The 114,004-nt window shown below is 39.9% G+C and overlaps 2 protein-coding genes across 2 annotated transcripts; one reads left to right on the top strand and one right to left on the bottom strand.

The window, feature by feature from the left end:
• The first annotated feature begins 11,123 nt into the window (after positions 1-11,123).
• On the top strand, positions 11,124-17,074 carry myl1 (myosin, light chain 1, alkali; skeletal, fast). The gene is made up of 6 exons (XM_083921998.1): positions 11,124-11,358; positions 12,184-12,211; positions 13,803-13,946; positions 15,312-15,485; positions 15,576-15,653; positions 16,543-17,074. The coding sequence occupies exons 1-6, from the start codon at positions 11,230-11,232 to the stop codon at positions 16,569-16,571; spliced, it is 582 nt and encodes a 193-aa protein (XP_083778124.1). The 5' UTR covers positions 11,124-11,229; the 3' UTR covers positions 16,572-17,074.
• A 2,428-nt stretch (positions 17,075-19,502) lies between these two features.
• Positions 19,503-113,054, bottom strand: map2 (microtubule-associated protein 2). Its single transcript, XM_083921022.1, has 21 exons — positions 113,033-113,054; positions 85,072-85,124; positions 72,157-72,293; positions 62,674-62,941; positions 51,126-51,215; positions 49,733-49,807; positions 46,638-46,853; positions 44,617-44,931; positions 40,002-42,217; positions 39,119-39,944; positions 38,737-38,979; positions 38,216-38,353; positions 36,808-36,869; positions 35,184-35,325; positions 34,675-34,731; positions 34,110-34,411; positions 29,557-29,691; positions 28,654-28,746; positions 22,953-23,034; positions 20,619-20,731; positions 19,503-19,820 (listed from the first exon to the last, which is right to left on the bottom strand). The coding sequence occupies exons 4-21, from the start codon at positions 62,882-62,884 to the stop codon at positions 19,599-19,601; spliced, it is 5,538 nt and encodes a 1,845-aa protein (XP_083777148.1). The 5' UTR covers positions 62,885-62,941; positions 72,157-72,293; positions 85,072-85,124; positions 113,033-113,054; the 3' UTR covers positions 19,503-19,598.
• Positions 113,055-114,004: the final 950 nt, after the last annotated feature.

Here is a 114,004-nt window from a genome sequence, read left to right as displayed (position 1 = left end):
AAAGGAACTAAAAAGAAAGTGCACGCTTACAGAAAACTTGTGTGTAGTGCTGTCAGTGCAACAAACTCTACAGCTTTTTCTTTGAGGCCAGTTGCCTGCAAAAGAAAAGGCAAACTGACCGTGGACCGGCTGCATGTTGGTGGGATTAGAGTAGTGTGTGTATTTGCTGATCACTGCAAGACTGGTCCTCTGTGGAGAAGGCTGCCTGACTGCCGCTCTGCTGGGTTCAGCACTCTGAACAAAGTGGGTGTGAGTAATGGGACTTGTGTGGATCAGGAAATACGTCCACACTCCAGAAACTGGACTTAGATAAAAGTAACCTGTTCTCTCTGTGTAGAAGCTATGATGCCATTTGCAAATCTTCACCGTTAAAACGTTAAGATGTACAGATCTGTATGTCATTGTATAGCACTTACATTTAAGATCTTTGTCTATTCCTAAATTAATTCATTAACAATAATTAATTTGTGATTGTTCAATATATTTTTTTGTTTTTTTGAAGGTCCTCTGTGCTTGTCTAAACCCCTGGGCCTGGGGCTACAGATCACATTCTGCACTCCTCCTGCTCAGTAGAGCTGTGGAGCACTGGTGACATCCAGTGGTAACATTTGCTAACAAGGTTCAGAAGCATTTTGAGTCAGCTAATGGTGCTGTAGTGGCACGCTTGTTGCACAGGTGACAGTTATATGAGTTATAGTAACGACTGAGGGGCCTAGTATCATTTAGCTGCCAGCCTGTAGGACAAGCTATAACAGCTTTACAGTTGACATGGCACCTACATGACTTTAATGTTTGTATTTATGTTACAAAGGAAGTGATGCTTTATTGTTAAGGATATATCTGTATGTACAAGGTATTCATTCTCCACTAAGTGTCTTATCGCTAGAGCTGGTGATCCTGCTGCTTATCAGTGTTCAACAGACTACAACATATGTAGTAGTAGGCTATTTTTGTTGAACAAAAAACTCAACAGAAGGTCAGTAGTAGTAGTAGTAGTAGTAGTAGCCTCCTGACTACCAAGGGGAAAAAAAATTGTCCAATTACATTTTTTTTAAATCCCCCAATCTCTGTAAGGTAATTAGAATACTGCAAACATTTTTTATTTTGTTTTATTTTTTATTTTTAAGATATCATGTGTCCACTACAGTGGACTTCTGAACACCATACATGTGAAACGGAACCTTGATGGCAACCAGTTAGTCCCTATGAAAATACCAATAAGTCAACATGAGATGGAGTTTAACATCCACATAACTGTCCATCATCACTTTTGTTGTGTTTGGCTTTGTTGTGCTCATTTGGTATGATACTTCAAAAAGCAATTCCCCTTCTTGGAAACACAAAGGAATACCTTGCACTTTGTGCGCATCACATAGGTTTTGCTCGTGCAGCCAGATCTGCGACACCTTGATACATGTGTTTCATCCATCATTTCTGGAAGATGGATGGCGCCATAGTGTCTCACAGCTGCATTTGGCTGCACTTTCCACTTTTGACGTGGGGGAGTGTAATCATCTTCACTGTCACTTTCGACTCCTGCTTGGGCCTGAGTAATCAGGTCTTCAACAAGGAGCAGTTTAAAGTCAAGGAACTTCAGTGGTTTCTTCCCCAGAGACTGCTAGTCACTGAAGCCATGAGTTGGTGATTGCCAGGTCAAAGAAGTGGAAAACTGCATGCACTGTCCATATCCGAGTGTGAAAGGCCATCCTGTTGAAACTCAACATTCGGTCAATCAAGTCCACACCACCCATGTTGGTGTTGTACTCAGCATTTGCCTGTGGCCTTGACACCTAGACAAACCTTTTGTCTTTCTTGGACCATCTACTGCGTGTGTCCTGAGGTCCAATGCCATAGGCAGAGGATGTCATGGCAACTGGCTTGTTGTCCAACCACTTTATGACAGCAAGTTCATGAGGGCTCCATCTGACTACCATCTCTGATGCCCCTCTTCCTTTCTTTTTTAAGGGTTTATCCCCTATAATCTTGCAGTCCTTTGGAACTCTGCTTTTCATGAGGGTTCAAGTCCCTGTCATCCCTAGGAGGTTGATCGTTGTAAAGAACCTGTCAAATAACAGGTAGGTTCCTTGGGGAACAGACTCTGTCAAATGAAGAACAGCTTGCTCTCCAATGTCCTTTCCTTCTGTAACTTTAAAGGTAGTCTTTCCTTGGTAGACCACAAAGTCTAATACCGGACCAGTGGGTGCGGCCAAGACAAACACCTTCAATCCAGTCGGGTGTGGTTTGCCCGGTATATACTGGCACACTTGGCATCGACCAGTAAATGGAACCATTTGCTCATCAATGCACAATTTTCCTGTTCCAGGCAGACTTAGACATCCTTTCCGTACTTTGGTCAAGAGGGGCCTGAGTCTGAAACAGTACTTTGAATTCTTGCACCACAGTGGACGCCGATTGGACATAGATGTAGACTGTTCTGCCTCACCTGATGCCTCAGCCTCTGCTTGCCCTGCCTGTGTTTCATCCCCAGAGTTCTCTGAATCACCCTCCCCTGCTTCTGGCTCAAACACTGCATCTTGATCTTCTTCACACAACTTAATATCTGAGTTTCTGTCAACAATTTGCAGTAAAATTCTCTCTGCTTCTGAGAATGACTCCCTTTCTTTCATTTGAAATAAAACAGAACAAAATGGAGGAAATAACTACAAATGTCCACTACGGAGGACATTTTTTAAATACTTAAATACTATGCTAAAATAGACCTAAAATAAATCAGAAAATGTTTTGATGTGTTCTTAAGAGACTCATATAAAATATGCCAACAACATTTTAAGCCAAAATTTGCTCAATAAAAAGTATTATGCACTTACCTCCCTGTAAAATGTGCTTGGACTGACGGACGCCATTTTCCTTAATGTGGAAGTTAAAGGTACCAAAGTCCCACCCCTTCACATTTGGTATCATTGAAAAGCCCTAAATGTCCTCTCTAGATAGTTAGTCTAGGGAGTTAATGCAGTAGTATGCAGTGGGTGAGAGACCGTCAGGTTCACAAATGTCCTCCACAGAGGACAAATTTGAACTACTGGTAGTCAGGAGGGTAGTAGTAGTAGTAGTAGTAGTAGTAGTAGTAGTAGTAGTAGTAGTAAGTAAAACTGTTACTAAACCAGTCAAATAAAGGTAAATAACTAAAGGCTCTGATGATTGGGGTTTGTCCAAAAACATTGGATACAGTGAATTCCTGGCTGTTTACTAATCATGCTGAATATGACTCACGGATGTGCTGACAGCAATCTAAGATTTTATTACATTTACAATATTGTCAATGATGTGCATCAACTTTTCTGGTTCTTCTGTGACCACACACACTAGATAATATTCAACATTTAATGCCAATTTATGTGCAAGAAAACAAATCTAAGAAATACAAATCCAATCGTTTGGCCCAGGATCTCCACTCCAAAATATTGTTTAGGTTATGCCCACAAGGGACCCACAAGTGTTGGTATCTAACAGTAGATATATTAAAACAAGATTTATTTCCTGAAGTAGAATAAAGTATAAACACAGATGAAACTATTGTTTTCTCTCCATCTGCCAAATACAGTTAATCTTCACACATGTTTGAGCAAAAAAATTGTGTTATATGATCATTAATACCAAAAGCTCATCATATAAAGCTTTTTTTAATAAGAATGTAAATCAGCGCTGACAAACCACTATTTCACACAATACTCTTACACTACCTTCCCATGCCTCCTACACTACACTTTTATACACATTGCATGCAAGTTTATTTTAGCTTATTCATACTAATTATTTTAATTTCAACAATACTCTATTGCTTAATGAATCACATATAGTGGAACATTGCTAAGTGATGATTGAGAGAACATGAGAAGCCTGTGCAATGTACTGTATGGGCCATTATTACAGGGAGGGCTGTGATTAGCTGCCCTCTAAATTCCTCCACTGATTGGCTGGGGTGTGGACTAATGAGCTCCAGTGTCTGTCCTCGGTGGAAAGACCCCACATTGTCCGCGGTTTCAAGAGTGAGCTTCAGATGGTGACCAAGCTTAAGAGAGGACGTGAATAGACAGGCAGGCTCCCTAGCCTTTTTCACTCCGTGCCAGGTTTCAAAGCACAGTCTCGGCCCTGAGATGACAGAAATAATGGATGGTTGTTTCAAAGGATCTGTGATGATGTTTGTTCAGCACAGGATTAGACTGACATACCAGTTTGAAGATATTGGCACTTTATATATCATTCTAAGGCAAGACAAGGCAAGTTGATTTGTATGTCATCTTTCAACATCAAGGCAGTTCAACAGGCTTTACATTTGACATAAACAGGTGAATACAATTTACAGTGCAGTAAAAAAAAAATATGAATGAATATTTAGTCTAATAAAAGAGACTGGTGAACAGAAAGACTTTGATGACATGAGATGCATTTGGGCCCCTAACCAATTTCATATAAACCAGTAGTAGTAAACTAAAATCTAGACTAGATTTTACACATGCATTAGTTGTACTAGTCACGGTAGTAGTGACATAGTACTAGCAGTAGTAGTGGTAGTTATTAGGGTGTGGGTACCCTACCCTAGGGCCCATTGGGCCAGGTCCGAACAAATATTTGCAAATGATGTTCGGGTCAAGTTCAGCCTACTTGACATAGCATTTCAAGTTCTTTTTTGTTGAAAAATGAGTGTAAACATTAAAAAAAAAAGAAAAAAAGATGGACCTACTGTCTGTGTTGAGCTTCTTGTTTAGTGTGGGGGTTTGTTATTGACTATGTGACACACACGAAAACAACTATTTCAGGTGGTAAATATTCCTGTAATACAAACTCTGTGCTTCAGCTTACATTAACTGCGTCAAGCTCGGGTCAAGTTCAGACATAAAAAAACAGAATGCCTGTCAAGTTCATGTCGGGCTCGGTTACTTGTCTGTCAGACTCGGGTCTTCAGACGAAATATGAGGCCCGAGCCACACTCTGGAAGAAGTTCTAGTATTTTCCGAGTTGGATATTGTATGGACATTTTTCCTGGACCACAAGACGAATAATACGTTTTTATATTCATATGTAAAATGAGTCTTAAATACTGTTAAATGTAACATTTCTTTATTCCATTCAATTACCCTTTGCATTAACCACCAAAAGGGTCTCTACTTATTACAAAGTTGTTTACTCAACCCTGCATAGCTGTAATGGGGTTAAAGGCTACCCCATCTTACGTTGTTCCAATCCTGGTACCGCCTTAGAGTATGTGCTGTCAAGTTAGAAGAAGACCCACACCATTCTTCTTTTGGGTGAGTGCAAATTCGGCCTCCAGAGTTGTAAAAGGAAGGCTAAGTCATCAGCTGGAGAAAGAGAAAGAGGAGATTGTCCCTCGAGACTGGTATCGCATTCCCTTCCTCTGTAGTCAGGTAGTGTCCCCAGTAAAAAGGGGGAGCCTGTAGCTTTGTTTAGCCTGCCCCCATCTAATTCCTGTGTGACCAGTGGAAGGCTTTTGAGAGAGCTAGAGAGGGAAAGAGTGCATGGGCCACACACCACAGTCCCTTTAAGGAGGCATGGCCCCCGCTCTTAGAAATCCCAAGAAACTTCACACCTCTCTGTACGGACTATAAATAGGCTCCATCTGTGCCCCCAGTCTCAGTTACAGCCCCATTCCTTTTGGCATGAAACATTGAAGGGTGGGTAAGGAAGCACTCAGGGTTGGAAGGGGGGCGGGAGGGCGGGGGGGGGGGGGGGGGGGGGGTGTTGGGAGTGGACAGAACCAGAGTCCAAAGCCCACTTTCTAGTCATTACAGATGGTTGGCAATTATGCATTCTTTCGTGACAAAGGAAGTCCATCTGTGTCATTTCCTTCCTTACTGTACAGCTGCCTCTGTGCTCCAACTTCAACTCCTTACGGGGGCAAAATGCCAGGGACCTGGGACCATCTTTGGAATCTTACACCGCACTGCACTCATTGCATGATTATTTTTTTCCCAAGCTCAGGTTCTTCACATTTCATTAATCACGCTTAAGGCAGGAGGACGCCAAGTTTAGGACAGGCCCTGTGTCTCACAATCAGTTCCTCTTTCAAAGAACCTTAATTTTTACAACTGCAGTTTCATGGTTGATGTTTTAGTCCTGGTACTGGTAACACAATGGCATTAATTTATGATATTTCTTCGAACTGAGGGTGAATTTGAGAGATCACTACGTATGCGTTGCGGCAAGCGGGCAGAAGTGCTTCAGATCACACTGTCATTCCTGAGAGGAGACAGTTATAGCGCCTGTCCTGAAGCAAACCCCTGCTGCCAAAGGACAAAACTAGAGGATGTGCATGAGGTGAGAATAGATAGATCCAAGCATACTAAGATATTTTCTCATGGGGATTCTGAAAACATTGTCCAATGAATCAGGTCTGGACATTTGTATCCCTTTCACACATGTAGAACACTACAGGATATTGTGCGTCAGGCATGTCGTCACTTACTGGAAATATTAGGTTCAGTTTAGGCAGTTCGATTTTGCCTGACGATTACGGCATTGACCCTTATAGAAAGTAGATCAGGAATCTCTTTGTATCTCCAATTACACACACTGTCTTCATGTAAATCACTCTTCTTCTTCACCCTTGGATGTTTGTTGTCTTCCGGTTTTGCATGAGCCACATGACAGGACAACCATCAACATGCCCTCAATTCTACAGACAATTACCTGTTGTTTTCACATGTTGGGCTCAATCAGACATAACGCAGACTTTGTACTAGGGAGCACCATATTTTCCATCTCTGCGTGTGACCTTTTGTAGCCCGTAGCATCCCCTTTCTAGCAATATCTCTCCAGAATGCACATGCAAAACTGGTGAAAGGCTTTAAATAAAACAAAGCAGCTTTGTTTTAATGCACCCAATTTGTTCTGTTCCTTTTTCTACTCGGTCGGTTGTTGCTTCCCAATACTGTTTGCTGATGGTTTAACATCCTGATTTCCCCATTGTGATCACTGATGTTCCATGTGATCTTATTCCCATCAGGCTCAAAATAATATTCATGATAATGTTTGAAACCCAGTTGTGTGGAGAGATAGAAGCTGACTAATTTTAAACCATTGCGTATTGATGGCAATGTGGCCTTCATTACATAGTAAGTGCATGACAAATTACTTTAATTTCTCCCATAATCTTTAAAGGCAGTGTGGACTTTTTGCTCATACTTCTGTCTATACTTTTAGAACATGTTGGCACGCTGTTTAAACAAACTGCCAAAATAAGGATCGAAGTCAAGTAAATATCACTAGATCTGACAGGTGTCATTCACAGTCTTTGCCCTATCTAGGATATTGTTAGATATCAGTATTGTTTGAGCTTGGAAGAAGATAACTAACTAGCCACCTGCATAACTTAGGCATTAGAGCTTTAGTTTAATATAATAAATCCATAAAGGGTCTTTGGCTCTACCCAGTTCTTTGCTGAATACATGCAGAATACAATCATGTTCTAGTTTTGAAGGTATACCAGATGGTCTTTGGACCCGGTAGACAAAAAGTTCAGTTCCGAATCATGGTTCACAGAAGAAGTATCCTAATGACTCTGGTGACTCTTTTCTTTTGTGTCGCCATGAGGTTCACATTTCTGGTTTTGATTGAAAAGTGTCAGCAACTATTGGATTGGATTACCATGAAGTTGTTAGGTTTTTTTTCAGAGGAATAAATTGTTACCACTTTGTGACTGTTCATCTAGCGCCATCATCAGGTCAGAGTTTGTACCCACAAAATAAATGACAATCTCATCTGACTCAGCTGTACTTTTTGTTAAGTGCTAATTAGCAAATTGGGAGTGTTTCCATGTTTCTAGGGTGCTATGTTCTCCAGCTCAATGTCCTCTTAAAATGACATACTAAGGGGACCTTTCAAAGAGTTTAAGATCTCAGCAATACTTTCCCTAGGTCCAATGTTCAGTGTATATATCCCTGGGATACCATGTTGAAAACCAGGAACTAGAGCTTATAGCCTACTGATTAAATACTCACCAAAACATGCACCCTAAAATCTGGGCAAGACAGTTTTCTTGAATTAGATGTTGTTATTTCCACAGTGGGCAAATGGATTTTTACCATTTAACTGCAATTTAAACATCCATAACCCTTCATTCTTTTGCAGTTTGCAATGTAAGTTTAGCCCCTACCAATCTCATACAAAGTTAGTTTATATAAGGAGAGAGGGCCCTGGGAACATAGGGATGACCCCAGAAAGGGTTAGCATGACACTCTAAACTAAGATGGTGAATATGGTAAACATTACACCTACTAAACATCAGAATGTTAGCATGCTGACCTTAGCATTTGGGTCAAACTACTGCTGTACCTACAGTAAATACAGCCAAATAGAGCTGTTAGCATGACTGTAGACACTTAGTCTAGTTTTTTTGCCTCCTTTGGGTGATTGACTTGCCCATAGATGCCATTCACTAAACTTTAATGGCAGGCAAAAAGTGTATTCTGGAGCTTGTGTTGCTGAATTCCCATGTAGACGCCGGACCACTGCCACCAACCAAAGTGGCTCCACACTGATCTGCACAACGCATTGCACACAACTGAAAAAAGTAGCTCTGTTGAAGTGTTTGCATAAATGAAAGTCCAATCGGCTTGTTAAGTGTCTTTTTGAAGAAGGCATTTCCGACAAGAGCTTCAGCGGTGTTAGGCATGGTACATATTTTCGACTGTACAGATGCTACACATAACCCTTACCCTTATGTTTTCCTGTCTAGTGTCACGACGAATGCTAGAAAACACAGCCTCTGACTCATGGACCTTTAAATTGAATTTCCTCTTCCCCTTTCCTCAGTCATGGTCTGTAGGGGTGGTAACCAAGGGTTCTTGTTGAAATTGATCTCCACGTGGCATGTGTCACTGTTGTGGCCTTTACTGCAGCCTACATACAGTTGAAGCCCCTTTAACAGATCTGACCTCACATCTCCAGCATCCAGTATGGCTTCCTCAAAGGAGCTAGACCCTGATGATGAATACTTAAAGGATTATATGTTTATTCAAAAGGAGAAGATATCTATCTTCACTAATGTGGGGGACTTAGTAATAGTACACTAAAACATATTTAGAAACCTGCCTATTCAACTGCCAGTGGTTGCAGCTAGTGTGGACTACACTGTGCAGACTTATTTACTCTTTGAAGGCAACTCATACATATGATAATAAAACCTTTAACACTTGGTTGTCAAATAAACTTGATCTATTTTTTTTTTTTTGTTGTTTCCAAAAGCTGACCTGCTATCACATCTTAATAAAGAACAGCTTTCCCATGCTGCTGAATCCATTAAGATTCTATAGTGGAGCTCAGTTTGGACAGCAGCACAGGTGCAAGGACTGGGGCAGAGATTCTATAGGGGGAGGGAGTGAAGGGAAGCCAGACTTCGTAGAAGGTGGAGTAGGGTGCCGGGGGTGAGCCCCGATGACAGCTGAGGGACTGAGGCTTTCTCTGGCTTGCCCTCATGGAGATGGGGTCAGTGAAAGCAGGGGGGTGGGGGATGCTGTACGGTGGGGGAATTAATGCAGTTCCTTCGTCACAGGCCGCTGTCATGGTGGTGGGGACATGGCTTCACCGCTGGCACTGGGAGACGGATATAGACAAGAATTAAGGAGACAGAATTTGCACTCTTAGCCTTGTCTGGGTTACTGGCATCAGCAGCTGAAAGCTCCCACTAGATCTCCATCGCTCCGGGCTTTTACGTCACATCCGTCCTGGGAGTGGCGAACAGACTGCTAAATTAAACACAGGTGCTATTCTACCCAACCCCTTGTCAGTGACTGAAATAAACAATGTCTTATTATTAGATCTCACAAACACTACTTCCACCACCTGTCAACCTAAAACCTGTTCCTTTGAAAATTTCTCTCATACAAATTTAACTTGTTTGAGCAGTTGCTTCTTCACATTTTGTTTAGTTCCACAGACTTCCACTCACCTTTATTTTCTCCTGAGCTTTCCACACTGTTTGTCACTAAATGTGTTTCATCACCTCCCTGAAGGAAGATATAAGAAGCTCATACTGAGTAAAATATTCAACCAAATATGTCATGTTCTCATGGTTACACCATTACATCAAATGCAGATTGTATATACAGTATATGTTGTGCATCACTATATACACACTATGTTTCAAATTGAACCCAAATTCACCCTGATGTTGGTTAATATACATTATATTTTTGTAAACTCTATGATTTGTTGCTATATTTCAAATAAAGTTCACAGCAATGCTTCGCTACACAGCCGATGGGGCCATTGATTGATTCCAGCAGATGCAATCAGAGATGAGTTAGACTCACATCAGTAATATAAGTTAGAAAGTGTTTTATAAGGACAAATTGCACAAAGCTCACTGCGACTGTGAGACATGACTCCTGAAGATCTGGTTTAAAGGACAGAAGTAGATAAAGTCATTTATAAATTATGTAAATTAGAAGATGAGTAAACAAAGTTTAGGTTAAAGTTTCATTGAAACATTAATGTAGAGGTTGATGTTTATTGAAGTGAGTATTCCACATTGGGTCTGCTCTTCAGTTTATAGCAAAAATCTATCTTTCTCTCTCTCTCTCTCTCTCTCTCTCTCTCTCTCTCTCTCTCTCTTTCTCTCTCTCTTTCTCGTTCTCTCTCTCTCTCTCTCTCTCTCTCTCTCTCTCTCTCTCCCTCTCTCTTTCCCTCTTAGAGGGCTCAATTTGGCTTGAATGAATGGTTTTCCTTGTGTTTATTTACCACATGAGATTATATAGTGCCCAACGTTAGTCGTCTTTTGACATCTACAAATGTTGAAGCGCTAAATCATCTTCCAAACGCACTAGAATGTTCCACAGGTGGGTTTAAACTGCGCGTAACGGTGCGTAACGCTGTGCGTAAAAGTGAAATTGTTAACTTGTGGTCCATAGAAAATCGCTAGTCCCCAGGTAACCCGTCACGCCGTTCCGTGTTTTCGTTTTTTTTTAATTATAGATATCATATGTGGTGTAAATAAACACCCTCTGGCCCGCAGCCCTATATTCCATGTTTAGAGAAGACCCATCCGTACACACCCCTTCCATCCCTTATCCAATCCTTACACGGGGGACAGCGCTGACGGGGGTCAAGAGGAAAAATAGCCTCATATATATACGCCCCGCCGGTGTTTTCTTGCTTCGAGTCACCTCCAGTCTGTGCTACACTCCTTGTGTTGTCATCCGTACCGGGAATTGTCTGTGCTTCAGGAACAAAGTACATCTACTATCAGCTGAAATGGCACCCAAGAAGGACGCTAAGGCTCCCGCCAAGAAGGCCGAACCTGCACCTGCACCAGCACCTGCACCGGCACCAGAGCCAGCACCTGCTCCTGCCCCTGCCGCTGTTGACCTGTCCGCCGTCAAGGTACAATGACCGTTCAAGCATGAGTACTGATATGGGAAGGGATGGAGATACTGTCGCATGATAGCAGGAAGAGCTGGGATTCTAATTATCCAGTTGACACTCAGAGTTGCAGGACAAAAGTCGACCGACTTTAGTGGTTCCACAGAAGAGTTTTTGAAAATGTAACACAAGCAATGTTTTTTCTTTTTATTTATGTTTCAAACATTTGAAGTTGGGGCAATGTCAGAATAACGTAGGACTACTTTGATCACAGGTGTCAATGTTTGTACAGTGCAAATGCATCCTAATTGATTGGGGTCAAAACATTAAATTAAATTCATCACTTTGACATAAACTGGTATAAAAAATCCTAACCAGAGTTGACACATTTATTCGTCTATGAGCAGATAGAAAAAGTTAAGAGTGAGTTAATGTCAGTGGCAGTACATTTGAAGGACTGCACCACAGAGTTAAATGACTAGAACCATGGATAGCTCACCATGATTTAGACCACGCCCCCCTGGCTCGCTGGATAGGACCAACAGAATGGTGACTAATGTGTGATGCCATGCAGGGCCACACCAAATGTGGACATGTTAATGTAGCTAAGATGGACACCCACAGATCGGGTGCCTCTATGTGAAGCTCATTCTGGCAAAGAGACAAGTTTAATCCCAGTGTAGACCTGATTAATTAGTCTGGGTTAAGTGTACATGCCCGGTTACGCTGCCTTTGTCTTATGCCATGTCTTTTGAATACAAGTGGTTGTGATGTTGATTTAATGGTATGTCAAAAACCTGCATTTCCATTTGTGATACTAATATGGTGCTTTGTTTTGGCGTCTAGATTGAATTCAGCCCTGACCAGATTGAAGGTAAATTAGTACACCTCATTTCACCTTTGCTACCATGTGACACTCCATACAGCCAATAAAACTCAAGTCCTCCTTAAATATCTCTTGGCCCCGCTGTCTGGAAAATCCGACATCAATCTAATAAATCACTCTGATGAAAATGAACATTAGATCAGTTCCAACCTGCAATAGACTTGAGGCTGGGTATTATAGTGTTCATTTTTGTGCCTTGGTTGAAACAAATCTAAAGCATCACAAAGAACGCATCCACAACAGGGGGTGAAATCATAGTTACTTGACTGAATTCCTTGCTAGTTATGCGTAAAAAAGAAAAATATGCGGATCAAGTGATTGTCAGCTATCGTTAAATCAATATTTTGCAAGTAATGCCACATAAAAAAGCAGTGTATTGTGCATCTAGTGCTAAACAACTGGCGGCTTTTACTCCAAACAAACACAAACTGATGATGCTAACCTTTAACCAGAGCAGTTAAAACAAATAGAGTAAATTTGCTGTTTTTAGCTAAAATGCATTCAGACTATATCACATATTAACAATATGACGTAGAGGGCCTTATTTAATGACTGTCACAAATCAATTCAGCCAATACCTGTGTCTCGATATAAAGTGCAATTTGTTCATTGGCCCCTTGTTGGTGACACATCAAGCCACCGTTTAGAGGAATAGTTCAATTATAGAGTGGTTAGTAGAAAAGAAAAACCTTGTGCTATTGGTCCCATCTGACCCTGGAGGACACCACCTGACCAGACCTGTCGCCTGGCTGGCTGCTTGTTACACCGCAGTCAGCATTCCCTACTTTTACTCAGCTCCCCCACAGAGGGGCCTTGCCTTTAAAGGAGGGGGCTCATATTCTCAGCTATGTTTGTCAATTCCAAGGTGGTCTTTTAAAAGAGCCAATAGCGCCGCTGAGAGAGAGAGGGAGAGAAAGAGAGAGACAGAGAGAGAGACAGCTGCGATAGAAATAGTATGAGTGGTGACAGAGCTCACCAGGAGTCAGTCTATAATAACCCAATCTATAGAGACGTCTTCCCTTGTTATATCCTGCCCTTGTTGCGTGTTTCCCTTGTCACTTTGTGGAGGAGCTGCTTCCACCTGCTGGCAGGCGTGCAACAGCCACAGCTATACTGTGTATAACAATTCAAACCACTGTCTGAAGATGGAAAACACAGATATATGTATATTTTTTAATATGAAACAAAACACATAAACATAATTCAATTCATACAGTTTGAAGCTGGAGCTGAATAGATTATTGTACATTGAAGGGTGAAAATTATTAAACCATTCTATGACTTATATATCCATCCATCCATCATCTGTAACCCCTTAGCCCAGTCAGGTTCCCAGGGATGACTTACTAATTTATATTCACATTTACAACAGAAAATTGCAAATACATGTATGCCATGTGTATGCTATTAAATGCAAAATGTGATGAATCATTTAAAAACCCTCAAGCAATGTTATAAAAACATAATATAGTACGGAATTCACGGCTTAACACTTCACAAACAGACACTAGTAAATGAACGTAAAAATATTGGATTCATGATTAAGGTGATGATGTCCTCTTTCCCCACCACTCCGCAGACTACAGGGAGGCCTTTGGCCTGTTCGACAGGGTGGGTGACAACAAGGTCGCTTACAACCAGATCGCTGACATCATGCGTGCTCTGGGACAGAACCCCACCAACAAGGAGGTTAACAAACTGCTGGGAAACCCCACTGCTGATGGTGAGAAATACATTCAGTATTTTATTTTTATATTTTTGATTATGGTAGGAATTTAAAGATTTCTAGATTTGAAGAATGTCTTATTTCTTTTGTTTACATTTGATGATTTCATGATAACAATTCCTAAAAGGCGCGAGTATTCTGAAATGATTGAATTCTTCTTGGGACTGAAAGGCAGATGCAATATACTACTTCTAGTCCTTGTTATGATAATAATGAAAATAACGGGTTTTTTTTATCATCATGATGCGCAGCATATTAGTCATCACTAACAGCACCTTCAAAAAAATTACATCTTAAAAACATCTGAGGTGATGTTCAGAGTAAGTGCGGTAACCAGTAAAGCATAGCTTGGTTTGGATTCAACCTGGTGTTCATGTTGGGTTCAGTGGGTGTGTATTAAGAGGAACAAATAATTATCAGTAGCTGCTTTTATTGCTCGAATCAGTCATGATCATCTCAATGTTCTCTGTCATTTGAAATCAGTCTTTATACTTATAGAGAAAACATGTGGAACAGATGTGTCACCAAAAAATTCTCAGAAAGAATGGAGTCGTTGGTGAAATCCTAAATCCTTTGAATAAACAGTACATTTAGTGTATATACTCGCAGGTTGAAAATCCTGCTTGTGCTGCTAACAAATGGTCAAAATGTCACCTTGCTGCGTGCACTGGATTACCCCATGACGTACACTACCATACTCTATGCCCTATACAATGCAACGTAACAGTTAGGTGCGATCACATGTACAAAAGTACACACCTGTCCACATGCAACTGGGATGGCTAGTGAGGTCAGATTTGAGTCTTTCAACCCTTAGAGGTCAGTGCAACAATGTTTTTCTTCTATTCAAAAATGAGTCTGGTATTGCTTCTCATACTGTATATGTATGTATATACTATGTATATATATATTTAAACATAATGTATATGTTTAGTTTTGAAGCAAAGATTGCTTGGTGATATAAAAAAGCTGAGAATTGTCCTTTTGACGTGTGCCTCTGATCTGGTCTGTGTAGACAGGCGATGATGCAGGCGTAAATCTCTGTAACCTTTAAACCAAAATAGCACCATGATGTTCAATCATTGCAGACAGAACCAGCACTGTACATTTCTCTGTACTGTCACACAGTCAAAGAACACCAAAAAGGATAAACGTGAAATAGACGAGAAATAAACGTGTACCCATCCAAACTGTCACCTGCAGAGAAGTAGCACCTGCAGTAAAAAAAAAAAAAAGGTGGAATTTCTCTTTTTACTGATGCTGGAAATGTGTTGACGGATTTTGTCCTTTGTTATCTCAGACTTGCTTGGCTTGTTAACCTCTGGATGGAACTGACTGTCATTTCTGTGTCCTTTTATGCAGACATGACCAGCAAGAGAGTAGATTTTGAGGGTTTCCTGCCCATGCTCCAGACCATCATCAATAGCCCAAACAAGGCAGGATTTGAGGACTACGTTGAGGGTCTGCGCGTCTTTGACAAGGAGGGCAACGGCACAGTGATGGGTGCTGAGCTGCGTATTGTCCTGTCAACACTGGGTGAGTCAGGCCAACAGCACTAGTGTTCTCTATGTGTCTGTGTCACTGTGTGTCTTATAAATACTGGTTGTCCTTTGCCTCCCCCTACAGGAGAGAAGATGAACGAGAGTGAGATTGACGCTCTCATGGCAGGACAGGAGGACGAGAACGGCTGTATCAACTATGAGGGTAAGCCACAAATTACAACATTATGGCTAATAATATAAGTGTATGACAATATTTTATATTTTACACAGTTTGTGTATTAATCAATAAGATTTAAAGGTGACACTGCACCATTTTACCCTTGAAGTTCAGAGAATACCACTCAGTCAGTCTTCTTCATATTGGCAGGGAGCTTTACAAATGAAAAATAAATAAATTAATAACCCTGATAATGTCACCATACGGAGAGATGCTGTTGTATTATGGGAAATGTAAGATCCATTTTTTTTACTGCCCCACAAAGCCAAAGTGCAGTAATTACGAAATAATTAAAGCAAAAAAAAAAAAAATGTTTTAAAGTTTGATTACTGTCCAAACAAATGAGTAGTTGGCACATGGATGATGGATTTTGGTTTACTAGTTTGCCATTGGATACTTTTTATCCAAGTCAATCCTAACCTCCATACTTTCAGGCCCCAAATTGTGCAGAATTCATGTTATTAGGGATTTTGTAGCTACTGCACTTCGGCTCTGAGGGCAACATAGTAGGTACTAAAATTCATGATATCTCCACCTTTGCTGCTTCGATTTTGTCTTTTTTAAAAAATCTTTAGTACTCATCTTTAGAGAACTGTATTACGAAGTCACTGGAGTGCAACTTTAAAAGTATACTTGAGGTCTCCACTTCCACAGACATTCCAATAAAGTGAATATACAGTATTTTGTGTGGCGCATAAACCAGACCAAACACATTTTATTGTGCCTAGTCAATATCTAAACTGTTTTGTTGTGTATAGCTATACATTTTGCAGTCCCACAAACTCTGATTTTATTGAATCACTGACTTATTCCTCTCCTCACTCATTTCCCCTTTGTCCCTCTCTCTCTGTGCTGCCCTGGTGTTCATCTGCAGCCTTTGTCAAGCACATCATGTCTGTGTAAGGACCCTGCCACTGCGGTGGTGAGCATCGTATATGTGCAGACCCCATGGTGTCAAGACATCCACTCGCTGTTTCCTGTACCACCTGAGGAAGCAGGGGGAACAAAGGACTATGAGATGTCATTTCGTGAACCCTTCTTTTGTTTTGTTCTACACTTTTTTTTTCTCTTTTGTCCAACTGGTGCTTTTTTTCTCTCCTCATCCTCCTCCTGCTGTTTGGGAAGCCATCCTGATTTCCCATGAGATGTTTCTTTTCTCATCTTCACCTAAGTTCCCTTATTCGGGATTTCTATGATCACTGGTTTTCAAAGTGGAGCAGTGAAGGAGAGGAAGGTGGGATAATGATGACCACCCCCTTCTGTCAATTTACGGTCTGGCTGGCTCTCTATCTGCCAGTGAAGTGACTGATTTGGCCCAGGACTGGCCATCAAAATCAATCCTCTCAACCCATCCTTAGGTCTTAACTTGTTGTATCCTCTGCCACAATAAACTTTTCACAAAGTCACATTTTATTTCCAAATTTCTGACTCTATTTATCTGATGCAAAAATCCTTTGCGTAATTAATTCAGGCAGATGCATGTTAAAGGAATATTTTGACATTTCGGTAAATGCTTATTCACTTTATTGCAGAGAGTTAGATGAAAACATTGATACCCATTCAATGTCCGTCTGACTGTCAAATATGAAGCTACTGCTAATAGTTGATTAGCTTATCACACTTCCTTTTTGCTACACTCGTTTCTTGTAGGTTGAACAAATGAGATCAATTGTGTTCCCTAGTGAGCTTTAGAGGTGCTGGTTGTTACCTTTAGAAAGAGCTAGGCTAGCGGTTTCCTACTGTTTCCAGTCTTTATGCTAAGCTAATTGCAGACTGTAGCTTCATTTTTTTCCATACAGGAGAGTGGTATCGATCTCCTCATCCAACTAAAATCAAACTTCTGACTATTAAAGGTCCCATGTTGTAAAAAGGGAGATTTCCACGTGTTTTTTTTATTATAAAGCAGGCCGAGGTGCTATATTACTACGGTAAAAGTATCAAAACCCTCAATTCACAGAGAAATACACACAGCCCATCTTAAGAAACTGTCGTTGAAACAAGCCCCCAGGACTTCTGTACAGTTGTGAAATCACAACTATCTTATTTATAGGGAGAAAGCGACAACGCTACAGTGTCATTACAGTCATTCCACGGCTGCAATGAGGGTGCAGAAGACCTAAAAAACGTTGACCAATCAGAGTAGACTGCCTTGAGGGGGTCTAAAAAAGACAGGTGCTATAATGGCGCGTATCAGACAGAGTGAATATAGGTATTTCCAGACAGACAGTATGAGAAAAAAAAGCCTTTTTTGAACATTAAAACATGTTCTAGTAGAAACCCAAAATACAAGTATGAACCCAAAAAATAGCATAATATGGGACCTTAGTATGTCTTGTAATGAAAATAGAAAACAGTCCTCCAGTATCACTTTTTTTCCTTTTTATTGTCATTGATTACTGTAGTTTGTGTCATATCAACAAGAGAAAAACTGCATACATCTACTTGACCTTTTAAATACATTTACAGTTGCTGTAGGGTGGAGCAGGGGGTGGGACGAGGGGCACACGGAGATGGGGTATGCAGAAAAAACACAGAAGCAAACAAACAGTCGCAGGTGAGGGCAGTAATTAGGCAGGAGGCAGGATATACCACAAATGGTGTCTGAAAAAGAAACTAGATCACTCAAACACTTTTTTTCTAACAGATCTAACAGGCTCCGAGTTCCCTCAGCTGTTTAATTTTTCTTCATGAATTGTCTTTTTAATGGATTTTTGAAAATATTTTTTTTTCTCCACTTTCTTCTCCCACATATTGCAACAAAACACCCAGGTACGGTAGCATACGTCGTAAAACGGCATGGGATCTGCACCAAACGCACACACAGACAGATTTCAGAGTAGCTGCATCTTCTGCTTAAAATCTGATCACAATCGTAGCGTCATCACCTATGGTTCAGACAACAGACAGTCCTGATGAGTGCAACATCAGCCTGAGTGGGCGGAGAAACATCTGTGAGCTCAACATCAGAGGCTGATACTTTCTGCTCTAGGTTTGTAGAATGAGCTCTGGTGTTTAACATTGTTCTGATGTATAAACAGGTGTCTATATTGAACTACTGAGCAGGTACGAGTGTATGATGCTCTTCAACAGGACTGAGATGCATTCCTTAGCAACACCAAATCAGCTGTCTGACATTGTCACCAAGCATTACACTGTAAACAACTAATAACTACAAAACATGAACTCGTTTAATCTTTATCCAATAATCGAGGAAATAACTTACTAAAATCATTTTTTTAGATTACAAAATAGCCTCTTTTGATATTAGAATCAACACATGCTTGTCATAACATGACCTAGTTCTTGCTGTGATGCAATTTTATAGGTATATTTTATAGCCATATTGTCACTTCCTTTGAAAATGTTTTTAGGACATGTAGATGGCAAAGAACTTTGATTTTTATACATGTTTCTATATATATATATATGTTAAATATACTATATATTGAATGACAAGAATGGCTTGCAGTAAGGATGCTTGGTCTGTTAGGGGGTTTGGCGTCCATGCACGTTTACTGAACAAGAACAACACGTGCTGCATGGTTTGCTGGCCACATTACTTCTTATTTAATGTAGAAAAAAAGGCTGTAGCTTCTTTAAAACACTGATCCAGGACCAGTTAAGCCAGCACCTGGTCCCCCACTTTGTATGTATCACATAATCTAGGACCAGTGCTTAGACTGAACTATTCTATGCAACATCATTCAAAAAGAGAGAGGCCAACAAAATGTATCAGAAATAGCACATATGAGAAATAAAGAAGACCAAAGTACAGTAGCTCCTAATTTGAGTCTCTACTTAGAGTTGAGTGATAGATCCTGAAGTGGAGATGTTTTAGAGGCTGTGGTTTAGCTGAGGTCAGCCTCGGGGTGGCAGGAGTGGGCAGAAAAGTTTGAAGGGATCAGGGTCAGGAATCCAAAGATCCAGTGTTCACAAACCCTGCTTGGCCAGCGCCGCAGTGACATCCTCAGCCAGAGTTGCTAACTGCGGTGACTCCTGCACGTTGAGACTGCCGGAGGATGACAGGTGGCTATCTTGGTGGCGCTGGGGGGACACTAAGCTGGAAAGGTCTGGCGACTGGATGATGATCTCAGCACCGTGGTCCACTCGTGCCTTGGCCTGGTCGCGAAACATCAGCCTGTGGCTCTCAATCTAACATAAGTAGACGGTGTGAAGTGAGATGAAGATGAGGAAGAAGAAATTTTCACAATTTTCAAAGAACTGCAGCGGTCTGTTTTCTAGACTTTACTCAGAGGCTCTGAATTCTGTGTTGACTTCAGAGCCTAACAGAAAACTTGATGAACTTGTGCGTTGTCTTCATTATTTATTGATGGTGACGTATACTATACCTTTACTGTTACCGTCACAGGCAGATAAAGGAATACAAGTTTTTGGAAGATTGGCTTCTTCTTAACACATTCTTTAAGTATATTAAATGTATACCTATTCCACTGCCCTACAGTATATCAGACTATGTGCATATCATAATCCGCCCACTTCACCACCATTGGCCTTTGGAACTCCCTCCCACCAGACATTGACTCTCTCTCTCCACTTTCAAGTCCCATCTCAAAACAAATTTTTAAACTGGCATGCTAAGTCTGATTAATACCTATCCCCCACATTTATAAAATGTTAATGATAGATGATCTCAATGATTTTAAACACCGTCAATGTTCTTGTTGAATGTATTATTGTTGTAGTTGTTCTTTTTAACACTGCCTTGTACTGAAGGTGACTTTGAGTATTCTGAGAAATTCCTATGAATAAAATGGCATTTTTAATATTATCTTTATTATTATTATAAATATTATTAAGGCAAGTCTATGCACCAAAATAAAAGGGAGTGTTTCTTATAAGAGAATCTTTTCTTAATTGGCAAGTAAGACGAACTCTCAAAAACTTGTTTTCCTTTGAATCATGGATTGGGAGCATGAGGCTGACACTCACCATGACACGGCTTCCGCCAGGAGTGTGCTGAGCATTATCCAGGGAACCCACCTTGGCTTGGGCTTTGTCTTTGAAGTCCAACTTCACAGTCTCTATACGCACGTTACCGCCCCCTGGGGACAGGTAAAGGAAGTGTAAAAAACTGTACAGATAGTTGATGGGAGATGTAGGCTCAGGTTCACATAGTGGTAGCAACTGACAAAGGTGAAAGAAAAGTCTTGGTGGTTGAGAAGTTTGCTTGTACCAAAACCACTTTGTTGAAACAGATTTCATTAGCAAAGTGAATGCATAAATAGAATGCATGCTCAGCAAGCCGTCAGTGAATAAAGGTTATAAAATCGACCAGCAGGTGGAGCTGCAGGTTCATGAAGCAGTCGCCACATCACCCTCTTGGAGGGGAAGGGGGCTTTCACACAACCCCACAACCTGTCATTCAGAATCACTGCTGGTTGTGTTCCTAAATATTTTTAGTGCCGTTTTGAAAAAAGTCTGCAGCGGTTTTGGTCATCTGTAATTTTATTCCCTCCAACAGTAATGAGTAATTACAGCTTTGCCGTTGTATGCCAAGGCCAACCAGTCATGTTGCAGTTTACATCCAAACTGTTCAGACTAACATCATTTATGAAGTAAAGACTTTTTAAAAAATCCAATAAATGCGTCTTTTACCCATCAGCACAAGATCTATGCAATCACCACACTTTCAAGATTAGTGTCACCAATTCTATGTCTGACCAAATGTAACGCCTCCTGTTCCTGAGTTATGGTGTCGAATAATGTACAGAAAACTATTTTTGCAAAACATTATGATGTCACTGTGAAGTTTAGTTTTGACCCTTTGGATCTAAAATATCATCACTTCATCATGGTTTCTGATATTAGACATTTTTGTTTAATGTAGTCAAAAGTAGCGTAGGGATTCTTTTGTCATGTCCAAAAGTGCGGTTTAGTGAAGTTGCAGTGACTCTGACCTTTGATCTCCACTTGGACATTTGTGCTGAATCTGAAGAAAATACCTCCAGGGGCTCCTGAGATATCCTGTTTTAGAATGGGATGGATAACCCGAAAACATAATGTCTCCGGCCAAAGCTGTCGCTGGCACAGAGCCATAAAACAACCTTGGCAAATACCACTGGTTTTTATCTGTTTACGCAGAATTATTTGCAGTGGAGGCATGAAAAGCTGAAATCTCAACGTGATTCCAGTGACATTTTCCCAAGTACTTAGGTCAAGTATTTGAAGTATTTGTACTTTACTTTACCATTTCCATTTTCTGCTAACGTGGTCTTTTACATAGATATAATATTGCACTTTTAACTCCTTTTACTATTATTTAATTACATTAGTTACAATTAATTTGCAGCTCCAGATTCAGTAATTCAATAAAGTGAGCACAAGTCATTGACAGTGAGTTTCTGGCTCTTTCACAGCCGTTTGAAGAAAAAAATTTTTTTTGGATGTTTAATCCTTCCATCCAGTTAATCACCAATTCATCAGCATCCTGTTCCACACTCACACAGTCAGATTAGAAACACACACGAAACACTGAGAAGGAATCACAACACCTCCCACGTTCGGCCGCCTGTGGATGCATCCATCAAGCTGTCAATCAAAATGTAGTTCAATGATTGCTTCAACAGATCAGAGCTGGAGCTTCACCTGACTGGAATGTTATTTCAGGATGTTAAAGAGATAATTTATTCATTTGAATCCAGGTCTGTGTCATGGCAATGTGGGCCTTGTATTCAGATGAACGGCTTGTGGCTTGTCTCTGTGGCGGAAGTCCCTGCATTGCAAAAAAGTTAATTAAGCAGATTTTCTGGCAGATCTCAAATGCACCGTAGAGAGACCGGCCAAACACCGTTCTGAACTCTGAACACAATGCCCACAATGCCATGACACATACCCGGATCAAAATGGGTAAAGTATCTCTTTAAATAACTGCAGATTACATGTATTTATTAAGAAATACCAATTAAGAAACAGCTACAATGCATTCAAATTCAATAGCTTGCTTTCACACTGTGCAGTACAGTATGCAGGTAAACAAGTCTTACCTGTGGGACTCCTTGGCCCCGTTAACATCTGTATCTGGATACATTATCTGGATAATGACACCAGGCTGCGATTTTCCACACCATACAGGTCATAGTCCACAATAGCTATCCTATTGTGCTCACACTAAGGATTCACTGGTCCTCACAAAAGCACCTCACTCTACTGGCCTCCCCCATATACATTCATGTTGCAAGGTAAGAGATTGCACTGGAAACCTTCTAGACATTCCCAGTGTTAAACCCTCACTTCCCCACCAAACGAGTACAGGCTGACTGTTACCTGGCCGATGATGGATGTTGTCTAAAGAGCCACACTTGGAGGTCACGTGGCTCAGGTCAATCTTCTTGTTCTGTATCATCACCTAAAATAAGCAAAGTCAGGAGAAGACAAGGTCAGAGCTTACAATTCACAATTAGGTTATAAACTCCCATTGACCTCAAATCAACATAGAAGATTTAGATAATATCGTCCTTTTTTAAATTAAAGAGAAGGATGTTGTTTGTCTGATCTGCACTAAACTGCAGATGTTTGAAGAAAATGATTGGGTATCAACTGAGAATCAAAGGCTGCATTTTTCCACATTCCAACACAGTGATATCTAATTGCATGTAATTATTAGAAAACACAAGAATGAAAGCAGAAGAGCAGAATACAAGTGTCTGTTAAATAACAGTGCTTGCGTTCTGCTGTGCAGTGAACTGCCGGTGTCTGATAAACCAACCAAACCGAGATTGAATAAAAGCTTTATGCTGTAACTGTGTCTTAAGCTAAAAAATGTTTTGGCACATTCAGAAAACCTGTCACATAAACATCATCACACTGAGGAAGACAGTCAAGGAGAAATGCACAGTTGAAAGTGGCCACAGAGGAGACAAGGGTATGTAGTTATTTGACACGCCCTGAGGATCTGAAGAATAAACCACAGAGAAATATGTAAGGAGTGAACCGGTGAGACAGCAAACGGAGCGAAGCTATAAAGCTTTGGAAACAGCACAATGAACGGGAAGAGATACACCCTGGGACACGCCTGCGGTCAGCAATCGCTTTGCCAAGTCACAGATTTAGTTGATATGTCTTTTGTAACCAATGATTTTTTTTTTCTTACAGAGACTAAGAGGAAACAAGTGAGACAGGAAAAAGGAGATGATGATGAACAGTGCAGGTCGTGAGTCACGTTACAAATCACAACACCATGAGCGCAAAGTGCACTATGCACCATAAGCTGATTAACTACGGGGGGTCCCTAACACATGCATAACACGTAGTGTGGTTTGTGTCGCCGTGGGTGAACGTCAGGCTGCAGGTTGGCTCGTCTCTCCAACAAACTTATCTTTATGAAGTATATCAAATGAACTGTTTAGGATAATTTATATACTATATTAATGTTGACATTACTTGTAATGTTTGTTTGTTTTTGCATGATTTATAAAAATCATCCTGGTATTAGTTTTGGTAATACAGGTTTCAGGTTCAACAGAATGGGAAAGATCCACTCAGGCGTATGAAGTGCATATTTAACAACAAATATAGGCCTACATTATGAAACATTTAAATCTGCTTCAGCTACACTTGGTTATTTTGCACCATGTCAGTTCTAATGAGAGGTAACTAGAGATTGTAGTATGATACCCAAGTTATTTTGAGTTATTTAAAAGAGAACTGATGAAGCGTTTTTATGAGAAACCTCTGGTTTACAATGGAATAAATCGATACAAACAACAAGTTTTCTTCATTAAATTATTAACTTCATTTAGATTTATCTGGCTTACGTCATGTGTTATTAAAGCCTTCCAATTGCTAATTTGAGACCTTTATTTTGTGAACCAAGGCATAGAGTGCATGCAGGGTTCACTGTGCACTCACAAATATGAGACTGGTGGTGAAATATATTGTATGGTACCTTATCATTGTGTGTGTTAAGGGTTGGTAACAAATATGGCCAATCACATTAGTCTTTTCATGCCCTGCAAATGCATGAGAGGTGCTAATGTAATCTCCCAACTTGATATATGTACAGTACAAGTATGTTATGTCACTCATTTAATGAAAAAGGAACGGTTACTTTAATACTAATTAGAACATTGAGATTCTTTTATTTTTATTTTTAGGTGAGCAAGTTTGGCAATTCAAGGTGTCTGTTTATTTATTATTTACATTTTGGCTCCATACGCTGGCCAAAACATGACCTCAGATGTCTATTTAAGTTGAATTTATGATTCTGTACATCACTGAAAGACCACTTATTATCACATTTTCTGTGCCTAATGACACTCAAAAACCACAACATTCTTGTTTTTGGTCACTCCACAGTTTTATAAACAGCCATGAATTTGCTGTGCTACATTAAAGTGTTCATCTCAGTCACAGGCCAAACTTTCTTGCAGTTAGAAAAATAATGCCTTTGTTTTCACTTTGTTTTTTAAAACCCCAGTAATCGACCGACACAAACAAAAAGAAGTTTGAAGAGATAAGACTATCCTGATGGAGTTAATGTAAAGTCAATAATTGTCTTACTGTTATTCAGTGTGTCATGCAGTGTTGGCAGGAGTTCCTTTCCATGCATTTAGATTGTCTACTTTCACTATGCTATGGTGTTTATGTGATTTTTTAAGCTTTATAGAGTGTGCCTTCCCCAGTCATAGTCAATATAATATCACAGGTAGATCACTGGTACAGTCATGAATGTTATAAAGTGCTGGAAGAGGAGACATTCAGCCTCTAGTATCAAAATTCCTCGCAGGACACAAGCCACTACTGGGGAATGCCATACCGACCAAGAGCAGTCAGGTAAAGAGTATCAGTACTGCTGCCTCAATGAGTGATTTAGCAATAAACTGTAAAGTGAGGTGGGAAAGGGGAATGGAACACTGAAAAAGCACGACACAACAGAGAAATAACACTGACAACACTGAGACAATGGACTTGCAACACAAGACTCACGTTTCCACCTCCTGCTGAGTAGCCCCGCCTGTCCAAGGACCCACACCTAGACTGAACATGGCTATAGTCCAGCTTAACATTGGGGATGAGAACCTGCAAGGGCGGAGGTGAGGAATGAGGTGGTAGAAGACTTGGGCTCTCAAACAGCTTGTATTCTCCCACTGTTTAAACATTCTGTCTTAGACATCTGTGTTTGTTTGTGTAATGTACTGTAGGCATTCAAATTTGACCTGGTGGTTCCCCTGTTGCTCAGACAAACATCAGTGGATACTGTGACTCTAAGGGCGCACTCACACTTGGCATTCGTGTCCAAGCATGATTCACTGCTAAAGTTCTTTAAATCAGTGTGAGTGCTAGGGGTTTGCGGTGGTCTGATGCAGAGGTGGAAAGTTTACTGCGGATATGGTCAGTTGGACAAAACGCACAAAAACTCAGAGGTCTATGGAACCCCTTTTCAAAAACAAAGCAACGCATTGCGATGACGTTGTTCAATGTGTGTATCGTATTGCGACGTGATGATCGATCTTTGGTGAAGTGTAAATGCAGGCCAGGCCAGCAGGGGAGCAGGGAGCGGGGACAATTGCACCTAAGTACAGCACGAATCGACCGGGCCAAGTGTGAGTGCGCCCTAAGGTAACAGGTAAGAAAGATTCATGTCACTTTCAAACATGAGCTTAAACCTCTCACCTGTCAGCCTGGTTTATGTATCAAACCTGGCCACAGTTTGCAGCCTCAAGAGGATCCTCTATACTCTCAGACAACATTGAGAAACCAAAACATCCTAAAACACTAGATTCCCTGTGACAAATTGTGCTTTCCAGTTGAAACCAAAATTACACTTACAATTAGACTCCAATACTTAATGTGGCCTTCAGCCACAGGGGGATTTGTAGGCAGTAAATTGCGTGGGTGCAAAGCATAGACCGTACTGTATAAAAAGATGGACAGTTTGACAGCTAAAGGTCATAAACACCGCCCCCTCCATGTAAATGAAGAATGGGACATGGGCCAAACTGAAAAATCAAAGTACACCTCAAAAACATCTTTACCAATGATTTCTGTCATTTTAGGCAGTTTTGTTCATGTTGTTCATGTGTTAATTATCTTTATAAGTTTGGCTATAACATTGATTGATAACTGTGATTGACTAGGCAGGTGTATGGTACAAAGTCTCCAACTCATCACTGCACATACTGGGCCTCATTTTTGTACCATGGGATGAAGTGGAGATACGTCGTCCATATTTATATTATGTCTATGGGGCAGAGTATCATGTCGTTTTGAGATATTGCTGCTATTAATCCATTTTTCCACAGATGTTAAGGGAATGTAAAAGCTTCAGGAAATAATGACATCATACTTTGTGTCAAGAGGAGACAACTCCACAAGAACATCCTTGAATAAGTAGCCAGAATTTGTTTATGGTCAGGTAGATGAAAAATAAAAGCAGTGGACACCAAACCATTAGTTTAAGGTGTGAGGATGATAAAATATGTGTGTGCTGCAATGATAAATGACTCTCTGTAATTGCAAGGAGAGAAAGCAGGAGTGAGAAGCAAAGACAGCAGAGTCGCTACAGAAGATAACACTAGTGTTAAATCAATTTTACCCAGCAGCACAGTAAAAGCAATGGGATTGGGAACAACACTGGGTAGGACAAAGACTTACATACATACATATTCAACACTTTGGTGGAGATAGCACTCAAGAGTTCAAAAGGAGAGACCACGAGGAGATAATTAGCAGACCAAAGCAATACTTTAAAATGCTTCCGAAATACACCCAGTATAAGAATATATTATGTGAAACTTAAAGTATAGAATGAGTACTTTTATATATGGGTAGAAGTAGAACACTAGACAGACATATGGCAAACATGAAGACAGAGCTTCAATTCTGAATGAGGTTTGAAATGATAATAGTCTGCATTCCTGAATGTCGGTGTCAGTAAAACTTTAGAAATTAGAAATGAAGCTGAACATAAGCTGTCTGATTTCCACACAAATGTCCTTCACTTCTTTATGATTTATCATCAGGGGGGAGTTTTTTATCACTTGTTCCTAATTAAATTAATATAGAGGCCTGTCTTTCTTCTGACTATAACTTGTCCACAGTGTGACACTGTTAAGGATTAATGACATCCAATGATTCAGTAAATCTAAGTCTTCAGAATGTAGATAATAGTTACATTTGTGGTCCGTATGGTATCAGTCCCATAAAACCTCATGGTGCTGTGAATTGTGGGACAAAAATTTAAAACATTTATTCCTTTGAAGGCAGGGAGGAAAACCAAATTTAATTTAAGTTATAACCAATGAAAATCAGAGCCATTACCAGGGAAGGCAAAAGCTTATATGGGAAACTAACCAAAGAAAAAAGATGGCAGTGAATTCTATGGGTATTTTTTCTTTCTTATTTAGGCCCCCCAAATGGGTACGTCAAGGCCAGAGATGTTAGATGGTGGCTGGTAGGACATAAAGTGACTTGCTCCGGGACATCTGTGCACAGAAAACATCTGCCAGCATATGGTTTTGGTCATTTGGCCTTCTTCAACCATGAGGGCACCTTGGTGCCAGACAGTTGGGCTATTTTGGTTTTATGGCACTGCTCTCACAGCAAGAAGGGGGCTGAAATCAGAAGCTGCCCGACCAGTTGCGTTGTTTTTATTGGCTGCGAACGTATATGTGAGTAACTTATAATGTTTAATAGAACCCTTGTGAAACTAATATTTAAAAGTGACTTTGGCTAATGCAACACAAACTGTGAAAGGGGAGACAATGAATAAGGTTATAAAGTTTATGGGTGAGAATGAAATGGGAGTGGATGAGAAAAACTAATATCATACTAGACCATAAAGCTAGCCACGTATCCATATTTGCACAGCACAACAAAAAGCAACTTGTCGCATGTTACTTAACTGGACTTGAAATAAAAATATGCGGTAGGAACAAACTGGAATTCAATTATGGTAGTTACACTTCATCTCCATCTAAGTATCAAGAGGGGAGAAAACAATTGGTCACTTCAGAAGGGTACATACATTGCCATCACGAGGAGAGTGCTTCAGATTATCCTTGGAGCTGCATTTTGTCAGTATGTGACTGAAGTCCAGCTTCTTGTTTAAAATATGAGTCTATGGAGAAATAGAGAGACAGTATGGGCCTCTTACATGGGGGATGGGAATGTATGATTGTCATCACTGGAAAGACTATAAAGGATACTGATGTACAATGTGTTAAAAAAAAATTTCATGTAGATAAATGACATGCCCTTTACTGTTGCTGATTTGAGTTATGATAGAAATCTTTAAAAGCGTCTTCAAACCTTTACATTAGTTTGGAGCACACATTTCACTACAGATAACCAGTGACTGTTCACACTGACTGTTATTGTGTTCCTATCATGGCTAAATTAATAAACAGGCTAGAATCTTGGTGTATTCGAGACCCTAGATTGGAAACTACCGAGCCTGGAGTGTGACACTCAAACAAATATAGATGTTTTTTTTATAGTTCAAACATAATATTTTATTTGCCTATAAACATTTTAAACTAAATGAGCATTTTATCTTAAAAGGGACCTCTTGAATTTAATAAAGTCTAACCCACAAAGCAGGTGCTCTGATCCCCTTGATTCCACAAATGACTCCTTCGTAAAACAGCTGCTGCTCTGTGGGTTGTACATTAAATGTTCAAAATTAAAATATCAATTAATCTTGTAAAAGAAAAAGTTAACAGAATTATGAATTAGTCAATTCAATAATTGAAATCATTTCAAATGTTTTTTTAGCTTCATTAAGATGCAAATTTAGTCCCTCAAATGTATTAACTGTATTAATTGATTCAAATTAAACTCTGTAAAGATTTTCATTTATTTCAGTGGCACACTCATAACCAGGGTCTATAAAATACATGGTGCCAAAATTAACAGTGCTGAGGTGTACCAGCAGGTCTTGGGTCCAGGTCACACCGTGTGCCGCTGACAGGCACAGAGTAACGGAGATGAGGCGCAGCACTGACTTCAAGATCCAAGAGGCCTTGTGTTTGGCCTCTGTTGGCATATTTTGGTCCTTGTGCTTCTATGAGGACAATCATTGGACAGGTCAGTGGCCGGACATAGCTCTCTACAGCTACTTGGAAATAGGAACTACTTGGAAATAGGAACTACTTGGACCAGGGAGCTGCTAGGCACTAATAATGGTTAGGAGAAAAGTATGTTGCTGTGTAAACAGTTTTATCAGTAGTCCGCTATGGCTGGAAAGGTTTTGACGATCCCTGAGCTAATAAAGGCCAATCAAAACCCACAAAAATACTGAAAACGGGAATTTAGCTTAAACCAAGACTGCCTTTCTTGGTTCTGAAATAGTGGAAACAGGATCTTACTGCACAACAACAGAAATATGCTACTCAAGGATAGTTCAGGAATATAAGTGGGTATAAATTACTAAGTGGGTTGAGAAGAGGACCACAGTTGAAGTAGCTTTTTTATACCAACATTTCTAAATGTATGTGCAGGAACTTAAAGGGATACTTTGCTGATTTTCAACTGGATTTGTGTCATTGCAGCGTGGGTAGTTCATGATGAATGGTGATGACTTCCTTCCATGTTATGCACCCGGAGCTACCTGCTTCTTGGCAAAATCCGACCGCTGATGCTAAAGGCATCAGCGGTCTGGCTGCTGGAAAAGTTGGCAAAGTTTCTCTTTAAAGATGATCTTAGAGGTGGCTTTTGTATTCCCATGTCACTCTACTCTTTCATATGTTCTTCTCTCAAGTAAGAAGAAGAAGAATATGTCCTTACACAGCTCATCCAGTGTAGAGAAATCTAAATAAACTATCTCTGTTAACTGCAGCAGCTTGTTTGGTAGGAAAACTGTATATTGTGGTCCATGACTTAAACAGATTATAGGAACCTTATTGGCAATTCTTGGGAACTTTGGAGCTTAAATGGTGAAATTATATAATTTGTAAACATGGTCCCACATTAGTAATGCTTTGAGGAGGATCCTTTGTCTATATTTTTTGCTATTGTATTGGTATAAAGCACATATGTTCAATACTGACAGTTAAGGAACCACTTTAATAATAAGTGTCTATAATAATATAATAATTTAATATAGAATTAACCTAAACTACTTAGATATAGTATATTGTAGTCAAATGCCAGAGCTCTTGTATGATATTTCTATTGTCTTGTAATTGACATTCAGCAGCTATTCATCCCTCAGTAAGGTGCATTTCGCAAATCCAACTATGAGCCACAAATAGCAGACTGTAGGTTTGTCTAGAAACATCTTTCTGAATCTCATGAAATAAACACATGCCTTTAAACACCTTGAGTCATCTCATCGAAACACCACAAATGCATTGCCTTAAGAAGCAGTTTAAATTTTAACTTTGTGTCAGACAGCTTGAAACTAAATAGAAGCTGGGGAATCAGGATGCCCAGAAAGTCACCCCTGTGTTCAGACAAATGCTGCTATCACTGTTTTGCAACTGATAGGAGACACCTTCTGCCACCAAAGAGTGATACAGACATTACAGCTTAATTTTATAATTGTTAAAGACAAAATAACTCTAGGAAAAGGTACAGGTTAGTAGGAACCAGGACAGATCGCTTTAACTGAAGCTTCTTCCCCAAAGCCGAGCAGTTGTAAAACTCACAAATGTCAGCCTTATTGTAATTGTATGTGGAGTTGTGTTCTGTAAGTTTTTTTGCAGTTATATCCTGTGTTTTCAATGCTGTTGTATGTGGCGAACTGTCACAGCCATTTCAACTGTACTGAAACTAATTCCACTAGCCTAGCTGTGTGGTAATAAAAAAATTTGAACTCATTCTTTGAACAACTTGGCAGGCAGCAGGAACAAGTTGTGAATACAACATATAGGTATGCCATCACCTGTCAAATTGATGTGGGCAACTTATGAGACGCACAAAGCAACATTGGAGTCGTGTTTCCGGCCACATGAGGAACATAAGTCCAGTTTTCTCTCTCGTTTAGTTCTATTTTTATGCTAAATGCTCCACTACATTTACCCGCTACTTGCATACTGTATCTGTTTGCGTGTCTGATAAAAAGCATCAACATTTAACTAATTTCCTTTAAGGATAGGATTTCTGTGCAAATCCTAAGGTCAGGTCATGGCATCAGAAATAATTCAATAATTGCTGTGTATCTAATGAGGTAACCTTCTTACAGGACACCCTGTGTTACAATTAACAGATGTATGTTCACAGCTAAACAAAAGCACAAATAAAGGACCCATTTTGCCCCTCAATTCAATTCAATTCAAAAAACTTTATTTATCAAGCATTGGCCAACTTCTTTCACAGCCACACAACTATAGCTAAAATGCTAGAAACTGGACTAACCACGCTATCAAGGCATCAGGTGCCAACCTTTGGCTGTATGACCCCCTCAAAAAAAAAAGAACACATGCAGAATACCTCAACTCCAGTCAGTCAAGACAGTTGCAAAAGGAACAATACTGCCAGCCTTGATATAGACATAACTGTTTATGCCCTAGCAAGCGTGCTTGCAGAAATGAACATACATGCAAACATGCACAGGAACTCCACTCAGGCTGTTTCTCCTCCAGATGACAGGCAGGCATTTGGAGCATGATCCCTCCCTATTTTGTGGCTGGCTGCACAGAGCAGTGCGGACCTGACAAGTCATAAAGATGTCAGCCAAATGCTTAGACTCCTAATCAGGTCATCAGCGGAGGCTTGTAAGAGCTGATGGCTACAGACACACTGCTGTTTTCATCACTATTGTTCCTGTTGCAGCGCTGACTTTGTGTTTCAGACTGGGACACGACATTTGTCAAACTGTAGGGTATGCAAACCCAAACATCATACTAATGCAGATTGTGTGCCGCAACATGATTTGCAGATGTCTGTCAATTGAAGTGCTGTCCTCAAATACTGCTCACAGCTCTGATATGTGACTGAGATGTCAAAGTCAGTTCACTTTTCTGTTTTTTGGAATTTGGGGCCTCAGAATTGTTAACGGTTAGACGTAACACAAGTAGATATTTGATATTACAGAGAATGGTGAAATCATTCTAAAAAAAAGTTCATCTCAGCTTTTGTCATCAGGATCTGTATTATAGATCCATGGATGGCAACACAGCGAGAGAACTGAAGCACATTGTTACATTTGGGTGTTTTATTTGAATGATGTTAAAGCTGCTTTAGGCAAATGTTGACCATTGGAGGGCAGTCCATATCATCCTTGCATCAACAGAACCTTGATATTCTATAACTGCCTACAGAATGGTTAATGTGTTCTGAAACAACTGCTTACTTCTGTATGCATCCATCAGACACAGAGGAACATGGGGAGCCTCTTAGAGCCCTCTTTCTTGCCATTTGACCGATCTGAGTTTTATATTTTCTCACCTTTCAGTCCTGCTTTGTTTCACAAATTTCTGTTACTCACTTGACTCCACTCACATTTAGACTCATTTTAAAAACGGCAGGAAAAACATGATCATGTTTGAGCTCACTTGCTAGGAGAAGTTGCCTACAGTGTTATACAGGGGCAATACTAGGAGTTAACTGAATCCAAACAATTAACTGAAAGTGGCTAAAAACTGAAATGAACCACAGTGTTGGTAACAAATGTTATCATTTAAAAAAATGTTCATATTAAATACCAAAAGCTTTAAAAAAAAGTTCTAGGCTTGTAATTTCCATGTATCTTCATAGGTTTTAAGGCATGGGAAAACTTGGTAAAATAAAAAAATAAAATAATCATGTCTATATTTATTCAAAGCGGATACTGTGTTAAATAAATTTGCAAAAATGTAATGTTTTCTTTAAAAATACATCATTCTTTCAGAACTCATGGTCTTGGTATACTGGTGAGTCAGCAGGATTGAAGCACTAACAGTGGAAGCTAGGAGACTAAAAAAAATGAGGTAGGAGAGAGGGGCCGTGCGAAATAAACATATCAAGGCAGAAGAGAAAAGCCAGAAGATGTAAGACAAACACACATTTTAAAATTACAATACCAGGGCTTTTACCACTGGCTCTGGTTCATACCAATGGTATCTATTCTACTGATTTGTTTCTATATATAGAGAGACGTGGCAAGGTTATTGTAAGTCTCCGTTTATTTTTATTGCCACTTCTTCCTTGGCTTTTGATTCAAGGTTCAAGGACAGGACCCAAGGTATAGGTTGATAGGAGATAATCACAAAGTTTCTCTGTATGCAGATGATATCTAGATGTATAAGGACAAAAAAGGGGGGGATGATATATATATACAGTATATATTTTTTTTCTTTCTGTTTGTTACATGTAATAACAAAGCACAGGCTTTATTAAGGACAATAACCATCTCTGAGACCACAAGTAAAACAGAGACGTGTAGGAAAAAAAGAAACATAAAACAAGTAAGAACATGACTGCAACATTGCAGAGGTGAAAGAAAGACGCGAATAGATAGAAGCTACAGGTTTGGGGGGAAGTGTGGAAGAAGAGTGTTACCTGTCCTCCTTTAGGCTGGTACTTGATATTCTCTGTGGAGCCGATCTTGGACCTGATGTTCTTAAAGTCAGGCAGTGGCTGGTTGATGATTCGGAGTTGTTTGGGCGTGGTTGCAGGGGACTTGGGTGGGGTGCGGACCACAGCCACCTTCCTCTCCTGGGAAATCAAGCTGAGGGAGCGTGGGGTTACGGGGGTCCTTGAGGACGATGAGTAGCTGGGAGGCGTGGCGGGGGTGATGGCTGTGGAGCCTGGGGTACGCGGGGTGGAGTGGCCGCTGCGAGCGGAACGGGAGCGTACTGATTCTGTTATTGGTAGGGAGGAACATAAGGAGGAAGGTTATAGCTGAAGGTGAAGATTTGCTGCATTATCTTTAATATAGGCTACTGTTAAAAGTGAATGAATGAATGAATGGTTTACGGCTTTTATAAGTCACAGTATTTCATGACATTGAAACAAAGACTATTTCAAGTTTTACAAGTTACTAGTTAATTACATTAAACTTTTACAATTGAATGTACTCTAATACAGTTATCATAGTAACAATAGTATGAATACACCCATCTACCTGTCATGCTTGGAGCTCGTCCTGTCCTATACTCAGCCCTCACCTCCGTGCGAAATGCTACGGGAGGCAAAAGAGGAAACATTTCAGATTAAATAAGGCCAGGGGGATGATGAGGCGGGATGAAAGAAAGAAGAAAAGGAGAACCAGGGGTTCTTGGATGTCCAATAACACATTTATTCATCTGGATCAGTGCTAAAGTCAAGTTATAACTAGAACATAAACAACACTTTGACATATAGCTGGATAAAGATGGTGAAAGGAGACTGGACAGTGATGCTGCATACAGCAGGTATCTTACTGGATGCTAAACAAAAGGTTCTACTACTTTCTAATCAAGTAGTAAATTCCCAGTACACAAAAGTTTGTACAGTAATTGTTTTCATATTGGTAGAATGAATTTACTGTGGCCGCTACTGGAGGCTGATACATCTTGAAGTTGTTTTTTATCCAATACCACTTAAATACTGATACTTTGTGAAGTAAGTTGATGAGAGGGGGCTGCAGCCTACATGTGGGTCTGCGAGGAGCTGTGGAGCCGGAGCTGGTGATGGAGGTGGAGCTCTCCTCCTGGTCATGGTATGCACGGCGACTCAGAATGGAGGCATGCCGCGGAACAGAGGATCTCTTTTCAGGGCTCCATGATCCACCGTCCTGTTGGTAAACAAACAACACAAGAGACAAGAAGTAGATCCTTAGACTACTTAGGCGGCTGTGATTTATTTGTTAATAAAGGGTGAAACAACAGGTTTAGGTTGGCAATATTGCAAAATAATTTCAATTTTAAACAAATGATAAATGTATTCGTGTTCTTTCTGGAACTCCTGCAGCAACAGTGCCCCTCTACCATCTACCTACCTTGGCTAAAAGTCTCTGTAATACTGGGAAGCCTTGAGGCTCTGCTGAGGTTGGGCGAGGTCTATCTAATGAGGCAGCCTCTCTGGATATGGAGGTGGGGATCTTTGTTAGTGGCAAACGATTGGCATGGCACTGAGATGGTACAACGGTGTGGCCAGGCGGGTGAGTGGCATGGCACCAAGAGACAATACAGGACACAGGGTGACAAAAGAATGGTGAAAAGAACAGAGCTTTAACATGCATTATCAAGATCTCATGTATCCTTCATGGGATGAAGGATGAGATATTAGCATTAGTTTTTTTTTACATTTAATAATACAAACAAAACAAACCAAACAAAGAACAAGAAGTTGAAGAATATTGTTCGCCACACTCATGCAAGATTTCATGTTACACTGCACATGGTAACCATGGTATCAGAATACTGTGAATAGATTGTGTAAAAGCGAAATATAATTTGGGCTCAGACTGACAGAACACACTTACAGTATGCTGTAATGACATGACATTTAAGAAATGCAGAAACCGTGTTATTTTAGACACAATAACTGTCATTACCATGGTGGAGGAGTAAAATGGAGTCACGACCACAGCTGCCGGAGAAATGTCACAGGGTGATTCAACACCCACTCAGTAAGTAAAAAAAAAATGGATCTGCCTTGTGCAAAAACCCATTAAATAAGGCAACAATAGCAACCATTCTATAACCAGCAAAAGCAAGCAACATACATTTTTTTTCATTAAATTCAAAGGGAAAACTAACAGCGGTGTTAATACAGAAACACAATCAATGCAGGGATTAGGGCTTAGAAAGACTGCAGCACTTGCTTAGACAGTATATAATGCGTTTATCTAAATAGATGATTAGATTGCTCTGGAAGTCACAAGAGAAAATATGTAACAGCTTTTTAATAAGTCTTGATTCTAATGATAAATATTCTGCCTAATTAATGGGGTATTTATTGTTTCAGAGTCTACTCATGCTCATGTTTGCCAACCTTTCTGCTCTAAAACTCTTTATACCAAAGTACAACAAAAAATAAATAATCGAATGTTGGAGAGTCCAGTTTTTAGTAGACTGAGCAATTATTTGCTACTGTTTAGGATAATCTGGTTTCTATCTCTAGTGTTGTTTCGATGACGGTCATTTAATTGGCCTACTGCACCCCTACTTGATGATTCAGGCTTTTTGCCAATAAAGCTTCTATGTGGAAATTCTCTTGAGTGTTTTTTGGTGCCAGAGGTCATGCCATTGCTAAGCCAATGGAGTGTACTCACCGATGCTCTCTCGCGAGACTGCCTGGCAACACTGAGAGGCTGACGACTGTCTGGTAGCGCCTCTGACACAGAGACAGAAACACAATATACAGGAATATTAAAACACATTTTTAAATGTTCTTCTTTGATCATAATATGTTTTAATATGTTTTATCATTTGGTTCTCATAAGTACAGTCCAACAAAAATTCAACTTCATATTCCCAAACATGGCATGGCGAGCTGTATGACATATCAAATGTTCTGTGGGAGCGGGTTGCTGCCTCCTTAAAAGATCTCTTCTGCAACGATTTGGCAAGATATCACACAGAATGGGGGATTTGTATTATGTAAGGCAACCCTGGAAAAATAATCTAATTGGGGCAGTGCAGCAGTATACTGAGCTTTCATCATCAGTGACACAGAATACAGCCTGTCAGGGGAAAATGAAGTGCAAACTGCCCTTGGGACAGAGTCTTTATGGTATCAGGTCTATAGAACAAAGGCATGGATTACTAGTTGCCTAGCAACCATACAATGAAAAAAGCTTGAGTGGATATGTAATTCTTAAAAAGACCAGAGAGGTCAGGAATCTTTTATAGGTTTTTCACACTAAACAATTTGCCCATTGATATCATCCATCCATCCATCCATCATTCTTCAACCGCTTGTCCCTATCTGGTGTGAGGCGGGGTACATCCTGTACAGGACGCCAGTCTCTCGTAGGGCACATAGAGACAAACAGAGACAGACAACCATTCACACTCACATTCAAACCTATGGGCAATTTAGAGTCATCAATTAACCTAACACGTGCATGTCTTTGGACTGCGGGAGGAAGCCAGAGAACCCAGAGAAAACCCATGCATACATGGGGAGAACATGCAAACTCCACACAGAAGGGCCCCAGCCGGGATTCGTTTAATGAAGGTACTAGTATATCAATGTGACAAAGCATCAGACTCCCAACAAATAACCAAAAACGCAAAAAAAAGAGATGGCTGGAAATGGAAACAGCAAAGAAAGAATAAGTAAGAGCATCTTAACATCGGCTGATAATTATGCTTTTGCTGACATTGCAGTAATGATGTACAAGTATATTCAGAAAGTGTTCAGTGAATCCTGAAATCACAAACTTTCAACTAGAAGACGTCAGTGAAATAATGCTTTCAGGAGGTGGTGTTAGGTGGCTCTTACAAGAACAAAGAGAGGATGCACACAAACCCAAATAAAGGAAAATGAAACAAACATGGCAGTTCATTTTTATTATGATCACAAATAACGCAAACACACATGACAAAAGCAAACCACAGTAAAGGACAAAAAATGGATGTTAAAAACCAAATTGTAGTGGAGGTAAGATGCGGTGGGAGCTGGTAGCTCTGCAGCAGAAAGCAGCAGTTGTGTGACAGACCAAGGCAAAGTGTCACCTGTGGGTCTCCTTCTAGGACAGGAGTGGTGCTGGGTGGGGCGGGTCTGGCGGATGGCAGCTTTCATCACACTCCTCTTGGATGGGGATTGACTCTGAATCTCCATTTTTTTGGTAAGCTCGGCCTTTCTTATCACAGCTAGCAGAGGAAACAAGGCAGTTGACGAAAGCAGAGACACAGCAAAAAGCAGTGACAGACACTGAACCATATTAAAATATGAAGGGCTGCAGGATAAATATTCCCCAGGAACTCTTTTTTAGTTGTCACATTTGTTGAACTAAATCAAAAACAGCTGATTCAAATGTCTATGTCACTGAGTTGTTATGCGACGGCACATTTTTTGACACAAACAGTTGTGTGGGTAAGCAATAAACAAGACTGCGTTTCAGTGGATTTAGAACAGCAGAGAGTCCCATTTAGGCACATGGGTTAGTGATAATCTATACAACATTTAGAAATAACTACTACTTCAACTACAAACAAAGTGTAACGTTTTAAAAGGAAAACAAAATCATGAGAACCTTTTTTCTTCTTCATTTCCTCTCTGGGAATGTAGACAAGTTCTTTGCGGACGGGTTTGCGCTCTGGTGTGGAGATTCGACCTTTAGCACGGCCACCCTTGGCCTTTGGTTTGACCGGCTTTTCCGGTTTCTCCATTTTCTTCTGTTGCGTCTGCTTGTTCTGGACCACAGCAGACTTTTTGACCGGGCTGGACACCTTGGGCAAAGGCTCGATCTGTTCTGTTGCCATACTCTTATCATCATCTGCAGTGCGGCAAAGCAGGACATTAAATGAGAGAGAATTAATGTGTTGATTTGAAGCAGGAAGAAAGACGAAACAGAGGGGATGGGGGGGGGGGGGGGGGGGCAATATGAAGGAGAAAACTATAAAAAAAGATCTCACCTTGTGTGTCAACCCAGGAGCTGTCCAGGATGGAATCGTCCATTGTGGTTTCATCTCTATCGTAGCTTTCTGTCGGTCCTTCAGTTTCGATGGTTTGCGCCTCCTCCTCGGGGGAGACAGGGGTCTCAGGAACATCTACCACCTCCTCTAGACTTGCAGCCTCTATGTCTGCTTCTTGGGCCATCTCCACAGACTCCTCCTCTTCCTCTTTCTGGGCAGTGACACAAACGGCTCCAGGCTCAGGTGGACCAGAGAAACGAACGCTGTGTCCCGGCTCCTCTGCTTCATCGATGGTCTGGACCACGGTGATGAAATCGTCTTCAACCGTCACCACTGATTCGATGGCAGCGCGAGTCTCTGGAATCTCCTTTACCATCGCTGCTCCTGCCCCTGCCCCTGCTTTCTCCATCATGTCTTCCTCACCTTCCTCTCGCCCCTTCACAGCCTCCACAGGTTTTTCAGCTTCTTTCTCTACAGGCTTTGTGGTTGTTTTTTCCTCCAATTGCCTTGCTATCTCCCTAGGCTTATCTGCAACCTTGTCCATCTCTCCCACTTTCTTTCTCTCCTCTTTTTCTCTCAGTTCATTTTCTATTGTCTCTTTCTCCTCATTTTCTCTGAGTTCTTTTTCTATCTTCTCTTTCTCCTCCTTCTCTCTCTGTTCCTTTTCTATCTTCTCTTGCTCCTCCTTCTCTCTCTGTTCCTTTTCTATCTTCTCTTTCTCCTCCTTCTCTCTCAGGTCCTTTTCTATCTTCTCTTTCTCCTCCTTCTCTCTCAGGTCCTTTTCTATCTTCTCTTTCTCTTCCCTGTCTCTCAACTCTACCTCTTTTCTTTCTTTTTCCTCCCTTTCTTCCTTCTCTCTCTGCTCTCGCTCCTTTCTCTCTTTCATTTCTCTCTCCTCTTGCTCCATCTTTCCCCTCTCTTCTCTTTCCTTCTTTTCTCTTTCTTCTTTCTCTTTCCCCTCTCTCTCCTCTTTCTCCTTCTTTTCTTTCAGCTCCTGCTCTTGCTGCTCTTTCACCTTCCTTTCTTTTTCCTCCATCAGTATTCTCTCTGCCTCTTCTTTCTCTCTTCTTTCCCTCTCTTCTCTCTCTTTAATTTCCTTTTCTTTCTTTTCTGCGTCTTCCCTGATTTTCCTCTCTGCCTCTTCTTTCATTTTCTTCTCAGCTGCTTCCTTCTCTTGCTCCTCCCTCATTTTTCTTTCTGACTCCTCTTTCTCTTTGTTTATTCCGGACACTGGTGAAACTGTTCTTTTGGGGGAACCATAAATTTCTTTTTGTTTAAGCTTCGAAGGTGAGAGCACTGGAGAGAGCAGTTTGTCATCATCAATGTTGCTGTCCACAGAAGAAGCGGGTGATGTTTTGACAGGCCTGGCAATCCGGTCCTTGGCCACGCCGGTCAGCTGGTAAACATCTTCGGCATCCACTTCCTCATAGGCCTCCTGGTGGACCAGCTTCACTTTCTCCCGAAGTTCCTGTAGTTCTCTTTCCTCCTCCATGCTGAGAGGCCTGTCCTCCATCTCCAATTTGCGGATCTGCCTCTCATAGTCTGCAATCTCGGTTTCTGACGCCGAGCCTTCGCCGCTGGCTTGTTGTTCAGTCTCACTCACTGACCTCCCGCCTTCTTCTAGAGTCACAGTGACCGTTGGTGTCACAAAAGACTCACTTGGCTGAGCAGGTGGTGTCTCACTTACAGGTTTTTTAGACTGTTCATCAGCAACCTCCTTGCCCTTTTCTTCAACAGAATCTTTTCTCTCTACTTGCTGCTGGTCTTTCCCTTCGGTGACGTTAGCAACTCCTGATGGATGGCTCTTGTCCTCTACAGATGTGTCCCTGACTCCCAACTTCCTTGCTTGCTCAACTTTCTCCTGCAGGACAGAGTGGGTGAAGACCTGTGCAGAAGTGCTTGTAGGGCTGAATACATCTGCAGGTGATGGCATGGGTCCTGAATATTCACTAAACACACAATAGCCCATCTCTTCCAGCGGGCTCTCACTCTTTCTGGGACTTAGTTCCCCTGAAACTAGGCTAGCCAGTGGGTCATCGGCGAAAGATGGTAAATCACCTTGAATTGACCTTCTCCGGGTGATTTCTGGGTCAGTGTTTTCTGATGCCAGTCTGGAACGGGAACCAGCAAGGTCCAGCATCTCAGGCAAGTCTTGAGATGTGCCATTTTTATAGGTGTTTTTAAGGGGCTGTGGTGACTCTGGCGATTCTGGTTCAGGGCTCGGTTTTGAAACTGATTCAGTGGTCCTTGGAGGGGATGAGGAATCTGAAGTGACGGAAGCTGCAGTCTCCAGGATCAGGGGAGGCAACGATGGAGGCTTATCTACTGAGGGTGTAGTGACTGGGAGGTAGTCTGCTGACTCATCTAGACTCCCACTAGTGTATGACATGATATCTGTGGCCAGTGGGGAGAAGTTCCTGGGTCGGCCTTGGCCACTCTGATCCATTGCTCCAATGGTGATGTTAAGTGAGTAGCTCCTCTGCTCTAAGGCCAGTTTACCCGGGGAAAGCCTACAATCATTACTTTTGTCAGGAACTGTGAACAGTCTAGTGTCTACTGCTGTACTTCCTTTAGTTTCAGGTTTATCCTTAGCTTCAGCTAGTGTGCTGTAGCTGACCTCCTGAGGCCTGGCATCAACTGTACTCTTCTCTTCCCCAGATCTGCTCAGTTCGTAATAACCCTCACCCTTACATTGGGGAGCTTCATCAACCTCCATGGTTGAGGTTTCAAAGTATGCTGACATGCCAGATCTATCTCTAGTGTCCCTCGTAGAGTCTTGAGAGAAATCGGACGTAGCACCAATACTACTGATCTCCACCACCTCCACTGATGGCTGTTTCTCTGACACTGTGATTGGCTCGCCATATGTAGTCTGAACTGTGAGTGATCTGGCACTTTCTTTGGCTTGGTTTTGTACAGTCAGAGGCACAAAGGACGGAATATCCATGGTGGGGCTCTCTGGCACGATTCTTTCACCAGCAAAGAACCCTTGCATTTGGGGCTCAAAAAATTCCTCTGGGCGTTTCTCGGATCCTATGCTGTCTGGGCTCATGGAACCACTTTTCTCGCTGCTCTGCTTGTCCGAGTCCATCTTCAAAGCTGAAAGGACATCTGTAAGTTGGCTGTTTGATCAACATAGAAAAGTAATACCATGGCATGCTGCATTTAAGATATTTATTAAGCCAGGGACTGGGAAAGCCATTATCACAGAAACAGGCAAAGCTCTCCTCAGAAACTTACAGAACAATGAAACGGCCATCAGTGAAGAAGTACGGCGAGATTATGGGGTCCATCAAGTCACAGATGGATGAGAATATGGGATGGTATATGACGGAACCAGCATGAGGCAACTGTGATGATGATTTATAGGGAACAAGCAGTAATAGATGGGTATGGATATCCATGCGACTCTTGAAAACATCAGATACAAAAAGAATAGCATGTCTATCACTTTTTGTAAGTACACTGAAATGTTGTGAGAATGTCACCAGTTACGGTTTTATCAACATCAAATCCGTTTTGGCTCACGATAATGATTTTCAAATGTCATTGCATAATCCAAATTATATTGGCACAAATACAGAAGAATCTTGCTGTTGAATGACAAGAAATGCCATACAATGTCTCTAATGCAGTGTTCACAACAAGCGCGAAGCAAATTTTAGCCTCACATTACTCTTGTGAGACACACCAGTGTAGATAGTGACAGTTATAAACAAATGCTTCTGTCCATTCGCTTTTGAATTGCCGTTTTTCATTTTTTCAAATCAGAAAGAGACATTGTGGTGGTGATTTAACCACGGATTTAACCAGACTGAAACGATTGTAAGAGCAACAACAGGCGCGGAGAAGAGCGATGCAGAAGCACACGAACAAGAGCATAGCAGGACCGCGAGGCCACAACGCTCCCTGCGCGTTCCTGCTGCGCTACAGGAAGCGTGGGTAGCAAAGTCTCCCAGCACGCCAGTATTTGATGCGCTGAGACAGTTGCGCTGAGATGCGGGAGAGGACAGCAGTCAACATCAGTCACTACGGCAATGAACTAATTTTTTTACATAGGCATCTACTCAAAGGGCCAGTAAATATTTCCTCTCGGATCGGATCCGCACACATTGTGCGTTACGTCAGAGATGCTTTGCCGGTTACACGGTACAGTCAAAATCCATACCGCAATGCAAACCTACCAGGGTACTCTCTATACCGTTTATATAGTACAGCCCTTGTAACTACTATTGCTGCTTTGTACTTGTTGTGGAAGTCCCAGATACATGGAAAAACCAAACGCTGTTGTTTCTGGGTTAATAACATCACCCGAAGGTGCACACAGCTCGATGAATTTCACTGACTTCTCCAGGAAATGCATCTCGATGATTGCTGCTTCCAGCGCATCTTGAGGCTGACCAGAGCTAAGATAGGTGCCATGATTTCTCAAATGGAAACCAACAACAGGTACGTCGGTTAAGCTGAGGCTCTCCAGTGAGAGTTTCATAACTGGTTTGTCAAAATCAATAAATATTTACTGTATCTAGCAAATCACACATTGGCTCAATTAATTGGGATTTTTCTTTGATTTAATACAATGAACAGATCAACAGGATGCCGAAAAAAAGTACATCCTGATGTCAATTTGTAAACAGTCTGAATTGATGCTGTCAGGTCAAGACAATCAAACAACTTTTAAAATGCTTGAGTTTGGACTGATCAGGAAAATGCTACGCAAGAGAATCTCAATGCTGACAGGCTTTCAAAACAAAGCATCACAAATTTCCCACTTGAGTTGAGAAATTTCCACTTCTGCGAATACTTGAATGACGAAAATGTCTTTGCACTGACTTTGTATTTAACCGTGCTGCAATTTGCTTCACGTTAGGTGTAAAAACATCATTGTAGTGACAGACAAACACATAAAAGAAAACTAATGAATTTGATTTTGTTGACACGATATTGCATTTGATGAGACAGCTATCACACTTAAGACAAACCTGAGACAGCCAACACAAAATCCCCTGCAAATAATGTACAAAGAATCACAATAATTATGCAAGTGACCCATGTTTAGTACGTATGATTCATGGTTACAAATGTGCACACCAGCACCAAGCCACGTGCAAGTGGCATACCAGCACCAAGCCACGTGTAAACACAACAAGAAAGCTGTAAGCTTATAGCCAGTGAAAAAAAATATTTTCAGCAACACTTATACCAATACAAAACAGCGTTCCCGAAAACCACAGCAATGGGAAAAAAAAAGAATAAATACAAGCGCAAAGATAGCATCAAAATAAAACCAGGTCAAGTCAAAAGAATGTGACTCTTTTCACCAACAAGCCTGTGTTGCCTTGCAGCCACAGCAGAGTGCAGGGAGGATTACTTGCCATTCCACCTGAATTATAATGCTTATGCTATGTGCTTATGGGTCCCTTTTGACAAATCTGGTGCTCTTATACAATGGACAGTACAGTAAAAGGCAGACAGGGAGAGCAGAGGGCAGGACACACCTGTCTCAGGGCTCTCCCCACCCTCTGCATCCTCCTCCTCTGTTTCCAAAGAGCTTTCTGCAGCAGTACTAGCTGCTTTGGCCGGCTCCAGGTCTAGATCCTGGGCCTCGTCTATGACCTCCGCCTGCTCTAAGGGCTCAGCTTGGGGGCTGTCCAGCTCAGGCTCTTCCCCGCTCCACTGCTGCTCATCAAGAGCTGCCTCGGACTCTGCTGCCTCTGCACTCTCCTCTTCCTCCTCCTCCTCCTCCTCCTCCTCCTCATCATCATCTTCCACCTCCTCCTCGTATTCAGCTGTAAGAGCCTCCATGGTCTCTTCTTTTCAAAAACAGGGTGAGAGGGGGACACATTAAGACTACAGGCAACACTGACTTGGGTTATGTGAAAACATAACTTATAATGGGACACTTTCAGCTCAAGGAAAAGATGACCTAAAGTGTACGTCTGCTCACACATATAGATACATTACACATATAGTACAGAGTGTTTTGTGCGGTGGTGGCTACTTTGGGTGCTCAGTATAAACAGTATGCAAGAAGACTATAAAGATATGGTTGAAGATTTTCTCTCAATATCTGTCTTTTCTTTTCAGTAACTAATGTATAATCAAGAATCAGTTTTGTAAAAGATATAACCATTTCCACATTTTCTTTACTTTCTCTTCACACCATGCCTTTAACTCCAATTGACCTACCATTATTGATGACTGGGGTTATTAAAGGAAAAAGGAAACATAAATTAAGTTATAACACGTTGTGGACTAACATTGCACAATTCTAGAAGCACTTCTGTTATTTTTATCTGTGTCAATCAACGTGGGGGTGTAAAACGTCACTCTTTAATAGCCATTGCTGTGTAACATTTTGAGATTTTGTATAGGTTACACAAGCCAAATATTGCATGTGACATTAGTGTTGGTTGTAGTTTCCAGTCAATTTTTTCATCAGGTAGTGATGACGGGATGGGGGAGTTAAGACTACAACTGCTTTAGCACTATTTATACAATTTATACCATTTCACTGTCATTGACATACTCTTTACATCTGGTCTTTGTCAAGTGTTTACTGAATGAATACATAAATGGATAGATAGATATTGCCATTTAGATACTGCATTGGGTTAAACTTAAACATAGTGCTCTCATGTGTTAGAGGAATTAAGTTCTATTAGGGTATGCTTTGGGTGAAGGCAGAGGTATAAATGAAGTTGATAAATTGTCGGCTGCTGAAGCTGCCTAGCCAAAGGTTTATTTTAATGGATGGATAACGTTACCTATGTTGTGTTTTACAGCCCAAGTGTAAATTCCCTAATGTCCTGAGTTCCCTTTAAACTGTCTCTATCTTGTGTTTTTAAGGACAATAAAAGTGAGTGTGTTGAGCCAAAAGTCTTCCTTTTTGCCACACTGAGTGTGCGAGAGTAGCTTTAGATGAGTGTAGGGGGTTTGCCATGGTACGGCATAATTAACGGAGTGAGGGGTCATCTTGAGGGTGCATCAAAACACAACTCTGGAAGATGACTGGTGTAGAGGAATTTGTGCATGTAGTTTCTAAATCATGCACCGTATCTTTGAAATATTCATGTAAGCCATTTGGATCTTACTTCATATCTCAAAAGTAAATCTTGGTGGCCCTGTGGTCTTACTGATGAGAGCTTTAGAGTATTATGTCCATTTAGTGAATCCTATTTTAGAGACATCACTACTGTGTATTGGACTTAACGGCATGGCAACCATAGGTAGCGATGGTTTTGGGTGAAATAAATGGGAAAAAAAAGGAATATGACTGTTAAACGAATAGGAAATTGCTCAGATTTCAAATGACAAACATCACAAGGACACAAACACACACAAGGACAGAAGAACTGACGGACGAAGAGACGGACGGAGAGACGGAAGGACGGGAAGGATGAGGTCAAATCACAGAAGGAGAGGAAATTGGTGTTAAAAAGAGAAAGGAGAGAAACAGAGTGAAAGAGAGGAGAGGTGAAGGGGGGGAAATGGCAAAGAGGAACCATGCGTGGTTCACCTTCAATCTGTCTAAAGGCCACGGCCTGCCCAGTGGGGCGAGAGCCCGAGTGCGTCCACTCTGGGCTGAACAATGGGTGCTCATAGTACTCCTCGTCGGAGTGGTAGGGGTCGTCCTCGGGCACGGAAACTGAGATGGAGGGGGCGAGGAACTTGCACCTCTCCCGAGAATTTTGGAAGCGGCGGAGAGGGCCTGCCTCCTCCTCATCCCCTACATCTACAAACAAGACAGACACAAGGAGAAGAACTGCAAGGGAAATCTGGACACACGGACTGAAAGAGAGAGCGAAGAGAAAGAAAAAGATAGGAAAGAAGGTAAAGGGAGAAGTAAGTAAGTAGAAAATGGAGAACACACCAAAGAATGTCCATCCTAGAGGTGATTTGATGTGCTATTGTGTCTTCAAATCTAGTTTTTCCTCTAAAAACATTGATAGGATTCCAACCGAACAAGGTTTTTCAGTGTTGGTAAAAATATAACAAACAAAACAAACATTTTGCAAACATTATTTTTCATTTGAATCAATTTGTCTTTTTCTCTCATATTTAAAAATTATTCAATGCAGGTCAACATCACTATATATATATTTGCTCTGTGTACTAAGGTAGTAGCGTTTTCTAAAGCTTTTTGGCATCCGTTGATAGGCAGAATTAAATTGTGTAGAAGAGAGCAATAATGTTGCATCATGGAAGCCTGGTATCTTAACTTAGAATTGTTTCAGTAGGACCATTGCAACAACAAATAATCTTTATCTTTTTAAAATTTTGGCTCACTCAGTTATGAGAAGATACTTGATGGAAAAGGTCATACAAAATCAGTAGTTCAAATATGGCTAGCTGTGGTCCTTGAATTTTTAGGAAATTATAAACACCATCTTTAATAAATAAATCCTCATGTAACTTTTTAAGATGGACATTTTTTGCAGTGAAAAGGGAGATAAAGCTTGAGGAGAAAAAAAAGATGACAACAAAAAGAGACAAATTGAAAAAAGGCAACAAAAACAGTGTGAGTCACCAGAGAGGGGAATGCAAGAAGAGTAAGACGAAGTTCGGTTGAGAGCAACAGAAACGTGACACACAGGACATTGACAGGAAGACATAGACAAGCAACTCAAGGGTGACAAAGCTATGGGGGCCAGCAATACTCTGGGACAAACAACATTGGTATATAGCATTGTTTGGCATTGTTTGAGAAAGAAAACAGCACAGACTGCTTCACGTGTGAATTATTACACCTAAATAAAAGAGATACAACACAAACACTTACAAAAATAATACTAAGTCAGCAGTAGTTGTAGCAGTAACACGATGAGTAAAGTGCGTGTTTTGCCACTGCCACTACATAAACACACCATAATACCTATACAAGCCACTGGATCCAGTCAAAGACACCATCTAATACTCATTTTAGAACAACACGAAAATCCCTGTGCAGTGTTAAATCCATATTCAAAAGAACACCGTCTCTTAAGTATCTACTTGATTTATATCATGATCACTAATACAACATCCCGAATAACTAAACATCTGTGCCACTATATCTGTCAAGAACAGACTCACAGTGTCATCTTCTGTGGGAAACTCAGACAGTATGACCTCACAATGTTACCACAAATGACTGTATTTGGTGCACGGCTGACCCGCCTACACAATCTCCTCATTACATTTCAGCCTGACTGCAGACTGAGCGGACATGAAGATACAGACCAAATCATGGAGCAGACTGAAGATTTACATTGTACAGCCATTTCTTGCAGACAGCTACAGAAAAAAACGTGTACTGCTTAAACCAAAATTCAGAAGTCAGCGATAAAGAACAAAACTGTATCATAATTCAGGAAATCTAGACTGCATTTCTACAGTTTGTTTGTAATGGCTTTGTTATATTAGCAAATTTTTACATCTTAGTTGTGTTTACAAGGCTTTAGTCTTAGAGCCCCGACACACCAGTCCAACAATCAGCCGTCAGTCACAGCTGAGCCATTGGTGAGTTTCTGTCACCCTTGTTTTTGTGATGTTGACACTAATCAGTGGCTCTTCAACACGTTGAGTTTGCAGCAAAGCCTATCGGTTCGTGAGTTCAGCTTAAGCAAATCAGTGCACAAGAAGAGAAACGTAAGTGAGGACGAAGACAAAAAAATGTAATAAAAAATTATTTTATAGCCATCGAGCTCTTTAGTGGAGTGAAATAACTAGCGTCTTGAGCCCTCCTGTCAATCTTCTGGTTTTCTTTTTTGAATGATAAATACTACTGCCACCTGCTGGTAGGGAGATTTATTTCCTTTCACACGTGTGGAAGGTACGTGGTAGTTGGCTGTAGTGTTTGTGGTCCGTTCAAGTGCCCCTTTTAGTCCAAGACACAGGTGTCATGAGGTGACACACAGTCAGTCTTTGTCGCCTCTACTTCTTCCTTGTCGGTTCGATGTGTCCGGGCTCTTACACTCTCAGACTTTGGCCCTAGCTGTGTCTTCAAGTAATGTAAAAGCCATAGCAACGTACAAAAAAAAAAAATAAGATACATAAAAGACTGACGGGACAATCACAAGAAAACACAACAACAAGATTAAACATGCAAAACAAAATACATACTTCAATCAAAGAGACAAACAACAAGAATTTGGATCGTTACCTACATTGGCTGTCATATTAGTGTGTGGAAAGAAAGCGAGGTATGGATGTTAGAAAGGGGAATGAAAGAAAAGGATGCTTAAAAAAAGAGTGCACTCGTAACAGGGTAGTCATGCATGTGAGCGTTTCTTTCCTTTAGAGATAAATGGTGATGACGGTTAAGATACAAATTGTATCTTTTTCAAATGTATGATGAGGAGGAAGCAGGATTTGAGAAGAAATGGATGTCTGAAAAATGGAGAACATGTTCCTGCTTTTAGCAACTCTGGTATGAGTGGTTTGTCTCCTGTAGGTGGGGCCTTTCCTGAGAGGGGGGGATTAAAGAGAGGCCCTAGAGCCAACCAACATCAGTACCACAATGCGGTGGCTATCACAAAACTCAAGAGCTTCAGTCATAGAAAAGAAGGAAACCAAAATGTCCTCCATTAGAGACATACTCTCATAAACGCACTTGTGTTTTTTTTGGCCTACCTTGCTCCAGAGGACCAAAGTGCTCCGCAGCAGGTGAGGGGGGAGGAGAGGGAGGCAAATTTGTGGTGTCTTCGACTACGAAAGGAGATAAGGGAAGAAAAAGTATATTCATATCAATTGTTATACACCCACACACTTATCCTAACCCTAACCAAGTGGGTTTGTTCTCTTAACTAGGGCCTCTGGTTGGTTGGTTGGTTGGTTGGTTGGTTCTTGTCTCTGCTCTTGTCAGACCCAATTCTCATTGGTCATGTGTCTAATAAAGCATTATATCCTAGCTGAAAATACCAAGCACTCTTCCGAAAACGTCCAGCAGAGACCATGCTTTGGAGGCGTAGCCTTTTATCATCTGAGACGCCTTGATGCTGCGATTCATGCGGGATTTCGAGAGTCCTGCTGCTTTGATGTGATACTGGAAGTCCTTTTCTGTCTCATCTATTCTCACTTACTTAATTAAAGTAAAATTTGGGCGTAAAATCATCCCAGGGTCTTTTTTCCGGCAAATAAACTCATCAAATAAGCCATCGAGGCAATTTTTTTGTGTAACAACTATTAACGAAGAAATCCCTGACAGACACTAACAGTCGCCTAAGCTGTATTAGTGGTTTAAAAAAGCTGTTTTAATGCTTTCACCGTGCTGCCTGAAGCTAATCAATGTTAGCCGCATTCGGCTGTTAACGACTGTTATTGGCTGTCCAGGATTTCTCTGTTAATAGTTAATAGCTAATACGAAAAAAAAACGTCTTGATGGCTTATTTGAGTGTATTTGCTGAAAAAGCCCCTGTAATGATTTTACGCCGGAATTTCACTTTAAGTCTTTTGGTGACCGGAGCAAAACCATTGAGTTAGCTCAGGCAGACAACTGTCACACTCACACATCACATACTCTTCTCCCTGCAGCATATTTGTTACGCACTATTCACAACACGGTGGTCCTTTCAAGTTGAAAATGCTCTGTAATATTGCTCCTGCACTGGTCACCTTGACACCCTGTTTTTACGCTCTCTGCAACGGCAACTGAAGGTTTAGAGTCTAAGTTCACACACATCTCTTCTGTGCTGGGCTTGGTCTATGCCTACCGGCAACAATTGTTTTCTTTGTGAATATGCTGTATTCTCATGATAAAAAAAGGGGTTAAGACAATTTTGGAGGATAGACCCGGCTTGTCTGTGTGTGTGTGTGTGTGTGTGTGTGTGTTTGTGTGTGCGTGTGTGTGTGTGTGACATTTTGTCCCATCATGTAGTCTGACCATCTTGACTTAATATTATGTCTGGCGACCTGTATGTACCCTGTCCAAAGCCAAGCTGGGATAGGCTCCGGGAGCCTGTGACCACTGGACAGTGGATAGAATGCAATATGTGTGTGTGTGTGTATGTGTGTGTGTGTGTCATACCTGATGGCAGCCTTTGAGTCTCCTGCTCTCCCTTGAGTACAGCCACTGCCTCTGCCGTTACTTCCTGCACAATCCGCGCTGACACTTGCTCTGAACACAGACACATACAGGCACACACACACACACACACACACACACACACAAATATTTAGAAAACAAACTATTTTGATAATCGATTCAACGGTTTGAGTCATTTTCCTCTATGACAGTTATCTGTTACAACTGATGTAACTGTAAACAGTATATCTTTGCACAAAACATTTGAAGACGTCATCTTGGGATTTGGGAAAACAGTGATTATCATTTTCATTTTCTGACATTTTATAGACCAAACAACTAACGATTAATCAATAATCCTTAGTTCCACCCTGCTGGAGGACAACACGTATGTCGGTCAACTTTCATTGATGTTAAGCACATACAAAATTTCTCCATCCATTTCATTTACTGTTTTTTTGAATCATGTCATCAAAACCTGTGATGAAAGCCTGTGGGGATGATAGGGCTGCAGGTGAAGACTATGAGTGTCACTATGGAAACCCAGCATCCTTAAACAAGTGCTGACTAAAAATGAAACCTGGTTTATTTAGCTACTGCTAAATAAAATGTATAGAATGTATTTAATAAATGCCCAATCCATCCGATCTGAGCTAAATCCAACTTTGTTTGTATTTTGTTCTGCATGTAGAGATTTAGACAAATAATGCAAGGAGATTTATATGTTATCTATGACATGCAACACAGGTCACCAACCTGAATCCCATCACAGAAGTCTGTGTGAGATAAGTGGGCTGTCTGATGCTGGTGAATAATTTCCAGAATCCAGACTGCAGATACAATCCCACTTCTTTCTCTTTTATTTATTCAAGGTGACAGTGAAATGCAAGTTCAGCTTGCAGATCATTAACACAATATTAGATTTACACTTACACTCAAAATTTAGTAAGAAGCTGTCAACACTGTCTGGCTGTCCGACACGGGAGCCAATTGAAGACAGTACTGTAGGAAAAGGATCAAGCTGATACCTACCAAGAGCAAAGAGTAGGTGCGTTTTATAGAAAAAGCTAAGTTTGTGACAATGATGTATGTCTTTTGATTCAGAAATAGAACAGTTTCATTAATATTTCCCAAATATAGGAGCCAAACAGGGACAATTTACTAAACTGGTCTATTTGTCCTGTGCATTTAAGCTTCCATCCGTTTGCCTGTATGGATCAGTTCAAGTATTGCATGCATGGGGGCACTGTAGAGTTCTGATCAAACCAGCCTTCATTTGCATATTAACAGTGGTTATGCAGGATTGGGTGGCAGTGTTATGCTTTAACTGCTGCTGTTTCCGGACCTTATTCTATCTGACATCGCCCACACATCAACACAAACAAGCTGGCAGGCATACCCACATGCAATTACACACATGCACGCACATGCGCACACGCACACGCACACGCACACACACACACACACACACACACACACACACACACACACACACACACACACACACACACACACACACACACACACACACACACACACACACACTTCTTCCGGGAACACTTAACACAGCCCACTCACCAACCCAGAGCAGCCATTTTCCATTTTTTAAACAGCAAAGTGCAATATACAGGAACTACCTATTCGCTGCTTCTAGGCAAAAAACCCTTTCTTCAAATGTCTTGTCAAAGTCAAAAACAATCAGTGGTTGTGACATTAAGTACTGTAACTTAAAATTGTCCCTAGAGCTTAGACCTGGGGTCAAATAACCCTGCAGATTTGTTTGAGTAATTCAATTTTTATGAGTGAGACATCTCACTTTACAAAGTGTTAGTACTCTGTTAATTCTTGACAGTCCTGAACCCTGAGAATGATTCACCTTTCAAAAAAGGTCTCATAGTCTTTTTTAATATAAAGCAGGCTGCTCAATGAACAGAGAAATGCACTCAGCCTGGTGATTGTGGACACCGACTAGGGCCTTTCCCATAGCTTGATAATCACTTAAGCAAACATTTTTCACAAGACATATAACCTCAGAACATTCTGACATTAAAATGGCATTTTTCAGATGGACGGATGAGGAGAAAATTAACTTTTTTGTAGACCTTTTTTTGTCTCAGAATCAAAGGCGCAGCGCAGCTCATATCAATTAACATTTGCAAACACCTCTGGTAAATATTTTTGTTATGCTAAATATGGCTGTTAGCATTGTAAATTTCCAATTTTAGTAAACGAGAATATAAATAAGGATTTAGGAGACCAGAAGTGTGTATCATTTAATTCCATTGCCGCTGCTTGAAGTGCGGTATCTTTTGTATTGAGAATCGTTGGCGCGGAAGACCAGATATATATACAGTAGTGAAGATCAAAATTAGATTAATTATACTGTAAATTCTTGATTTATTCTCAAATACTGTAATTTTTTACCGTCCAGAATTTGATAGAATATCCACTGTGGCTATACCACTGCTGTACTACAGTAGCATGTTTTTTTTGGGCAGGCCATTTCATTTTTTCAATATTCTTAACTTCAAGGAACTGCGTATCAAGACATTGTCTTGCATGAAAATTGCAGCTGATTTGGAGACAATTGCAGTGAAGGTATGGCATGTTGCCGAACGAGGTTCAAATAAACACTCTTGCACTTGTTTTATGTGGAACAGCCTTTTCGAGGGACTTAAATGAATCTGTGTCCTTGTAAAGTTTCAATATTCTTGAAATCACAGACATGGAACGCCCATCAGTCAAAAGTTCAAACAGAGAGGATGAGAAAAATAATGTGTTTTCCTAACATCAAAGCATGTAAACATGTTCTGGTAGAAGCCTGTATTAAACTAGTGTAAACCTGAAAATGAGCATATATGGGATCCTTAAAGTATTAGATTGCACAAAAATCACAATATGCTCTGTTTTTTTGTCCATGGCAAGTATACATATACATATACAGCAGCTATTCCAAAGCTCTCAAATATTAGAATATTGAAAGAACAGCCTTTTTCTGGATCATTTTCTGAACAAATTAGTCTATCGTAATAATATATACAACATATATTCAAGTTTAAAACTAACTTAAGTCATGTTTAAATAGAGACAATGCTAATTGGACTCTTGTGATCCTAAAGCTATATCTTGATCAATGCATAAGCATTGAGTGGGTCAAAACAAAATGCAGTCTCTCTTCCAGATGCACACTTGAAGGGACAGATTTTAAGCAACATTGAGGGCACTGAGTTGAATGAGACATGGATTTTTTGTCTTCCAAACAAAAATTCAGAAACCAATAGCGTTGTAAAAAATGACCTTGTCACATCCATAAATGAGCTGGCAGTAATGACAACTAGCCTGGTCTGATTGCCTCAGCATTTCTCTTGACAGAGTGATGTCAAGTGACATAGCAGCCTGCCTTTCATTCGCTTTGACGGTAGAATAACCCACATGCACAAATAGCTGCTTTGATATACAGAAAGGTTGCCTCAAATCTACATTCCTAATCAACAATAACAGTGTACATACACACAGACACACAAAAAGCGTGTATTACCTGACACCAGACTGAAGCTGAGAACGCTCCTTCTTTGAGCAGAGACTACGACTGGAAGCCCCAAGTTAATGCAACACACTGCCAGACAGACACACACACACACACACACACACACACACACACACACACACACACAGCAGGACTGAGAAAGCACGGAGGGAGCAGGAGTGTCGTTTGGTATTATACCAGCCGGCACCCAAAATGTGTAAAGCAAGTGGTTGCCATAGCAACAGACCAGTGGGCCAAGATTTGGGTCTCAATGTAATTCAGATGCCAGCAACATGCTGTAGTTGCTCCAGCCTAACTGTCTACATGCTCCAGTATATTGAATAGATGGCTGTGACCTGGCTTAACATGACATTAATCTATCTTTAGTGAATCTAACAAAGCTCAGACTTTTGCCTACTGAGACAAGAACACCATTTCTTAAACATTTTGCATTTCCTTCTTTAAAACAAACACGGAAAAGTGGAAAATGAAATATATTGCTATTGATTTTTGATAAGTAAATACAAAGACAGGACTATAGAAGGGATGTCAAGTGACAAAATTGGTTGTGCCGTCCCACTCTTGAGCACAAGGTGCCGCTTGACCGGAAGTCGCAAAGATAGGTCCTTTTATTTCATAAAAGTGTTCTGCTTACTATCCTGTTTTCTTGTAATTAGTGTAGGGAACACATCCCAGTACGAACTTTCTCCAAAATGGCAGCTGTTCTCTACTCCCACGAACAAGTCATTTAGAACTTAACTCCTACATGCTTGGAGAAGAAACACCAACTCTTATTCCTTACACATCTTGATTTGACCCCAGTAAAGAGACAAAGGGGTTGAATAAACTCACTTTGAATGATCCTTTGTCTGTGCCAAACACGTGCTCTTTGATAGCAAAGAACCCTGAGACCATATGTGGCCCTGTCCCAGCAGCAATCCTCAGTCACACACACACACACACACACACACACACTCACACACACACACACACACACACACACACACACACACACACACACACACACACACACACACACACACACACACACACACACACACACACACACACACACACACACACACACACACACACACACACACATAAACACACACACACACACACACACACACACACACACACACACACACACACACACAAACACACACACACACACATCTGCCTCTTTTAGCTACATTTCTAAAATTGTGTTTTATTTTCTATTGTGTTTTATTTGCTTATTTAGAATTTTTTAGTGTTTATGTAAATAAATCATTATGAATATACATGCTGTGTCTTTAATGTTGCATAAGAGACAACATCTTCTACGATAAGAGCTCCAAAACCCTTAACAATGTTAGTTTTGGTTGTAGTTAACAACAAGAATTACTAATTGATAGTTTGGTACATTTTTATGAGACTTAAGGTAAATAATTGGCTTTTTTCCCCCCTGATATTATCAGGTGGTGCCCCTCAAGGTAAAGTGAATTGATTTAATTGATATTATTTTAATATAATTATTAATAATTAGCATCTCAGGATTAAGAGTTTTGCATGCTGGAAATGACAACATTATTATTGTACAGCGCTATCAAGTTGATCAAAGCTCATGATTCCATTTTTGTCACATCTGTATTTCTTTGCAATGATCGGATTAATTAACCCTTTTACAGTGGCATGTTTACTAGTGAAATTATTCAGTCTGATAGCCTGCATGTGCACTGTGTCAAAGTAAGCCATCTGGTTATGAGATAGTTGTCATACACACACCACCTCCAATAAGAAGAAGAATACCTCAATAGGCTTAAGAAGCAGAGTATGGGAAGAGAAACTGATGCCTCATCACTCATGTAACCCTTCAATGACCTGACCAAAGTGATGGAGTAACAACTGTTCCACATGTATACATGGTTGAATAACCACATTTCACCTGTGTTGTCTCTACTGGAGGAACTCCGACCCAAGAAATAGTACTTTAATTTGGCAAATTCCTGAAGCTGCACAAACAGTTAACAAATATAGTACATATACATTTATTAGGGGTGTAAAAATCAACAAATGTGAATCGGAAAGTCATTTTAACGTTAAAGATGCGACTACATCGATACATGGACCAGTGGTCCAGTCAAAATGTACCACAAACTGGTCGATGGCCCGACTATGAAGTTATGAACCGGTTGTCCAAGGTTAGCTGTTTCTGCACAGTGCCTCCAATTCACTGAGCTCCGGGCCACTCTCCTAAAAGATAAAGGGCAACGCTAGATTCACATTTAGCATTGCTATTGTTGCTTGTGAGGACAAATAAATTGTCCAACACGGTTTGCTGTGTACCATCAAATCTAAAATCTAAAGTTTTGAAGAACTTTGGATTCTATAAGAAGGAAGGAAAACTAGACAAAAGTCTGGCCATTTGTAAGGTGTATAGAACACGGGGAAAGTTATACGGGGCAAGCTATGGGTGAAGAGGACTATGTGGATGCTAGTAACTTTACAGCTAGCACAAGCAAGAACACGCAAGACAAAGACACAGATCTTTAAAACCTTTTCCAGCCACAACTTGGCAAGGTCTAAGGTAATCACAGCATCTATAGCCTGTTTTATTGCTCAGCACCTAAGACCATACAGTGGAGTTAAAGTCATGTCTTTCATGACATGGTAAATATGTTAGAGTTTATTTGTTCATACAGTAGGCTAAGTCTTTTTTTTTAATCTCTACTGGAAAAGTAATTAACACAACGGCTATTTATTTTACAGATTGTAAAGCCCTCTGGCACAAAGTTATAATTCAGACATACTCAAACTTTGGATTTGTCCCTTTTTGTTGAGTCTACATCTCACACCAGAGCTTCATTTGGTCAAATACCCTCTCTGCTGCTGACAAACTTATTGATTTAGGCTGACGAGATGTAGGGACTTTAACAACAAAAAATCTTGTCCAGACTACTCGGACAATATGTCCAGTTACTTGCGTCAGCTCAATGACCTAGACATCAGTCAATCCAATATCCATAATATAACACGAGGGCTTCCTCGTTGCAAGCCAACCACTCTCCAGAATGAGCTAAACAACCCTTTGCCTTCTTTCTATTTCTATTAATTCACTCTGTTTCTTCCTGTCTCCCTCTCTCCAGCTCTTTCTCTTGACCACTTCTAGCATGATTGACTGGCTTTTTCAACTTTGTTTCGAAGGAAAGTCAAGAGGGCAATTTTGTGCTTGACTAGTTGGTGTTGTGTCTGAAGAGCTTTTCACAGGGATAGAAGGCTCACTGAGTGCCAGCATCATCCCTTCTGTCACCCATCCTGCCCCATTTACCCCTGCCCTGCTCTGGAGTGATGCTAAAGTGTTCTAACAAGATGCTCTGCAGACAAACACATCGTTGTCCCACAGCTGCTGAGAAGATATGTGATTTTTGTACAGAGGATTAGAAAACAAACATTGATCATTACAGAGTACTTTCTGCAAAGGTTGGAGGAGAGGGAGAGCATGTCATCATGTGTAAGGCAACTTTTATTTTGAACTCATTTTATCCATATTATATACTGCAGTGCTTAGTTAAAAGCCATTATTTTAGAGTTATCTTCCACTTACTCCTATTGATAGTTGTTGGTAACCCTGACTAGATAACATGATCATGATCTCTGCTCGTCGGCACATTTCATGCAGGCTGGCGACATTTATTCAGTGAACAAGCTCTTGAGACAAATGATGAATTGAAAAAAAATTCTATTAAGGTCTGCACACCAAGTCTGTATTATTTGTCCAAAATTGTTGCATCGACCTCAAGTTCTATCAATCATGTTTAAACACAGATTCTCAAACGTTCGTCTTTCATTAAAGTTTTTGGAATAGGTTTGATTTTCTGTGTTATTTCGGATCCATCAAAATTCTTTAACCACTCAGAGCCACTGTACATGCAAATGTCATCACCCAAAATCTCCTCTGTTAAGGTGATTTGTTTTGTCTCCCAGCACAAAACACTTTACGACAAGTAAAGAATACAAAGATCTGGAATTTAAAGATAAATTGTAGCAGCTTGGAAGCAGGGATGATATGTACAAAGGCATATTTCTTGCAAAGAATAAAATAATCAAACGCATCAGACTCAGTGTCTCTATGCTTAATGATTTTTATTGGCTGACAGACTGAAATAATGCATCAGACTTGGTGTGCAAAGGCCTTAAGTCAGTACCATTTGCTGATGAGGACCATGACATTGAGGTGAAATTAAAGTTCTAAATGATGGGCTAAAACTTATAGTAGCTCATTGACTTTCCCCTATCAGAGATAAAAGTACTGTTTCAAGCCATCACTTTGAAGTTGGAAGGAGGCTGTTTACAGCTTTCATATCATTGATACATGCTTGTAATCACCCAAAGGAGCAAAATGAGGCCTTCACAGTGGCTAATTATGTCATGTAAAAGGAAGCCGCTCATTTTTAGCAGAGTGCAATGCATTGAAGCAATGTGACAGGAGCTCTGCCAAATAGTGTAACATTTTTAACAAGGGGTGTTCCAGATAATAAGCAGGTTATTTACTAGATATGTGTCGACACAGACGACAAAACCTGCTTGACTTGTACTACTGGATTCAATAGGGGAAATTGTTAATATGCAAAGAGGTTTAAATATTAAAGGCAGAAGATAATGGCAGCTTTAAGTGACCCTACATGCAACAACCATACTGATCGTATGCATGCAAAGAATTGCAGAGATACAACTTACTTTCCACAGTTGGCTTACTATCAAATTGAGCAGCATGTCAATTGCATTGAGTCAAAATACTATGCATATAAGATATTTCCTTTCACATATGTGACGATTGGATAATACGTAAAACATTTTCACAAAATTTAAAAGGTCACTCAAATTAATGTGCAGATTATATTCACCGCAGACTCAATCTAATTTTGCTCGATGACATGAACACACAGTTTTTCAAAACAAAACAGACCAGTTGGTTCTACGGGTGCGCCACAGGATAACAGTATTAGTTAAACAAAACATAAGAACAAAAAATGTTTAACATATACAGTGATTAATATTTAGAAAAAAGGCATAACTTTAATTGTATGATTTATTTTGTTATTCCGATGTGTCACAGTAGAGTCTGCATTCTATTCAGAAGAAATAACTGACATTTACAGTAGATACCACATAACCACCACACATCTCAATTTCCTTGCGGGGGTCATCCCATAGGATCAATAAAGAGAAGTCTAAGACTAAGTCTAAGTCTATTAGGTTTACTGGATTACTTGTTGACTCATTTGTGGTGACAGTACGCCAACAGAAACAAAATACATTAACAAGTAGGAAGGCAATGCAAAAGCATTGGCAGCTGGTTAGTAATTGTTACATTTCTTTTTCAACATTGTCTTTACAAGTGTGCTAGTGTGTTCACAAGTTGTTTTTTTTATAGTCCAATGGTAAAAAAATTGAAATGTTATTTTTCATGAGAGTAATCTCTGAATAGCAGTTGGTGTTCAATAGTGAAGTGAAGAGTGAAGTGAAGGGCCAGATCCGACTGGTCTCCTAAAACACTTTCAGTTGGAGAGTTTGATCAAGACAGAATGATACGGAATAACTAACGATGGGCACTGAGCACATAAAAACGGTCAAATGGCAACGTGCAGCTATACTCAAAAATACTGTTATTAAAGTTCAAAACTAGTGTCAGTTAAGCCCTAACAATTAGAAGATAGAAGGTTAATTGGGCTCTTGTCATTGCATGCTAAATGGTCTTGTCTGTGGCAATCTACAGGCGAATAGAACAAAGGCCCTGGCAAAGTAAATTGTAAGGGAGCTGTTTCCATGGTTACACCATTGGTACATTATTGTTCTACTCTCCAGGGTGTGAGCGAGTGAGGGAAGGAAGGGGGGTAGAGAGACAGATTTAATGTGTTAATTATAGCACTGCTAATAACAGTATGTGATTCTAGTGAGAGTGCTGCAAACCCACGAACAAGAAGAGACGGCACAGAGGCTCACACATGAAACCACATCACATATTAACACACAAACATTGTCAAAAGTCTTAGACAAAGCTCACACACGCACACACACACACACACACACACACACACACACACACACACACACACACACACACACACACACACACACACACACACACACACACACACACACACACACACACACACACACACACACACACACACACACACACACACAAACACACACACACAAACACACACACACACACACACCTTAGTACAAAAAAACAGACATAAGGTGTTATTACACTGGACAGTAAACCAGTATTTTGGCGGCCTTTTTGACGGCCTGGACCACATATTCCGACAGATCGCAGCAAATTGCCAGCCTGATTTAGCCCCCCAATGTATGGGCTCGGACCCTAGACATATTGGAGGCTTGATTTTCATGTACATAGAGTTTTGCGCATTTGGCGGAGGTGTCGATGACGTGAACTATTGTTTACGTCATGTTCACATCAGCCGAGAGTTTTAAAAGCAGGAAACAGCTGATCACAGGAACAAGAGACAGCAAGTTATCACCTGGTCATCACTTCTACCGCAACAGCAAAAATATCGATTGTAGAGATGAGCATCTAGAAAGCCTGCTAAATCCATGAGATGCTGGCCATTCCGGCAGAGAAAGTCGTAAATTCTCAGATCCCGGGGGCGGTGACTTCTTCCGACACATATTCTGTACGTCATATGTTGTACGTTATATGTTGTGCGTCATATGTTGTACGTCATGCTTTGCGATTCATGCCACCTCACATGTTTATGCCGATCCCAGAAAGCCGGCTTTTGGGAAAAGAGGAATTTTACGCCTCGGTTTCACATAGACAGGATGGCAAATGGCTGCCTTTGCCTTGCCTCCAATGTGACGTCTTTCTATATAAAAACACCAATACTCTGGTATTGAATATCCTTTCCATTATCAAACTGTACAGCACTACTTTAAAAGGCCACAAGACAAGATGATCGGGTTCGCCATGATTGACATCAATTGCTTTTACATTAACACATAACTTAGTGATAAACCAGTTTTCCGTCATATTTGTGCCAGCACCTCTGGATAAAGAAATTACAACAAAATAACTCCCCAGAAGTGTATAAGCCAGCTAAACTGTGACTTGTGCACGCATCTTGATTTTTTAAAAAGGAGGGCCCCTGTCACATGCACCTCAGCAGTGCTACTGAACTGATGCTAATCAATCACTATTGTAAATCACGGTCACTCACTTTCTCTTCACTTCTATGTTTACATCCTTTAAAACTGACAGCAAACATTATTAATATATTTTCCATTCCCCATAATTCTGACTATCCACTGGCTCCCAGTTGTCTTTTGTTTTATCCTGGTTTGATATCCATAGTATTACCACACATTTACAGGTGGGTTAGAGACATCACATTAGCTCATTTTGTTGACCTCTGATCTTAACAGCATGGTGGGTTTACTCTTCTATATATATATATCACTGGCAAAAAGAAATATAATTTATTTATTACCTATACCAGGGATGACATTAAAAGTAAAATGATAAAATAATTTTATGTTACTAGATTTGATAAAAAATCAAAACAAAGAACATCATGATATTTCAAGTCATGATTTCTAGGGGTGCCCTGGTGGTTTAGGGTTTTAGGGCAGCATCCAAAAACCCCAACCTCCCCAGTTTGAGTCACGCAAACCTTTATTGCATGTTGTTTCCAATCTTTCTCTCTCATGTCAACTTACAAGTAAAGCCCCCCAAAACTGATTTTGTCAGTCAAACTTACAAAATACCCAAGGAAAAAAATCAAACTTATAAGTGGGACCTCATCCGTTTTACTTTTCCTTCCTGGGCAAAATGGGCTTCCATAGCATCTCTATACCATTTACATTTTCCCTAACACAAAGTTGTTCTTCAGTGATTTCAATGCTGTATGCTTGCATCATCTCATTTGTGCAATCCATAACGGCAAGTAGATGCCAGGTGAGCTTCACATGACATGAAAAAAGGAATATCTTAAACTTCTAAACATGCCTTACCTGCGGTTATAGCGGGGGCACCAGTTAGCTCCCCATTGAAGCCATTCTCCCGGGCAGAGTAGGCGCCCGTAGCCATGTGGGCCCCACCAGGTTGGCAGCTCCTGTAGGTAGAGGAAGAGTAGCCATTGGCTCCATGGGTGCCAGTGGGCTCCTGTCCCCCTGATGGGTCCCAATGGGGGGCACTGTCTTCTGGCTGTCGACCGTCTGCCATGCTGGTGCTAACTAGCAGCAGCAGAGGGTGGGCAAGCGGCAGAGTCTGTCCTTCTGGCTGAGAGACATAAAGGGATGGAGGAGGGAGGAGAGGGGACCAGGCATGGTCAAAACTCAGCATGTCAGTGTTATTAACTGCACTGTTAGCAATGTTTCATAAAGAGGAATGAACCGTGTGCAGACATTCACATTCACAAATCTCTTTTTGTCAGTCATAATCCCTGATGCAGCTTCAGTGAGCTTCACTGTCAACAATTCTGATAGGGCGTATGAGTTTGTGTGTAGGCGGTTGTGTGAAATACTGTCCTTGGGTGTTACCGGGCAAGTGACAGCCACTGGATTAAACCCTATTGATTTGTGTGCGTGTGTGTGTGTGTGTGTGTGTGTAATGACTCATATAGCCAGTGGCCCACTGAAAATGAACCTAGCAGACCTTGGTTTTGTGTGACTCACACGAGGTTGCAGTGATGTTAGGTGGGCTCCAACCAATCTGGCAAGATCCAGTTCACCGTAAGACAAATAGTTTGAATCCTTTTGCCTTGGCGGCATAACTTCATCTGATAATCCAACAGCAAACACTCCAAAAATAAAAAATGTCACACTTCAGACACTTGAAATAGAGAAAGGGCATTGTGATGTATACAACAGGTGGTGAAAACCAGAACCTTAAATGTCTGTGAAATCTCATACTGAGAGCAGATTGATCAGAAAAGCAGGGACAATAGATCAAACAGAAGAAAAAGGGGGAAAATATTATGAGGCAGGAACAGGCATTATGATTCAATGATCTATTGAAAGATATTGGGCATTAGGTGGGAGAAACAGATGGATGGGTTCGATGCAGCATAAGAGCATTACACAAGGTCGTGTATGTAAAGTCCTTTGCTCAAGATCTGCTCCTCTTCTGTGGATTATTGAGTTAGCTGGATAAGTATGTTGACCATTATGATTTTATGTACTGTATGTTGTTCCACTTTCTTTCTAGACATTGCCATTGATACCAGTACATAAAGCTTATTTTAGGCAGCATTGGCCTTGGCGTTAAAGGACCAAAATACAGTTGAAAGAAAGGGCTGAGAGAGAAAAAGGCAAATATGAGCCCACAAGCAGACCACAAAAAAGGAAATGCTTTAAAAAGAAATTCATGATGCTTGCAGGAGGGCCGGGGCCAGTGTTACTTCAAGCATTTGCTGAGCAGCCTGTGTAGTTGTGCATAAGGGGATGTGTGAGGGAGCAATTTGTCATTTAGCTCTGCAGTCCACAGAGACTCAGAGACTGAAGGGAAGTCTGCTGGAGAAAACAGGAGTCAATAACTGCAGCCTAAAAGCAAGGTACTGCTACAGTGAGCACTAGTCACTGCATTCACAATGCATTCAATCCTACTTCTCACTGTCTGCATACTGAGAAAAGAATAATGTGGAATAGAATGTACTTAAATAGAAAAGAAAAGAACAACAACCAAAGAAAATACATCCACATATTTGTGTTTATGAGGAAAATAAGCAAAACGTGTAAGACGATAGTGAAAGGATGATCTTTAGTATATTTATTGTCAGAATAACCAATTAATTACCAAAAAAAAGTCAAGCTGAGGCATATGGGAAAAACCAATCATTATACATTTCTGAACTTCTGCAACCTGTTCTCATGGCTTACTCATCACATACCGATGCTTTGTAAGGACCCCAAGGCATCACTTTTTGACGCACTGGGTAGTGACGCTTCCCGGTTTTAACAGTTTTAACGGTTAACGTTGTGAATTCAAATTAAAACGACTTGGTTATGTTACGCAAAAAATCTACTTGGTCAGATTTAAGACAATTTTTTAGTTAAAATAAGGACATTTGTTGTTTGCATTGGTCCTGTTTGCATGTTATGTGTATTTCGGCCTCTGTGTCTGTAATATGTATAATAACAAGAGTGAAAATATTTTAATTCCCCTTGGGGATTAATAACACTGATGTATTAAGATACAGCATGGGAGGCGGAGTCCTGTTCCTTCTTATGCTGGCTGCTCACTAACGCATGAAGCCAAAAAAGTTCAACTTGAGCGTCCAAAAATACTTAGATGAGCGGCAATACTTCCACACTGTTAGGCCAGTAGAACAGCCAAGTCTGCTACTTCCTGTTTAATAAACTTGAATGGGGATTCAATTATTTAATGGTGTGAAACGTGGATTTTCCAAATGTTATCCACAAATTTACCATTTCTCTGGGATGGGAAAAAGTCAATTCCATGTTAAGGCTTTGTTTTGTATTCAACAATACTCTTTCATATAATTACTAGTGGAAAATGGCAACAAGTTTAAAATCCATAAAGAACATGTCCAGTGATGTCAATGAAGTGCATGTCTGACATGTCTGTGGAGTTACGTCACCCAAAAAAGGTAGAGAAACACTGGAATAAAATACCACAAGGATAAAGCACAGAGAAGATGAATTGCATTAAACAAAATAGAATAGGAGAATATGTGATGGCTGTAAGCCCCTTGCAGCCCAAATGGATCAGAGTCAGGAGTCAATGGAGCTTTGCATGACTCAGCTCTGAAGGGAAAATCAGTGTGAATGAAGCCTCTACAGAGATTCAACACTGCACTGTCTCCTCATAAAATGCTTGATCTGTCTCCGTCCAAAATCCACAGCGGTATATTTTGCATCGCCCCTTAACTGTCACTGTCCCTTCTGTTGCTGTGTCCCCTTTCAAGCCTCAACTGAAAAGCACTCTCTATATTAACAGAGTCATAAAATACAGAGATGAGACTGCTACGTTAATGCAATGTCTGATTCCTTTCTGTCTGATGATGAAGGTCACTTTGAGCTCTGTGGCTGATTTTAGGACCCAATAAGGCCCAATTGGGTGGGGGGGTGTTCTTGCTTCCTGGGGGCCTGTTTTGCTGCTGTGTCCAGGAATGTTTAGCATGGTGTATATGTTTGTGGTGAATGAAACAGCACCACCTGCCGTGTTAAAGCCTGAACGAAGACAATTAGGGCCATTATCAAGCCTTATGAAAACTCAGCATGCTGGGATTAGAGATTAGAGGCATTAGGAAATACTATAATGTGAAACCAACTTTCTCACCAGCCTGAAACCCACAGTAGGGCTGCAATGCAGTACAGTGTTTCATCCCTACTAATAAACATCTCATGCATTTTCTCTATATTCCAAAACAAGATACTGTACAATATCAAAAATTGAGTATGATGAGCTGAGAGAGGGATGGAAAGAACCGAGTGAGGAGAGAAGTGTAGAGGGTTCATAACATAGACAAGAGGAAACTAAAAAATAACAGTCTTGTCAAGATCATTTCAGAGAGGAAATAATTGAGATGTGCAAGATCAGAAAATTGTAGATCGCAGGATAGCAGACAAAATATACATTGTCAAGATAATTTACGGTCGTCAAGACATTGTGTCCAGCGAGGAGCAAGACTGTATGAGATGGCGATATGATAGAGTTAGATGTCGAGCCTCTCAGTGGACAGCAGATCTGTAGCACTTGGCAAAAAGCCTGTGGCACTTAGCCAGAGGGCTGTGTGATGCTGATATGCTCTCTCTCCCGCTCTCTGTTCTGTGGAAGAATGGAGTTGAAAAGTGAACAGCTTCTGGACACTACCACTACTGGACAATTTGGATAGTGACTTTAACTCATTAAGGTATTAGAGTAGTTTAATCAGAATTTCAATTTAAGCTATAAATCAACATGTCCAGCTTGAAAACAATCCAAAAGCTCCAACCATTGATTTCCATGTTTTTTTTTTAAAGTATGCAGCAGGTCATGGTGCTACAACATAAGTACCATTTAAGTAACAAAACACTGTATTCAGAAACTGTCTCCTAAACAAGCCGTCAGGACTTCTGTACAGTTCTGATATTAAACTATATCATGAATAGGTAGAAAGTGGTGCTACAGTGCCATTTCAATCATTCCCTGGCTGAATGACAGTCCAGAGATGCTAAGAGTGCAGATGTGGAAGACCTGGAAACACCAATCAGGGTAGACTGAGCTTTTTTTCAGGTAGGGGTCTTAAAGAGACAGGCTCTAAAATGGAGCGTTTCAGACAGTGGGTGAATACAGGTATATTCAGACAGCATGAGAAAAAGAAGTAGTTTTTGAACATTAAAGAATGTAAACATGTTCTAGTATGAACTCAAAATACAAACATTAACATGGATATGAGTAGGCTATATGTCCCCTTTAAATACAGAATCAGAAGTGACAAGTTGAATTTTCCAACACGGTCACTTTGAGGTGATGGAAATAATCCAGTAAATGTGCTACATTTGTTTCCCCTCATGAAAGGCTCTACTGCAGTATTACTGGAAAAAGTAAAAGCATACATATACTTCAGGGGGCAATTTACTTCACTTTGACCTCAGAATAAACCACTCAGGATACCTTTTTCCCCCCAGCTGCTAAAAACTGTGGCTCAAGAGGTTATTTAGAGATGGAGAAAAGAATAGACCACAGAAGTATGAAATAAAGGATTCTGCTTTCTTGGATTTATGACTTGAGGTTTTTTAGATTTTTAATCTTGAGAAAAAATCAATCATTTATTTCCTCAAGAAAGGGAAAAGTGTCTATCACTTTTTCCAACCATATTTTGATTTCCCAGTACAGTACAGTCCATTGAAATTAACTGATGTTCAAGGACACACTTTTATAGGTAGAGTCAAAAGAGACCACATAAACTCCACATAGCGATTCACATGGCCTCAAAATAGCAGGTGTGCTGTCTGGCTGAAACATAAAAACAGTCCATTAAGAGACGGACTGAAAAATTTTAAATTTTGATTTGGTACTTAAAAGCACTAGAAGAGCTTGGTGAAGTACAACTGCATGTTTTTTCAAAGGTGAAAAGTACAAGTAAAAATACCTCTTTACTCTCAAAGCCAGAATAAAAGTTATAAACCTGAAATAACAACCAATACTGCCAGAAACAAATGTATTTGTATACAAATGTATGTGACCCCTCCCACCTCTGGAAGAATACAAGGATTTCTTAATCCCATGTGAATCCGCCATTTATATTAAAGACGTCCTGAGGTAAACTATTTTACCTCACATCCCCATGTCAAACTCATCCCGTCCGAATAGGGCTTTACACACATTTGAGTGCTGACATGTTTGTGCAAAACAGATGGTTGTTGCAGTTTCCTCAAATTTACTGTTGTATAATAGTAAATCATTTAAATTGCAATACTGTTTTAAAAAGTCATTATATGTTTTTATATTTATTTTAATAATGTTACACAGCAATATGGTCTTTTAACATAGTCCTCAAAGTAGGTTTGTCTGTTTTTTTGTGGCTTTCAATGCAGGGCTGGGGGCATGCAGAATAGCGCTGGACTCGAACCCCCGATGCAGCAGTAAGAATACATCTTTTGGCGTGCCGGTGCCACACACCCTGCACTCTCATGCCCTTTTATGGGGATTGGCGGGGCATTTACCTATGCAAATTAGGGTAATCTAGCACACGCTCTCAAATTACGAGGAAGTGCAAGTTATAAACATCATGAATCCGACATAGACTTTTCTTAAGAACAAATTTAAGAAAAAAACGTTATGATATATTGATGAATGAGGCCCACTGTTTCTATTATACTCAGACTGAAAGAGCCGTATGTGTTATGTTAACGTGGAACACTTAATAAACACAGTGTTCTCTGTTAATTGTGTTGTAGTCTTGTATTGTTTGGGAGTTTTTACAGATATAGGGAATTATCTTCAAAAAAGAGCTAGCAGATATCAGCGGATTGAATGCTAATTACAGGCTGTTCCTACAGAACGTCTCCTCACAACAAAAATAGCAATTAGCAAAATCTAATGATGACATCACACAGCAAATCCAAAGTTTTCTGAAGATGAATTTGCCAGCTATGAATATATTCTGGTTTATTTTCATTTGTTTCAAGCCAATCTTTACCCTGTCAGTTCAAGCATGTATCACAATGCGTGTCCAGCTTAACGAGATGAAGCAGGATTGATAAACTGTCTGTGAACACATCAGCCGTACAATTTCTGCCCTGACGAGGTAATCACTGAGCTAATTAAGGAGTCCATTTGTCATTTCTATGGCTCTTATCGGCTTCTTGTTCTCTTCTTTTGTCTGACTTCTTTGCATCCTTTCCTCCCACCTGCTATTTCTTCTTCCCTCTTCACCTTCATCCACCTCCTCCCTTCCTCCACCTCCTCCCTTCCTTGTTCCTCCTCCTACTCACTCCTACACCTCCACCTCCTCCTCCTCCAACTCTCATCAGGCTCCATCCTCCGCTTCACTCTGCTCTCTCACTCCTCATCTCCCTCCTACGATCTGAGCACTTTCACATGCAACCATCTCACTGTGTGTGTGCGTGCGTGTGTGCGTGCATGCGTGCGTGCGTGCGTGCGTGCGTGCGTGCATGTGTGTGCGTGTGTGAGTCACACAGATGCTGCATTGCAGGGCTCTCCTCTCGGGGCTGCCTCACTGCAGGAGCTAGAGAACAGGAGAGGAGCTTAGGGATGCAAGATGTAGTTCCTCTAAGTTGGTGTGCTTGTGTGTGTGTGTGTGTGTGTGTGTGTGTGTGTGTGTGTGTGTGTGTGTGTGTGTCTGTGTGTGTGTGTGGGTGTGCGTGTACGTGTGTGTTTGTTTGTGTATATACTATGCATATGAGTATGTGGCTTGTATGTGTGTAAGGCTGCATCATTCTTGATGTGTATGAGGCATGCATATATTTTGTAAGCAATGACATACTTACGTGTGTTTGAAGGGATAATTTTACTTTTGGGAAATATTGTGGAGCAGGAGAAACTGGACTATTTTGTAAATAACTGAGCCAACGTAGTTCAGGGTAAGCTAATTTTATCCACAACAGCAGGATAAAGTGTCTTCCTAAAAAAATGATGATTGTATTACCTAATAGGGTTAGATTGAACCATTAAAATAATCCTGTCAGTGTCTATGTTTCACTCAACAATACATCTTTACCTGTTTCTTCATCTACAACCTCCTGCATGTTTTAAGATGCTGTTAAAAAAAAGCCCTTCCTAAGCCCTTATAACATACTTTTAATGCAGCTTCAAAGACTTTTCATGTAAAAAGTATGCATGTTTTTGATTTTATGGCATGAAAGTAAAACAATGTCAAACAGCATAAAATTAGGCATCTTTGCAGCTTTAATGCGGGAATTATGTTATTAGTGTTGGATGTGTCTTTAAAAACCTATAACCCATGGACTGATAAAAAAAGGACAGGGTACAACAGTTCTTCATCTTTAAAAAGCCTATATTTATGTTTTTCTGAAAAGAGAAATATGATAGTTGTGTGAATAATGAGTGAAGTCTTTTAAAAAGTGGAAATATTTTTTATGTTGTCTTGCAAAGTCAAGGTGGTTGGTTAGATGTACAAAGTCAGTGACTCCAGAGACTTTTGTCTGCATCCCGTCTCATACCCACAGTTTCATTTCACCATGACCCTGATCTTTTCCTACCCTTAGGCCAAGTAGTTACAACCATTTGTGATTTCTGAGCGGTCAGGCAGGAATACCCACACACATTCACACCTGGAAGCTGCCTAGTCCAATCACAGTCTGACCTGCTGACTCCAATGGAGCAAGGGTACCTTAGTGTTGGTAACTAAAGAGGCGCTTTTATACTTTTATACTACAGACATACTGACCAGTACGATTTCTCAACAGCAGCAGTGTTAAAGAATGACAGAATTAAAAAAACGGACAACCAATTATTAATTCATCAATTATTTGTAATGATTATCAGCCACTTCAGATTGGAGCATCCCTCTTCAACAATACTGATTTGATCTTTTAGACAATGTTTTACTGTAATTATTCAATGGTTCTTTGTTTCCTTATTCCTACACAATATTTTTCTCATTCCCCATTCTTGCTGCTACACCTGTGTCCATTACAAACTTGCGTCTAGGTTCTAAGTAAAGTAAATATCTTTTATCGACTTACATGTTTCTTAAACGTAGCCTACTTGTTTTTAATGTACTAACTTGCAGCCTGTTCTTGTTTAAATGTACTTGTTTTAAATGTATTGTCTTTTATTGTTTTATGTAAAGTTTCTTTGAGTACCTTGAAAAGTGATATACACATTATTATTAAATATGGTCTTATTTCAATGTGAAATTGTTGTATCCCATTTGTTCTCACCTAGCAAATATATGTATATTATTTCCCTGGGATTTACACAAAAATGGTTCAGAAAATGAAAAGGCTTCTTCAGCTCTACCCTCATCAGTTGCCCTACTTGTAAGGCTTTCTAGAAACTTGCTTTTTTATTACATGTTCTGCCCCTAATGTTCCGTTTCTGTTCAGTCTATTCAGTCTTTTCCATCATGTTTCTGTCCAGTGTTGTTATTAGATACATCATAATTTTACATGAAAATAATTGGGAGGGAACCAGCAACTGACCCTCACATATACACGTGGACACAGACGATGGCCGGCATGCATAAAAACACTCTTATCCACCATCCATCATCAACAACCTCACTACCTGGAACTCTGTCTTTGATCAAGAGCAGAAAACAAAAGAGAAGCCATGAAAGCGTGACTGCCTTTCAGCAGGCCATGGTGCTGATCGTCTCACTAAAGCAGCTCTTCTCTTCCCACTCAGTACCCACTTCCCACTCACAGCTCCTAGCAGCCTGCACTCACATGTACATCCACCCACACAGTCATTTTATCTGTGGAGGTAGCAGGCATTCTTTCTGTCTCTCTCTTTCTCTTGTTGCTCTTTTTTTTTCTTTCTTACAGGTATTCACCACATCTCAGATGTTTAGGATAAATTAATTATTAATTAATTAATTGTTGTCATGAAGAACAGGCTTACAATAATGCTGCATGAGGGTTTGACTGTTTTTTCATTCGCTCACAGATTTACAAGCCGCCACAGCAATCCCGGTGCACGATAATGCTTTATTTGTCATTATCATATTGCCAGAAATGATTTTGGTTGTATTCATATCCTTCCTAGGATCTTTATATTGTTCGGTTAAATTTGTGTACCAGAGTTTTGCTGCATATAGGTTGTATAAGTAGATGTACACCTGGAGGATAAAACTAAGTAAAAAGAGTCAGTTTAAATGCTTAAGATTCATCTCTCTATTGGCTGACATGAGATCAAGCGAATGTTACTGTATGTGTATATATATATATATATATATATATATATATATATATATATATATATATATATCATAGCTGGAGCAGAACTTAACTAATAAGTAGCCAACATATTTTGGAGCACATATGGCAAGAATCTTTGGTTACCTGGTTAGGTGGTCTGGGACTGTATGATGTGTCACGCTGGATGCAACAAAACTATCCTCTCTCCAAATCTCACGAGTTTGACGTCACGATTGTCAGAGAGATAACACAATCCCAGGGGGACAGCCTCCTAGTCACACCTGGATATTGGGGAAAAAAAGAGATTATTATTTTTCAATATTTTCTTATTAAGTTATGTTTCCACATATCCACATTAGACTGAACATTACCAATTACTTTATTCTCTATCAACACAGTTGAACAACAATAAAACACATTTTTTTGTAACAAGCAAAAATTCACAATAAGTGAGCACTACATATGCTGTTGACCACCCGACCGTGCTATAGAAATGCTGGTTGTAGCTAAAAAAGTAGGCAATTTTAGAATAGCTGAAAGCCGGAGAGAAACAGGAAAGAAAGAATATTTGTTCATTATTCTTTGACACTGTCTGTGAGCCACTCAACACAGAAGAGGCAGAAAAAAACTGTGTAATTCAACAGCACCAAAAAATCCAGCCTCCAAAATTAACTTTAAGATAAATTAAAACCTCTCAAGTACAAAACCTTAACATCACGACCGTAATAAAGGTAGGTTTTAGTGTGTTATTAGTTTACTGCCAGCTGGGTGTGCCTAATAAACCGACATCTGAGAACAAATGGCAGTAAAAAAAACAATAATCTGCTGGAGAGATAATTTGCAATTTTGTTTTGTTGCAACCATTTGTTGTTTGTGTACTGAACCCAGATGGATTCGTGGTGATGTGATTAAGGATGGACACACACATTACCAAAAGAACATAATAGAACAACACAACCAAAAATGTATCTTACATCATAACAAGATAAAATACCATAGAGCTGACTCAACATCTCAATGACACAGTATAAACGTGACTTAATTTCCGTCATGTTTACTCTGTATTTTCTCTGTTTGTTTTTAATCACAGTCCCCAATAACCTACTTCCGCATTATTTCAAAGAAAAACACATTTAAATGTTTAACAGTGAGTATTATATGACTACTTAGCTCAGATGGGGGTTATTATTAGGAGCAACCCCCAGGCACAAAATGAAGAAATACCTGGAGGTAAGTAAAAGTTATTCTGTTTTACTACTAATGTTTAAAACTTGCTGAGGGACCAGTGCTGCACACCTCTATTCCGCATTCATATTTTCCCTCTAGCAGCACTGATGGCTGCAAGTAGAACAGAACATTATACTTAACTTGAAATAACCTTAGTGTAAGAGATGAAAGTGTTGCTTGCTTGCCAATATGTAAAATAATAAGACGGTAAATATCAAGTGAGTGCTTTTAAGCAGATTAGTTTCGGGCATCCTGACATTTTAATTTTTGTATAGAATTGGTTGAGAAACTCTCAGACCGATAGACACTTGTCCAATGTTTACTTTTCCTGAGGTGTCCAGAAATATATATTTTTTTAAATCTACCTTCTTTTGAAGATGTAATAAAATTTTTGTATGGCAATTTTCAAGAGACCAAGAATAAGTTAATTGATGTGAGTTATTGTCTTTATATGCATATTCAGACTCGTAATGCTATTAGCACTGTATCTTGTCCAAAGCAATCAGCTAATGCAGACAGTTGGTTTGGCTATTGCCAGACCAAGTACAATCGTATATTGCACGTTGGTGCAGCAGGCTGCTGTCATTTTCTTCAGCACAAGATGCGGGCGTAGTTCAAATGGCTGCATCCTTCAACCAATCAGACCAACAATCTGGATGACGTACTCTAACTGGTAGATTAAACTTTTACCAAAACCAGTCAGCAGTAAAGCAAATACATCCTTTCTTTGTAGGAATTGCTCCAGGGCAAGTTTCTGCTCAATTTTCAAAATAAAACTTGTCACTGAAATCATTTACAACTGCAGCGACAGCTCCATCAACAGGAAGCAGTTGCTGCACTTCGGCAGCTGCCATGTTGAAAAATGTAAATTGTAAACACAAAGCTGCTTGCAACACTCATCTGTCATCATCGTGTTTAACCAGCTAGTAGCACACCCGGTGAAAAAAGGCATCTTGGTGTTTGGATCCAAAAAACAGGGATAGGAAACCGGAAGAATAGACCTGTTCATTTACAGACCCAGGTGCAGGGCGAATTTAGATGGGGATGGGGGATACCCAGTCTAGCAGACAGTGAGTGTAGAGCCTTTATTGTAATGGCAGAACGAGAACTTTTCTGAGAAAAAAACATGATAGTGATCAGCATTTGAAGTCAATAAAATTACCTTTAGCAAAGCTGCACATTCAAACATGTAGTTTTTTGTTTTGCATAAAAAAAATACACTTTTTGACAACTTAACTGAAGGAATAATGTAACATTTCTGGAAAAATGCTTTTTTGCTTTCATTAGATGAGAAGATCAATACTACTCTCATATCTGTCCGGTAAGCATGAGGCTAGAGCCAAATGCTGATCAGCTGAATTTAGCATAGAGACTGGAAACAGCTATTTTGGCTCTATTTGGAGTAAAAGAAATCTGCCAACAAACACCTTTTGAAGCCCAATATTTCTACAACTTTTCTCACTCTTTGAACTTATTCTGAAGACCAGCGTTATTTCAACTTTCTCTGTCCATCACTACTAGTTTAGCTACAAACCTGTGTACTTCCAATTCCTACCAAAAGAAGTGTGGTCAGTACATCAACCGTAACTTTTCAATTTATATCCAATTCATCTTTATTAGCAGAGGGTTGCAGTTGAGGGTTGCTTCTTTTTCAAAGGATCAAAAGCAGAGTGAGTCAGCAGCACCACAAGCCTTTTCTTACTATATATAAAAAGCGGGTTATTTCCCACTGAATAAAAGGGAATGTGGGAGTTCTGGAGGAGAGAAGCAACAAAAAGCTGCTTATCCACCTGAGTTGCTGATATACTTGAATAAAAAAGTGCAGCAGCAGGTGCGATTTTACCGTAATTTCCGGACTATAAAGCGCACCTGACTATAAGCCTCACCAGCTAAATTTAGGGTAAAATACAGATTGCTCCATATAAAAGCCGCACCCGACTATAAACCGCAGGCGTTTTGATGTGTAATTACCGTAGCATATAGGGGTTCCTGCTACCACGGAGGGGATTGTCGGGACAGAGATGACTGTTTGGGAACGCAAAGCGTCCCATTTATTAACAATAAATCTTTCAATCATTCAATCAAACTTTCACATCTTTGACATGGCGAACAGCATTCGTGCAGAGTACAAATAATACAACGGTGCAAAGTAATACAAAGTGCTCGCCTGTAACACGGCAGTAAAAGTGCAGTCCCGCGGCCGTTTACGTTATCAAAATAACCAGCCATTCATTGATGTCAAGGGTACGTGCAGCAGCTCTATTTCCTTCTTTGACAGCCAGATCGATTGCCTTTAACTTAAAAGCAGCATCATATGCACTTCTCCGTTTGTTTTCCATGTTGAGGGTGTTTGCATGAACACTTTCTTCGCGCAAACTGTCGCTGAAGCTCTCCTACTCTTTGTTTTGCTCTCGTTACCTGGCACCAGATGTCTGCCTCGGTCTCGCGCATCCTCGGTAGTGCGCGCCCCTGGTTACCGTAAGCCGTAGAAAAGCCGCACCGTTGTATAAGCCTCAGGGACCAGAATGAGGGAAAAAAGTAGCGGCTTATAGTCCGGAAATTACGGTAATTAATTTCATTATTCAGTCTATTTAGAGTCGGAGATGTGGGAGGCAATTCCAAAGTCTGGAATCAGGCTAGGGCACAGATTTGCAAAATATAAATAACTTCAAATATACTTCAAATATCAAATAATTGTTCACAATTAATCAGTGTTTTTTTAATCTTTTTAAAATCACTTCAATGTTCTTTAGTTGGCTTACTATGTCATGTTTTGTTTTTTGTTTTCTTTTGTTTGTTTTTTTTGGGGGGGGGTACAAATGTAACAAAATATAACTTTGAAAATAACAAAGGGCACTCATCAGTCTCCTCACTCGTAACTCAGTCAATTCAATTGTTGTACTTTAGAGAAAACAGAAAGACCAGAGTGACTTTATTTAAATCAACGCCAGCCTGTGGCTAAGAGGGCCAAAGCCTCAGAGCTTAGAAACCAACGATGTTTACAGGAGCAGATGACACATTTTGTCTTCTTTGCCTCGGCTCGACAACAGCTGTGGGTCACAAGTGAGTCATACATCAGACAAGGACCTTGGACAGGCCTGAATGTTCTCTGTGTTAATATGCAGTTTGGTTCCCACACAGCACTTTACACCAGGGGACAACACACCTTGGGCAAAAGGCACTTCTCTGCACTTTATTATGATACTTTATGGTAGTCTATGGTGCATTCACAACCTTTTGAAAATCACTTTTAGGTCATTTTGAGAAGAAATAGTTTAATGGTAAAATTCAGAACATTATTTTTCTAGGACTATAAACACATACTACTTCAACAGTGAAGACGGTATAGCAAACCGTTGTTGAAAAGTCTGCATAAATAGTCTGTGTTAAAGCTCATTGCGAGATGTACCACACTGCCCTACATGATCAACACATGTAACGGCAATTATGTATGGTCAAGAGTTTCCAATTAAAAAGCAAATTAGGTGCCTTGAAGTGAGATGACTCATAATTAATAGAAAGAGGGGAAGAAAAGAGAAAAGACTTGAGAGGCTAGCTACAAATTTTCAGACAGAAAGCAAACAGAAATCTGATGGAGCTCTGGAGCCATGGCCAGTGTCTGGCAGCTAAGCTCACCAATTTGTCCACACTGTCATTACAGCCTTTGGAACGCATGATGGGTCTAAATTATACAGTGTATTTAGGTTTACAACATAGACTGTATCTGGGTATTTAGGTTTACAACATAGACTGTATCCATTCTGTTTCTTCTTTTATGTTACAGCATGCATAGCTAGTAAACTTGAAAATTGGAAATGAGAGTCATGGTATACAAGGGACACCTTCTTGTACAGTCTAACTTGTGAAGCAATACCCTGATTTATTTATCACTCCACAAAACAGTATTTTGTTGCAGTTAAACTCAAAAATAGATTAAGTATATGTATATTATGTCAAAATTATTATGAAATCTTGATAATAAAATGTATTTAAAACCATGCTCAGGGAACACAAGGTACTATTCTATCAGTACCGCCAGCAGCTGTATTAAACGAACAAAGCAGAAAAGCCTTTGACAGAAAATGCTACAATGTGAAAATGATCAGGATCAAATAGACCTCTTCTTGTAAAATGCTAAAATCACAGTTCAAAGCACTTCATGGGGAGGTTTTAGGAGCTATAAGTTCAAGAACTAAGTTGAGTTTATATCTGCCACTGTTTATTTCTGACCTTTCCATTTTTTCAGTCACATTACTAACTGACGGTTTACTTGTCTAAACCAAATCAAAATGTTTAAAAATTGGTAAAGACTGCCCATTTATGTCAAATAATCCCCATTCATGTCAAATATGTCTGCAACAATATGTGTTGCATAGCCTTAATAGTTTTCATTTCATTAGATTTTATACTGTTTTATGCCACTAGAAGGTGTGTTGTAAACACTAGATATTTTGTTGTTTACAGAAGTCTGCACCTCCATCTGCAAGTTTTTTCAACATCTGACCACACCCCAGTCTGTGATGTCACCGCAGATGTGACGTCAAGAACACACACACACTAGAGAGAAAGAGTAGGTGCGTGAAGGTCCTTTCTGCTCATTTCTTATGCGACCCTGTACCTCTAACACACATACACAGATCACTCAAACACACACACGCACGCTTGCATGATGAAAGTGCTTTGTTCCGTCTCCTGGGACTGCACATCCAGCAGCCACCTGTCAGCCCATATTTAATGCAGTCTGCAGGGGGTGATGTGAGTGTGTTGTGCTTGTTTGTGTGTTTCAGGCTCTTTCCTGCTTAGAAAATACAAGGAACTTGTGTATTTGCAATGTGACTGGACCAGTGTGAGGAGTTAAAAGATGTGCTTTTTCCTCACGGCCTTACAATGAAAAAAAGGGAACCATAGAGTGCTCTTAAAAATGAAAAGAAACTAATGAAGGAAAGTGAAACAAAAGATCTTCAATCACCTCAGCAAGACGATGAGATTTCCCCACAAGTAATTACAGCATGTGTAACTTCTAGTTCAATAGACAGCAGTCCTCCCGTTTATTTCAAGCTTTTCCTTACCATGTCTGTGTGAACACTTGCAAAAAGCTATACCAATATGTAATTGCTACCTAAAATGAAAAACCGGTGCTATTCAAAAGAAATCTTCCCAGAGTTTAAGGAAAGGGATTATTCTTCTCTGTTAGCCTCTCATATATCAGCCCTCTCCTCATTAACCTGCTCTCCCTCTGATCAGAAATGTATGAATGTGTGTGTCCATGAGTGAGAATGCATATACAATACGCAACTTCGTCAATCATTAAAGAAAGATGGCATCAAGACACCACCAGTTTTAACGTGCATCGTCACAACAAGACACACAAGTGAGACTGTTTACCTTAGTAAGTGTAAGTTTAAATGTGCAAGATATACACATAGTTTGGAGAGAAGAGATCCTTACTTGAATTCTGTGTAACTGGTTTAAAGGCATTGGGTACACTGGGGTTTTAGAATCCCAATTTCAAAACCATTTGCCACCTCATTCACACCAGGTGGCCTTTTTGGCTAAAATGTGTCACGAGATGACAGAATACATTTCTCCAGTACAGTTTATGATTCCTGGCTGAAACCCTGTGTAATTAATGAAATGAATGAAAAAAGTATGTCATTCAATTTAAGCAGAGCTCGAGTTCATTGTAAGAACTGTCAGTATGGACTGCTTTGTCAATTTATGGTAGGAGCATGAGTGGAATATTAAGAATTATAGAGAAAAAGGAAGTGGAGGTGAAAAAATGCCCAGAAAGTATCCCCCCTCTTAAAGTTCTACTGTAGTAACTGCTGTCAATGAAGCATGTAAAGACTAATTATAAGAGAGAACTAAAAATTGCCACTTGCGTTTTCTGTAATTATCTCTAAATGTAAACATTTTCTTGTACAAAAGTATTCAAAATCTAGACATTCGGCGTTCTTCAAGATTCAAGATTCAAGAAGCTTTATTTATCCCGAGGGAAATTATTGAATTATTGAGTTCTTGCTGAGAGTTAGACAAGAAGATTGATACCTCTGTCCGCCTGTTTGCAACAAGGGGACTGTTAGCATAGATTAGCTTTCAGCCTTTATGCTTAGCTATGCTAACCATCTCCTAGCTGTAGTTTCATATTTAAAGATATACAGAAGAATGATTGATGGTCTCATTTAACTCTCTGCAAGACAGTACATTAAGACATTAAAATAATGTCTCCTCAAGTTTAATCAATTCCAATGTAGAGGACACTAAAGTGTGTTCATCTGATTAACCGGGCATTCACACAAAAAGCGATGGAGGCGATGAAAACGTCAAGCTGCCATTCAAAATCAACGTAAATGACGCAATGACATGCAATGTTTCATTGATTGCAACAATCGTCTCCTGCGTGTGTTCCTGGAAGTTGAAAAATTTTAACTTTTCAAGTGACATCACGTGAAGCATTGCCACAACAGCCAATCAGCGTTGAGATTGCGATAAGCGCCATCAAAGTTCTCCGTGATACATCCAGGGGCTCGCCAAAGCCTTCATTGTTGCAGTCCTTGGGTGAAACCACACTGTTCCTATGGATATAATAAAATGGATATAACTCTGAACTGTGGATATTTTCCAATTTTACTAACATGTTCTCATGAACAGGTTCGTATATCTTGCAAAAAGTTATGCACAACAATTCGTAAGATATCTTACAAAATATGACATTCTATTTAATGTGGGGGAAAGTTCAATAATTTTTGTTAGCATGTATGAGTGCCTTGACAACATAGTACATTGAATGGCAATCGGGTAGGTGAGTGAAAAGAACATGAAAGCAGGGACAAAGAGATAAAAAAAAGATGCAAAGAGAAGAGGTGGTCAAGAAGAGAGAAAGAAGGGAAGGAAATGAAAGTCTAGCCTGAGGAGTGGGGGCCATTACATCACTGCTGCAGTGGCAGACAACATGGATATTACTAACTCTCTCTCTCTCTCTACAGTCTACAGTGACTGCCTTTGAACATGTGTCAACGACTGCCTCACTCTCATTTACTTTGTTATTGTGACTATTAATTAAAAAAATACATTTAACATTCAAGCCACAGAGATATAAGTAGCATGAAATGTAAATGGGACTTCATACATAAAAAAATCTATTCATTACTTAAAGAATACTATGAAATATTATTCTGATGTTATCAACTACATACAAGAATGTGAAGTCATTAAACCTACAATACACACTCCAAGTTATATGAATATTAAAATAATGTTAAAGGAGGTTTGAAATGACAAATTAAGAGAACTTGTGTTCATCTTTTAATAATTCAGAACTTGTTGATAGCATTTCTCACCCTCACAATGCTTACATTTTTAATGCAGTCCTATTAAATAATATGACATCCTCTGACACAAAAGAAAATACTGATCAATAACAGATTTCACATTCAGGCTGTTGTTTTGTATGCATATAATAATAGATTTGGTTTGATCAAACACTAAAAGCAATATGAAGGTTTGTTAAGATGTTGGTAAAGGTGTCTCTCTTACGATTTATGTCCACGACCTCGAGTAAATATAATTTGTTTTTCATTCAAAAAATACTATGTATGAAATGTACAAATGATAAACAGTATATCTTCTCTATTTGCAGCAGCTTGTAATTTGTAATGGGTCTAAAAGCTAATATAAGAATTGGACAAATGGCTGAGATGTAAACAAAGTGAAATGTAACCGGGTCAGGACTGCTTGCCTTTCTGGTTCAACGACCAGTGTGATGGAGGGGTGAGGAGGAAAGGAGAAAAGAGAGGCTAAACAAACAAGAGAAGGTCAAACAGACCTGCTAGGAAATGCCACTAACAGTTTCCCTCATAAAGACAGCAGTGAAGAGGGAGACAGAGAGAAAGCTTACATGTTTTTTCACATCAGATCCATTCATTGTGTTTGAATGTGTATGAAAACTGTCCTGCAGAACTATTCTGAATGTGTGTGTGTCAGACTACCATGCTATTTAGCATGACGTATTATTATTTTTTTTTTTAGCAAACGAGGATGATTCAAATACATCTTTAACTAGGAAGCACAGGAAATCTATACAAACACCACATTTTCAAGGTGAGCACCCAAGATTAGTGTCACCAATTCTGTAACCGACCCAATGTCTCCCCTTCTGTTCCTGAGTAATGGCGTTGGATAATAGCCGGAAAAATGTTTTTGCAGAGCATTATGATGTCACAGGGAAGTTGACCTATTGTTTATAAAATGTCATCACTTCATCATTTCATCCCAGTAGACACTTGATAAATATTGTCATAATAAGCGCAGGAATTATGAGTTATGGCCAAAAATGTGTTTTGTGAGGTCACAGTGAATTTTGACCTCCAAAATCTAATCAGTTCATATTTGAGTCTAAGTACACATTTGTGCCCCATTTATCTGAAGAAACTCCCTTTCAGGGTGCTTGAGATATTGCGTTCACAAGAATGGGACGGACGGACGGACAACCTGAAATATAATGCCTCTAGCCACGGCAGTTGCCGGAGCGGAGGCATATAATGTATGCAATTTGCACCTCAACATGTGTGTGTGTGTGTGTGTGTGTGTGTGTGTGTGTGTGTGTGTGTATCTAAAAGGGAGTGAGCGGGAGCGAAAGAGTCCGTGGGGTTGAGGGGCACTTAAGTGTACAAAGGAGCTGAAGGATCCATATCTAATGTAGAGTTATGAATATTTGAAGGACAGTTATGAAAAACTGCCCAGAATACTGTCACCTGTTCAGTTAAGACCATCTAAAAAGTAAATTAAATATGAGGACTGCCTCATTGATGTGCTGTCAGTGATGAGGAAACTGCTTAGAGCAGGGATTCTCAACAGTTCTTAACAGAGGGCTGTTTTTATCTTGACAATATTGCTTTGCAGCAGCCAGGGCTTGTGATTGGAGGTTCATGGGGGGGGAGTCATTTAAGTCAAACATTTGTATGTTATAAAAGAAAAATGTGTTAGGCTTTATATCTCCTCTAACTCCTTTAAAGCTGTCAAGGTATTTTTTTGGTGACCAATGCACGGGCATGGTTTCAATTAGTAATTTCAAATTGTTAAGTGGGAAGAAAGTCTTCGAAACTAACTCACAACAACAATGGCCCTTAAGTCAGCAATGTATTGGTGCTAGCATGTTAGAACACCACTTCTCATAGCGTAGCATTAACAAGTGGACAGCTCTAAGCACTTTTGTTCACACCTGACAGCAAAATGTGTATCCAAATGCGTCTTGAGTAACCACATCAGACCTCACTTCCCAGCTCAATATGTAAATAAACATATGCATCATTTGCGTTTGAATAGGCATTTACAAAAATACATATTTTAATGATATTTAAACGTTTTTGTTATTGGTGTGTGTATCTGTGCAGGATAGCAGAGAGAAAAACATTTTTTGAAAGTCTGTCTGTGTTCAGCTCTCAGTACTGGTGTAGCTACTCTCTGAATCTCTGTGGTTTCTCTCCCGGGTCCCTGTTTGTACTTTCAGATATTTGCTATTTTTCACTGTTTGATTTCAGTTGTATAGGACTCGTGTTTAGTTACTGTTGATGAAAACCCAACAACTCCTGATTTTGCTGCTTCATAATAAAAGCTTTTAAACAAAATATAATGTGGACTTCAATTGTGAAGAATGAATGGGAAATTACATTTACAACAAAGGTCTGTAGTTATATGCTACATATTGATGAATTTGATGAACCTAAATAAGGTTATTGTCTACGGCCGTTCTCAGAGGACCTCTGTGCCACTGACTCAGAGGACTTTTCCAGGCAAGTGTAGAGCACAGAGGTCCAGAGAGCCAGGATAAGGGCAGGCGGGTATAGAGCACTGAAACAAAAACGCCAACATATCAAAGTATGATAAGGACATAAAATACACAAGATTCACTGTCAGTGTTTTCTGTGGCATGAGAAATACTTTCAAAACACTGATTAAAAATACAATAATGTCCAAAATACACAGAGCTGCCGTGGACTAAGCTAGTGACCTACTGTACAGTGGCCCAGCAGACATTTCTGTACACACTGCTGAAAGATATGACTATATGTTGCCCAGACCACCTCCCAATGTGCTCTGAGTGATCTGAGCTCAGTGGGTTTTTAATGCATCCTGGGTGCATTTATACCAAATGATAATGCTAGGTGTGAAAGAGGTCCAACCAAGAGAGCAACTATATTACAATGTTAATATGAAAAAAAATGCTTGATAAAAATGTAAATTAAAAAAACTAAACACGGCCTGATATGTATGATTCATTTTATATAGTGGGTACTCCATCAAGTTCTTATTAAATCAAGTGCAAATGCATCAGCAAATACTAGCATGACCGCACTTACACACCCAGGAAGCAGACCTAAAAATTAAAAATTAAAAATGTGATTTTAATGTGCAAGTTGTCTTAAGATTTTGCCTAGTTGTCTTAAGATTTTGCCTACCTTCATTTTCAGGTTAATGCTTGTATTTTGGGGTTTCTACTAGAACATGTTCACCTGCTTTAATACTCAAAAAACATTATTTTTCTCATACTGCTCTCGGCTGCTGCACTTCTCTGCCTCTGTCTGACACACTCTGTTTTAGCGCCTGTCATTTTTTGACAAAATATTGTAGTAACCAAGTAAAACATAGTCATGGAAAATGTAAACATGCCAGGACTCAGTATTAGACATGGTTCTTTAATGTATTTGCATTGTACTAAAATGCGATCATTTTCAATGGGCATAAATGCGGCTGAAACAGGTTCATCCCAAGTTTTTCAACATTAACGTTTTCATATAACTTAGTAGTCATTATGGCCTTAGTGCACAATAGGCCCCTTTGGCATGGCCTAAGCTGTTGTCCTTAATGGTATTTTTTTCCCTTACATTACTTTTACATGTATACTTTAAGTAGTTTTGAAACCAGTACTTTTAAACTTTTACGTGAGTAAAAAAGCTTGAGTTGATTCTTCAACTTCTACAGTAGTCTTTTTATCCCTAGTATCTATACTTTTACTTGAGCAATCAATTTGAATACTTTTGACACCTCTGGACATCTGAGGATTTTGCTCACAGGGATTACTTTCATGTATGGCTACCTTGTTATTTGAACACCCGGCATTGTAACATTATATCTATATGACAAAAAAATAGGAAAAGCATAATAGGTCCCTTTTAGCCAAAGCCAAAAGGAAAAAAAAGATCTGAGGTGGTGAGTTTATCTTTCTCTGGATTGGCTGAAGGACAATTTGCACTTCATCCTTTTCATTTGTGACTCACACCAGAAATTAGTTTGGACAAACAGAGCAAATCTGCAGTATCTCAATGAGTGGGGATACTGTGGCTTTTCACACTGCACCCTTTCACCACGTGAAAATAAAACTGTCCAAGTGACTGTCTGCGAGTGTCTAGACATACCCCCCCCCCCCCCCCCCCCTTACACTTACGACTAATAAAACCTGTTGTTTTCATATACACTCAACAAAAATGAGTAAAAACCAATATAAGATAGAAATGCATATGCTAGGGGTTTTGGATGACTGATAAAAATACTATTTTTAAACCTATTCATTTATACACACATTCCCTAACATGACAAGGTGAAAGAGACAGACAGAGAAGCAGGTGGCACTAAAGAGAGTTGCATCTGTTTTTCTTCTCCCTCCTACAGTAAAATTACAACTATATCTATATGAAACCGGCACAGTGACGCAGCATCTTTGACTAAAGACATATGCAGTAAAGACAGAGAGGGAGAGGGAGAAAGGAAGAGGCAGATGGTGTTATGACACAAAAGAGAGAGAGCGAGCGGGGTGGGGGATATTAAGAGACTCACCTGGCTCGATGGGATGCAGTCCGCAGCTCGGAAGAAAGGCAAACATCTGATACCTTGAAAGGTTGAGAGAGGATAAGGGTAAAGAACAGTAGAGGGGGGATGGAGAGAGAGAGAGAGAGAGAGAGAGAGAGAGAGAGAGAGAGAGAGAGAGAGAGAGAGATTAGAATTGGCTGCCAGTACTTTGGGAGTGCAGTGGCAGGTGGCACCTCGGTTAACACACACACATACACACATAAACACACACTGTCAGTATATCTTTGAAACAGATGGAAAGAAAGGGGTAGATGCAGAGGTGAGAAAGTAGCAAGAAGTGGCCGAGGTGAGAGAGTATGACTGAGAGTGGGTTCTAATCAGTTGTGGATCTAAAGGAAGCCCTGCCTGTGCTATCACCCTGCTGGGAATAACAGAGAAAGAGATAAAGAGACAAGAAAGGTAGAGCTTATCAGCGTATGTGTGTGTGTGCTTGCCACATGTGCAGTGTTCATTCAATAGCATTCACAAAAACTCTTCCCTTTGCCTCTCTCACGCACACACAGTTGAAAGCTACATGAAAGTGTAAACAAAACCATGCAGCTCCATTTAACAGATGCACAAGAACAGACACACACTACTTTAGTTCAAACAGCCAGTGTGAACTTACTGACACATGTAGACACTGTGGGCCACTGTGGATGTCTCAGTAAGGGGGTAATGAGTTCACGTGAGTGTGAATGGCATTGAACTAGTGACAGACCACATAAATCAACACATACTGAGCAGCAAACATTTCCAATACTAAGTCCTTTCCGACGATCAATTTGGGCAGCAAAGTGATCTTTATTGTGATTTAATCCTGAGGGTTAGGTTAACATAGTCGCACTTCAAGGAAAACTGAGATATCAGGTCTAACATATCCTGAATCTACCCTTACACCTTGGGGGTATCATATGCCAGCATGAATACAAATTTCTAGGCCACTAAAACGTGACATTTGACATGTACTCCGTTACATTAAGTGTTAACATTCGGCCTACCTTCTGATTGAGGTAGAGCCAACCAAGGTCCTTTAAATGAGCTCATCACCTTGTGAACAGCGAGGACATTAACCCATGGAAAAACCTCATCTCGAGTGCTTGCAATCTCATTCTTCATGATATTACACAAAGCCTTCAACCACGGACACAACAAACATATTGTAACCTCGATAATGCAGCCATTGCACACAAGTGCCAGTGGATAGGAACTCATGACCCATTGTTGGATGCTGATGAGACAAAACTGTGTGTGTAGCATGTTCTCGGATATGAAATTGCTGATCCTCATCAGAGATCAATGTCTCAAAATATAAGGATGGCATCACCTGCAATTGGTGGAGCCATCCCCATACCTGAACTATTTGGGTTCAAAGCCCCTAAATGTGCTAGACATAGAACAACTGCTATGTTCTTTACACCTGTAGTATCACCATCAGGAAAAAAAAAACTTTTGCACAAACTCATCCAAGCAGAATTTGATCATTCCTATATGAACTCCCAATTAGAGGTTAAAAAGCTTAAAATCTACTATCTTCCACGACCAGGACAGAATCAGGATTCCTCCTTTGAAAGCAACAGTTTGTTGCAAGTTTCTGTCCGATACTTTTAGTATTACTCTCTATTTACTCTCTTTAGTTTTTCCAAACAAGACAAAAGTGTGCTTTCAATAGTTGTAGTAGTCTCAGCTCACAGGACTCTGGTTGACTTGTGCACAGTGTTGATATACACAAAGTACTGTAACATGCACAAGATGTAAGGGTGCTTATTCATAATAGTATTTCTACTCACTGACTCTTCAAGGTCAAGGGAATCTAGGGAGATTAGAAAATTTACAAAAATACATTTTTGCATTTGTCTCGAAAGATATTAGATAATAGGTTGAACGACAAAATACATTTTTAAAAAAGCTTGTTTGGAAGTGTAAGGATTTTTTTGGTCCTAACTAGTCCTACAAAATTTCCAGCGACGGCCAAGGCCTAGTTGAGAAGCACACATACTCTACTACATACTTCTTTTCATTTCAGAAGGCTAGGTTGAAAAAAAGAAACATTGGTATACAAGCTTATCAGGTTGATTTAATGTCTTAGTGTTGTAAGACCACACATTAGTATATGAACAGGTCAAACACCCCATGCTCTTGTTGAGACAGAATAGCTTATACTAACCATAGATACAAATAACAGTACTTGGGCGCATTCTTCCTTGGTTGCCCTTGCCCCTGCAGTTCACTCCTGATGGATGGAAACTTACAAGTCATCAGAGACCTCAGCGGGCTATCCTGTCCAGCTTCCTTCCTGCCCTGCTGTTATTAACAAGAACTATTCTTATTCTGATCAAATGGTGTTTGACAAAGACGTTGGATTCTACACGACACAGCTGATGATTAACCCCTGTACCTGGTCAATGTGTCAGAGAAATTACATCTGCTGTTAGAAAGGTACATTGTTTTCAGCGGGGAGTGCCAAATGGGTGAATAGATACATCCTGGTGATGTTGGATCTGCAATCATGCTGTGGAAGATAAAGTAAAGCAGGAACAGTAATCTGTTGACATCAATACACTTATAATATAAAAACACATTATGTAAGGATGTATATTTCCAACAGAGGGAAGCAATGGGTAACACTGCAGACATTGCTTTACTATTTTGTCGCCCCGACCTAGCCCTATAACAGCTTAGCGGAGCACTTTGCATGACAGGATTGGACCAAACAGCTAAAACAGCATGGACGAAAGGCCTTCATGACCCAATTGCAGGCAGTCATCTTGACCAAGATTAGAAGCTTTTTTCTGCGGTGACTAAGCTTAGTTCTCAGGATGATCAAACTTTGTGGTCATGAGCACAGTGATATATTTTGGGAGAGAATGGGTTAAAAAATTGAAAAAAAAATAAATGTTGCATTATAATTATGATAATCAACACTTTGCATGTGGTTATACTGATGGTCTGGATTAAATGCGAAGTTTTGAAAAATAAATCTGTAAAGTTGTGCATGAGGCGTAACACTTCAGCATTTGTATTTCTTGTACATGGTTCACCTAGAAGGAAATCCTACATTTTCATAATTGAGTCTTAAACTGCTAAAAGTATCACGTACAGTATGATATTGTGTCCTAAGTGAGTTGAAGACAGTTAGGTATTTTTCAGCCTGGAAGAACAGCACGCCATTTTGACACACAAAATGATCTTTTACTTGGGACAGGTTTAATCATCGAAAAAAAGAAAAAGGAAGAAGAAAGACATGTGAAAACTTGATCCTATTCATGTTTGCGTCTGCAAAATCCCTGAAATGAGATTTGGAAATCAAATGATCTGCTATTATCAGAGGACATCAACATCCAGCGGAATAATATATTAATAATAATATTCCCAAGGGCACTTGGTAGCATATTTGCTTTATCTTGAATAAATAAGTGGTGTGTTATCCTTATTATGTTGACTAATGATGACAGAGAAATCCGGGAAGTCACTTTGCTTATGGAAGACAAAAACAGCCCATTGTATGTGACCAACCTGCCATTAACTGGTATCAGGATAGAAACTCATATATCGTACAGCATAAGCACTGGTATCGAAAAAAAACTTAAATACCTAGCCTTATGTTCAAAGACTAAATCTCACAATAACTAATGAAGTTTAGCGAAAGTTCAATAAGGATGAGTCTCTTTACGCTCTCCTTCATTCACAATCTCTCTGGCTCCCACTCCATCATCTGACTGTGGGCGTTCACTTATGTTAAACCAACCAGATTCTGACACGGTTTCCCTAAGCCTGTCACATCGTTGCTGCCAATCTTTACATCTGCTCTCCTCTCTGCTGCTGTCAATTGTCATTTCAGTATAAACCGATGCAACCCTCCTCAACCCCGTTCACCTCCAGTATCATCATACGTCTCTCCTGAACTGTATCTGTTGGGTCTTCTGGAGGTGAAACTTAATTTATTATGCCCAAATTTAGCCCCCTTTTCCTCAATCATCCTAGCTAGGTTTCCACAAAAAGTTAGTTCTATGTTTTTGTAAAACACAAACAGACTCTGGTCTCCTAGAAAAGCAGCTAAAGCTCCTTATGCCAACAGGATATACACCACGGGAGGCAGCAAGTAATTGGGGTGAGGGAAAAATCCAGGAGAAACTTGAGAAACTTAAAAAAGAGAAAAAATAAACAAGTATGCCATACAGTATATCTCTTCTCTCCTCTCTGAAGATGCATTTTGACTAACTTTCCTTCCTCTCCCTTGACAATAAAAATCACTAATCACGTTTGGTTGTCATGATTGGGAAGGCGATGGCACATTTTTCAGTAATAACATAGAAACACTACTTCATCATGTGATTGGTATGACTTAATTAGTTTGGGGATCTGAGTATCTAAAGAACAAAAGCAAATCAGAAGCACAAAGATGAGACAGATGTTTGTATTGTATTGACAGCAAACTGAAATAACAGTTTAGACCATTAATTCATGCGGCGTTCGGCAAACATTATTTGGCAACTATTTTGATAATTGAGTCATTGAGTAAATCATTTTTCAAGCAAAATGGCATCGAGAAAAGAACTGAGATTAACTGACAGTACACTGTAACAAATTGTTGTAGAAATACAGGAAATTTGGTACAGTAACGGACAGTCCTTTGTAAATACAGTAAATACTGTAAATGTTGATGCCTTTGATGAACAAATTATTAACAGTAAGCTACTGTACAATCTTACTGTATTATACAGTATTTTTTCTTTTTCAGTTAAGTCATACTAGAGTGCGCCCCTGATTTATGTGAACAAAAGACCTTATTTAGCACACAGTGAACGTAAAGGAAAAATCAGTGATTTCATTCAAGATAGAAAGGAGAGTAGAAGTGGACAGAGCACCACCTGCTTTCCTCCTGGCCTACAAACACAGCACACCTCAAGCTCCACAGATAACGTTAATTGTGAAAAAAAAGGTGCTTTATTGATATCAAAACCAAGAGGGGAATAAAGACCAGCCAGGGGAAGGTGGTAAAAGCTGGTCCAGAAAAAGGAAACAACATCCCTTAAAAAAAAACTCATGGACTTTGGGTGGAGCTTTATGGAGCCCACAACAGGACCTCACTTTCACAAAGGAACAGCCCAACCCTGTAACCACCTATATCTGTTCAGTTTAGTTCAGTCCAGAGTACATTAAGTATAGTATGTGAGTTGTATACATATTGTTGAGAACCTGTTGGACATGATTAATTGTTCTTGAATGCTGTATTTTACAAGAAAATTGATTTTGTTTACTACTGAATGTGTTTGGATGAAGTGACTTTAATGAATAGAACATTCCATGAACATCTCTTGTCATAGTCGTTCAAGTAAAAAGCGAATTCAGGGCACATTAGGACATGCAGCTGTAGAACATGTTCAGTTTGAGGACTGGTGTTTTTTTGTGGAATTTGCTTTACAAAAATATATTTACTTTAAATGCCTCAGTTCCTGAATTTGTTTGATAATAAATAAAAGCCTTATGTTGTAAGGAAATTTCTATACTATACCTTTTCAGGGATTTTCAATAAGAAATGTCATTTTTGTTATCATTATCTTCTAGCACTGGTATACATCACATTCTACAGTATTTTAATACATTTTACAGTAATAAACTATTTATGGAGATCACAGTAGGAACAAGTCAAATAAATAAATATTACTGTATTATATACTGTATTATAATGTAAAGCTTAGAGTTTATACAGCACAGCACTGTAACGTGTAATGTTTTACAGTAAAAAAAAAACTGTTGTTGTAGATTGCCGTTGGTATTCTGTAGAACTGTAGCTGCCATCTTCCAGCAGCATGAGGATGAATCAGGAGCCTCTCAACTCAAGGACTACTTATCAATTTTCAGCCTTTTAATGGTGCAAACTAAAATATCTCTTCTCAGCACCAATTTTAGAAAAGGACATAGGAAGAGAATCTGTATTAGAGGCAACATTCAAAGAAAGACAGAGAGAAGCACCATGTCATTAATAACAATAGCATGGTGAATGTACACCAGTCAAGTGATTAGCAACTTGGCAGGGATCAAAGTTCAAGTAATTTCTGATAAAGACCCATAAGTTAATTATTTTAATACAAATTACCTACAAACTTGTCTTTTTGCTTTGTATCTGTTTCCATCCTGGTATTATAGAAAACAACACTGAAATGGTTGAAGTACTCAAAGTCCAAACCGTTTGATTCTTGCATGTTTTTATGCATGGATATTCCCAGAATTGCAGTCATATTTTTGCCTTGTTGTTTCTGCTGTTGCCTCTGTTCTACAGTTTGTTTGAATCTGTGTTTCTATGTAACTGCTGGGATGTTGGAAAATGTGAGGCACTAGAAGCAAGCTGGTTGGTTCCTCCCAGGCCTCTGTGGTCGGTGCTGAATCCACATCAGTGGTTCTTCAGTTGGGTGGGGTTTGAGAGATGCTGCCTTGAACTGTTCAGCTGCAGCACACACATAGCTCACATTGACAGTGACTAACTGTCATATTGACTTTCCCATATGATAATATTGCTTTAAGAAAAGCAATGCTATAGAATATCATTGTCCAAAAAAGATGAAGACAGAGTCACATATAGTTAAACATATATAGTATATGGACTGTAGACGCATGTGTTGCAATTCCTATAAGTGGCCACAAAGATTAGGCAGTAAGTGCTATTTTACATGAGGGGATGCTGAGAACAGTCAGATCAATCAATTATCATTGATCAACATTCATGTATGGAATAAGGATAACACAGGCCCACATATGTCCACAACCTACAAGTTTGGTGAGTTAGTTTATTAGACCACAGCTGACAAAAGCACCCTACCGCTTCTGCCACCGGTACTGCATATAAGCACGGTGAACACAAGCTACTTACTAATTGTCTTGTTAGCTATCTTGCTAATTCCGTCATGCATTAATGTTAGACTTGTGACCAAAAATGAGCTGAAAAAAGTTGTTACTCATCCTGAGATAGCAATGTGTTTTCCTAAGCTGCGACAAGAGTGTGTGAATGAAGACTTAAATTTTACCCATTAAACGGTGGGCTAACAGAGTCCAGAGCTCACTCCACAGGGAACACCCTGGGCACCGGCATTACATTAGCATATATCACATCCAGCAAACTTTACAGAGAACGGCCAAGGCAAAACACGTCACTCATCTGTTTTAACGGAGTATTCTCAGGTCTAGTTCCACTAAAAACACAGAACCTGTCGACATGTTAGCGTGTCATCAACAATCCAGTTTGTTAGGCTACTAACTGCGTCATCTTTACTTCACCGGCTCAACTGACTTTAGCAGTTTAGACCCTCAACTGTTATGCAGTTATTACAAATGCTCAAAGCAATTCTTACCTTTCTGGCATGTCGCACAGCACTAACAGTTAAAGAACTGAAAAAGTACTTACAGTAAAACACACAGTAAAAGTTTAAACATGACCAACTCCGGCTCCCTGCTGTCTGACCTCTGGCGCTCCCTCCCCCCCGATTGCTTTTGTCAGAAATGTATGAGAGTTGAATATTGATGAGTTTCAACACCTGGTGGATTTCTTTTACTTTTTAGTGTTCTTATAAGGAGCATTTTAAGATTACAAAAGAAAGGTGTAAAAATGCCAGAAAGGTAATAATTGCTTTAAACTAACCTACTTGTTTGCAATGCCTTAAGAGAAAGAACCAGGTAACATATCTCATCACTTACCCAAAACACATACAGTTCACTAAAGTCTGAAGTGAAACCATTAGTTTGAGGCATCTTTAATTCTTAAAAAACTAAAACATATAAAATAATAAAACAAAATATAATAAATTAAACAAATTAAGTATTAAAACACAATTTGTAAAGTTCTACAGCCACCTTTTTAAGAAAGGAGCTGGTATCTGGGACTCGTTATCCAGACACTTTTTTAGTATTTATATCAAACCCCAATGAGCCAGTATTGTTTCTAGTCAGCACATTACCCTTAATTTAGCATCCACTGGCCTAGTTCAACATTTTGTCCTCTATTCTTTTAATCAATGACAGACATTTCTAAACATTTTGGTTTCAAGGACAACTGTAGTTTTTTTTACATCAAGCCACATATCTGGCAAGAACTAATGAAAATGGAGTTAAGTAGGGAATGATGTAAAGAATGGCATGGAAATATGTACAGTCAAAGAGCCATTGAAAGCAGCTTTATAAAAATAAAATATCACCATTCAAAAGAGCCCTTGTCTTTCTCATGTGTCTGCTGCATAGCAGTGAACCACTATAGGACCATGTTATTCAAGTAAATACTGTATCCACAATGCATATTGCGTGAATGTGTATGTTTTAGGATAAAACATTCTGCTGACGCACTGTGAGTGTTTCGGACAAGTGTTTTCTCCGCAGACGACCAAAATAACTCCTAATTTGAAATTGTAGATGGAAACAGTGGAAAAAAAATCAACTGGGGAATTAGAAAGTAGACTGAGACTGTGAACACAACCTTTTTACTCCAAATTATCAATAAATTTTCCCTCTCCCTGTTCCTTTTCTGTTCTACGCATTTTATTTATTTGCTGTGTAAAAAAAAAGAGTAGAAGTAACAATAACGGCCTCACACATTAAAGAATAAATGACCCAGCTTGAATGAGATTTTCTTCTCTCTCTCCTCTATCTGCCTCTGTCGTCCTTGTTATCATATTGTCCCTTCCCTGGTCTTCCTCTGCCTGTCTCAGCAGCATTTCTCAACACCCACATGAAAAAAAGCCACCATATGCATTATCAAATAACATGCTCGCCCTGTCAGTGTCAGACGTTGTACGGATTCAGATGGTGGGGCTCTTTACAACAGAGCAAGCATTTTCACAGCTACTTTATGAATTAGTGTGGGTTGCAATATAAACAGCACCGCTTGATTATACTACCATCTAGCTAATGAACAATCTGAGTTTGTTATCTTGCAAAAACACACCAGTGCACACCTACCCATAGTACAGGCCGAGCACAAACACATATACAAACACTCACTAGTAAACACATAAGGTCATCGTATGCTTGTGATCGGTCACTGTTGTGTAGTGTAGGTGGTTGTAGCTTTCACTGCCACTGTAAAATCTGTGATCGGATCAGTTCTAATATTTTTTTTTTACTCATAATGGGAGCCACATGACTTTAAAAGAGCAACATGCTCATGGTGTGTTCATTGCTAGACTTTACAGTTTATTCTGTATAATAAGTTTGACCATCTTGCTGTGCTTTGATACAGCTATGGCACAAGTCCATGATTGTGCAGAAGTACTGCATGTTTAATACTGCTGTCTTCAAAGAAAAAAGGTAGCCCAGCAAAGTGTCACCCTGAACGCAATGTTTTTATAAACAAAGGTTTCTACAACGTACAGAGACTTAAAGCAAGTCTTACCTTTCTGGCATTTTTATATTTTTCTTTTGTAATCTTAAAATGCTCATAAGGTGTGTTGAAACTCATCAATATTCAATTCTCATATGTTTCTGATAAAAGTCTGACCAATCATTTCATTCGGTCCGAATAAAATTATTTGCCGATCTTCCTGCCTGTCATCATCACAGCCTCCCTTCCAGTGGCCTACCGCCGTCACTGCTTGCAAGTCGCGCACCTCTCTGCAGAGAGAATGGTCTGTGAGAGACAGCAAGGTACGGCGAAGAACTGATGCGTCGAGAGGCAAAACGCCAGTCAACATCGGCTCTGCTTTCCAGGGATGGCAGAGGCTAATGCAGCTTCATCTGGAGCTAAAAAGAGATGAGATGGCCGCGAGTTCTGTAATACTATGTTATTTGCGTAAGGAAGATTAGTCACTGGTAGTGTAAACAAACCAGCAGTTTCACTTGCGCTGCTCACGCACGCGTCGGGCTGGAGGGTGCGTCAGAGGTCAGGCAGGGGGAAGAGGGTAGGACTTTGGACGGAGTTGTTCATGTTCAATTTTTTTTTTTTTTCTAAGCGCTGAGCAACATGCCAGAAAGGTAAGAATAGCTTTAATGGAAACTATCACAATGCCGCTTTAAAAAATATTTGAAACAGCTTTGGGGATAAACTTACTATTTTGCCTCTGTAAATGAGGATATACAGTACAGTACACACAAAGATGTAAAAGACTGTAAAACACTTTGTCTGTGTTCCGTGGCAGGTGACCTTACCTTTTCAGCCCTATTCTACCTAAGTACACTACATTTACGTATATCATGCAGCAGTGAGCCTTGGCTGGTTAACAGAAGCCTAAACTATATGCAACACTTATCCATCTCTGAAACTCTTTGCTTGTTTTGTTTTTATGTCAGTCTCTACGATCTCTCGATACAGTCTCTGTTAGACTCTGACAATTAAGGTGTAAATGTTTGTCTATATCGGCGAAGCGTGGCGAGATGGACTCCAGGTCTGATAAAAATGGTGCTAGATATTGAATAATGTTGTATTGTGTTGTATTTAATGTTGATACATCTATGGCCACACAATCTTGAAGTCGCTCTCACAGTGAAGCTGCCCTAGTATGAATACCAGGCTTGTCCGCCACGTTTACGTTTGTTCTCACACTACCTCCATCTTCTCAGCATTCAGATGGTGTAGGCAGTGCCGTGGCTGCCTCTGATCCTCGTAGCAGGCTAAAAGTGCCATATGAAGGCGAGACACCGAAGGCGGTGTGAGAGGAAATGTAAACACGGCAAACAAGACTGTGCTAGGCTAAAGGCTAACTCCAGCAGCAGACCAGTTCTCCCCAATGTTTCAACAGCAAATGTCCACTCCCTGGAAAATAAACTGGAAAATTATTTTTACACAATTCAATCGCTCTATGTACTGTACTGCAAATAGATGGATAACAATAAAGTCTCTGTTATCTACAAGTTTAGCCTTGAATTAGTTGCAGCCATGAACCTTTGGCTACAGTTTGAAGAACTTTCACCAAAGAAAAGTGCACGCTGCATTTGTAGAACAACCAAGAGGAACAGGCTAAATTTTCTAAAGCCTGAAAAACCAGGAAAGGGGAGGTGCAGAAGCCTAGTTGTCTCTCAGAACACTTGACTTCTAATATGCTGAAAGAACATTATGGATTTTCCCAACAACGGCAAACATAAACTGCTACGACTACCCCCAACTTTAATATAACTTCTGTCCTATGGCCAACATATATTACAGTAAAGGTAATTTTTGCACTTAAATGTTATTGAGAAAACTGTGCTGACACACATGAATTTAGTCCAATATTGTGTTTAGTGTTACGTTAAATACCATATGGAACTCACTGCAAAGCCGGTTCTATAGGGCAAAGCCTGGCCTATAGGGTAGTGTGTGTGTTTGTGTGTTAGGTGTGGAACGGTTTATTAAAAAAATCTGTCCAGTTCAGCACGCTTGTCACGGTTCGGTACACGCGTGTACCGTTCGGTTTATGAGGTGCAACGTAGCGTAAGCCTTCATGACCGCTGTCCTTTCTTGTATCCATCTCAGCGCGTCAAATACCAGCATGCTGGGAAACTTGCTCCGCACGCTCCCTGTAGGCACACGGCCACAACTCTACACAAGTTTCTGCTACGCACGTACCCGCTACGCTCTTCTTCGTAGGTTTTCTGAATCCTCTTGGCAACAGCTCGCTTAGCTCCGCTCTGTTTGTTAGTTTCAGTCTGGTCAAATCCATGGTTTAATCACCACATCAACTTCTCTTTCTACTCTTTAAAAAAAGAAAAGTTGTAACAGAAAACCGTCAGTTCACCAAAGAATGGACAGAGAAGTTTTTGATTCTGTCACTGGGAAGCCTGTGTTTACTCTGCAGAGCCATATCTGAGTGTTAAGAGGATAATTTGAGAAGGCATTTTCAGAAAAATCATGAGCATTAATGTTACGTTCATTTTTGTCAGTCCAGTTTTTTATTAATAAACTAATGTTTCATATTCACTTGTAAGCCTGGTAAAGTAACTAGAGAAGTAATCAGATAAATGTAGTGCAGTGCAGTAAAAAGTAGAATATTTCCACTGATTTGTAGTGGAGTAGAAGTATGAAGTAGCATGTAAATAAAATACTCAATTAAAGGAGAAGAACCTCAAACTTGTACTTTAGTCCAATAATTAAGTGAAACCCTCTGGTTAATAGGTTTGTTTATTTAACAAGGGTTGTTTTTTGACAAGCTTGTTGCTTTTAGGTCTATGACTAATATTTACACTGATAAAATAAAGACAGTATACTGTTTGCACTCCTATGTCGCTGCATTGTTTTACAATATCTATTAATGTGATGCTCATATTTTTACGGCCCGTCATTTTGGATCATTTTTGTCAACCGGCCTCAATTCCAAATTAATTGAATAACCCTAGCCTTTATTCAGTCAGTTCAGTGATTGCTGTTTGTGCATATTTTGGTGAAAGAAAACCTATTTTCTTATTTTTTTCTAAGATTTGATAATGTAAAAGTGTTAATATTCTTACTTAGAAGGCAAACTATTGTTTACCTTTTTTGCCAAATAAATATATAAATTCATAAATGTTATTAGGCTACAGATCTGATACATGGTATTTTTAGAATCTAAAAGAAATAGAAAAACACAACCGGACCAAACCGAAAAACCGTGACCCCAAAACCGTGATATGAACCGAACAGTGGATTTTGTGAACCGATCCACCCCTAGTGTGTGTGTGTGTGTGTGTGTGTGTGTGTGTGCGTGTGTGTGTGTGTGTATCACTATCACAGAGACAACTACCAAGGGACCAGTGAAACAGTGAGCAACCGAAAGAAACCCGACCACTGTTGAATTAATAAACAGGCAGTAGGCAGGTTTTCCTCCATCCTAAATGTTAACCTCAGGATGACCACACAAATGTACTTAACGCTGGTATAATCCTGCCCAAGGGTGTAATTTTAGAGTCCGGGAGCAAAAGAGATGTGACGTGTAGACACAACGGCATTGGCGTCTACCATGTGCGTGTGTGGGTGTAGTCCAACCATACAGGCTGTTCCTGAAAAATGAATTTGATTTCATCATATGTAGTACATTTATGAATGTAGTTACAGTATTATATTATTATTGACTAAATGCTGTTTCAATTAGGCATGAATAGTTCATGAATGAATGAAAAAATAATTATGGTAGGTTTGGTGTAGACTCAATCTGAGGTGAACAATGCTAAAATAATGTGGAGAGCAAGCCCTGTAACTGGTGCAGGCAAATTTGAGAGAATAAACATGTAAAGCTGGAAAATGGGAGCAGGCTTGTCTAGCAGGATAACTGCAGCATCCCACAAGTTGTAAATGACACAGCTTTTATTCTATTATAAAACATGTTATTGTCATTTAACCCTATCATTGGACATGTACTCACTATACAGCAGCAGAGAATCATCCCTTCTTCTCGGCTATTTTCATTATTTTGCGATGTCGTTATACAAAGGATACATACAATTAATATTTCCTGAGTGAGAGGTCAATCCAATGAAAATCCTGCATGTCAAAGTTAAGTCAGATTGAACTTAGACTGTACAAGGCGAACAAAGCAGGATTAGTTTGTGAGTGAAAGCAAACACGCCTTGCCTCCTTCCTCATATGCTTTGGCTGAGGCAAAATGTCTGCCATGCCACAGTGTGAAAGGCACAGGTGTAAATAATAAAATGAATGGTGGCTGGATTCAATTTAGCTGCTTCGGTTTCAGGATCCTGTTATTATCGCACACTCACACTGTCATGACTCTCCATCTATGTGTTTATGTTGGAAACACTGTAAATTTGACCATGCTATCATTAAATACACAACATTCATGCTGCTGCTATTGTGTTTTGTGACATTTGGGATGAAAGGGACAATACATCCGGTTATGTTGACCAATGAATCATCCTTCCTGTCTCAATTCAATTTAGGTCTCACTGTTACATGAACAATATTGCCAAAGCAGCTTGTTGCACATAAAAACCTAGACTGCCTCTGTCTGTCTGTAAGGTTTAAATAAGACAAACTCAATATCGATCATAAAAACATAACCACTGGGGTTAAATGTATGGCAGCGTGTTCATATTCATTTTTGTGAACTGAAGGCTCAAGGAAGTGGGGAGGGTTGCTGTGGGTGGTGATGAGCAGCTCAGTTTCCACGGCAACACTCTAACTCAGTCAGTCTCCATGGCAACTGATAACGGCATCAGCTGATTCAGCCTAAATGAAGGTTCATATCACAGGGAAGAAAACGCTTTTTCTTTTTTTCAAAAATGGCTGGTAGTGGAGTGGATTTGGAGAGTGGGGACTCCTGGGATACAACAATCCATCTCCTCTGAAACCACTGGACTAAAATCGTGGGGGAAAGTCAAATAATTACTAATGACTGATAACATCTACATCTAAATATTTTTATTTTTTACATTTGCAGGCGCATTCACAAGCTGGTTTGTTGTGTTGTTTGTGTGGCGGCTCGTTCAAGAAGCTAAGGTGCAGGGAGTGTTGCAGGTCCATTTTTGTAAGTTAGATGATGAGACTTTAGCATGAAAGCTAATGTGGGTTGTTATTGTTGTCTTTCGAAGTCTGTAGCTCCTGTGTTGTGTAGCAGACTGCTGTCTGGCTCAGTGTGGCTGTCTCCTCTGTCTATGATAGAACGACCGATGCTACTGCTTTATGTAAGATTTGATTGACTGCATTGTAATAAGGAACTTTAAATGCATATCAAACATCTTAAGAGGGGGCATTGATGAAGCTAATGTGTTTAAATAACATGTAAAGAATTTGGGGCCAAGCACAGTCTGCAACCCGTCAAATTCTATGTATCTTTAAACAATCAATAGTGATCAAAGTGATCAAAGACACTGAAGCGTAACTTAAACAACTAATGCAATGATGATGAATGAATGATGAAATATGAACTAATTAGCACAAGCACAACCCACATCAGGTGAATACAATAACTTGACCTTGGTTTTAATTTCTTTCACTCTCACTGCATTTATCATCGCAAAGAAAACAAGGAAGAGAGACCGGTGAGACGGATAAACTTAAAGGAGAAACGAGCCAGCGGCCCGATGGCCGAGTGGTTATGGCGCATACCACATGGACACAGGTGCCCCAATTCCTGGCTAGCCAGACTTTCTGCTGTATTTCATACCCCTAATCCCTTTTCAACACTTTCCATGTCTCTCTCCACTATCACTATCAAATAAAGGCATAAAATGGACAAAGAATAATGAGGGGAACGCTCCCGGAGGTACTCTCCACCAGACCAGTGACAACCAGTTTAATAAACAGTAAATTCAATCACAAACTACTGAATGTTTGTTTATGACTGCATATCAGTTATTGCTGGACACTGAAGGGCTGGCCAAATGGTAGCAGAATGAATGAGAATGGTCTGAAATGGTGGCATTTGCTCTGAAAGAGATAATTTATGCTCATCATTTTATGACCACTTTCCAAATCATAGGTAAAGTGGACAAAAAGAGTAATCCTTCGACCTCTACCCATGGATGTTTAAGGAGAACCGTATACACTGTTCTGAGGCGGAGCCCCGCTCATTACTATGAAAGTTGCTTAGTGGCACATGATTTAAAGTTAAATTGCCGCATTTGAAATTACCCAAAATATCAGCACATTATTGCGCCCATAGAGCAGGTGCACAAGGCACTATGTCCAGTTAGTTCTCCAACAACTTGAATGGGGATAAAGATATTTAATTGCGTGGCTCTTAGAGACTTTGCAAATGGTATTGGACCAAATTATAATATTCAAATATTGTAACACTTAAGTCGATGTGAAAGACTTAATGGACCACATGGTATTACGTGACGGACCCAGTACTTTCGATACCACTGTTTGGCCACTATGTCAAATTGGCTTTAAAGACCAGCGCTCTTTCTGGGGGCCTGCCACTACCCCATTTAAAGAGCCAGTGTGGAAATGCCTTGCAGAGCTCAGATTATTACTGTATCTTTCTTGCTTTTACAGTAGAGCCATGTCTCTATGTTAATAAAATTACTCAATAAAAGTTTATCAGATGACAGACATTGTGAGTTTTCTCCTTTCATTCTCTCTGTGTACATGTAACATAAATGCAAGCTATCCAATAGTGAGCAATAATTATTGATGTTATATCCACATCACAATTGGATTACTAACGGCAGGTTGCCATGGCAGCAAAAAGGGAACAACGGCTGAGCAAACACACACTTGGTTTAAATGAGGTATACTGTATATTTGAGAGAAACACTGAGAGGGAGAATGTCCATGCTGATCTAGTCTTGTATTTCTGAGGCTGTCCCTGGTGACTTTATATATAGGAAAAGTGAAGGCAGGGTGCAAACGCTTCCTTGCCTGGGATTCCTTCATCCCTCCCCTCATTTCTCGGATCTTCTGAAAAAGGCACATAAACCCATGTGCCACAAATCAAATAGTAGGGATGCCTACTGACAAGAGGAACATGGATTGGAGACTGTAAAAGAGCAAGCTTGAATGTGTTTGTGTGCATGTTTGAGGACGGTTGGTGGTTTGCCTTAAGTGCTTCCACTGGGAGAAGGCTCAATATAAGATTTTATCAGTAGCAGTTGTTATCCTAATGGTGTTGGTCTGACTACTATCAGGAACATTCAGAGTAAGTTGGTGCTTAACAGAGTAAGCTTAATTGATACCTTCGGCTTTCACGTGTCCGCGGGCCCATGCAGGCCATTCACATGCTGCCCAAAATTTTCATACGATATTTCAGAATAACCTTTTTTTTTCTCCCCAATATTAAATCAGTAGTCAAAATAAAATGATGGATAATAACTCTCCATCCAGTTGAGCCCCTTTTTAAGATGGGGTAAAAATAAGTTAGGGAAAACTGAAATAGAGTCCTGAAGCTTCTGCCAATGGGTTCACCAATTAGTTAAGATTTTAGTAGAATTGAGAATTATTTTCTGTATTATGCCACATTAATATGCCTTATTCTGTTCCAGATTATAACAGTAATTTCCAGAAAATGCAGGAGCCAAGGGAAACGGATGGCGTTATCTAAAATTGCTTTTTTCAGTCTTCAAGTCTGAATATGAGATTAAATAAGGTAAATGCTTTGCACTGTCAGGATTAGTCTGCACTACATGTGTTTGGTTTGTCTGCTTACATCTGATACACGCATGTCTTTCTACATCTCTCGCCGACGATGTTCTCCGTATCTAACCTGTACTAACACACTAACATCCTGACACTTATTCTTCTCTTACACTTTATTCTTGTTGTTAGTTATTTGCTGCTCTGTGTGCCCTGAATTGCCCCCCGGGGACAAATAAAGTTTTTTGAATTGAATTGAATTGGTTTGAATCATGTCACTAAACCAATTTATAGGACGGAAGGCCGTTTGGTCACAGTCCCACTCCAAACACATTTTTAAGGGTGTATAACTACTCTGCTATAATTAATATTGTTTGACATAGTTTTCTCAGAGTATTATTATTCTTTCACCCTTATTGAGAAATTCTGGATCTTGCCTGGCTTCGCCCACCACCACTGCTTGTGCTCAGGTGAGACTCTTTCTGTGACTATATTCAACTAGCATCAACCGGAGGTTGACTGGTAAAAGACCAGCGTGCATCAAGACGACTAAACATCGGAGAGAATGACCCTTATGCCTTCATGTTTGGGCGGACTACAGAAAAAAGGCAGTGGGGCAGTGGTGCCTTTTGGGCAGATAGCTGTCTCATAGAGTCTTGTGGAAAGCCGACTCCCGAAGCCCACGGGCACCTGCACTCCACAGACGGGCTGCCTGCTTGCAAAGCTCCATGAGCTTGTGATCTGCAACTATAGTTTCGGCGTCCTGAACCCAGCGACAGGTTTCATGTTTCTTTCTCGGTGTTATATCGAAGTCGTTCCCCCGTTGAACAGTGTTAACATATTAGACAACGAATTGTTATTATTTGTGACTTTCCATGTGCGTGCAGTTCCAAGGTGTATTAGTCAAACAGTTTGACCAAACAAGAAATTTAATTTCAACATGTGACGCAACTACCTCCACTTTTCTTCTCTCTTCTCAACCTATTTCCAATCACCTAATAAGATATATCTTCCCTACAAAAAGGAGATTGTGTGCGATAGTGTGTATGTGACCGTGTGATCTGCCAGTACAGTAATCCCATCCTCTGCTCACCTAGGTTAATCCGGTAATTTCCTCCACTTGGTAGGTCTTAACTCTTCCTAAACCTACCTGCTTAGGCCTAACTGTTATTGGCATACATTAAGATCATAGGCAAAAGGAGATGAAGTGATATCCAATTATTAGTAAGACTTGCACCCTTTTAAATGTTTTTATTATTTTTTAAATGATTTTATTAAATGTGGGCAATATTAAATTTAGACACGTTTAGTAGCTCTCACGCATTAATTCAAAGCAAGCTTACCCTTTACTTAGTTTCATTTGAATTTGTGATAATACATATCTGGATATGAAATAGAGTTCTAGGATAGTTTTGAATGTCAGTATCACAATAATAAACAATGAACACAAGTCAGTAATATGCCTGTAAGGAATGAGCTCCAGCTGCTTTTAATTGAATCTATTTTATCGTGGAGGATGGTAGAGGAAGCAATGGGCACAATGGGACAATGTCAGAAGCTCCAATGAACATTTTAGGACATATAAATGCTGCTGCTTATCGTAATAGTAGTTTCACAAAATAGGCTTTTCATTAAGAGCGGTTCCAATTTTTCAATTCCTAATGTGATCCCTCTGAGGTGTTGATTCATGTAAGCCAGTTGCTTATTACATTTTCTAACCCGACTTTTGTGTTTTGGGTTGTGGACCAATAACTGGTTCCTCTGCCAAGTAATCCTCATCAACACACATCGATATGTCATCTGCGGGTTGTTTGTGTAATGCTCTTCTACCCATGGTTTGACTAAACAGGTAGTTCAGCATAAGTACAGTGAGGTGCAGCATGTTGTGTGAGGTAGGGTGTGATCCAAAAAGGGTTTGGCCAGAGCAGATGGTCATGGATTAAAGCCTAAAAGAAGGGAGCTGCTCCCCCTCCCCCTGAGAGTCAACCCACAGGTGGCTTTAGAGAAGGAAGCGCATGGTTTGAAAGTGCCACAGTGGATGTCTCAGAGTTAAGCTCTTTGGTATTTGGCGTTGTGTGGATCCTGTATGAACTGTCGAGAGTCATACTGAAGTAATTTGATAGGATTGGTCTGCCAAGAAAAGAAATGTCTAACAAGCGTAACACATTCGGTGACATACAGTGTTCAAAAGGGTTCAGAAACAATCAGATTAAAGAAAGTTACATCATCTAGTCTAGTCCACTTCCAAAGGATGCCTGTTTATTTGTGCATATGAGTATGTGTGAATGTGCTAATGTGTGTCTGCTTTTGCTCTGTGTGTGGGTCTTGCATGTGTGTTTCTGACATAATTGAAAGAGCGATGACTTGCTTCCCCAAAGACGACTGCTGAAATGATGAAACGCAACACAATCAAAACAATGAGGGAATAATTGATGCTCCTTTCACGTGTCTAACTTGTACATTTTTAGGCTTCCCACAGAGCTCCAACAAGTTCAGATCCCACACTTAATAATGCGTCTGGAATGCCAGCATGCCAGGCGATGACACAACAGAAATCAGACGTCAGCTGTGGCCAAATGGTGATTCAGCATTTGTCCATTATAAACATTTTGTAGCCTTTCTGTGTTTAAAAATGTTATAAATTGATTTGGCTTGATATTAAATTGAGAATAAAACATACATTTTGATGTCTTTCCTTTGTCAAAATGCAGACTACTACACACCACTTTCTCAGATAACTTTTACCTTTATAATCAAGACTATAATCCTAACCTTGCTTATTACACAGCTACAAGAAGTCTGGCATTTCTTGTTAATCTGGGACATTTCCTTAATCTCCTGTTGTTAGCTCTCTGACTATCCCTGGTGTGAATAAATGGACTTTTAACATGTGGTACATTTATACCGTAAATTGATGGGTTTAGCATTTTTCTAAATGCAATGCCATTATCCAAGATGCATTAATGCAGGTGTAAAGAAGGTCATAATGTGCTATTCACTTGAGTGCTCGCTGCCTGTTTTGTCATTTGGTTGAAAAAGAAAAACGAAGATTGTATTCCTCTGCAGTGCTGTCATTTAGCAGCTCCTGTGTTGCATACCGTAGGAGGAGTCACCATCAACCTCTGTGCTCCATCAAGACAAGCCATTAAGAGGAGCGGAGTGGAAGGCAGAGCAGTGATATTGATGCATTTAAATAAAGTGATGTGAGATGCAATTATCCTGACAGGCTTTGACATAAAGCGATTTATGTAAGCTTAAGTTGGTGTTCAGTATCGGCATATACTGAATGCTAGCATGTTATCTCTGGTTGGGAAGGGATCTGAAAAAACGGAGGTCCCAAAAATTGCAGTTCACCGAGTGGCCACTAGGGGAATGTTTCATAATAGAGCAGTTTCTCATTGACCCCCATGTTAAATAGGCCATTTTTCATAGCATAATTAAACGTATTTAAAGGATGATACAAACATCCATTCTAGTCTGTATGTTTAGGTCATATCTCCATGAAAACACTGAGGGGTTGGGATTTTTTTTGTACCAGGCTAGTTTTAATTTTATTGGAGGTTAAAGTTTATAAATAACTAGGGGCGCTGTCTCTTGAGTGACAGCTAGCCGTCAGCCGGATGGGCTTATCTCCCGCCCCATATCAATGCCCTTTTTTGGTAAGAGGAAATGAGGCGGAGTTTAAGTCTGACAAGATGGCGACTCCCGTAGGCCAGGACGACTGGATAAAGTTGGGAAACAGGACCCCGACAGAGTTGCTACGTCCATTTTTTTATACAGTCTGTGGCTCATGTACAAGTGAGGTATGTTATCTGGTAACCACCGATAGTATTTTTGACTGGTTATGCATGTCAGTCTGTCGGTTTGTTTGGATACACAGTTAACAGCTTCTCTAGCTATTTGGATGTTAAGTTTGACGTAACACCCTTTCAAAATGCAATTTGCAAATGCTTCAAATGAAACAGACAACAAGGGCCGAACCTGTGAACAATTACAATCACTTCTTTCTTCCATGAGACACCTTTTCATTGATAGGAGAGCAATAAAAAGATTGACTGATTGACTTGAATGTAAATGGAGTATCAAAAGCAAAATTACCTAAACTTACATCCCCTGGTATAAGTAAATTATAAGTTTTTCCCTTTTTTGGAATTAACATACTTGCTAATTGTTCTTACAGTATTACCAATCATACAATGTTAGTTATAATATTTCCAGAGCATTTTTTGAGATTTTTCTCCCAGAACAGTGTTTTTCTGACTACCAGGTCATTCGCAGTATTTCTATGCCCACGCACCCTTCTATGGAGCTTGTTATAAAGCATTCTGCAAAGGAAAACACTCAGTGTAGCCTAACTGAATTGGATGAAGCTGAAAGAAACTAAATTACAGCATTGTGTCACAAAATAAAGCCTGGGATGCACTAAACACCACACATCAAAGTGAAAGGGTGTTTTTTTTTAACACAAGCATTTATTCCACTGTAAATGAAACCCACAAAAAAGAACCACACTCCCACACACAGACTGAGTGTTTTTGCACAAGATGACACTGAACAATCACACAGATACAAGAGACATTAGGACTGCCCCCTCAAATAGTCAACTTATCAGTCATTTTGACTAGTGATTTCTTGAGTCGATTAGGAATTTCTTATGCTTTTTTCATGCTGAATGACTTATTTCCAAGAACCTCATAAGCATATCTTTGGGAAACACAGATTTACAAAGATTTAAAGTGGTACTTTATCATGATTCTTTGCAGAGAAATTGGGTTTTACATTTCTGTCGTTTAAATCAGTGAATCGATTAGTTGTCTAAATCGTATGAGTGTTAGTCGGCTCAGAATTTATTTAAATGAAGACAAGCCTAAGACCCATGTACATAAACTCTCCTGGAGGAGGAGAAAAAGCCCCACTAAATAGTTTGGTGAGCTGTGACTCACCCTTATGTTTTTCTTGCTTCAGCCCACACGTTTTTCTATGAGCGCTATATCTTCTCTGCCGTGTACTGTTGTTGGGTGCAGAGAATGTGGCTCTATTGAAAAAGTTACATCCTTTAGACTTATATCAGATTGTTGCCAAAAATAAAATCGACATTCAAAATTCTACTTGCATCTTTATGAATTTACTGCTTTTCTTTATGCGATAACAAGCAGGAATGCTTATGCTTCTCAAACTAGCCCGTTTCAAAATTTGGGGCTGGATCTCTGCAGATACAGACACCACCACAGATAAGTGATAATTGAGAGGGATTACTTTTATATTAGTTTATACAAAGTTTTTTTAAGGATGATACTGTTCTACATATTATACCTTTAAGGTTCTCAATGACTTCAAGAGATTAACTATTGAAAAACGTCCCTTTTCTTGAGAGTGTATAGTAGTTTCTCTGTAATTGCATTTGAATCCGTGTCAAGCAGCACCTTTGAAGAGATTCACTCATGGAGGTTCATTTTCTACAAACAGCAGTGGCCTATCCTGAACGCAAAGCTGTCAGGAATTCAGGTATTGGGGGGGATTTTAAGGGTTTGACATGACTAATATCATTTTACAACAAAGTAAAGGTCAGTTAGCTGTAACCCAACTGTCCCTCAGGAGAAATAAAAAATCAAAGAAGAACAGAAGCTCAACAAGACACTGGACATTTACAAACTGGATATATATCGCTATGCTGTGTAGCAGGTAGAACTCTTTCAGTGGGACAGCATGGATATCCTTTAGCTGCAGGTCAGGTGAGGTCAGCCATACAACTCCTGAACCACAGCCAAGAATGTTAATTACTGTGATGGCCCACTCCCTGACATCACGAACACAGCAACTGAGTTTAGCGTTCTTCAGTCAATCAGCATTTTACTGCTGATGTAGAATAACCACTTACACTCTTTATTTTTCTGAATGGAACAATCTGTTAGCTTTGTATTTTACGGACATGAGATGATGGTAAAAGCACTCAAATCTGACTGATAGGTGAAACATGAAATTTGACAGGTAGTCTATTCAGTGGAGATACTGGATTAGTGCACTTTCTCAAAAAAGGCATGCATGTTTTTCTGACCTTACCACTACTAGGTGACACATATTCCATGGATACTCTTACCTTTGTTTATATTAAATCCTTTATGAACCATCCAACTTGTGCATAACTAAGTTTGCAAACAGCTGTCTGCTGTAGAGCCTTCAACTGTTGTCATGCACAGGTATCCTTGGCCCTCTGCCCTCTGCTGTAAAACTGAATATAAGAAGCCCGCTGACGCACAACGTTAAGCACTTATCAACGACATGCTAGTTGTTTATGGTCACTGTATTCCGACTTGTTTATTATTTATTCTCCCTAGCCTTGAAAAGAGGAGAGGTCAAATTCAAGTGCAAAGAGAAGCGAGGCAATCCTGGATCTCAGTACTGGAGTCAAGGTAAGTTTACAGTCACTAGCGATCAATAAACTGTTATTAATAGTTGTCATCTGAGGAAAACATCATGGTTGTGTGAAATAAAAGTGACATTCAGAGCTGTCAACAGAGCGTATTAGCGTTTAGTGAGACATTAGTAATTACCATTAGTGTGTTATTTCTGTACGAAACATCTGCTCCCACTTTCCACCTCTCTTATCAAATTTCAATCAAAAACACAGATGTACAGAGATGGGTATTTTCCCTCAAGGGTTGCCACACTTTAGTTTAGTTTAGTTTAGACTAAAGAGCATGGCTTTTCTGAAATTACACAAATATAAATTATATGAAATAACAACTTTAAGGTGTTGAAGGATTGTGTTGTTCGTCTGGCCTAGAAAATGTGCAACTCTACATCTAAATGATTAAGAATTGTAGGTAGTATGTTGCTACAGCAAAACTGATATACAGTATATAATATAAATACAGTACAGTACAATATTCTGCTTCACTGTTGGAAGCACAGGTGATTGGACAAATGCATACACATATCTGAATGCTCAACAAATATAGACATATACTAAAGCCTAGTTTACACTGGAGCTGGGACAATTAGCCAATCAGATAAAATATCTGTGGATAAACAAAAAATAATTTAATGTAAGTTATTTTTCAATTAAAAAATTGACATAACCTAATTATAGTTTGTCGAATAGAGATTTGCTGCTTTCCTTAGTCCTCCTTGGGATGGTAAACTAAATATCTTCTTATCACTGTTGTTTATAAAAATAAAAATAAAAAACATACAATTTGAAGATGTCACCTTGGGCTTTAGGAAAACACTCTTTTTAGACATTTTGAAAACCAAATGATTTATTGATTACTAAAAGAACACGATCAGCTAGTTGATACCTAAGTGTTGGTATATAATATAGGAGCATCTTCACACAACTTCATTTACAGGCTGACCAACAGGCTAATCTTCCAACAACACAACAACCAGTACTTCACTTAGGCAGAGAGAGGGGTGGGGTGGGGGCAGCTAACTGGCAGACATGCTGGGTTGAGTGTGTGTTGGTGTTGCTGCCAAAGCTCCCACCAAGTGTCTCTCTTCTTTCATACAAAGAGCCTCTCCCATATTCTCTCTCTCCCTCTCTCTCTCTCTCTCTCTCTCTCTCACACATACGCACACAAATACACACACAAACACACGCACACGCACACACATGCACACAAAGCATTACGTCAATTATGGAATGTGACAAGCAAGGACTGCCTGTTTGTGCATTTTTGTGTGTGTGCCAGTCAGGCTGACTAAGTATCGTTGTAAGAATCAGGCTTAAATTGTCTTCGTGACACACAGGGCTTATGTAAAGCTGACCTACAGTACAAGGCACCGCATAAGTGTAAAGTGGCCTACTGCAATGTGACCTGTGCTTGCCGGCATCTCTGCCTGGACTGCTTTCTTCGACGGCCGACGGTACCGAAGGCAATAAAAATAATCAATTTGGTGAATATCCTCTAGATATCTATCCGAGAAATGTAGTAGTCATATTTTATAGTTTTAGTTCATTCAATCCTACCAGCATTTTACACGTACTGTAAATGTAATTGCTGATATGGGAATACAGCGACATGGCAAGATACAGCATTACTGTATGACAGCTGTTGAGTCCAGTAGGGCAAGCAACGCGTGGTCAGTCTACAAATCTTCAGTTTAACCTAATTATCCACACTATCTGATGACGTTTGGTTGACATGTGTAGTTTTGTCTGAGTGGCTATTTGGCCAATAGGTGGCGCTGTAGCAGAATAATCTTAGTATAAAGCAAGAAATCTCTGTCTACTATGTATATACAGTACATATGTGTGTATGTATGAATGTGTGTATGACTGCCCTTTACATATCTCCAGAACCGTTCCGACTTCACACCTGGTAATCACCCCTACTCCGAACGGGTACTGCACTAGTAATTGAATGAAAGTCAAAGCTACAATAATAATAAGCACCTTTTCAGTCAGTTTTCTCTGAGGTGAGTATCTAGACAATGTTAAAATGTCTGCCTTAATCTCTTGTCATTTTTGGTTGTTTGTAACTCTGTGGAAGTCGGCCAGTCTCTCCTGCAGGTGGTCTAAAATGCTGCCACCTGGCTCCTGACTGGTACCAAAAAGAGAGTCCATTAATCCCTCATTAAAAGCCTCCCTTCACTAGTTCCCATTAAAATAAACATTTAGTTTTAAGATTCTGTTTTAAACGCACTGAATGTTTTGAATGTCATATTCCCTTACTAAGTTCCTCTGACCCTATTCCACTTTCAGGTTCAGCTCACGCTTACCAGTTAAAACCCAACGGAGGCTTTCACTATTGAGACTGCAGAATAGTTACATAAACCCTGACTATTAGCTCTAAAACTTGTCTCTCAATACACCTTTATCTTTTGGCTAAATTTCATTTGAAACGTGTTGTGTAAATCCATGCTTCCAGGACAAATGGACTTTATTATCAGGCAGAAAGCACTCTTATGTAAACTAACACCCCAGGCTGTGCAAGACACTCACCTCATGCTTAATTTATTCCCAAATAGCTTACACGATACATCTGCATCCATCCACACCACTATACAGGTCAGGTTCATTTGATATTGCTACCCAAACAGTAGGAACAAAGAAAGACCATAAAAAAATTAAGAAAACCACTCAGCACTCTGCTACTGATTCCTCACTCCGATATCTGACTGACAGTCTTTCATTCCAATCGACCGCGCGCGGCACAGGCAGTGATTCATTAGCTCAGGTATAGACCATCCATGCATCGCCTTCACTGCACTTTCAGCCAATGTCTCTGCACCTGACGAGCACTCGATGAAAATGCACTTACTATCAAAGTAGTTTTGAAAAATTGGCTTGTCATTTCGACAATGCGCTGTCACAAGAAGTTTCAGAATGAGTTTCTGGCCTTTTCACATAGAGAGCAGGCACGTAATTACAAAGACTGGCCAGCACGTCCCCTCTCAGAGGTCCACTTCCCCTCCAAGCCCTTACCAAAACACACTCAGCGTGCCTCCCTTGTCAGTAACAGTGAGTTTCACATAATATATCAGGTATTCATCACTAAAAATTAGTCACTGGCACAAGATGCCGATGATAATGCACTTTAGAGGTTGGAAATACTAATCTACATAACGTTTCGGAATTAATGGTTGTAAGTATGGCTATATCACAAAGAAATATCCGAAGACAAAGCAGATGATCCATAAATGCTCAAGGCCTTCTTCTCTCCTTCTTTACGGTCAAGCTGTAGAAGCAATAGCCCAACAATCACGTCAGTATGCAGCTGAATCTGCACCTATATACGTAACAGTTACAGAAGGCAAAAAGCAGACATAGGTGGAATGATAGATACCGATAAGACAAACCAGCATGGTCTTTACCGCGAGTTTTAGCACTCCCTTGGCGAGAAGAAGCTCCGAGCTGTTTGCCCGACTGTTCATGACTCAATGCACCCAAGCCTCATCCTGAATGCACCAGGCATTTAAATGTATCTGCACACACTGTGAGCAAGTGGACATGACAGAGGGAAATCAATAACCAGCCCCTTTATGTAAATAAGATTGAGCTGAAGCCTACATGTACTGAATAAGACATCCATCATCTTTAATCTCACTATGTAATATATCCATTCAATATGATGTAAAAGATATCTAAGGTGTAACAGCCCAGACTGCTTTAGCTGCATTTGCTGTGTTGGCTTTGTGACAAAGAAGGGGTTTGACGAAGAGATCTTAATGGAACCAGTTTAACCAACGTAAATACAGCAGCCAAAAATGGGATTATTATGCATTAAATAGCAAACAGTGGTAATGATGACAATAACAAACGTGCACATATTGGTCTTTTAATTGGGTGATCAATCAGGGAAGCCTGGACCAGCCAATATGACTCAGCACCAGTATTTGCCCCTTTATTTCTCTCTCATTAGGCAGTGTTGCTCATATTATAGATCGCGAACCCAATTCTACAGGGAAATATTCTTAATGGGTTTTTTTTTTCACATTGACCTCGTGTTATAGCTTTCTATAATGTGCTATAGGCGTAAAACAACCGTGCACTGCCACCGCAGCAAGGCAAGTTCCCGCAGTGACCGCAATAGGTAGAGCCTTTATGTAGCACAATGCAGACACACAGACGTTTCAACCTGACAACAAAACAGGCATTTTAATGGGTAATTGGATCAGTAACAAGCTAAGGCGTTCAATAGGATTTACCTATGACAGAGATTTGGTTTCGAGATCTGTTGCTCAGCTATGATTTAATAATCCTATCTGACTTAATTCCGTGTGCATTGCTCATCTAAACCTGACTGAAAACACAGATGAGACCGAACAGACTCTGCAGAACCTAGACCCAGATCTCCTACAGACGGAGAGGGGGGCACCTCATCATTTCAGCTTCGATGCTCGCTGAAATGGTCATTCAGTGTCATTCAGTGTCCCTGTGGCCGCCACTATCACAATATAGCTATCCAAGCATTGTCATTCATTCATATTCAATTGTATTATCAAGCTGTTTTGGAAATAAAGAAGTGAAAATTGTTTTACCTGGCTGTTCGGCGCAGTGTCTTTCGGTGCACTCCGGGTCTGTCGGACAGAGGCTCCGCAGCCTGCATTTACCGTAATGACTGTACTAGTCGCGCAGTTGCATTGCTACCGTGCTCTAGTAATTACGGTGTTGTGTTGTGCCCGTTGTCTGGAGATTAGAGACAGACATTTAAACAAAAAATGTGTACATTACTTACATACATACATACATAAAAATGGAGAAGACTGAATGCAATGGTAATGTAAATTGTTGATAGTTGATGTGCTCACCTAGGCAGCAGAGCCAGCTAGCTAACGTTATCTGTAAGTTAGCCTGTTCCAACTTTCCACAAAATCAGTGAAACAAAATGATGAAAATGTGCTGACTGATCCTGTTTGGCTTCTTGCTGGTCATTGAAAGTTAACCATGGTATTTTAATATGTACAACATACGACATTGTCATTTTTGTTGACCATAAATCTTGAGTCGATCTGTTGCCGTTGGCATACCAATGTTAGCTAAACCATCTATCTCCTTCTCTGAGGATTTTTTTGGTTGCTTTCTTGCAGGCTTACAACAAGGTAATTGGTATGCTGTTTTCTACTAAGCCTATGTTTTTGCTACTTATGTTGCATTTTAACCCATTGCTAATTGCCAAGTGTCACTGAATAGTGAAGCCTTTTCTTTCTTTTACGAACAGAAGACAAACGCAGGTTAATTTAATATGGTGTGTGCGTAACATTACTGCCAGTGGGGCTTAATACACCATAGACCTTAACTGCTTGGATCGGCGGTAAACTGCTTGGATCCCCAGGCCAGTAGTGGTTTGAGGGGCCCCCTGTGAATTTTGGCCAAGGGCCCCAACAGGCTCTACAATGACCTCTGATGTTACCCCTTGTAGTAGGCTAGCTGTTTTTCCAAAAGACACATCTCACCCTGATCGGTTTTCAACAAAGAAGTAGTCCCTATACTGTGGACATTCCAGGTATATC

This window comes from Echiichthys vipera (assembly GCF_963691815.1).
Source record: "Echiichthys vipera genome assembly, chromosome: 10".
Taxonomy (NCBI): Eukaryota; Metazoa; Chordata; class Actinopteri; order Perciformes; family Trachinidae; genus Echiichthys; species Echiichthys vipera.
Note: the sequence above shows the minus strand (reverse complement) of the source record. Positions and strands in the feature narration are given on the sequence as shown.

Excerpts from the sequence above, each read along its gene's own strand:
- myl1 (XM_083921998.1), top strand. The coding sequence starts at position 11,230 with ATGGCACCCAAGAAGGACGCTAAGGCTCCCGCCAAGAAGGCCGAACCT. Across the intron at positions 11,359-12,183 it reads TTGACCTGTCCGCCGTCAAG|ATTGAATTCAGCCCTGACCA; the intron begins GTACAATGACCG and ends TTTGGCGTCTAG. Across the intron at positions 13,947-15,311 it reads GGGAAACCCCACTGCTGATG|ACATGACCAGCAAGAGAGTA; the intron begins GTGAGAAATACA and ends CCTTTTATGCAG.
- map2 (XM_083921022.1), bottom strand. The coding sequence starts at position 62,884 with ATGGCAGACGGTCGACAGCCAGAAGACAGTGCCCCCCATTGGGACCCA. Across the intron at positions 39,945-40,001 it reads AGCAAGAGGAGAGAGAAATG|AAAGAGGTAGAGTTGAGAGA; the intron begins AAAGAGAGAAAG and ends GAAAAAGAAAGA. Across the intron at positions 38,980-39,118 it reads CTCCTGGGTTGACACACAAG|ATGATGATAAGAGTATGGCA; the intron begins GTGAGATCTTTT and ends GCCGCACTGCAG.